Raw genomic sequence first — 144,179 nt, 5'->3', positions numbered from 1 at the left:
TTCGTAAGGTATTTTCTTCAAACTTTAAATATAAGTTGCTAGTCATCAACCACATCATATGTGACAAGGTTTACAACTCTAGCACAAAATTTATCAGAATTACCTCCCTTGAACTTAAAATTTTCATGAAAAAAATATTGTTTTTTTTAATAACTTCTTTTTTTCTGAATGTATCTACTTCAAACTTCATATATATGTTTCTTATTATCACTCAACATTTGTGAGAAAGGTCAATACTCTAGCAAGACTTTTTCCAGAATTATGCCCCTTTTGAACTTTTTTTCGAGAAATTGGTAATTTTTACTCCAAATTCTTCAATCATTATAGGATTTTCTTCAGCTCCTTCAGTGTCCTTTAGTCCGTCTGTCTGTCTGTACATAAAAACTGTTTCCTGTGATCACTTTTTAAGAACTTTTTCAACAAATTTACTTAAAATAGAAACATAAGTGAATGGCCAATGGCCCTTCAGAATGTTGCTGGGGTTCTAACCGGTAGGGGACTTATGGATTGCTTGCAATACTATGATAATTGCTTGTTCATCTAAAAACTGTTTATTTATACTTTTAGACTATATTATTCATTTAGATTTTATGTAATACAACTCAAGATCCCTAGAAACCTAGGGATATTTATGTAAAAACAATCCAATAAATAGAGTCTTGAGGAAAATGTTTGTGATACAAGAGTCAGAATTCTTTTAGACTTATTGGCTGTAAAAATCGTCGAGTATCGGAGTGAATGGGTTTCTGTTTTAATAGAACAAATCGGCACGATTTGAACGGATTAGAGTTTGGAACAAATAAGAAGGGGGTGGGGATAGTTAAGGCATGTGATGGTTTCACAAACAAAACATGAACTGTGATATATTATACATAATAAATACTAATTAGATATTATATGATAATGCTATAGAAATATTCTAACACACACATAAAGGTCAATCGAGTGCATCATTGATATAATTATGCACGGCATAAAAAGGAATGCCTGCAAGTCATATGACGTCAGATGAGACGTCGATAAAATGATGTCCGAACAATTACTTCTCCGTTCAATGTAATTCATAATATTCTTATTATTTCCCTCTTAATTAGCATGTTAGAATGGAAATAGATATTACTCTTTCTTGCGGTGCATTATTACAACGTATTCAGAATTGATATCATTTCCTAATAGGAACATCACAGAAACTTCAAAGTAATAAGAGTGAAATTAATTCAAATCAATCAAAATTACCTTGCAGAACCTGATAACAAATGAAAGAATGAGTTTATCAATATCCTGATGGCGAAAGTAGATAGATTAATTAACATTTACGTATAGATATTTCAAAAACAACACACTGTGTACATTAGAATATACGTTACTGTATTTTTTCTTAGACATATATTTATGTTTAAGTTGTTATACACAAACCATAATTATAACATTTTTACATGCTCGACTGATAAATCTGACGTACATTTAATAATTATACATGTATATCGGAAGTGCATTTGCTTGATCACTGAGAAAATATTTACCCCGCACTGCTTCTGATCCGGCTTTAACTGGTTTAGCTTCTCCGTAGCCAATTACGTTACCATCTGCGTCCCTTATTCTCTTCTTCTGAACATGCGTTTTCGTTCCACCCTCACTGACAACACTGAAGATGCTAACATCAGAGTCGTCTTCTTCCTCTCCTTCTTCGCCACTTTTATTGTCGGCCTTCAAATCAATATCCGATTGTCCACTTTTATATGATTCGCTAGCACTATATGTTCCATCTGCATGGCGTTTCTTGCGCCGCACATGCCGCGTTCCTCCAGCACTAACAACACTGTAGTAACTGTGTTCGCTTCCTGAGCCGTGTTCTCGGTCTCTACGCCGTCGCCGGCGTCTTGCCTCACCTTCTTCGTCCTTTCAGAAATCAGATATTGAATAATTTAATAATGTAAAAAAGTGTATTAATTGGCCTAAAATTTATAAGCGACACTAATCACTTATTTCGTAATCTTAGCTTTCTTTGTGAAATAAGAAACTTTATTATCAACGTTTTGACCAAACTATAATAAAAGAAACATGTAAGGTTTTACGCACGCGTAAAATGGCTGCGATGGAATGGTCAGCTGTGCACCTTAAAAGAAGAGCCGAATAAAATGCTACCTTGACGAAAATCTGTTTAGATCTAAGCAGTTGTTGAAATTAAAGACGAAACTTTACAACACGAAATTTCCATTACGTACGTACAATATATTGTGAATGGACGGGTACGCTTAAGTCAATGTCGTAATTTGCCAGGAATACAACACCATGTGTGTTATTTATATATAACCAGTGCTGCTTAATGCTTTGGACATTGTACTTTATATATCCCGATTAAACGATATATAAACTTTTTATAAGCAAATGACCAACAATAAAACATCAAATTTGAGCATAATGCACCGGTCACATACTCAGGAAGAGCTATGGTCTAATCGTTTACGGATTACTACGGAAATATGAAATTCCGTAGTCCGCTACGGTTCTAGTACGGAAACACAACGGTATGAGTACGGAGTTCGACGGATTTACCGGCAAAATGTAGGTGAAAGCCCCGGGAGAGACACGGATTGTTACGGACCGAGACGGTTTGATACGGAGCGACACGAATCAGGACTGACGCACTAAGGATACACTATGGTCTGCTACGGTATAAGCACGGGTTAGTACCAATAAGTACGGTCTGATACGGAGAATAACGAATTGCCACGGATCTATACGGGCCTATCATATCCGTACAAAACTCTTGAGTGCTCACTTTCAAAATGCCTCACAAGAAAAGAACATAAAGAAAAAGAATTGCAGAGTTCAATGATTCTGGCGGAGAGGATTCGACCTCATCGCGTCCGACCCCCGTGACATATAAGGTCCGATTCTAGGACGCCGGATTCCTAGTAACAAGTTCGGCCACGTTCTGTCTCCTCTTACCTGATTAAATATATAATCATTAATGAAAAAATGTTGATCAATACTGCTTCTCTTTTGATTTTTAAATTGGCTGTTCATTTTACAATTACATTAATTATCGTGAATGTTCATGTGTTAAAAAGCTTTTTAATTAGTCTTATTATCACTCAAGGCCCAGCGTCTGAGGCTTATGAGACACTGCGTTTTATGTACACATTTACTCCAATTTCACGATCCATTTTTTTTTTTATGAAATATGTAACCTTAAATGACATTCTATTACTAGTGCATTGTAGTACGATATTAATATGTTTTATACCTCTATGCATGTCACCAAGCAGCTCAACCACTGCCTTGCATTCTGGGCCATATCAATATCCAGTTGCAGTCATTTAATGGCAATAATCTTTTATTGAATGACATGAAAACGCAAATATGTCTGTTTTTAACAAAAATGCAGTATTTATACCCTTGAAAAAGTACATGATACTTAATTTATCCGTACTAAACAGTGGTGGGCCCTACTATTCCGTACCGTTTCGTGTTGCAACGCAATAAACCGTATAAGACCGTGCTAATCCCTGCCTCTCCGTAGTACAACGTATTACGATCGTGGCTTTACGTGACAATGCCGTATTAATCCGTATTAAAACCGTAGCATATACATAGGGTAACCGTACAAATACGTAGTTCTCCGTATCAAACAGTGGAAATCCTTGACAAGTTGGGGACTACGAGTCAGTACGGACTAGTACGGTTTTCGTACGGACCAGTACGTATCAGCACGGTGTAATACGGACTAGTAGGGATATGCTACGGTTGATTTTTCCGTAACAAATTTTTGTGCATGTTCAAAAATTGTCAAGGATCGCTACTAATACTTCTACGATTGATTACGGTTACAATACGGAGAGCTACTGACCATTACGGGTAGCTACGGACGATGCCGGAATTAATCCGTGGCTCTTCCGTGGTCGTATTCCGTGAATATGTGACCGGGTATAAGACATTAAAGGCATCACACCCGTAATCAAATCTAAACAAAATAAAAAAAGCACACGTGTGACCTCGCTTTAATATAAAAAGGCGGTTATTAAAGTTTGAAGCCAGAACTATGTCCACACAGCACTATCAAAATTATCTAGAAAGAAACAAGCAATTATCATCGTATTGCAAGCAATCCATAAGTCCCCTACCGGTTAGAACCCCAGCAACATTCTGATTTCATTTTTACCAGTGAATGAATGACATGAATGAACTTAAATCTTTTGAGTTCTAAGGTTGTCTATTTCATAGTAATGTGTTAAGTTTCCCTGCCTAGTAAGGCAATTATGTTTATACAACCTTGTCATATTATTACGATGTGGGATTTTAAAGTAAATCCTATAAGGAATGAAGAAGTTGGAGTAAAAAATACCAAGTTCAAGGGGGATATAATTCTGGAAATAGTCTTGCTAGAGTATTTAACCTTCTCAAAAATGTTGAGTGATAATAAGAAACATATATATGAAGTTTGAAGTAGATAAATTAGGAAATAAAGAAGTTATTTAAAAAAGACAACATTTTTTTTTTCATAAAAAATCTAAGTTCAAGGGAGGTAATACTGATAATTTTTGTGCTAGAGTTGTAAACCTTGTCACATATGATGTGGTTGATGACCAGAAACTTATATTTAAAGTTTGAAGTAAACACCTTAAGAAATAATGAACTTACTGTATAGTGAAAAAGCTGAAAAAATTAAATCAGAAATCTTGAAATCCAGACTATTTGTTGCTATAGCAACCAGAATTTTCAACATAGGAAGAAAAGAAAAAGATGTGCATAATCTGCAGACTGCCATCTACCCATATTTTATGTTTCATAAAAATATTTTCAGTACTTTTTGAGTTATCACTGGATTCAGTTTATGTGTTAAATTTGCCATATTTTCAGACTATTTGTTGCCATAGCAACCAGAATTTTCAACATTGGAAGAAAAGAAAAAGACGTGCATAATCTCCATACTGCCATCTATCCATATATCAAGTTTCATAAAAATATTTTTAGTACTTTTTGCGTTATCGCGGGATCCAGTTTTGTGGACGGACGGACGGACTGACGGACTGACAGACAGACAGACGGACAGACGGACGGGGGGTAAACCTAAAGTCCCCTCCGGTTAAACCGGTAGGGGACTAAAAATACAAAACTCTAAAAGGTTAACATTTAAATTTCTTCAAAACGAACTTATTTCCTAGTTTCTAGAGGTAAACAAATGGATAGATTGAAAAACAGATGTTTTAGGACAATTCAATACAACACGGATGTATTTTGTCCAAATGCGAAACAGTTTCCCTTCAGGTGGAGGCAACGTGTTTGCTTTAGCCTGGTTCCCTCGGTAAACTACCCTCATTACATAAAATCAGGCAGTTATACGGTCCATAGGTTGTATACGGAGATAAAAATGCAAATAGCAATGTTTTCAACAAAAAAGAATTTTCAAATATGTCCTGAAGTGTATGTCACAGGGCGAGAAAAACTCGAACCCGGGACCCTCGGAATACCGTACCGCGGCTCTACCGACTGATATATCCGGCCGCTTACACATCATCTCGCCTAAAAAGTGAACAGTTCTGAACCGAAACATACTCTCCTGCTATATTGAAATTCGTCCTCAAATTTCACAGTTAAAGAGCAATGTGAATTAAACTTTGAGCTATATGCAGTCACGGTCCCACGTTGGGCGCCAAATGAAAAAAGTGCAGTCTGACCGGGACTCGAACCCGTTACCCCCGGAATACCGTACCGCGGCTCTACCGACTGAGCTATTCGTCCGCTTACACATCTTCTCCCCTAAATAGTGAACAGTTCTGAACCGTGACATGTAAATATTTTTATGCATTTGTTGTTTTTTATTGACGACTCGCAAAATAAGTGAACAGTCATCATTTCGCAGTAAATCATGCGCCTGATTCCTGACAAAGTTTGATGATGATTAAAGAAAAAATGTAACCACTGGAGTGTTAACGAACAAATGTGGACGGACGACGGACATTTAACGATCCTAAAAGCTTACCCTAAGCTACCTCAGGTGAGATAAAAAGAGTGGGGCTTTGGGTAAATTTTTATTTCATCCTGAACATTTTCCAATATCAACTTATCGCGAAACACTGTTTTAACAGTTATCTTTTTTAAATATATAGTTAATTAACTCTACTTGACAATTAAAAAATGAAAATAATGTCACTTTAATGAAAATAGCATACCTGACTGCTATGATAGGAATGTTCATCACTGTAAGTTCCGTCATCACGCTTCCGTCTACGTCTCACGTGACGTGTACCACCATCACTTACAAAACTTTTGTAGCTGTATTCACTATCACTGTCAGCGTTTCGTTTACCTTTCTTGTAATTTTCTTTCTGCTCTTTGTTCATCTTAGCCTTCTTCTCTTTCTCTTTTGCCTTCTCTTTAGCCTTTTTTGCAATGGAAGCTTCACTTCTGCTACCTCTTGCCCCTTTTAACTTTTTTTTTGCTCTAACAAATAAGCACTCGTATTTTATCATCAACCAATTGTTTATATGCACATGTTAAATACTAGTACGTTTAACCTTTCTACAGTTACATCATTCTTTTTTTTTTTCTTTTCTTTCTTTTTTTTTTTTTTTTTTTTTTTTTTTTTTTTTTTTTTGCTTAACCTGTTATAACTAATGCGTTCTATTCTATTCTAGAATTTCACAATTAACCCATGGCCTATTGTTATCAATTGAATCTACCAACGATCAGTGCTGACCAAGATCACGGTCTGCACTTTTCAGTCAGAACATAATTTGAAATTTTCCCTAAATATTGAATAGTTTAGTCCAGACTGAAAGATAGACAAAGTCCATTTAAGTTATTTAACGTGGATTAATACAAAATTATTTAGTGTTACTGTACTGTATGCATAAATCAATTCTTTCTTAAAGAAATACTGCTTTTTTAAGAAAGTTTTGTAGTTATGGAAGTGATTATAAAAAATTTTTAAATTTTGTTTACAGCAGTAATTTTGGGAAAAGGAAAGTTGTCGTAAAAATTAACTCAAGTCATTAAAAAAAATTTTTCGTAAAGAAATAAAATCAGTAAAAGGACATTAGCCCACTGTAGAAAAGGGGGATGAACTCAAAAGAAAAATAAAAATTTTGACTAAATTTTTTAAAATTTTTTACAGTTCATTTTAAAAAACCAGCTGATATAAAAAAAAATAAAAATTTTTAAAAAATAGTTAAAAAATAAATTTCGTCATAAACAATTTTGCATTATCAATTATGGGTCAATGACAAACTATCCAGCTGTACTCGACAACGAAAATTTGAGCGTAATGTCATAATGTCATATAATAATCACACCGTATTATTAAATGTGATGTTAAAATGTTAGATAGCTAGTTCATATTTTTATGTTACGCATTTTCGACAGTTAAAATCAAGATAAAGTAGGCCATTTAGAAAAGCTTGTTAAATGAAAACCTTTCTAAAAATATCGAAAATTATTTATTTCAGAACCACTGTTGATCCTTATAAATTGTCGGTATCCATTTCTGCAATGATCGTGTATCATTTTAAGTGATAACATATATATTTTTTATGAACTTCTGCGATTAAGTTTTGATGTAATTTTGGAAAATCTGTATCAATTTCTGCGATAGTCATTTATGGGATACTTTAAAAAGTCCTAATTTGGATTTTGTCCCAAGTACTTATTAGGAGATACTAAGCCATAATTAGTCTTTTGTCCATTTAAAACGTGTTTCTGTGCGAAATCAACAAAATTGAAAACAATAGTTCTTCCGCGAACATATGTTTCTGAGCACGTGCGTCTCACATTACTTTTCCTACTTTCGAGAAGTTAAATGGTATAACAAAGTTATGCATGAACTTGGGCACAACTTCCGGTGTTTTATATACATTTGGATTATCAGGTTTTGTTGGGTTTTTTTTTCTTCTTTTTTTTTCGTTTGTTTTTTAAAACTCATACGCTGTGGCTTCAAGATTTTACAAAGAACGATGCCATATGAAATATGTATTTATCGACCTTTGGTTTATTATGTTTTTTTATTTATAGTTAAAATAAATGTTAGTGCTTCAAGGTCGGTAAAGCTTTGTGTTTTACAAGCTGATCTAAACTATTATAGATACACTTAAATGTGCTGTTAGCCAAACGACACTAAATGTTAAAAATATTGAAGAAACATTTATTGAAAATCCCATTTCTGACATAAACAGATCACGAAAATCTGTCAGATCAATGTAATTGATGGTGATTTCATGAGAACAGATCATCGTTCTGGCAAGTTATATTACCAGCGTTGGTCAGGACAACTATACTTGTCACATAATTATATGACACATAATTATAGTTAAATGCTGATAAGCCGTATGCTAATATTAAAAAGTAAAAGAAATGAACATGTTTGTTTTTTCCTCAACGAGTAACAAACTTACCACGTCCCAATATCTGGAGGGTAATACAGTTGGTTTCCATACGCTGTGCTGGAGGTGGGGCTTTAAGGAATACACATGTGACTTGATCATAATATATTAATACAAGGGCAAAATTATATATTAAGAAGGGTTATTAGTTCAAAGAAGTGTTATCACATGTTGACAAACAAACTCTTTGATGACATGAAATGTAAAGCATAATAGACAGATTGCAATTTCTTATATAAAAACTTATATAAAAAACTTTGTAATTAATTAATGGATTATTATCAAACTTGGACAAAACAACCGTTTGGACAAGACATTCTAAAAAGTTGAACTGAGCTTGACCTTGAGATTTATATGACCTTGGCCGACAAGGTCAAAGTATTGAATTTTGGTTAAGTTTTTTATACATAATTATGTTATTTATGTACGAATTTGATTCAAAGGTGAACAAAGCAACACTTGTGACCAAACTGACATGTGGAATAATTTAGATATGACCTTGACCTTTTATTGACCTTGACTGTCAAACTATTGAATTTGATGACATTTTCTTAACTTTTCATTTATTTATGAAAAGGATTCATACTTAGACAACAAGTGTGACTAGACAGACCTATTAAAATTAAAAAAAACCTTATTTTTTCTTCTATAAATTTCTTTTTTAGATCTATTTAAACCGTTTATTTGTTTGTTCTTAGAAAAAATCGAGCCGACAAAAGCCTTTGATTTAATCGATTCATTTTGGATAACCTTCAAAAAGTGAAACAAAATATACTGTGATACACATAAGGTCTTCAACGCATTTTAATAGTTGTGACACGGTTATCTCAAACTGTGCGAATAAACAATACTAACTTTTGAGATCCTGGATTTTCTGAAATGAAAAGTTTAAGTTAAACTACGGTGGCACAATTGTCTGTTTTTATTTATCTCGTGCGCACGAGATACTATGTCGTGACCATGAGTTTCTAAGTCGTGGCCACGAGTTACAAAGTCGTGGGCACGAGAAAATTAAGTCATGGGAACGAGATACTTAGTCGTGGTCACGAGATAATTAAGTTATGGGAAAGAGATACTTTGTCGTGGCAACGAGTTACTAAGTCGTGGCCACGAGATAACTAAGTCGTGGGAAAGAGATACTTTGACTTTGATACTAAATCGTGGCCGCGAAAAAATAAAGTGGTGCGCACAAGATACTATGTCGTGGCCACGAGTTACTAAGTCGTGGCTACGAGATAACTATAAGTATAGTTTATATATAGTATATAACAGCATATAGCTTGATGGAGACTGGTGTTTATGATATTAACGACATTGGGAAGAATTGGCGTAATAACATGGATAACATAGTTTTGCATTCGGCCAATATAAACATAGATGAAACGATTTCACATTAAGCCGTGACAGAATAAACGTATAAAAAACAAAGATGACACAGTTTTAAGGGAAAACTGACCCATGAAACATGAATGAAAATATTGTAAATTAAGTCAATTATAATCATCACACATCCACGATGACATTTGTGTTCTGAACAAACCAGAATTGAGATAAGTGAAAATACAAATGAATAATTATCAAAGATAAACTGCTAGAACAATTTTTATCCTTTATTCACACAAGGTATGTAAAGTCAACAAGACGCAGTTATATACAAAAATATTATATAAAATTATGTTGGCACATACTCGGTTAAATTTATATTCATTTATGATATCTAGCACAAATAATTACTATTCAATGTTTAAAAATTGTTAAAGAAATGTCTTTACACAAAAAACAAGAATAGAAAGATTCAAAGCACTTATTTACAGCTTCTATTTATACACGTTTAATTTTTGTTTTTTGCTGTATTTTGGTGTTGTATTTTTACTTTCACACGATACACATGTATTTTAATAAATAACTGAGTAACAATCTATTCTGAATATATCGGACCAAATTACAATAGTTCTGTCAAAATATGTTACGTAGAGGGATTTGTCAATATTTATCAAACTATACGTTTCCACCTATGTCCAAACATAAAAACTTAAAAATGTTTTCAATGGATAACAAATAATAATTAATATTGTCAAAATACAGAAAATGATGTGACACCGAAAGAAATCCACCTGTCTGGGTATATGGATACAAATGAAAGACAGTTATATGGCATCATATATTGAAGCTGATCATCTACAATTGTCCAACAAACAGACATGTATTATCGTGACTGCTATGTGATTGGATCATTACTATCAATTATACGGGTTAAAGCTACTCGGATTTAGGGTCAAGACCAAATCATCGGAGGAGGGCTGTCTGATTTTATTTCTATCGGCTTCTCTTCTATAAGTTTCGGTAACCTGAAATAAACAAAACACATTTATCTTATGCATAATCAGCAATCATATTATATAAAAGAAGTAGAAGTTTTAAGGAATGGAAGTTTAGGTCGTTGACTTCAAACCACTTGCCCCTTATCGCTGTGTGTTCGAATCCTGACAGAGACTTTGGATTATTTCTTAGGAAACGTCAGTGGTTCTACTCAGGTGCCCGTTCGTGCCTGAAATAATGCAGAGAAGATAAAAAATTGGTCACCTATTTTAAAGTTAAGCTCAGCAGAATATATCACAACTTTATTTAATTTTGATTTTTATCTTACGTTGCAACTTTCTCTAATAGTTTTCTTTTCTCGTCCTTTAAATCTTCTGGTTTAATCTTCCCATCAAGCAGATCTTGGGCCTGGCTGCGGAGTTGGAACACTGAATCTCTTTTTAAATGGTTACCTATGGAACAAAAGAAAATATATAGATAAAGGTACATGTACATCAATTTACAGTATTTGTTAACATTTGTGAAATGGTTAAGAGTAATATTTGAATTCATGGTTTCTTTGATACGAGAGCAAAGAGTCACGTGGTAATGTAATATTAAATTACAGTGTCATCTGCTACTGTCTAAAATTAAAACTATAACCATTATCAGCAACAATATCCGCAATAATACTCATTATCGACAATAACAGCTGCTCCAGTTGCTCAGTTGCTCCAATAATAGCCATTATTTACAATAATAGCCATCATCTACAATATTAGCCACTATCTACAATAAAAATCAATATCTACAAAAATAGCAAGCATCTACAACAAATAGCTAGCATCTACAACAATAGCAAGCATCTACAATGATAGCAATCATCTACAATGATAGCAATCATCTACAATAATAGCCAGTATCTACAGTAATTGTCAGTATCTACAACAATAGCCATTATGTACAATAAAATCAGTACAAAAATAGCAAGCATCTACAAAAATAGCAAGCATCTACAACAATAGCTAGCATCTACAACAATAGCAATCATCTACAATGATAGCCATTTTCTACAGTAATTGTCAGTATCTACAATAATAGTCATTATGTACAATAATAGTCAGTAACCACAATAATAGCCAATCTCTACACTAATAGCCATTATCCACAACAATAGTCAGCATCTACAATAATAGACAGTTTCTAAAGTAATAGCCATTATCTACAGTAATAGTCAGTATCCTCAGTAATAGTCAGTATCTACAATTATAGTCAATATCTACAGTCATAGCCAGTCTCTAAAATAATAGCCAGTATCTCCAATAATAGCCAGTGTCTACTATATATAACTTCTGGCTAGTATCTACAATAATAGCCAGTGTCTACTATATATAACTTCTGGCCAGTATCTACAATAATAGCCAGTGTCTACTATATATAATTTCTGGCCAGTATCTACAATAATAGCCATTATCTACAGTAATAGTCAGTATCCTCAGTAATAGTCAGTATCTACAATTATAGTCAATCTCTACAGTCATAGCCAGTCTCTAAAATAATAGCCAGTATCTCCAATAATAGCCAGTGTCTACTATATATAGCTTCTGGCTAGTATCTACAATAATAGCCAGTGTCTACTATATATAACTTCTGGCCAGTATCTACAATAATAGCTAGTATCTTAATATGTGTCATTATGCGATGTTTTAATTAGTGCTTACAATCTACGACCGCCTAAATGGTCAACCGGACCAGGAATAACTTACAAAACATATAGAAACTTCTTTAAAACTTACCAAGCGGCAGGAATAACTTACAAAACATATACAAACTCCTGTAAATCTTACAAACCGGACCAGGAATAACTTACAAAACATATACAAACTCCTGTAAAACTTACCAAGTACAAAACATATAATACAAACTCCTGTTAAACTTACCAAGCGGCAGGAATTACTTACAAAACCTATACAAACTCCTGTAAAACTTACCAACTGGTCCAGGAATAACTTACAAAATATATACAAACTCCTGTAAAACTTACCAAGCGGCAGGAATAACTTACAAACTCCTGTAAAACTTACCAAGTACAAAACATATAATACAAACTCCTGTTAAACTTACCAAGCGGCAGGAATTACTTACAAAACCTATACAAACTCCTGTAAAACTTACCAACCGGTCCAGGAATAACTTACAAAATATATACAAACTCCTGTAAAACTTACCAAGCGGCAGGAATAACTTACAAAATATATACAAACTCCTGTAAAACTTACCAAGCGGTAGGAATAACTTACAAAACATATACAAACTCCTGTGAAACTTACCAAGCGGCAGGAATAACTTACAAAACATATACAAACTCCTGTAAAACTTACCAAGCGGCAGGAATAACTTACAAAACATATACAAACTCCTGTAAAACTTACCAAGCGGCAGGAATAACTTACAAAACATATACAAACTCCTGTAAAACCTACCAATTGGCAGGAATAACTTACAAAATATATACAAACTCCTATAAAACTTACGAAGCGGCAGGAATAACTTACAAAACATATACAAACTCCTATAAAACTTACCAAGCGGCAGGAATAACTTACAAAACATATACAAACTCCTATAAAACTTACCAAGCGGATTCATATCTCTCTGCCTATGGCCACCAGATGGTTTACGCATCATGTGGTCATATTTATCATCAGCCATGTCAAGTGGATTTGTCACGATATTCTCGTGCATGGACAAAAATAAGGGCACATAACATAGATAATCCAGGAACGAAATCTAAAATAAAAATAAAATCAGTAAACGTTTTGAAATTATCAATGAAATAACTCTTCAGAAAAAATATTTATCTTGTATGTTGGCAAATTTTGCCAACAGTTTAAGACTTAATCATCACATCAATCATTTTACTAACTTGTTAGTTTTCCACTTTACAAGATATAAGTAACATTATTGTGTGAAAAGAAATGGTTATTCAGTTATTAGAAACAGCGGAATATTTTGGGTATATCCCTTGCAGGGGAATGTAGATTTACAGAAAGTCCAACTAGTAAATGAACGTTTACCTTTGTTTATTAATAATTGTAAATATGCCACCATAATTTTGGACCCTCGATGAAAAACAAAACAAAAAAAATGAATTTAATATGAAAGCTTTGCTTACGTTCAGTTCTTGCTTTAAATGCAACTATAAGATATTCAAGACTGAGTATTTGCAATTTTACAAACTAAGTGAAATACTATCATACATACCTCCAAAAATGCATTAGGTTGAAGCCTGTCCATGATAAAGTTTTGCTGTTTCCAGTTTAAACCACCTGCAATCAACTCTATCTTCAGCGACTCACATTTAATGAAGTTGGCATCTCTATCTGACTCGGCATTGCAATAGAACATTGCCCTATATAGATCCATTTTTCTTTGTATATCCAGCAGATCACTCACTTCTAACAAATACTTGCTTAGAGGACTGCAATGAGTGTTATAAAAAAATAATGAATAAATTAGTTTATACAAATTTATTTTAGTTCGATTGTGTTAGAAGCACTCTCGAATCATTTGCTGGAACCAACCAGTAATAAGCAATTATTGTAAAGTTTCTTGTTCAAGTAAACAACGGCTTGCCCTGGAAACAACGGCTTGCCCCTGACAGGGTTTGAACTCATGCGGTCAGCAATCCTTAGATTAGATTATAGTCAGACGCGTTAACCACTCGGCCACACCGCCATTGGCTAGATAAATGAATAGATTTAGGAAAAAAGAATAGAATTTGGCCGACTATCTTTATTAAGATGAAAATTGAGCATGTAAAACACGGACTCTGTCTTAGAAAATAAGTTCGTCTTCAGAAAACTGTTGTACGAATTCATTTAATTAACGTGTATTGCATTTTTTCCCTATTGAACATAGAAGGGCCGAAGTGTGTGTTATTTTAGAAATAATATATCACAAACAGTGATTTTATCGCTCAATAGTATACCTCATTTGCATACACCCTTATATATTTAATGTGATGTCATCCAGTCCATAAACCCCATACAGACCGGGTGCGATCCATAATTCTTATATGGACTGGATGAATATAGCAAGGCGTACTCGAAATGAGGTATAATATTTTACTTTGTTGTTAAATCATTCTTTTTACTGAATTTACTGTTTTGTTTCACATAAATTTATTACATGTTGATCAAGATCAAAAGTCATGATATGAAATTAAATTGATTATAAATTTTATTTATACAGTTTGTGAAATTATTAAAGTTCGGTTTTTTTTGCATGTTTAATTTGATTAACAAAAATTGAATAACAAAAGAAGAGCTTGGTTTTTTTTGCTTTATCGCTTGAAAATAATTTTAAAAAATCCGACTAGGGTTTGAGATATTTCACACACTGAACAAATAAATTATTATTTGAAAGCAAATTATAGTAAAAATGACAGCAACAAATGGGATGAAAGGATTTAGATTCGGTATAACATAACAAATAAAACATGGCCTTTCGGGCAAAATGCAAGTTTACTGACTGGTTGGTCAGACCTCGGAAAGTATATGACCCTCAGCTGCGCTTCAGGCCATATAGCTTCCTCAGTCTGACCAATCAGTCCGTAAACTTGCATATTGCACTCAATGGCATGTTTTATTTGTTAAATAAAATCACTGTTTGGAGTTCGGATGCGAGTTATCGTAGCCCAAGTGATATAATGATGCACATCCGAACGACTTCTAAAACTAGTTTTTAAGTTGTGTGGTTATATTTGTTCTGTTTTTCACACAAGATACGTGTTGATAAGTTAATAGTGATGAAATGTGAAACAAAATAATTTAACAATCAAGTAAAATACTCACTCCATTTTTGTGACTCGTTCACAAAGTGCCGAGATGACTGCAAACATTCTAAATGTCACCTGTGAGGCGTCGTCTATTTTAAGAACCTGTGAACAATGTACAAATAATATTACATGTTTATTGGTATGATATGGTGGCAACTTGCGTAAGTGCAATATCAAATAAAATATTTGGAAGTTTGGAGTGAATAACTTTGGTAGTTCAGAGAAAATTGACATTAACAAAACAATCTTGTTGCAAAAGGGTCCTACCTTTCAAAATATAATTTTAGAATTATCTGCTCCTCTTTCGTGATAATAAACTTGATGCCGATTTTTAAGTGAATTAAGTAAAACGTTAACGTCGACATCAACGCCAACAAGAGAGTCATAACAATAGCTCTACCCTTTCTTCTTTGAAACGAGTGGGCATATTTTGACGTGCCTATGAAGATATGAATCCTTACCTTAAACATCAGTGTGTTTATTCAAACATCTCAGATAAGATGAAAGTTTTAAAGTATCGACCGTAGTCAAGTGGTTTATCATAAGCCAATGTGTAAATATTAAGCTTTCAAACTTAAAAGGCATATGATTAGATTGTGTTTCTGTCAAATTTAATTATTCTTGCATGTCTTAATATTTTATTGATATTGATGGAAAACAAAAACAACATTCTCATACCTTAAATACATATTCAAATTGTTTTGGTGTCATCTGCTGTACACTTGGTACTCCTTCTAAAGCTGTTTTTGTTTCCTATAATGTTATTAATTACACTAATTAATGCATTGCAATTTCATGAGAATAGTATTACATAAAATATAAATGTCAGAAGCTTATAAGAGACAGTGATGAGCCATTGATTCAGATAAAAGTGGAAATCCATACTAATGAGAATTAGTGTTTTAAATTATGTTTTGTCCAATAGGATTGCAGTATTTCAAATGAATCGTAACACATTTATTTTGGCAAATCAGCAAACTGTTATCAGTCCAGTAAATCGACTGTTTATTAAGATAATTTAAAACACTAAGCTGGTTAAAATTTATTAGTACGTATTTACAAAATTAAATTGGTCGCTTGCCTGCGCCGCGCCTGATCAATTTAGTTTTGTAAATACGTACTTATAAACTTTAACCTATACTTGATTGTATCTTAAGTAACAGTCAGAATAACATGTAATTGAAAGCGATCGATAAAACATTTCAAGGCAACAAAGATTAAGAAAGAATAGGAACTTTTACGAATGTAGTCACAACTTTTGAAGGGCAGCTAATGAGTGGCCAATCGTTCAATTTCTTAACAGTATTTATTAAACTATTTTTATGAAGGACGGGCAAATGTTAATTTTTGCTTTTGACCAACCTTGCAGGATATCACCGTATCAAAATCGCCATCTTCAACAACAAATGCCCTTGCGTACGTTTCTATAAGGCCTGGATCAACAAGCTTGTAATGCGTCAGGAAATCAATGTCTGCATCTGGATAAGAAAAAAATAATTTTAAAAATGGGTTATTTCATTATTATCATAATAGATAGCATCGGAAATTAACCATCACGAATAAAACGTTGATATATATGTCAATATATTCATTTAAAAGGTCAAATCTTGGCATCATTTATTTTGTATGATTTTCGTTTTGAATGCTCTATTTCTATCGCACCATTAAATATTTAGCCTGAGTTTTGTTTCATATAGACAATTACGTAAAGAAACTTGAGTATTATAAGATAAAATTTACACGATAAATTACCTTTCTCGTCGAGATCTTTAGCGTAATCATCCTCCTTGAGCTTGCTTTGTTCTAATATTTTCTTCATGTGATCTTGGAGTTTCTTGCCACCTCTCTTCCAAACAACATTCACCTTTTTTATTCCACGCACTGAAATATCATAATGCATTCAGAAATCATTTAAATGCACCGCCATTAAGCCAATGAAATTAGTTTATTTATTTCATTTTGTTTATTGTAAAGGTAAAATACCGACTTTATTTTCTTGGTAAGCTCTGTCCCATTGTAAATATAACAGATGGTAATAACATTGTTATATATTTACTATGCTAATCTTTGGGTAAAATACTTTTATTGCAGAAATTTGCAGAATTTATTGAAATCTCGTTAATTCTTCCCGAGTATATCTGGTTTGAATAAGTGAATGTATAAACTATGTTTGGGAAGCTTCATTCCCTATTACTTGTTTATTCTTGTAATGACACTTTGTAATCATACTGTGATTACCTGTAGTGTGTAAAGTTTAACGTAACACATTTCCACTGTGTGTATTTAAAAGATGTTTATTTTACATTTCAAAAGAAACTCAATTTAACTGTATAAGTTAATTATCTTTTATCAAATATCAAATTTGACCATACTATATCTTTAATATACTTTATTTCATTTAGACACATTTTGTGATAGTATCTGATGCTATATTGTGAAGTATGAACGGGGAACTACTATGATATCTGATAACCTAAGCAAAGTAACAGTATTGTTTATACGACAAAAACTTACATGTAGTGATGTCAAGATCCTCGTCGTCGGCCAAATCGTCAGTATTAGCATCGCTTCCATATTCACTTGCCCTCTTAGTTGGAATGATCCGATCATTATCAGTAATAGAAATATCTGCACCAAACTTTTCTTTTAGCAGTCTTGCAATCTCTTTCTTGTCCAAAGTTGGATCAATACCTAGCTTCCTCAGGTCATCGTCTGTTAGTTTAGAAAGATCTATTTTCTTTTTTCCATCGCGAAGACGTATTTTACCATCAGCACCAACTTCAAATTGGGCATCTTCGTCATCACCTGATTTTCAACAAAAAAAAAAAGATGTAGGAACATTTTTATTTTCATATTGTGATGAAATTTCAAAATGTTGGAAAAACGATTGACCTATAAAATCTTTGTATAATATTCAATTATAAGTTTTTAGATCATAACATATAAACATGTTTTACCTCCGAATTTCTTTGGCTCCTTCTCTTTTTTAACAACTCTAACATTGCCGTCTTTATCTGCAATTGAATTAATTTAATATTCATGACAGTTAAAAGCAATGAAAATCGACACATAGTAGATCAATGACATTTGTTTTTATTGTTTGTTTGCTTTTGTTGTTGTTTTTGTGGATAGGCTATATATCTGACTGAGGAGTAAGAAAAATGCCCCACGAGACTCCACTGATGGTTTGTATTTTTTTTGACGGGACTGGAAATATTTGTCCGAGAAACAATAGCTTGAATGCAAAATTTCTGCTATTTCCCTCACCCCGTATATCCAGAATACTCGTAATGCAATTTAGGGTCGCACAAAAATAGATTTAGATTTAATTCTTAGTACATTTCTTTATATCTTTATTATCTTTTTACAGATTCTTCGTTTTTAAGTGCTTCACTTGTAAGATTTTCAATTGTATGTCCCAGGGACCTTGGGTCACAGTGGAGTTCTTCAAAAGCGTTTCAGAGCATGTGGTTTACTTTAAGTTCAAATATCGAGAAGTATGCAATAAAAAAACAAAATGCAAAAATTCATTTTCTACTATGGAAGATATTGAATTGCACGCCATGAGAAGTCCGGCAAATCTATATCACTCACACTGTGTGTGATAAACTTTACGTGATATGAATTTTATTTCACAAACTCAGCATTTAACTAGTTAGCATACACTAGTGTTATTTCTATAGAGGCGTGCACTATCTGCAAGAAATGTATGCTCCAAGAGATTGTAAATTAGGAACCCGTAAAACATGGTTAAAACATTACTTATCCATATTTATTGATATAGAGGATACTCGTTTGTTTTGACTGAATATATATCACACTGAGAAGTGAGAAGTGAGAAAATTACAAGTTTTTAGTTATTTCTTATTGTCATTGTTTATGATGATGTGAAGAAAGGAAATCAGCTTACCATATTCATACTCGTATTCCGACCCACTATCGTCACCCTATAATACAGCGACATAGAGAAAATCAATTTTATGAATTCCAGTCATTAAAAGTGTTAATCGCATTCAATAGACAATTCTACACTCAGTTATATTATTATATTTACATTATGTTTGTATTATAAATTAGATTTAAATGAAACACTACATCAGAGGTACTTCTCGCTTTGTTGATTTTCAAAAGGATTTGACCAAACCAAGTCCATGATTAACATACTTAAAATTTCTTCCTGGTTTTTGTCTCGGCTTTATGGATTATGAGTATAAAATAAATATAAAAATAGGACATTTAAATAAATTGTTTTTCGTACCCATCCTAATCTTTTCTTTCCTATCACTCGTCCTTGTTCATCGTATGTCTGATGAAAGAAATGAACAACAGTAGATACATAATTTACTATAACATAAAAAGCTTAACAAAAATAATACTGCGAAATTAGCTTGATAAAAAAACAAGGATTAAAATATAATTCATCTCTAAAGATAACTCTACATTTTTGTTCATAGACTTAAGAACACATTTAAAACAAAGTTGAATTTTCATATTTACCAGATCAGTTGAACGAAAAGATAGACAGTCGTTTAGGTAAATACCATTGAAAATAGACAGTTCATGTAATTAAATGGAATACTTACATATTCATAACCATCAGGACCTTCATCCCCAGGCCTTGTTGTCTTCTTTTTATCTTTCTTCTTGATTTTCTCACCGGTAATTGGGTCGTATTCACCTAATATCACATTTTAAAACTAATATAATAGGTTGGAGACTATTTTGTGTTACGGATATTGTTTAATGTACGACTAACACATGAGCTACGCTACTAAGCAAGCAAAAGCAAAACATTAGGAGTATAAAATTTGCTACAAGTTACGTATTTAGATTAAAACTCCAATTCACTTAATAAGCATTAATAAATGTTATGTTATTTAAGATAGCTTACCTCTGATGGACCTAAACGTTAATTCAAAGCAAATCTGACGAAACGAAATCTTTTCTGCACTGCATGGCTCCCTTCTCAGGTTATGACAGAAGCGCAAACACAAAGCGACAAATAAGGCAGAAAGAAAGTGCTCTATAGTTAAAAGCTCATCGGAAATATGGTCGATGTTATGATAAAATTAATTAGAAAGCTAGCATCTACTTCAAGCATGGATACTTTTTGTCAGGTTCCGAAAACACGCTAATGCAAAGCGATTTCCCTCATTTAGTTTCCAACAAAGCAACACAAGGCCGCGCAATATGACGTTTTAGATTTGCAAAAATCTAAACATGTTTTAGCTAAAACAGGTTAATATAAAACTGAGCGATACGTAAAGTCGCTCATTAGCTAACAAATACTACTCAACATAAATAAAAAATAGATATGTAAATGATGGATGTAATTATTATGGTTGTTACAGTATAGGCTACAAATAGTTTTAAAATGCTTTTATCCTATTTTCACAGATTTATTTTATTTCTTAAAGGTAATGCATGTAAAAAGACAACAGTTTTGTTCTTGTGACTGTTTATTAAGGATAAAGAATTGTGTTATGCATACAGACCACCATCTTCTAAAGTTGAGTGGCTTAATAATTTTGCTATATCTTTAGAAAAGTCATATTTAGAGGAAAAAGAATGTATTGTTATTGGAGATTTTAACTATGATATTTTGAAGCATGATAATTGTTCTAAATCTTGGTTAGATTTAATGCAGTCTGTAAATTTTTCTCAGCTTGTTGAATCTCCTACCAGAGTAACTTCAAGCTCTGCTACATTGATAGATCATGCATTTTCAAACATGCCTCAAAATATAGTCGATGTTTTTGTACCTTCCTTATCCATTAGTGACCATTTTCCCATTTGTCTTACACGCAAACTTTCAAATATCAGTGTTAAAGGTCCCATGCATAAGACAATAACCTTCCGGTCTCTAAAACACTTTGATGAAAATCGATTTTTAACCGAATTGTCAGAGCAACCCTGGTCAGAAGTAGCATCTGTAGAAAATCAAGATAATTCTATAGATTTGTTCACTGAAAAATTTTTGTCTGTCCTTGAAAAACATGCACCAACCAGAAAAAAACGAGTAAAGAAGGTCACCCAACCAAACTGGATTAATAAAAACATCCTCGATGCTATTAAAGCAAAACACCAGTTTCATAGGGTTAATGACACATATAATTACAACATATGGAAACAACACGTTAAGTCTCTCATATATGATTCTAAGCGACAATATTATAATGATACCATCAATAAAAACAAACACAACCAAAAGAAATTATGGACTTGTCTAAATGAATTATCTGGTTACAAATCCAAGGTTCAAACACATTTTATTGATAATGATGATGGCAACCCGGTTTTCGACCCTTTAATCACTGCAAATTTATTCAACTGACAATTTGTGAATCTCCACCAATCCCATCATACCATTAATCAGACTGGTTATGAAAATCCTGAACTTGTTGAACTAAATGCATTTAAACTTCAGCATATACCCCCTTTCAAAATACCTAAAATAGAGCTCTCTTATGTGTTGAACCAATTAAAATCGATTGATATTACAAAGTCATGTGGGTCAGATGGTCTCAGTGCAAGGTTTCTAAAGTTATCGGCTCATATTATTGCTCCCATACTTACCACTATATTCAATAACAGTATTCTTAACAATACATTTCCTAAATCATTCAAAAATGCAAAAGTCATTCCTATACATAAAAAGGGTTCTAAAAGTGATAAAAGAAATTATAGGCCAATTTCCATACTTCCCTTGATATCACTTATTCTTGAACGTCATGTCAGTTCACATTTAAAGCAATACCTTGAGAAAAATCAACTTCTATACCAACGTCAGTCTGGATTCAGGTCAAATCATTCATGTCAAACAGCATTGATTAGAATTATTGATGATTGGATTACAGCTATTGACAAAAATGAAATAGTTGGTTCAATTTTCCTTGATCTCTCTAAAGCTTTTGACTATGTGGATCACTCTATTATTATTGAAAAGCTTAAAATGTATAACCTAGACCCTTCATCAGTTGCTTGGTTTTCCTCCTATTTAGATTGCAGAACCCAACAAACTTACATATCCGGTTTATATTCAGAGTCAAGTTCAGTAACTACTGGAGTTCCTCAGGGCTCAGTGCTAGGTCCTATACTGTTTTTAATCTATATCAATGACCTGCCTTTGTCTATGGAAAAAACAGAAACTGATATTTTTGCTGATGACACCACCCTTTCAACCTCTGATGTATCCCTAAACAGAGTAGTTGAATCTCTTACTAATGATCTTTTAAATGCCAACAAATGGTGTGATTTGAATCGCATGTCTATCAATGTTAACAAAACTAAGGTCATGTATATTTCCTCAAAACACAAGCAAAATTATATTCATGAAAGTAATCCTTGTATTTTATATAAAACAGAGCAAATTTTTTTGTAGCTCTGAAGAAAAATTATTGGGTATTACAATTAATAACACCTTGTCTTGGCAAAGCCATATTGATAATGTTCTTAAAAAGTGTAACTCATTGTTACATTTATTATCACGTATAAAATTATTCATATCTATACCTGTACGTAAAATGTTTTACAATGCATATATTTTACCACATCTTGATTATTGTTGCATAATTTATGGTAACTGTACGTCTTATCTAGAAGATAAACTCATTAAGTTCCAAAGAGAGCTGCAAGACTAATTCTAGACAAAGATTATGACACTCCATCTGCTGAACTTTTTTCTGAACTCCGCTTGATGACCTTTTCACAGAGGGTTGTTTTTCAAAAAGCTATTATGATGTTTAAAATAATAAATAATCAGGCGCCTTCCTATTTATTGAATAATTTCATTTTATCGTCAGATGTTCATACTCGCATTTTGCGTTCATCATCTGATTTTCAACTTTATACCCCTAAACCAAATACTGAACAATTTCGTAAGTCTTTTGTTTATTCTGGATCTTGTATTTGGAACGGCCTTCCTGATAATATTAAGTCTGCTACATCTGTTAACCATTTTAAAACCTTATACTTGAGGTTTTATCACGCATTGATGTATACAAATTGATAATCTCCTGTATGTTTTTACATTTATGTATTTTAATAGTTTGAATATGTTAAATTTATATTGTTCCTTGTTGAGGGCCTCATGGAAGATTGATATGTTTGTTCAAATGAGTTCTCTCGTTAAATAAAGTCTTTATTATTATTATTAAAGAAAACAAACCGAAGAAATAAAAATTTACGTCGTTTCAATGATGACAATGGTGAAAAACAACACACACGTAAATGAAACAAACACAACTGAGCTCTATTCTTACAGCATATACAAGCTGCTTATATATTATAAAAAGAAAGAAATCAGGACTTTATAGCTGATGAATAGGATATGGTGAACTCCGCTGTCGTCGCGGTCATTATTAATAAATTTGGTAAATATACTTTTTCTGTATATCACCATCTAGAAAGTCCAATTTCTATTATGTACAAAGCACAAAACTATATCAAGCATTTTCTACATATTATTCATTACTAATGCGTATGATTCCACTAGAACAAAATTAGGACATTAGAACAAAATGTTGTTAAAGATGTTTGTGAGCTTATTTTAAATCATTCTGTTATTAAAGAATTATATATAGACATATCATATACATTGTATATATAAACTGACTAAAAGATTTTATTAGGTAGTGAACAAATATTGACACTAACTCAATTTCATCTCATCAATCAAACAAAATAAAAGATATGCAATTAATGATTGTGAAATTTGTAATTAACTCTCGTTGCTCTAAATCAGAAGGAAATAAAAACATAAGCTTTATTGGTTGTAAAATCTGGAACTTACTTTAATGTGTAAATTATATATGTTTATCTAGAATAACAATAACTTACTTTCATCGCTCTCATCGTCGGCATCATTTCCATCCTTCTTCTTCTTCCGTTTTCCCTGAGCACTTAAAGTGTAATTAAATTAACATTGAATCATGATATTTCCGGAAACATATATAAAAACCGTTTATATATAACTTGACGAAAGCGGACTCTAAATTATTTAAGTATAAGTACATTGTATTTCATCCACATTTCTTTTTATTTCGAATTGCATATTTTGTTTCTGTGTTAAAAAGCATGGCTAAATGTTATAGATCCACAAACAGCGCGTAATGTTTGCAGGACTTTTCTTCTTTTTAAATAAGTGTCACAAGTCGAACAGTAATTTTACTGTTTTAATACAATTATTTTATACAAATTATGACGAAGAGGGCAAATTTTATGCTATCGAAAAAGGAATGGAATTTCTTCAAATAACGTACACGAGTTCACTTATTCTAACTGGATTCCCTTCGCTATCAACGGTCCAGTCACTAGAAGGACTAATAAGCCCCTTCTCTCTGAGATCTTGTAAAATCTTTTGTTTCTTTGCTCTACAAAAAGTAAAACAACTTTTATTCTTGATATGTTTTTCTCAAATTGAGCGGACATATTTAGACTACTACTAATATATACATATTATCTTAAATAACATTCTTAAAAATCAATAACATTATAGCATGGATATATAAGATAGTATCAAATGTTGTTACAACTTAATAATCATAAAGGAATGCAAATCTACTTCACGCATATTGCTTTACTTGGTCATACATACAATTAGAAATTGAATAGCATTTCTCAAAGATATGCATCGTAATTAATGCTCTTATTGTTACAAATTCATAAACAATTCATAATTATAATAATTGAATGTGTTACTCTTACTCTTTTTTTACAGATTTCCTAACAGGTTCCCCTGTATCAGAATCTATTGACCAGTCACTTGACGGACTAATTAATCCCTTTTCTCGCATCTCTTGAAGTTTCTTCAGTTTCTTCAACCTGCGATTAATTATCATTTTTACATGCTTCCAGAATAGATTTTATTCAATTTACATTAAAGATAACACTTATGATATATGGTTTTGATGAACACTAAAACTTTAAGAATGTTTTGGCTAAACCTTGTGCAATATGTGATATATCTTTAATAGTGATGATCAGTATTTATATCAAAATTCACTAGCGATTCAAGAAGCTTAGACATAGTTTTTATTGATCTGTGATATAAGCTTAAAGCATTCTCTTGCTATAAAACTTTTATTTATCATAAACACATTTTATATTTAATTCATAAATCTAAGACATCTATTTTTAATTCCAATAAAAAAGCTGTCAATTATACAGTTATTGGAAATTCGGGTGTATGAAGGTAAATTTTCGTTTTAGATTAAAATAATAACAAGTTTGTTGAGTACTGTAAACGCTAAGTTGTAATGCAAACAGTTGAATATGCAATATGTCAGGCTTTATAATAACATCTACACTGTGACATTATTTACCGTATTCTTTCGCTTATATAATATATATGTTACCCTTTTAAAGTATTAGAGTGCACGTTTAAAGAAAAAAATACAAACTCCTTCTGTTTTTCCATCATCAAATCATATTTGTCTCCATATTTCTCACGCCTTTTTGCTTCTCGTGCTGCCTTACGTTCAGCCTTAGCCTTAAAATAAGCAGCTTTTTCTTCTTCAGTCATGTTTTCTAAATCCACATCTTCTGATATTGTAGAATCGCTGAAGTCACCAACATCAGCAAACTTCCCACCTTTGATTTTACCAATTTGCTCCTTAGCTTTGGCGGCTGCTTTGGCTTTTATTTTGGCTTCTTGTTTTTGCTTACTTGTCATTTTCGGTTTTTTAACTAGCATTTTACCACCCTTCCCATCGGAAACTTCAGTGTATACGCTAAGTAGCAAAAAAAAAAAAAAAAAACAACACATCATATGACCTATTTGAAACATTGATATACTCACTTTGATGCAATTGTCTGTGTGATTATTTTCTATATAGATTTCTATATAAGGTATATATGTTACAGTATGTATCTAGCATCTATTTTTTCAATAAATTGGTTTGGAAAAGATAACAAAAAAACAAGGTATTTACCTTTCGTCATCAGATTCTTCGAAGCTTTCTGCTTTTCCATAACCAATGACGTTACCATGTTCATCTTTTATCTTTTTTCGTCTAGTTACCCGTCTGGTTCCACCTTCACTTACTTCACTGGTGTAACTGTAATCACTTCCACTACCACCTCTCTTCTTTCTTATTTTACCGTCTTTGCCTATTTTTGTTTTACCTTCTTTAGCTTCCTTTTCCTTACGTTTCTTTTCCGCAAGTCTACCACCTGGCTTATCACTGTCGGCACTATGATAACTTTCACTGTCACTGTAAGTACCATCTGCACGTTTACGACGCCGCCGCACGTGCCTTGTACCCCCCTCACTTACAACACTATAATAACTATGAGCACTATTTTGATGTTCACGTTCACGACGTCGACGACGACGTCGGGCAGCTCCTTCCGGATCCTTATCACTGTGATAGGATTCGGGGTCACTGTAAGTTCCATCAGCGCGTTTACGTCGACGTTGAACATGACGAGTTCCGCCTGCACTCACAAAACTTTTATAACTGTAGTCACTATCGCTATCAGGGTCACGTTTTCCAGCTTTCCTACGCATACGCTGCTCAGCTGTTTCCTCTTCGTCAATACCACCTTTTCCTCCTTTCTTACCCTTTTTGCCTTTCTGCATTGAAGCAATACCGCTATCAAAATCTGATTCAGGCCCTCCAATTTTTCTGAATAAAAAAGAAGAAAAGAATTAAGGCATTGAATCGTATACAATGATTCGAGTTTTACTGTTAGAGTTCAATATTTCATTTATTTTCCTGCAAATAAATTACAAACTAACTGCTGGTGAATATTTTGTTGAGATAAACAGTTTTAATATTCTATATCAATCAATTCAGAAATGCACATATACAACACTTACTTTTTATACTTTTTGCCTGTGAGTGGATCAACTACAACTTCATAAACAGCGCCATCTTTGCCGACAATCCTTTGACCAGCTGTAGCTGAAAACCGATAAAACAACATACATTATATTAAAAAGAAAACATTTTCATAGAATATTGGCATTCAATATCAGTTTTATCAAACAGATTCTAAAAATCTAAAACTAGCAATTCAAATTTATCTCAAACCAATCGACAAAAATATGACCTAAAGATTTAATTGAATATTTTATCAATGTACAGTTTAATTGTATATAACTACAAATGAAGTTGCAATAATAGTTGCAACAAATTCTTTCTACTTGAGCACAACTGTCTTCCTAAACATTAACACACCTGTTGCTAGTTCAGGATCATCATCGTCAAACACTGTGGAGGCCTTCTCCCAATCTTCAATAACTTCCCCTTTCTCAAGTTTCATAAACCTTTTTAAGAATTCAGGGTCTCCACCAGCTTCCTGGAACGCTCGATATTCTTCTTCTGTCAATAACACAGTCTTTTCAATCAATCGTCCGCTCTTTGTTCTGACTAGTGTCTTAATGACCTTCATTGGTTTACCTTCGGCTTTCTCCCAACCTTCAACTGTACCACCGTCTTCACCAAGGTACTTTCCGAGAATTTCGTTCATATCTCCACCACCTGCCATTAGTCTATCGTATTCGTCCGCTCTAACCATTATAGTCTTTTCAATGAGTCTACCACTCTTAGTTCTAACCATCATTTTGATAGCTTTCATAGGTTCTTCACTTTCCCAACCTTCTATTGTCTGGCCCTCTTCAAGAGGTAAATATTTTTTGATAATGTCGTTAGGATCCAATCCTTCTTTTATCATTTTATCATAATCTTCTTGAGAAATCATAATAGTCTTTTCAATGAGCCTTCCACTCTTTGTGCGAACATATGTTTTAATTGTTTTCATTTTAGCTTCGTCCCAGCCTTCAACCGTTTCACCTTCCTTTACATATTTTTTCAATAAATCCTTTGCATCAACTTTGCCCTGTGTAATGGCATCGTAGTCTTCTTTTGAAACGTATACAACTTTCTCAATAAGTCTTCCACTCTTTGTTCGTACGTAGGTCTTAATTGCCTTGACCTCATCTTTATCCCATGATTCGAGACCTTCGGCTTCATCTTTTGTAAGGTATTTCTTAAGAATGTCAGCAGCCCCTTTACCAGATTTGAATGCCTCATAGTCCTCTTCGGTCATGAAGATGATCCTTTCGACAAGGCGTCCACTCTTTGTTCTAATGTAAGTTTTTATTGCCCTTACGGCTATGAATAAAAATAAGAAAATAAATTAATTACAAAAATTTAGTAATAATTAAGAGACCATATATTTTTTGTCGATGCTATACAAAACGTTTATAATCATGATGTTATGGCCATTAAAGAATAGCCAAATAATTTGTATTATTGATCTTTAAAATGTTCTTTACTCTGATAACATCTACAATCAAATGTATTATTTGTGCAATTATATCACCAATATTATCGTGAAAATACAATGTTTAATTTGTGAAAACCATCCAATATTGTAGTAGAGATAAAAAAGATCTCTTACACTTTTCTTTAATGGCTTCTAGTCTTTGCTTAGCAATAAGTTCACGTTGTCTCTGAAAGATAACGTTAAAGGTTGTGCATTGGGAATGATTTTCTGAAAATATTGCACATAATGTCAATTTCTGTCTTACATTCATCACATATAGGCTTCAGCCAAGAATATAAAAAGGTTTGATATCAGATGAAGAAAGTGACAAAGTGTTAATGGATCAGACACAAATAAATATCATCTATAATCAAACTTCGTCTTCTATCAATAATGCAGTTGAAAAATATTTTTAAGTATATATAAAGTACAAATTATAATCGTTAATTTTTTACTTTTCATTAACTAAAATAAAATTGTTTTTGTTTTTAAGTACATGTAATATATTGAGTGGAATATTTAATATATGCCTTTTGAATAAGTAAAATATTAATATTTTTAAAGACATCTGAAAAAGGAAGAGCACGTTTAAGTCAAAACAAGCATTTCATTTTGAATCAGAACTAGTAATACCTGAAGTTCTAACTCTTCCAGAAGACATTTGACATACCAATAACCATGTCTGTATCCGCCTCCTACCCTGATATACTTGTGCTGAAATCAACAAATATAAAGTATCCATATATAGGTATGTACAGTTCACCTATTTTGATACTTTTGTGGTTAAAAAAATGATAAAGACAAAGTAGTAGTGTCTAATGACCGTCCCTGGCATGTATACATTCGCTTACTCTAAAACATTCATTGTGCGTCTGTAAAAGCTCCAGCCGAATTCCGAAAGACAGAGTTGTAATTGTCCCATCATAATTAAATTTTGCTAAAAAAGAAATGAATGGGTTAACCCTTCACACAGGTTACAGACACTTGGTTACTATTAAAACAGTGATTTATTTTTCTTATATAATTGAATGGAATTTTCTTATATAGATTACTCCTGGTAAGAAAGGTAGCTGACGAATTCATAGTTTCTCTGGTTTAAAATATCTTATTCATAATGATGCGAATATTTCAGCTATCTAGTATCGTAATAATAAAACATTGAATCTTATTTTTACTTTGTGTATGACATACGTAATGGTTGTTTTAAAACTTGCACAACTATGCATAACCTTACTAATACAGAATATAAAATTGCATCAACAGACGTTTTTCCTTTAATTTTTTTAAATGATACCATATAAAAGCCGGAAAAATTATTAAGAGGATATTTTTTCGTTTGCGTGAAATATGGAATATATTTTCACGAAACATGATAAAATGCCACATATTTTCACGAGCCGGACGGCGAGTGAAAATATGTGGCATTTTATCATGTTGAGTGAAAATATATACCATATTTCACAAAAAACGAAAAAATAACCTTTTTATTTAATTTCATTATCAAAGAAAATGGTAACGAATCCCCTTGCTTGCTACCAACTGCAATTGTACAGCGCGCAATAATTTATGCGTAAGCATGCGCTGTTTGGCGCTACATTGTGACGTCATGCAAACAACTCTTTAAACGTCTGTACAGCGTTAATTACTGAATTAAAGATATTGGTGTTCGGATTAATTTTCTTAGTTAGACCATTTTCTATCATGCTAGATAGTTTTCAAAACAATATTCAAGAAAAGTTGTTTTGTATTTATCAGATTTTTCAAACAAAACGGCGAAAGAAGTCCCTTAAAATAAATATGAGTTTTGACTCCGCCCACTTTCATATTTATATTTCATATTTATTTTTAAAAAATATGAAATATATTTGACTGATATAGCACCATATTTCATGGGTAAAATTAAATAAATGAGGTTATTAAACACTGTTGAGTACAATACTAAATTATATTGAATGAGTACTCAACTATCAAACCTATAATCTATAATGTATAGTGACCTCTTTATTTTGCACCACTATTTTTGACAGAACTCTAGCTGTATCTCAGATACAATAAGGATTTGATACACTGAAAATGAAAACGAGGCCAGATGGGGGTATGATTGGCATTTGATATGGACTTTTGGGATTCCGGAAAACGGGGCTAAATTGATAAGACTGGATCCAATAAAGTTTTTGATTGGAACATCACGCAGATCAAACGCTGGAGGTTCAGTGTTTTTAATTTTATCAGGTGTGAAATAATATAAGCGATATGAATATTAACTGTTCTAGTGAATAAAGATTAGTAAATGTATATTTATATTTTACAATGTGGCGTTAATGCGAGTATATTTAAATGTGAGATGAAAAGCTGTACCCTGTGTATAAAGCAATCTATACGTGTTAGCAATGAAGGACAGTCAGTAGACAATTATTCTATTAATGTGTCATACTATATTGAAATACCAGAGGGAAAGTTGTAAACAATAACATTTCTCTGTGTATTTATTGACATGCAGAATGCAAAATTGCATGGGGTTTTCTAATTGCAAGAAAACATACCGATTCACACTTCTTGTGAGGTATTTTCAGCAAGCATTTCAGACACTCTTCACTTGATGCCTGCAAATAAACAGAAACATAAACACTGACAATAAAAACAAATCATTGGCACAAGAAGGTAGGAACTGATACAATTAACCCATATTTAGAAATTCATGTATATATAATACACACAGCAATTTGTGAACGCTTTGTGAGTATATACCCATTCATCATATAGAGATTGAGATTGTAAGTGATCCAAATTAATCTTGCGTTGGTAATATTACATACCAAAACTGAAAAGGTATTGTAATGTTCATAATTGGATTAAAATACGAATTGAAAATCAATCAAGATTACAGAATAATGACCTACAAATAAGAGATTATATTATTTAATTTTAATCATATCTTTGACACAAATCACTTCTTAAAGATCACGTGAAATGTTTAAAGTTGATTAGGTTTGAAATCGTTTCACCGGTTGCGAAGAATAACAGGTATTATTTTATATCAATTATTAACACTAAAATTGTACCACGTGGTAATACAATATATTCTCATATTTGACTCTATACCAATAAAATCCTAAACCGAACAATTCAGTGCGTATGTCACTTTTCTGTTCAACATCAAGTATAAAAGCTGTTAATGACAAAAGTAACCGAAGAAAATCTACTGTAAGAGCTTGAAAATATTCTGCAAATACGAATTTGACAGTTTCATCACTGAACAAAATATATAAAAATATATCAGTTACACTCATTCAAAAAAGACGACTTGCACAGACAACACCAAATTGCATTTCGATTGACATAGAATATCATTAAACTGTACAATTCTTGATTAGTTTGGAGTCGTACACTGCTTAATAGTGAATGACTTAATAATGGACACGCCTTCTAGCTTCTTTAACGTATTGAACAGTTCAATGTCAATATATTCACTGTGAAAAAAACCTTTGGGATGTTGTCGATCCTATGGTGAAATCAAGGGTCTATAGCTCTTCATATAAAATAATTTCAATCGTGTGTGACTGTTTCTCTTTTTTGTCATATGGTTAAAGTATGTGATGCCTGACAGTTCTATTTAAAATAATATCACACATAATAACCAATCAAGAAAGAAATTAAATTCAAAGTAAAATCATTAGCCCATGTACCATGAAAGGGTTTCAAACACAGCATGTTTAGCGTTATATTGCTAAATTTACTTTTTTTTGTTTATTATGTACTTCTTCCTAACATGTAAGAACAACTTACTTTTGGCAAAAATGGTGAGTTAGCACTCAGTCTAGTTCGAAGGTCAGGAGTGCTTCTATACTTTGCTGAGTACTTGCTGTGGATTTCTGCGCTCGCATGACTCTACAAAATATAACGATAATGATATAATTTATCAAAATTATTGAAAAAGTTTTAAAAGAACTTAATCAAGTTTTAAAATACAGAATATATAGATATATTTTATTGCCTGAGAAACTTTTTTATGAATAGATCAAACAATCAAACAAATTAAAGCCAAGAAAGACCGTGTTACACACCACGTCTAAATCTAAGCTTTCTCGCGCTGCTTGCTCTAAAAATCGTTTGTCAAGGGTCCGTGATCCCCATCCAGGAGCTGATAACTCTGCTGATGTAACGATAGAAGAGTCCAAAACAGGAGTATCGGGTCCTGCTACACAATTCTTTCTTTTCTTTGACTTTCTGTCTTTTGATCTTATTTTTCTGCCCGATGATACAGAAAATGTATCTTCAGTTATTGGCAAAAATAAACTTTGAGTAAGTGAGCCAGTGTTAGAGATAGAATCAACAAAACTATCAGAAGAGACTTGCTCCTTTAATAGCTTTTTCCTTCTAAGCCAAATATCCTCTCCATCTCTTTCAGATTTCTCGTATTGTGGTTTGGGTCTACGGTAGTTTAGTTTGTCATCAGATGGAGCTGGCCTTTGTGAAATTTCAGTGACATCCCAAGTCTTTCTTTTCCACTCATTTGGCACGGCAAATTCTGATAATGGTCGCTCTCTTTGGGAATAAAGCTCGGCACGGTTGTCCTCTGTTATCATGTCTGGAGGTCGAATATTTAATTGACGCTTATAGATGTCATACTCTTGTCGGTATGCTTCGTGACGTCTAGAAATTATAGCAGATATTTCACTTATAGGTCTCGGTCTTCTTTTAGAATAAGAAGGTCTAGGTACTGTATTAGACAAATCTTGTCTATAGCCCAAGGCTGTTGAAGGAAACATGTCGAATTTAGCCAATATGTCCTCGCAAATTTGATTTCTAGATATATTTTTAAGTCCTTCCATTTTTTGTACATTAAAATGTCAGATTGAATTATGATAATTATCTCCTTATCTACTCCAATCAAAATGAAATTTGTGTTCAATATATTTAAAGTCATATGAATCCACTGTAATCGACTTTAAACAGATTCTATCTTTTTAAAACGCGTCCCTCAATTAAAGTCAATTTATAGCTGTTTCTTTAAATACTTTATAAATTATGGCATTAGTAAAGATTTTTTATCGTGACAATATTTTATACCGATACATATATCTTCTACTAAGTATCATTTTCAGTTGGAACAAAGCCGTTCTTAACATTATGACATCGCTATAAATGGCCCTTAGCAGTAGCCAAACAAAAAGGCATGCAAATTTGTAAATGTTTCCTTTTAAACTTGAACTTAATACGTCGGCAAGGACGAAATGAAAGACATTATTAAAGATATAATATGATTGAATTACTTCAAAGGAATTCATACATTTGTATGTTTAATTCGTATTCAACGGTCGATTATGTTCGTCAAAATGGAAAGAAATAGGGTATACAATGCAACTGTGCTAATAAGTTACACTAAATTATGTGTGTCTTTTAGATGTGGAAGTTACGCTTCTAAACTTACTTTACAGAATTACGCTTCTTGTACAAATGTATTATTAAAATTGATAAGCTTTAGTAATACATGTAGTAAGGAAATATTGAGATAAAGGTACTGCTCTAAGTATGTCGTTTAGCGTCAGACAGTCGTGTACAATTGTTGCTTTACCTTTTATAAACAAGTTAGTTTGCGTCATCTAAGTACATGTCATATAGTTGTCATTTACATACAAGACTGTATTTCTTTTTTTTGGGAAACATTTAATTCAGCATATTAACTTAAGAACAATGTTTGTGTCTTGACGGTCGCTTAAAGGCGCACATACACCAGTTTATTTCTCTTCTGTAAATATTTACCTTTTTTTTCACCCTGTTAAAACTTTAAACTTAAATTTGTAGATAAATGGATTAATGTCACATTAATTCGCGTCTTCTATCAATCAAATTTAAAAATTGGTCTTTTTGTGGTAAACACAATTTATCTATTTATTTAGCGGTGTTATTTAAGGAAAATCTGTTACGTGATACCAAGTATTCAATGAGTTTACACTGACCTTTAACATTATAGGGATCATCTTATCAAATCTGTTCTATCAAATTTTGTTTTGTACAAACATGTATGTGACAGCAAGTATTAGATCATTGATCGGTTGAAACAAAAATAAATGTTTTTATCTTAAGAGCTGGTGCAAATAACTCTCTCTCAAATGTTCAACATTACGATGTTTGTCCATATCTTTTTAAGTGTTTATCATATGTATAAATATTCCTCGAGGAGACATAAAACATACCATAGGCTATCGTTCGACTTCTGTTTTACCTCTTAACAGATAATATAACGTTTTTGAAAAGCGCGTGTGGCCATTTTCTTAACAATAACAAGTTTCAAGAAATGAATTTCTTCGTTTGTTTTGTTGTTGTTTGTGTTTTGTTTTGCTTTTCCTTATTATTTTTTCAAAGAGAAGTTACCATTTTGTATTAACATGTTGATATTAAAAACATATCATGTAGTCAAGATTATTCGATAGCTTAGATTTTTATATTTTTTGTTTGTTGTCCGTTATAGTGCTCCTTTTTGTACAGTCAGTACTTTTCATTTGCTGTAATAAAGAAATAAAAACTATAATTAAAAACTATTAATTACCTAAGAATTAAACTATTAACCAGTTGAACATTTTTTTGCGAAACAGTATCATAGAAAATATGACATATTTACTGAAAGTTTCAAGTTGATACTTACAGCCCGGCTTGGTCCTCGAAGAGACGGGAGTTTGGTGTACGACCGTGATGTTGTGATGTTTCTTGGAGTCTGGAAAACGCAATTGTCTGAAAGTATATATTTCAAATACGAAATATCAGACAAATAATCAACTATATTGTATTTGATCAGGCTAATACTAGGTTTACACTAGAATTCCGGCGGTAAAGGCAAACACGGTTCGGGCCACCGTGCATAGTACGGGATGAACATGAATCAAGGCAGGGTGCCGGGATAGGCAAACGTGACACATCTTAATTACCAGAATTTTGGACTGTCATAAGAAACTACGGTATTTACTGTGACGGGAAGCATGTATATAAATATCTTTCGGCTAGAAGAGGCTGGTAACGTTGCATTACAAATGGTTCATACGTGTTACCTGTATAGTTGATAATAGACTGACCTTTGGAAAGTTTATCAGAAACATTAGTCCTTAAGCGCTCATAGATTACAGTTGCAGATTGCAGCGGCTTTAGTTTATTCATAACGCGTTAATATGTGTTAAAGATAATTATGAATTACATTTTAATGTTTGATAATAATTTAAAGAATTGAAAAGAAAGAAATTGTAAAACATGGCAGTGGCTGGTTAGGCGAGGGGAGTTTTGCCTCAATCTTCGCCTTCACTTTTCCAAAGGTAAGTCTCGCATAATCAATCAATTTCATCCAACACTTTCGCTCTTTAATGATCCAGGGATTATTCAAAGTCTTTTTCTCGTAAGTTACAGTGAGCATAAATAATAAAACGCATAATTTTCTCGCATATTTTGTTCCTTGCTCATGACGTATGACATTCCAAAATGTAAGATCGTGTTCGAAAATGATACATATTATTTTCAAAATGTCTCTTGGTTCGTGCTTTCTTGTTTATCATTGGTTAATTACAATATTTTGTAAATACTGTTTCATTACTTCATTCTGCATATTTTATGACTTTATATTAGAAGTTTACGAATGGTACTTATTTTTCAGTTGCATCACACACGCGCGCGCGCGAGCTCGCATGTACAATACACCTGAAGATTTGTTGATTTAGCAAGTGTTGTGACTTTATCGCCGTATATTTGGACTTTCCATTTAGGCATCAAATTCACGCGTTAACGGGATCAATATGGTAAATTAACAGCGATAAATTAAGTCTATGAACTGATATGCGTACACTTTTGTCACCCATGCAACTATATTTAATCGTAATATTCCTAAAAAGGCCCCTATATATTGGCATTTTTAAGGTAGATGAGGTTTGCGTTAATTTGATTAATCCTGCTGCTATATACACTCTTACATATTTGTCTAACCAATCGACATCTGAGGGGGTCTTGTAACGTCAATTTATCGTACAGGCATCGACAGATTCCTTAAGATTTGGCGGTTGCTCAATAGTTTAAGATATTTAAATCGTATATGTTTCGTATTAACATAAGCATTAAGGCTGAATACTTTACACTTTAGGATTTTATATAATGCTGATTACAATAAAATAAAGTACGGGCCACACTTTACTCGTATTGTTCATTTCCTATTGTTTTGAAATGAAATCAACCTATTTTTGATTGACAAACAGTTCTAATTTACAGGCTGTATACAATTTTGAAGATATACATCGAATGAATTGGGTTATAGATACATGCTCTGTTTAAAAGATGAAATTACAGTATTTTATTTCTTGAAAAGCACAAACTTATAACTGAATAGTATAATAAAAATACAGATATAAAAAAATTCCTGATTCTTTCAACATTTTCTGTTAATTGTAATTATTGTTTTAATTCACTTAATAACATTGGCAGTGCTTTTACTGTGGTGCTCTTATTATAAGATAGTGAAAGTTTCAACATTTTTATTAGTATTATTAATTATTCATTTGTCTGAGTGCTATGCTACATAAATCCCAAAATGTCTGAATGAATATAGCTCCAAATGTTCTGATAGCGTAAAAATCAAACTCTTGTTACAATGAACTAAAAGACACATTAAATTTTGATTTCATGTCTTACCAATATAGAATAATAAATTGATTTGCTACTTTCTATTTTCAATAAAGTCTTGATTTTTAAAACAGAAAAGCAGACTGACACAGTCTTCCAAATACTTAGTAAAAGACATTGAACATGGTTGATAATTTCTTTTCCTGAACTTCTGAACTATTTTTACAGGAAAGTTTCCAATTTGACACTTTCTCACGCCGAATCATGGGCATATTGCCAATGATATGGATAAATATATCAGATTTGCATGTGAATATCCTACTTCGAATGTATTCTTTCTTATATTAGCCCATATGTCATTTAGGTCACTTACATTTATATGGTAAAACATGTGATACAAAGAGCGAACAATAAATTGTTGTGATACAAAATTTCAAAGGTTACCTAGTTTGTGATAAAAATAAATCTTATCGGCAAACTATAGCTATTTGGATAAGGACATTTGTGTTTTCCAGAAATGACAAAACGTTACCAATCAGTTACTTAAAAATTGCAAGTTATATAACCTTGAAGTCAAGTTCAGGCAATGGTCAATTAGACTTATTGTATATTTTGAAAGTGCTATTCATATTTAATGTAAGTATAGATAGACAAAATAGAATCAAGTGAGATAAAATTGACAAGTTCTGAAGGACCCAGGAACACAACAAATTCATTATAAAATTTTGAAACCTTCATGTTTTCAATGTTTTTAAAAAACTATTATAGTTCTTGTCTTAGATAATCAAAGTACAGAAATACAGATCGACGGCTATCGATTACTTTATGTTTCACTCAACATACGGGCACTGAGGACAATATAAACTTTTAAAGAAAATCTCCTATTCACCAGAAGAACTTTTCTTTCCATTATTAGATTTGATTTCAATAATTTCCACGAAATATTGATGTACGTAAAAACGGTGTTTTACTGAATAAAAGTAGTTCCTTATTGCTTTTAGTACCATTGACCAAATTAAATTCAGCTGCAATGTATTGATTCGCTTTACATATGTTTTACAAAAATGATATGACATCTTGTTGATTTCTTTGGCGTTTTGATATGGATTGACGTACATAAATACATAAATTTCAATAACAATACCAAGACTGGCACAAACTCTTATATAAAATACAATTACATTGAATAAGTAAGAAACGATGATGAAAAAAACCACGCATTATCAATTAAGTTCCACAATGTATGTGAACGGTTTGGTCAACGTGTCTTGAAAAAACTGACGCGAACAACTTTTACAAACAATGTCACTCAAATACTTATACAACGTGAAGTAAGTTTATTGCCCATTAGGCTAGCCCATAACGCGATTCTACTAGACGCTTGTGGCATCTTATCGCAAAGCCAAGCTAACTCCTTGAATCGGTTATTTCCCATGATCAGTACAGTTAAAGAAGGGTTGGTGGTAAACTTCACAGGTAAACAAAAGTACTGTAAAAGAAGTCCTACAGTAACTATTTGTGTATGCTGACAAGACTGATTTTAGGTTTCCGGCAGGTTGCCTTGGTAATGACAAAACATAGCAGTCTGCTCAATTGGGAATATATCGTTATAAAATAGGCCAGGCCAATTAAAAATTAATGTATCATTTGAGATTAAACGGTAATTATGATGTTTGAGTATGATACTTAATTGTCAAGAATATCTCATCTCATATTTGATTACTTAGATATTGTAATTAATGTTTTTTACTTTACTGCAATTCGTAGTAAAGCGGTAAAGTAATATGTGCACATTACGATTAAATAAGCCGCAAAATTTAGAGAATGACCAGTGTTTAATGTTGCTGCAATCAATAAAATGAATTGTATGCTATATTGAGATAAGTAGAGTTCCTAGTCAGTTTCTAGCGAGCACCTCAAGTCACGTGCTTCAACTTTTTTAAAGTTATAATGCTTCAACTTTTTTAAAGTTATGATTTACATACTTTGTTATTTGATGATGCAACTTTTAAGAACATTTTTGTCATTGGAATATGATGAAGCTTTGCAAGTTATTTACTATTTTTCGTGCTGAGGAAGGCGCTGAACTTGTTAAATTGGACAGTAACATTCTCTGCCGTTGAGTTTTCCTAAAAGAGAGATCTTTTTATATGTTGCAAATACTGTCGCATTTATTGATACAGTTTATGTCTTAATAGAGGGTCTTCCATAGTTACTGCGCAAAGCTACAAGATTGTGTTTTGTCTTATTTGTAGAAAATGGGGCGACATGGAAAATTGCATTTGATTCTACCGTAATGTGTCTTCATATTGCATACATGTAAAGTTGGTCAAACAAGCAGAAATCGCTTAAAACATAACTCTCTAAAAGAAAGACTGAGTTTCTATGAACTACGCTCATTTGGAAAGAATATATGTGTCCGAATAGCGGCAAACATGAGTTTCAAAACACTTGAATAATACTGTCAGACCATGTTAGATGTTTGTTACCTGAAGAAAGTAGCGCAAAAATTAGTTTTCATAAAAGAAGCATTTTAACTTCTATACAAAATACTAAATCACTATAACTGTACCTAATGCCAAAAAGCAACAGAAGAAAAAGACGAATCAGGTAAATCGCCAATGAGAAAAATCGTATGAGAAATACAAATGAAAGCATTTCTGGGGCATTATGGGCCTTTATCATGCACGATAACAAAGTTCAAGACAGTTCTTGCACGTAAATCACAGATACATAATAGTTTCGTAGCTATCATTAGTTATATTTTTCTCAATAAAAATCTGAAGTTATTATATGGCAATTTATGATAATATAATACTCGGGCTTTCGTGCTTAAATCGTCAAATATTACACGAAGAATATCGATTAAGATATCTCTATTAATCTATTAATCGGTAAAATATTATTTATTGAAGACATTTTTAAAGAAAGATTGTAATAAAACATCTGATATGATTTCCATTAAAAGGTAATCGATACAACGGGTGAAATGAAAAGGTTTTTAATTGAATGAAAGTGGCGGGTCTCGAGTTATGTTACAATAGCGTTACATTAGCAATTAATATTGTCATTGTAATCAAATGTTTCCATTTCCTGATGGAGTAACGCTCAAATAACAAATGAACATATATTTCAAAGTAAATAGAATAAAGCTTGAAAGCTGGATCAATTGTTTCCATACATGAATGTAAACATGATTATACGAGAGTGTATATACATTCAATTTGATTGCGTATGCATTAGATAATAATAATTCGTTGACAGCAGTACGTCTAATGTCAAAAGTCCTTCACATATGTTTCAAATAATTTGCATGGAAAAGATTGAAGTTACGTTAGGAAAACCAGTTAAGTACTTGTAAAAAAAACCAAGGCCATTCTTTAGGTATCTACACCATTTCGACAAATAAAAGAGTATCTAAATTATTTATTTCTTCTGGAAAACTCACGAAATTAACTAAAATCTAATGCCAAATATTTCCAGTTCTGAACAGCTACAAGGACTGCCTCTGTGACTTTTCCTTATTCCAAAAACTGAAATATAATCTGTCTGGTAAGGGATACAATTCAAGTAATATCATTGGGTATGCATCTTTAACTGTAAATATGTATAGAGGCAAATGGTAAGTACCTTTAAAAACTTAAGTTAGTTAACACTAGCTTTTCTAAAGCTACTAGCGGCCAGTTTGTTTTTATATTGGTAGCACATCGTTATAATACATATTTAGCCAGTAAGAAAAATATACCATAAAACAGCTAAAAGGAGAAAATGTGTACATTCGTGAACCACTATAGCTGCTCAAAATGTCTATGTAACCATTCATTTATTTTTCTTACATATCAGACTGGTGTTTCCACTTTACACATATTGGAAATGCCATATGACATAGGGAAGCCAAAATGAGGTGCGTGCTCAAAATGACGTCAGTTTGGCTTGTTATATGAATGAAATGCATTCTTAGGATAATGTTATTTCGCCCTTATGGATGATGGATGAAGTTGTAAATTCATACAGTGTCGGTTGAAATGACATTAATTTCCACTGAAAAGTAATTGATTAAGGTAAACTACATGGTAGAAGTTTTAATTGTAAAATATATGCACAATATCTTAAGTCTCTTGTAATTCTACGCAAAGAATGGCTATTTACAATGTACTGTTTATCTTTTATGCTGAAATGTTTGTAATTGTGCACAGATGAGACAGTAATAAATAAATAAATAGAATAGCCTATTGTTTGTGTTTGGGTTTCGGATTGGCACATTCGTACCTTGTGTGTGGTTACTCGGCAAGGCGCGTTACCTCCCGATAGGCAGTTACCCACGGACGGATATTCCTATTCAAACATTAACAAAACGTAACGTGGATAAAAACATGCGCCCCTAATAGCATTGACCTGTACCATCAACTCTGAAAGGGAAATCATTTTTGTTCGTCAGACAATTCATATATAGATATTGTCATAGAATAAATATACATATAGGATAAATGGTATGTTTTGGACAATTTCTCATTTTGTTAGTGTAAGGTAAAATCAATAGAGTAGTCCAACCACTACACAGAAATTAAATTCGTGTGAACCCGAAAAGGGACAATAATCCGGAAAATGTAAAAAGATGTATGCGACATTGTGAAGATTTTCAATATAATTTCAGAAAGAAAAACATCATTAATTCCAAGAATGCAATGGGAATTCTGTGTGTATGATAAATTGGGAGAGATGACAAACAGTCTTAACAATGGCGTTAAATTACAGTGTGGATTTGATAGATTAATGTTTTTTTGTTAATATCTTAAAGGAGCGTTTGTCAAAACAATCAAATTATATTTTTATAGGACCAAATCTTAATTGGCAAATGGAATAGTTGTTATTGTTTGATGATGATGTTGTTGTTTGTGTTCTTGTATTTTGTTAAGTAGGCCCCATTTAAAATCAACATATGTTATTTGAGTTTTACGATGGCATATCTTCATGTGTTACGTTCTTTAGATAAATATATTATTATTGTTATTATTATTATCATTATTATTATTATTATTGTTGTTGTTGTTGTTATTATTATTATCTGGTGTCAAGCATAGTAATGGCTAAAAGATACCCAGTAGCGGTGCACTAGATAACGTCGAAAGACATTTGATAGACATTGCATTCTTTTCTATCAAATTTCCTTTCCATTCTTTTTAATTATAAGACAATTAAAAGAAGGGACAACAAAGAATGGAATGGAAATTTGATAAAGTCGAATATTGTCGAGAAATCGTGCATTTGCTGTGATGTCCTAACTGCGTGAACATATTCTACAGTATAGATTATATAATCGTATAGACCAGTGATGAATTATAACACTAGAAGACACGTCTGCGACATTATGTCGAAATATAATGCGCTTCATTATTCGGTCAAGTGTCGTAGGTTTAAACATTTTTCGACAGTCTGTCGCTCTCTATCATTTGTCCATTCTATAATATGTCTCTTCTTTTAATTGCCATTTTCTTTAAAGTGTTTTTGACGTAAAATTTCGGAAAGACACGGAGTCTTAGTATATTTCCTATTGCAATATTCGTTACACCTGCTCGCCAAGGCAAGTGGCATTATTTCTGGACATTTATTTTATATGATATTATCAAGTATAGGAAAATAAGACATACAATCAGACTGTTAAATAGTAACTAGCAAATTATATAAAAAATACCAGCGCACAGATATGCTGTTTTGACAATTCCGTGCAATATAAACATGTTTTATCATTAAATAATTGTTCACTTTAAACATTTCTTTAAACATTCAAATAAAATGTACTTCGAAGTCAATTATATTCTCATTTTAAATGTTAAGCGATGTTTTATTGAAGTTAATCTCTAGTCATTTAGCTATCTAATAGCTACTTGATTTTTATATACAAATATATTCAAATTTCAACGAAAATTTCCAATTAATCCATGAGTAAACATTTAGTTAGTGTAGCATATCTGCGTGAATAACGTGCGTTATTAAAGCACGAATTTACCGAGATCTAAAGTAAATAGAAATAACGTTTTGACAGACAAAGATAAATTGTTTGTATTAAACAACTATAAAATCTTATTCAATTACATTTTATTTGATCAACTATTCAAACAAACTTTATCCGCATTTCAAAAGCGGAATATATATTACGTAAACTTAATATACGACCTATCTGTCTTGTTTTTTGTAGGAACAAATTCACATAGAAATACAATATTAATGTTTTCATAATTACATTTTAATGGCCGTTTGATTTGAACGAACATGCATTATGAAAAAATGTTACAAAATGTAATAAATCATCTCTTTTATGAGTTGGAACTTTTTTAACAGGACAATTTATACAGTCAAGTCCTAACCAGAGAAGGCATACCTGATTTTAAGGTCTTTAGAAAAGAAAAAAGATTCAATATTTAATAAAATATTTACATGCTATGTGCGATTAGTGACTGATTTTGCAGTATCGATCATTATAAATCTACTGCGTTATTAACGCAATAAGAGGTATTTCTGTATATTTTAAACTCTTTTTGGTAATTAACGTTGATTGTTAGTACCGTTTGCAATGTGTAAATAACTTTATTTTTCCAGCTCACAATATTTTACTTTTAAATACATTTTCAAAATTTTCATAAAAATTAGCATGAATCTGGAGGCATACCTGAGTTTAAAGATTGCATTAGAATGCGACACAAAGATAATAACACTAAGACTATACTTAATGGCCGTGCTAAATGAAGCAATAATAAAAAATGTTGAGTTAGAAACTGATCTCATCCGAATGTTAATATTGTTTCTGTTTTATCGTTTGTAATATCCGCTTTTTTAAGGATAAATAGATCGTAGATGGATGGATTTATTATTCTTATTTTTCTATCTTTTATCTTATATAGATATGAGCACACAATAGGCAAGCAAAAGACACCATTTGTATTGAAGAGAATGCTACAATATAGGAATGCTAGTGGAAACCGAAAGGCTTATTTTCCATGGGAGAATGAGGAGGGGGCATTTATTATACGTACGGTTTGTCAATAAATATCAGACAAGAATAGTAACGAAAAAAATGCTGTCTCACTTCCATCACCTTTGAAACTTATAAAGAAATGGGACAAAAAACGGATAGCAAAACTGATTTTTGAAGGAGGACAAGCGATCGCTATGGGCAATTTGAAGTGTACGTTATTATATCCCGGACTTTGATGTCGTGTCTTTAAGCATTGATCAGTAATTCCTAGCTACAGAGAAACGAACGCTATGTTATAAAATGCCCATCTGTATTACGCAGCTTGCCTTATCGATATGTTTAGTGAGCACTTAGTAAACACATGATCCTTTCGATTGCACGAGATAACCAATATCAATAATTATGATACTTAGAGATAAACTGAAAACACACAATATTTTATGTTATTTACTTTTCTAGAGACTAAAAACCTTTTTTTTTAATTAATTAAGCTGATAAGCAGTTTTACGTTCAGGAATAGTTAATGAATGATATATCTAATTGGTATTTTAGCCACATTTCATCACTATTTTCGGTATTAATGTTGAAACTATTTTAAAGTTTTGGTAGACAGTACTCAATGTGCAAGTGTTTAAAAATGAAGTAGAATACAATTAGATTTAAAAAAAAATGTAAAAAATAATGTTTCAGTTGTTTACCATAGTACATCTGTGGCAATGCTGTTGTTGACATACTGGACGTCCGTCCACTGTTCGCACTGCCTGGTCGGGAGTCGAATCCATTTGGCACGCTGTACGACTTGGGTATCGCGCCTCGTACTGGCGGTAGTGAAATTCCGCTCATGATGATTGCAATGTATTGCTTTACGTAACTTATCAAGACAAAGAGATATCGGCAACAGTTTCACATTTCCTAATTAGAAAATGCTGAAAATTGAGTATAGTCATGGTCACATATTTTCCACACAAAAAATCATAACACCAGATATTATACTGTTTCTAAACATTACAATTTCCGACGAAAATCCGATGAATTATAAAACACAGTAACTGATCCAATATGTCCGCTGTTAAATATACCAATGAACGTAATTCAAAACTAACTTATGTATCTCTTTTACCATCAGCTCGTTTTATAGTTATCAAATTTCCAATTGATTAAATATAATGAAAATATGATAGCCTTTAACAAGGCTCTATAGTCTAACTTCGACCATATGGAACCGAATAATGTTACCTTACTTGAAAGCATTTAAACATTATGGCTAATGCAAAAACAAAACTCAAATCTTATCAAAACGCATTTAAAGACCCAGCAATATATCATACAAACGGGTTTGGCAAGCTTTCATAAAACAGTCGGTGTATTTGAATGTAAAGATCCAAGCTACCGGCTTTATAATGATTTAGTTAATAACTGATACTATTCCGTTGCGAATTGTAAGGCGATTGTATACGTCTTATTGTGATTAAGTACCATGAAATTAAAGATTAGAGGTTTGATTTTGAACGTTTGAAACAAATTAACATGTGTTGTTATAAATCATATTATTTGCGTGACTTGATTTATTTGCGGGTGTTTAAATGGCTTAAAATATCAAAAGGAAAACGTACTTGAAAATAATATTATTATGCAATTTATATAATTTAAGAAAATGAACATACGGTATATCTTGTACATGTATCTTGTTTCTTTTAGTCCTAAAAGAAGGAATGCGTTTTTTATTATTACAGATCAGAAGAATAACATGAAATTAATTTTAAAAAAATACCAGACAGAAAAAGGTATACAAAATAACATATGCTTTTTTATCTACCGTTGAAATTCCACCCTTTTTACAATAGTGTTATTCATCAATTTTATGATAAAACAGAACAGAACATAATAAAAAGTTTATTAAGTCTTAGGCATAGTGCAGCATATACTCATTGTATAGCAACACAAAGATTTAATGACAATACAGTTCAACCTCTTCAGAGCGGCCCTCTATTAGAGCAATCACCTTTATACAACAACAGTATCAATATTTCCCAAAGTAAGACTTCATACTTAAGTTGAATAACCACGAAGATCGTTTTACAACATACTTTTAGTTTTTTTCGTCTTATAAACCTCAAAATTTAGCATCCGTAGAAAAAATATGTGAATTTCGGCTGATCCAGAATTGCACTTGAACCCCATATGTGAAGTCAAAAGAAAGTCATTCACAGGGTTGTCAACGTTTTTTTAACATTTCTATGAAAATCAAAATTGAAAATCAAAGTATGAAGTGTACCCAAACAGAAATGGCTAAATTTTGTTGAAATGTAGGGGAATTGTAATGGTTAATTAAACGTTGGAGATGGAGAAGGAAAAATCAGAAACTTAAAGGCTTCTTACATATTTCACAAGGTCGAACCCGCCTCAAACTGATTACATCACCAAAGTAGTTAAGATCATTTGCATGTTAGACAGGGAAATTTAATTGAAAGTTTAACAAAACAGTTTCAGGTATAACAAAGTAAAGTGATCCCAATAGAATTATGACCCCGGTCTATGTATTTTAAAGAAAATTGACTCCCTGGTCATAATATTAAGACCCCCGGTCAAAGCATAATGACCTCTACACATTTATATATTATTTGTACCACTAGAATGACCATATGGGCGAGTCCTCCAGAACAGTATTAGTCATTTTAGATTTTAGAGGATAGTGCAAGATACAGATACAGAAAGATGCCCCAATTTCAGAAGCTTCTCCTGGTTCTTTAGCGTGCCAAATGTTTAAGGACTCATACAAGGGACCTCGATTTAAAGTCTCATCCGAAAGACTGATAAGTAATTAAATTTGGCCAGCCCGGGAGTCGAACCCACAGTGTCGAGATTAAAAGTCTCGCGCTCTAACCGATTGAGCTATGCGGGCTGGCACTACTCTTACGAAGAATGGTGATTTCCTTTTAATAATTGTCACAGGGTGAGAAAAATGTGCAGCCTGACCGGGACTCGAACTCGGGACCCTCGGAATACCGTTCCGCGGCTCTACCGACTGAGCTATCCGGCCGCTTACACATCTTCTCCCCTAAATAGTGAACAGTTCTGAACCGTGACATACTTCACCACAATATTGAAATTCGTCCTCGAATTTCACAAAGCTACAGAGCAATGCTAATTGAACTCTGAGCTATAAGCAGTCACGGTCCCCCGTTGGACGCCAAATGTCACAGGGTGAGAAAAATGTGCAGCCTGACCGGGACTCGAACCCGGGACCCTTGGAATACCGTTCCGCGGCTCTACCGACTGAGCTATCCGGCCGCTTACACATCTTCTCCCCTAAATAGTGAACAGTTCTGAACCGTGACATAATGAAACCCTCTCATCTCGTGTCATTTTTAAAGAAAGACAACCCCTTTCATAAAATATTGAAAAACAATGAAGAGTTGCCTAAAAGGTAATAAAAAATTTCCTTTCCAAATTAAAAAAAAAAACAAAAAAAACAACAAAAAAAACATGGAACGTTTGTGTAAAGAAACACACTGGATCCATAAGTTAAAAACACTTAATCCATATGGTTTAAATACTAAGGTTATACTCAAAATTGATCTGCATAAGATGTGTGTACCATGCTAGACACGTATTCGTTTTTTCCTATTTTTTTTTATATGTATTTGCTATAGGAAATCCTTGTATAACTTTAATCCGTTTACGTGTCTGCATTACTTTATATCTACATGTATGTTACGTTATCTTGTATGTACATGTATGTTACATTATTTTATATGTGCTCTAAGCTGCATTATTTTAAATGTACATGTGTGTTGCATTGTTTGTCTATGAACATTGTTAAAGACTGGGTAAAGATATTAAGAGCACGCGAAAATAAGTATATTTATTTGATCTATAACATGTTAAAATTAAATTTTGAACGAGATGAGCGTAAAGTAACTGGTGTTCAGTGGTTAAAAAATTATTATGTTCTCTTGGTTTTTATGATGCTTGGTTAGAGCAAAATGTTGGTGATGTTGAGTTTTTTTTTTATCTTCAGTTAAACAAAGATTAACAGATCAATTTATTCAGAACTGGCATGGTAGACTAAATGATTCAAGCAGAGCATTATTTTACAGAAACATAGCATCTTTCCAAAGTCAGCCATATCTTGAATGTCTTTCAATGAATAAATTTTGCCAAGCATTATCTAGATTGCTTGTTTCATCACACAGGTTACAAATTGAGTCAGGTAGATAGGTACGTCCAGTAAGAATTGCAATAAATGAAAGGAAATGTAACTTATGTGGTTTATTGGAGGATGAATTTCATTTTTATTTGTTTGGGTCGTCAGACCAAACAAATAATGGTAGCGAAATTTCAGACCCTGATGCTGTTAATTGCAAATGCCGAAAGTAGTCCGCTTTTTTGAAGCGGTTACTTCCCTTTATATGTACACTAACGCCGAAAAATTCAGGGGAGATCACTGCGTAAAGATTGTCAAATGACAGGCGCATTAATTTTCAAGCAAAATAGTTCCCGAATGGTCGAAGATTTCTAATATTGTTTTATTCTTTATAGATATATACATGCTTATAGTAAGCTCCATGATTATTTACATCTGTGTTAAACAACAGGTTTAGCGTCGAAATAATAAGAGTTACAAACCCTAATTTAGAATAATATGGTTTTCTTCAGGCCGTTAACATATAACTTCACCGTGCCCGAGGGGTTTGCACGCTCGCTTAGGAATCGAGAGGTCTGAAATTCTAATCCCAGTTAAGGCAACTCATTTTTTAAAAAATTGTTTAAGTCAAATAAACATTGAATTGAATATCAGTGTTGCAATTAGTCTTATAGCCAATTTACTACAGTTAAAACACTGGAAAGCATTGGTGGCACTATACAAAAACAAATTGTTTTATAATCTCACAACCTTCACCTTTCTGACATTCTGAGACCCAAACAAATTCAGCGCCTACTGTGCTTTGATGTAATTAAATGCTGTAGTGATTTAAGGAAAAGGTATATACCAAGTTACTTTTGGAAAAGACTGAATATGTTTAAGTTTTTAGAATTGATTAAATCTGATAACAAAACTGTAATTAGAAATTTAGGAATATATGTATACAATGCTTTTGCTATTAGAAATAACGTTATGTACGGGCTATGATACATGTAAAATAATGTATATATCTCTATATTTTTCTTCTTTTCTTCTTTTCTTCTTTTGGTTGCCACAGCACAGTGAAAATATTACTCCTTTCAAGATATAAAATTCAATACTAAAAGTTTCAAAGAGAAAAGAATAAATGATATTTGAATCAATCTACAGTTATTTTGATGATGATGTTTCACGAATAGCCAATGAGTTGACCTTTTTCTCTTTTGTTTACGATTTCGATAAAGATGCATACAAAAACTGAGACTCATGGATCCCAGAAAGTATTGTCAGTACCCACAAATGAATGACATCATCATCAGTAAGGCAGGTGTATTAAAGCTCCTCGCCAACCTCAATGCCAACCAATTGTCTTGAAGGAGCTGAGAGTTGAGATTATTGACATCGTTGCAGCTCTCTTCCAAAAATCCCTGACCACCGGTAATATTCAAAATGACTGGACCAGTGCAAACGTATGCCCTGTCTACAAAAAAGGTGATATAAGTGATCCAGCAAACTATCGCCTAATTTCTCTTACTTGCATCCTCTGTAAAACACTTGAACACATACAAATGTAGTTGCCTCTCTACTATCCTCTCACTTTACCACCCACAACATAGATCTACTCTATGATCTTCAGCACGGATTCATAGAAAGACGATCATGTGAGACACAGCTCATCGAACTTACTGATTACCTTGTGAACAACCTTTCAAATGGCAAACGAACAGATCTCATACTGATTTATGTTTGTTATTTGGTGTGGATGCAGAGAATACGAGATGTTGATACTATGACTTTATTTCTAAGACTGTCTAACAATATGTAGTCAATTGGTCAGTACACTAAGTAGGCGGAGCCTAACAATCAAGTTTAAAGGTACTGCATGCAATTTATATTTAATGTAGAATTAAATATAAAACAATATATATTTAATGTAGAATTAAATATGAAACACATACTACTTGACTTCTCTAAAGCTTTCGATAAAGTAAACCATCTTAACTTAAAACTCTTAGATACCCTTCAAGAACATGGTGTTTGTCCTCAAATTCTAAACTGGATACAGTCCTTACTTATTGGCCGTAGACAGACAGTAGTTGTGGATAGTGACTGCTCATCTGAAGTTCCAGTTACGTCTTGAGTGCCCCAAGGCGCTGTTTCCTTCATTATATCAACAAGCTACCATCTTCTGTCCTTAACTCCCAAGTCAGATTATTTGCAGACGACACTGCTGTATACTTAACCATCAATTCCTTCTCAGACCCCTAACTCTCCAACATAATCTAGACCATATGGTTCTGAGGGAGAAGCCAAGTCATCCATATCACCAAAAACAAAACCATAATTAAACACAAATATATCCTCCATGGCCAAGTCCTAGAGTCGGTCTCAAATGCTAAATTTCTCGGACTAGATCTGCAGAAAATACAAAAAAACGCAGCTATAATACTCTATACAAGTACGAGTTTCTGTGATAAATACTTCAACCAATAACGCATATGTAATTTAACCTTTTACCCCATGAGCATATTGTGAAAAATGGCCGTTTTCATTGAAAAGCCTCCTGTTACAAGTTCAAACTGCTATGAAACTATGAAAAATGTTTCAATACTGATGAAACTTGGCACAAATGTTGACTGGACCATAGCTAGTGTAACAGCATGCTCAATCGTAAATTTCCTGTTACCACGGCAACGGGGGGACGTCTCAAAATTGAGAAAAATCACTATTTTGCATTGTTTTTTCCATCAAAACTGATTTCAAAGTGCTGCAACTTCTCAATGAATTGAGATAGAGTAAAAGGCTTTTCAGCGCCGGTTACTAGTTACCCTGAGATCGACATGAGGCCATTTTTAGCCTGTCACAAAATTTTCTTGGCGATGAGGGGAACTGTCGCCCCCTTTCAACCCCCTCCAAACAGAAGGGGGCGCATCCCCCTTCTGGCAACCTCCTGGTGTACCATTTTGATGGGGGGCAGCGCCGAAAAAGTGGTCACTTTTTAACAACATTTCTCATACGAAATACAGTGTTTGGGGTCTAAATAGGGCATTTTTTCACTGTTTAAGGCCTCAAAAGGGCGGGGGGCATAAAGCCGCCAAAACAGGTCTATATATGAGGGAAAAGATTAATTAATAAAAAATCAATTTGAACACAGTTCTCATCCTTAAGTTAGAGAAAAAAAAGACATTTTACATATACATTAATTGTCTTTATCAAAATGTCAAAATCGTCTCTTGGAAATATCAAAACAGCAAAATATTTTTCAGTTACTTTTAACAATAAAAATTACAGCCTTGATTGCGCTTAATTAACTATATTGGGTCAAATTTTTCTATTTTGTTTTGCATGTATTATTATTTAATTATTATTATTAATTATCATAGCAAGAAAACAATGGAGAGAAAAAAAACAACACAAAAAGTATATAACAAGTCATATCCGCGGATAAGAGTCAAATGATACCAATCTCCTATATTTTGGAAAACCAAGAGAGGTTTGCGTAATATGCCTAACTTTCACTATGAGGGGACTGTCCTTGAAATTGTTGAGCATTTCTCATATTTAGGTGTCCAATTTTCATTTAATGGTAAATTCAGCAGAACTAAAACATTCCTTATTGATCAAGCCCGTAAAGCCGTGTTTTCTGTAATTAGGAAATCTAGGATACTTAATTTACCAATAGATATGCAATTACACTTGTTTGATACAATGATAGCACCCATTTTGTTGTATGGGTGTGAAGTTTAGGGTGTTGAAGATGTGAGTGTTGTGGATAAATTTCAATTAAAATACCTAAAGATAATTCTACAGTTGAAACAGAGTACTCCAAATGTTATGATTTATGGGGAGTTGGGTATTACCCCACTTTCAACACAAATTAAAAGTAGAGTTCTCAATTACTGGGGTAAAATAGTTAACTCTAAACATGATAAGATAATCAGCATTCTATATAGAACAACTCATAATTTATATACTCTGAATAATATTAAATCAGATTGGGTCTGTTTTGTTCGAAATAATTTAAATGATCTTGGATTGTCGCATTTTTGGATAAATCAAAATGTGGAATCTCCTGCTTCATTCAAGAATACTGTCAACTTAAGACTGCGTGATCATTTTATGCAAAATTGGAGAAGTACAATGAATAATTCCAGTAAATGTCTAAATTACAGGATTTATAAACAGGATTTTTGTTTTGAGCCCTACCTCAGCAAGTTACCTATGAATTTAGCTTTAATTCTCTTTAAATTTAGAAGTATGAATCACAAACTTCCTATTGAAAAAGGAAGGTTTGATGATATTCCAAGAGAACTTAGAACTTGTACATAACCTATGTACCAGTAACTCTTTATTCCATTATCTTTTTGAATGTTCACATTTAGTTAATACAAGAAAGCACAGGCACGAGTATCGGACCTTGGAAGAAAAAATATGACCAGATTGATAAAAAAAACCTGTGTTCATCTTAAAAGTGTAAAAAAACCAAAAACAAATGTAAATAATTAATGACCCCCTTTAAAAATATACTATAACTTAATTAATAGTATATTTTTAAAGGGGGTCATTATTAATTTACATTTGTTTTTGGTTTTTGTTTTTTTTTGACACTTTTAAGATGAACACAGGTTTTTTTTATCAATCTGGTCATATTTTTTCTTCCAAGGTCCGATACTCGTGCCTGTGCAAGAAAGCTGTATCTTGATAAATATTTCTATGAACGTCCAAGTGCTTTAAAATTTGAAAAATTAATGAACCATAGTAATAAAGATATCCTTTTGAAACTTGCCATATTTTGCAAAAATAGTATGTTATTATTTAAATAATGTTAGCTTATTAGATTTATGTCTTTTCTCTTTGTTTTTTTCTCGCAATGATTTTTGATTTTTCTCTCTCATCCTCCATTACCAGTCAACTCCGTCCAATTATTACTGTAATTTTATTACATCATGGAGTTGTATGACCATTTATAATTTGCCATTTTGTAGTATTTTGTTTTTACATATTATTTGCCATTTTGTATTATTTTGTATGTATGTACTGTTTTATGTTGTCACATGCCCATATGGGCCCTGACTTATTCAAATAAACCTTGAAACCTACGCAGTGATCTCCCATTATTAGTAGGCCTACGATCTGTAAAGGGAGGTAATCATTGTGAGACCGATATGTCACGTGACACTTTCTCACGTGATTGGGAGGTTTCAAAATGGCGACCGACAGTCCAGGATGGGAATTTGATAAGTTTGAAGATGGGTCTTTAAGTAAGAATATCAAATGTTACACGTAAATAAATTGCAGGACATTTTACAATTATCGCAATTTGTTAACAATTCAATAAACAGAAATTTTAATAACATTAAAGTTATCGGTGTTTGATAATGATTCTAAAAGTCCCAAAAATACGGGTATCCCGGTGGTACTACTATCAGAAAGACAGACTATTCTCTCCCTTACCAGTTCCTGCACCTGACGGTTCTCCACCAAACCGTTTTTTTCCCTCCCCTGACGGTTCTCTCTCAAATTTGAAATATGCAGACAGTTCTCCCCCACTTTTATTAAAAGTAATCATTTTAGTTTTGACTTAATCTATATTTCTTAATGAAGATTATTAAAAGAATGTGTGAAATTTAGTGCATGTTAATCTGAAAAGTGTTTGTGTAAATTAAACACCTAGTAATATTCATTCATTTGTTAAGTAGTGAATAATGTTCTAGAAAACTAGCAACAACTGGTGTGCAATTTACTTTTATACAAAATTGATTAAAGAACATGTAGCCATTTAACATAATACCAAATAAGTAACAAAAATACTTATTCATCAACACCTTTTCACAGAAATTTTAATCTAATCAACACCTTGATTCTTGAGTAAAGAATTAATAAACACCTCAATTATCTCGGACAGCAAACTTAATGCACATGTGTATTGAACCCCTTTCTTCATTTTACAAAAGTATGAAATTTAGCAATTAAAATTTTTTAATCATTTTTCTTATAATTTTATTCTTATTTATTAAAAGAAAACAACAAAAAAACAATAATTGATATCTAATGATTATCCTAATCAGGTAAATTGTTAATTAATTAATTTCAATGACTAAACACGTTAACCCACTACCCGATATACACACCTTTTAACGCCTTTTTCACCCCCGCCCCCAATTTGTTGTCTCAAATGATGAAAATTTTTTTTTACCCCCCCCTTTTTTTGTTTGAGAAAGTTTTTAACCAAAAAAAACCTTTTTTAGCTCCCCCCCCCAAAAATAAAAAAGGGGGTTAGAAGGGGGTTTTTGGGGTTTAAAAACGGGTCCCCCATTCCAAAAAATTTTATTTTGGGGGTAAAAAAGCCCCGGGAAAATTTTAAGTTAACCAATCGAAAACCTTTGTTTTTTAAAAAATTTAAAAAATTTTTTGAAACAATTTTATAAAAAAAAACCAAAAAATTTTGGTTTTTTAATTTTTAAGTTATTCCCGGGGGAAAAAAATTTAAACTGGTTTTAAAAAAGGCAAAAGTCAAAAAATTTTCCAATTTATTAGATTAAAAATTTTTTTTAGCTCACCTGTCACAAAGTGAAATGGTGAGCTTTTGTGATCGCTTTTCGTCTGGCGTATGGCCGTCCGGCCATCTGTAAACTTTTACTTTAAACGACATCTCCTCATAAACGGCTAAGCCAATTTCATTCAAACTTCACAGGAATGTTCCTTTGGTAGTGAACTTTAAAAATTGTTCAAAGAATTTAATTCCATGCAGAACTCTAGAAAAAACTTAAAAATCTTCTTAAAAAAAAAACGAAAGAGCTATAGCTTAAATATTTGGCATAGTCAGAGTCTACCAAGTTTGTTCAAATAATAGTCCTGGGGTCAAAATTGGCCCCGCCCCAGGGGGTCATTGTTTTCCCTATATGTATATGGTAAAAACTTAAAAAATCTTCTTTTAAAAAAACCCAAATAGCTAGAGCTTAGATTTTAGGCATGAAACATCTTCTGGTTGTTGTCTACCAAGTTTGTTCAAATAAAAGCCCTAGGGTCAAAATTGGCCCTGCCCCAGGGGGTCATTGTTTTCCCTATATATATATAGTGAAAACTTAAAAAATCTTCTTTTTAAGACCGAAAGAGCTAGAGCTAAGATATTAAGCATGAAACATCTTCTAATGGGTGTCTACCAAGTTTGTTCAAATAAGGGCCCTGTGGTTAAAATTGGCACTGCTCTGGAGGTCGTTGATTTTCCTTATGTGTATAGTAAAAACTGAAAAAATCTTCTTTTAAAATCCCAAAGAGCTAGAGTTTAAATACCAAGCATGAAATATCTTCTAGTGAGTGTGTACCAAGTTTGTTAAAATAAAACCCTGGGGTCAAAATTGGCCCCGCCTGGGAGGGGGATCATTGTTTTTCCCTATATGTGTATAGTAAAAACTTAAAAAACTTCTTTTAAAAATTCCAAAGCGCTAGAGCTTAGATATTTATTATGAAACATCTCCTAATGGGTGTCTACCAAAATTGTTCAAATAAAAGCCCTTGGTTAAAATTGGCCCTACCCCAGGGTCCTATATACAGGTGAGCGATTTCAGGGCCATCATGGCCCTCTTTTTATAGTTTTATACCAATTTGAACATGTAAGACTTTTCATTGAAAACAGCTTTTTTTCACAAAATGCTCATGAGGTAATGGGTTAAAAAGTACACATTAGATCTTATAGAAAAAAGACAACAGAATAATATACATCTTCTTATATGCTAAAAATATTTTCCCCCTCATAATTTATATTGATCAATTGATCATAAACTTACCCATGTATTAAACATCTAAATACTTCAATATTTTTTTTCTAATTTATATCAATTAATAATAAACTTATCCATTTATTAAACATTAAAATACTTCAATAAAATATTTTTTCTAATTTGTATTAATTAATGATAAACTTATCCATTTATTAAGGTGACAACGGAGCCAATATTCACTCAAAATACCTAAAATGAGATTCTTTGCTTAGTAGATTTATCAACCTTTTCTGAACACATTCATGATTTAATTTTGGTAGCAGTCAGAAAAATGTGTTTTTAAACGTTTTAAAACAGTACCATTACCGTTTTTATCTGCTATTCGCGTAACGCTCTGCCCCCTATTGAGGCATCAATGAGGGAAATCAGTAGTTCCATATATCCGTGAATTACCGGTCCATACTACTCGTAATACATGTATCATACAAATACTGTACATCGTTTATGAATATCTCAACATTTATCGTCTACCTTTTGATCTAGCCTTTTAATAAATTAAGAAAAAGTCAGCCAAAATGTAACATAAATAATTTAGAATAGCGGCAAATCCCACAACCATGGGGATGGTTAAAACAATGTAGCTGCCTATTATCAATAATATGTGAAATAATAATTTGTTTGTCCCGTAATCTGATAAACATATTACATTGATTTTATAGACATTCAACCTCGTTTTCTAACAATATAAAAAGAAACAGACAAATTTTTTTATGTAAACACCTATGATGATGACAAATTTCTAAAATATTTTATGATAATCTGCGGATGATATTTTTTATGAATAGATATTAAAAAATGGACATATATGGAAATATATTTTTAGTGGATGTTTTGAATATCATGTTTGCCAGTAAAATCGAACACAGTACTAATAAACTTGAGACAAAGTATGAAATTTATTTTGTGTCCCAGAAGAAACTGAATCAAGGTCTATGCCGTGCATAGATGAAGATTCATGGTCAGATCGAGTGATACCTTTTATTTCTATTAAAATATGTCAGACATTTATATGAATTGGTCAGACAAAAATATATAATATCCTGTTCTTATTTGTACATCATACCACAGACTTTAGCTTGTTATTATACCCCCGCACAACAAAGTTGTAAGGGGGGTATACTGGAATCAGCTTGTCCGTCCGGCTGTCTGTCCGTCCGGCCGTCCGTCCGTCGGTTTTTTCTTGTCCGCCCAATAACTTAAGATTCCTTTGACCCTTAGTCTTCATATTTGGCATGGAGGTTAGTCATGATTAGTAGATGACCCCTATTGATTTTGAGGTCACTAGGTCAAAGGTCAAGGTCACAGGGGCCTTGACTTCAAAAAGCTTGTCTGCCCAATAACTTAAGATTCCTTTGACCTACAGTCGTCATATTTGGCATGGAGGTTAGTCATGATTAGTAGATGACCGCTATTGATTTTGAGGTCACTAGGTCAAAGGTCAAGGTCACAGGGGCCTTGACTTCAAAAAGCTTGTCCGCCCAATAACTTAAGATTCCTTTGACCCACAATCTTCATATTTGGCATGGAGGCTAGTCATGAGCCAGGTCAAAGGTCAAGGTCACAGGGGCCTTGACTTCAAAAAGCTTGTCCGCTCAATAACTTAAGATTCCTTTGACCTACAGTCTTCATATTTGGCATGGAGGTTAGTCATGATTAGTAGATGACCCCTATTGATTTTGAGGTCACCAGGTCAAAGGTCAAGGTGACAGGGGCCTTGACTTCAAAAAGCTTGTCCGCCCTATAACTTAAGATTCCTTTGACCCACAGTCTTTATATTTGGCATGGAGGTAAGTCATGATTAGTAAATGACCCCTATTGATTTTGAGGTCACCAGGTCAAAGGTCAAGGTCACAGGGACTTTGACTTTAAAAAGTTTGTCTGCCCAATAACTTTAGATTACTTTGACCCACAGTCTTCATATTTGGCATGGATGTTGATCATGATTAGTAGATGACCCCTTTTGATTTTGAGGTCACTGGATCAAAGGTCAAGGTCATAGGGACTTTGACTTCAAAAAATTTGTCCACCCCTTAAGATTCCTTTGACCCACAGTCTTTATATTTGGCATGGATGTTGATCATGACTACAAGGTGACCCCTATTGATTTTGAGGTCACTGGGTCAAAGGTCAAGGTCACAGGGACCTTGACAAAAAAAAGAAGCTTTTCTTCTCAATTGCTAAAGAATGTCCTGTCCGCAATGTATTGATTTTGACATTTTCACATTTGAAGCATGTAGAATACATAACTTAGCAATGCACTGGCTAAGTAACCTCAGATTTGGCAGGGAGGTTGTCCTTGAGCTCTAAATGGCCACTGTTGATTCTGACAAAGTGGTATGCGGGGGTATTCACGCCATGATAGTGGCAGTTCTAGTTTTAATTAATTAATTAATATTTAGCAGAATTTCATACGCGAATACATAGGCAGCGTGACACTGATATAATATAATATAATAATGATGATGATAATAATAAACTTCAACAGTGAACAAATAAATTGTCTCGCTAGCGGTACGCATTTATATGCATCAAATTTTACCAATAGTCACGTGACATCTGCGACAGATACCAAACGGACAGTATATCAGGTTAAGATTTGAAGAAATTTCTGCTATAAAATGATAATAATCAGCAGATTTTTAATTGGTCAAATGTCACTGGGTCATAAAATGTTGTTAGAGTATGTTACCGCATCTTCTGACCCCCTTTGGTGCAATATTTGCGTGTTATGCAATAATTTAGCGTGTAACGCAGGGGTCTGAGGGAGAGCAGCCGATTTATGACACTTTGTTTGATGTGGGTCAGACTAATTTTGAATCGGCATAACTTTTTAAATAATCAAGCAATTTACATGCAGTTTAAAGCACATGAAAGGGAATTCATTTACCGAAGGAATCGTGTAGGGGATTTTTGATAGCTCAATCAGTGACTTAATTATTTTTAATTTTGTAATATGTATGGTGAAAAAAGTCGCATAAAATGTTTGATGTTACGTTATATTTTTTTGAGAAAAGATAGAAATAATGTGAAACATGGTTCCCTAGATATTATAATTATGCTTATATTCCAAAAGTTTGATGACAAAAAAATTAAAAATGACTTTGATAGGACGATTTTAAACAATAGGATTTTTGTTCAAAATTTATTATTTACAAAGGCATTTTTTTCAAATATGTTATTTTTTATGAAGATCAAAGACATTTAATGCACAAGATTTAAATAAATAACAATTATTACTAAAATAAGTTGGTTTAAATGACATTTACGGTATTATGACGGAAAGTTTCTGTTGTCACCTTAAACATATAAACACTTCAGTAAAAAAAATTTTTTCTAATTTATATCAATTAATAAAAAACTTATCAATTTATTTAAAATCTAAACACTTGAATAAAATATTATTTTTTTCTCTTATTTATATCAATTAATAATAAACTTACCCATTCATTTAACATCTAAATGCTTCAATTATAATGTATAAATAAAATTAAAAATGGGGAGACCTGCAAATATGCAGATGATTCTCCCCCAAAAGAGGGAGAGAACCATCAGGGAGGAAACGTTGAATGGGGAAGTCGATAAAAAATAAGTTTTAATTTTTCTCTTTTAAAGTGTTTATTAGGTATTTTATGAACTGCTTCCATTTTCTCTTGGAACACTTGACAATAATAACTTATTGAAAAAGGTTTCGATTGTTCCATTATCCTATTATAATTGAGTCACATTGAAAATGGCTGCACCCAACTAAAACTGACACTGAAAATTTCATTGATAGGTACAGAATTCTATATATTTTTTAATTGTTTTTTATTTGATTTTCTTTTAAATATACATATGTAGTCTAAAACCGGGCAAGTCAAAGCCCCGGCCCGCATTGCGGTCCTGGCCTTTGACTTCCCCGTATTAATAAAATTTTGTTAAACAAGGATAGCATCTTCTAACTAAGCCCTTTCATAGCATTGCTTCTCCCCAAGTTTACCCGGGTTCAATGTCATAACTTCGGGGTTGTAACAGGGACTGGGCTGGAGGGAAGGGGGGGGGGGGTCAGGTAGGGGATAATGTCAGATCAAAGCGTCTTATCCCTTTGCATAAGGTGATATAGCAAAATTTAAAAGTAAACCAATTTGATTTGATCTTTCTTTTTTTGCAGAGATTGTGGGTGAGCTTCAGTTGAAGAAATTTGGAGATTTTTTAAAAGAGTATGGTGCACAGATTAAAGATATAGAGGATGCCCTTGGTGAATATGTCAGTGATTCCTGGGACATGACACTTGACCCAGTTTCTCTGCAGGTATGACCTATTTTTGTCAATCATTTGCTTAATATCAGCATAACAATTGATAGGAAAATATTGACAAATGTCTATGTTTATTAAATAAATGAGACTATCTTTGTGTAGTAAAGTGAGAAACAATTTGTTTGCCAATCTCTTTAGCAACCATTGACTTTCAATAACATCCAGAGACTTTCATAGCAACCATGGACATCCCTAAGCAATAAGTGACTTCTATAGCAACAATTGACTTTACATAACAACCAATGACTTCAATAGCAACCAGTGTTTTCCATAGCAACCAATGGCTACCATAGCAACAATTGATTTACCAGACCAGCCAGTGGCTACTTTGACATGCACTCATTTCAGCTGCAGATTTGAACTTTATTGTTAGTTGACCTAGATTTTGACCTAATACCCATTTTTGATTCATAGTTTTCAATTGTTCCTTGTAATGAAGAACTATTATAGTCAGGTGAAAGATGTAAGTACCCTTTCATTGTAGTTTATTTATAAATAGAACTGTTATGTACACAATACATAAATCCATTGAATGAATGAATTTTATATTGACATTATTGTAAATATCTTGGTAGTCTTGACATTGCATATTATTATGAATAATTAATTTTGCACTAATATTGACATTATCTTTATCCTTTGAGCCTGTTGGTAACTTTATTTTGCATGTTACATAATTATTTTTATCTGTAGGATAATCATTGGAGATAATCTATTTCAGTTTTTACCATATGAACAAACTACCCTGTTACATCTGATCAAGACAGATAACAAAATATTTAATAAGATCATTACAGTACTTGCCTCCCTTTGTGTGGAACTGCAGTCTTTAAAACATGAGGCAGAAAGTAAGTACTATAATGCACTTGTGTACTATGGAGAAGGGGAACAAGAAGAAGGTCTCCCTGAAGGAGAGGCTCAGATTCAGATTGGTAGAATGATACCTTTGTTACAGGTAATGCCATATTGTCTTTTTCTCTAACAATTTTGTTGATATCAATTAACCCTTTACCTTATATATACGCAATTTAATGCACATTCGACGCCCTTTTAGGCCTCAGATAGAGAAAAAATGTCGTATTTAGACCCCAAACACTTGTTTTCGTTTGAGAAATGTTGTTATAAAAAGTGATCACCTTTTTTGGCGCAGACCCCTATAAAAAAAATTTATTACAGGGTGCCAGAGGGGGGATGTGCCCTCTTTGCTAGGGGGTTTGAAGGGGGGCTACGGCCCCTCTCACCACCAAGAAAATGGTGGACTTGTGAGTGGCCAGTAAACATTTTTGCCAAGTTTGATTAGTATTTAATCATTTTTTATAATTTCATACCAATTTGAACGGGGTTAAAGAAAAAATGAAAAAAGACATATATAATAATCAAATTGTAATATGAAATTCAATCTTCAAACTGGATGCAGAGTTATTCTACTTTAGCCCTGTATTCTGCATTATTTAACTGATTGATGTCGATATGAATGACATGGTTTTCACGAAGAATAATTTTAAACTAATACTGTAAATCTCATAGTGAAATCAGGCACATGCATTAAAGGACTTCAGTTTGGAATATGTTGAATTTAGCAGATGAGCAACACAATTGACATTTGTTCTGCCTAAACAATATAAGTTATACAATATGTGCAAGTCTAAACAATGTAAGTTAATATACTATATGTGCAAGCCTAAACAATATAAGTTATACTATATGTGCAAGCCTAAACAATATAAGTTATACTATATGTGCAAGCCTAAACAATATAAGTTATACTATATGTGCAAGCCTAAACAATATAAGTTATACTATATGTGCAAGCCTAAACAATATAAGTTATACTATATGTGCAAGCCTAAACAATATAAGTTATACTATATGTGCAAGCCTAAACAATGTAAGTTATACTATATGTGCATACCTAAACAATGTAAGTTATAGTATATGTGCATGCCTAAACAATATAAGTTATACTATATGTGCAAGCCTAAACAATATAAGTTATACTATATGTGCAAGCCTAAACAATGTAAGTTATACTATATGTGCAAGCCTAAACAATGTAAGTTATACTATATGTGCAAGTCTAAACAATGTAAGTTATACTATATGTGCAAGCCTAAACAATATGAGTTATACTATATGTGCAAGCCTAAACAATGTAAGTTATACTATATGTGCAAGCCTAAACAATATAAATTATACTATATGTGCAAGCCTCAACAATGTAAGTTATACTATATGTGCAAGCCTAAACAATATAAGTTATACTATATGTGCATGCCTAAACAATGTAAGTTGTAGTATATGTGCAAGCCTAAACAATATAAGTTATACTATATGTGCAAGCCTAAACAATATAAGTTATAGTATATGTGCAAGCCTAAACAATATAAGTTATACTATATGTGCAAGCCTAAACAATATAAGTTATAGTATAAATTATGTGCAAGCCTAAACAATATAAGTTATACTATATGTGCATGCCTAAACAATGTAAGTTATATTATATGTGCAAGCCTAAAATGTGCAAGCCTAAACAATATAAGTTATACTGTATGTGCATGCCTAAACAATGTAAGTTATAGTATATGTGCAAGCCTAAACAATATAAGTTATACTATATGTGCAAGCCTAAACAATATAACTTATACTATATGTGCAAGCCTAAACAATATGAGTTATACTATATGTGCAAGCCTAAACAATGTAAGTTATACTATATGTGCAAGCCTAAACAATATAAGTTATACTATATGTGCAAGCCTCAACAATGTAAGTTATACTATATGTGCAAGCCTAAACAATATAAGTTATACTATATGTGCATGCCTAAACAATGTAAGTTGTAGTATATGTGCAAGCCTAAACAATATAAGTTATACTATATGTGCAAGCCTAAACAATATAAGCTATAGTATATGTGCAAGCCTAAACAATATAAGTTATACTATATGTGCAAGCCTAAACAATATAAGTTATAGTATAAATTATGTGCAAGCCTAAACAATATAAGTTATACTATATGTGCATGCCTAAACAATGTAAGTTATATTATATGTGCAAGCCTAAAATGTGCAAGCCTAAACAATATAAGTTATACTATATGTGCATGCCTAAACAATGTAAGTTATAGTATATGTGCAAGCCTAAACAATATAAGTTATACTATATGTGCAAGCCTAAACAATATAAGTTATACTATATGTGCAAGCCTAAACAATATAAGTTATACTATATGTGCAAGCCTAAACAATGTAAGTTATACTATATGTGCAAGCCTAAACAATATGAGTTATACTATATGTGCAAGCCTAAACAATATGAGTTTATACTATATGTGCAAGCCTAAACAATATGAGTTATACTATATGTGCAAGCCTAAACAATGTAAGTTATACTATATGTGCAAGCCTAAACAATATAAGTTATACTATATGTGCAAGCCTAAACAATATAAGTTATACTATATGTGCAAGCCTAAACAATATAAGTTATACTATATGTGCAAGCCTAAACAATATGAGTTATACTATATGTGCAAGCCTAAACAATGTAAGTTATACTATATGTGCAAGCCTAAACAATATAAGTTATACTATATGTGCAAGCCTAAACAATGTAAGTTGTAGTATATGTGCAAGCCTAAACAATATAAGTTATACTATATGTGCATGCCTAAACAATGTAAGTTATAGTATATGTGTATGCACATATCCTTCACATATCATATGAAAATGAACTAGCACGAAAATGCAGTGAAACAGGCAATAGGGACTTACTGAATTAAACAACTTACTGTCATACATGAACCAGAAACTGCATGATGGAATATAATTATATAAAGTCACTGAATTATTAAATTACTCCATCATTGCCTGATTGGAATAACAACTCAAATTTTTGTGTCCCACCACAATGACTTGATGCATACATGTATTTAGTCATTAATATTTAAACAAAAGAAAAACAACAACATGTTATTTGCACTTTAAACCTTGGCAAACACAACAGTTAGGCATGATTTTGCCAACCAAGTCAACTGGCCATTATTGTGTTTTTCTTCTTCTTTATTTGGATACTTCTTCCAAATTTGTGCTTTATTCTTTCTTTTTTTTGTAACTTCTTCCAAATTTAATAGACAGCAAATGAAAGAAAAACATTGAAAATTGTTTTTTGCTCATATTTGTTAATTTGTTAGTTTAAAGAATTATGTTTAAATTTTAGGAGTTGTCATGTTTTGTTGTTAGATGTAATGAAGTGGTGAAGAATGTTGTATGTCAGTTGTCATGCTTGTACAGTACTGCCAGGTATGTTACCATGAATACTTCTCTTACTTTTGCTCCAGCTAACTTACGAAACATCACTGGTTCTATTCCGGTTGAAACAAGTCACAGAGGAGCATCTGAGGTGCTCCTAGTTCTACTTAAAAATACAGACAAAACTGCATTAGCAGTCACCTTTATATAACTTTAACCTGCCTGTAACAGTCAGAATAGGGTTTGACGGAAAAAAATTGCTGTTTATAATGTGATCTTGTTTACCGTGGTCAGCAGCAACCAAATATCTGTTCAAAAGAGATGACATAAAGGTCAGCCGGACAAAAAAGTTTTAGTGATTAAGAAAGTTTGTTTGCATTTTTAGCTCGACTATACAAAGTATATGGAGAGCTGTCCTACTCGCCCTGGCATCGGCGTCCACGTCCAGATTTCAGATTAAAGTTTTGATGCAGTAAAATATTTTTCGTTATAACTTTTCATTTCTTTAGGTATCAACTTCAAACTTCAAATATATGTTCCTTATCATCAACCACATCTTATGTGACAAGGTTCATAACTCTAGCACCAATATTTTCAGATTTATCTCCCCTTGAACTTAGAATTTTCCTTAAAAAATATTATTTTTTACTGTAACTTCTTTATTACTTAAGGGATCAACTTCATACTTCAAATATATGTTCCTTATCATTAACCACATCTTATGTGACAAGGTTCATAACTCTAGTACCAATATTGCAAGAATTATCTCCCCATTAACTTAGATTTTTTTACTTGAAAAATGTTATTTTTTACTATAACTTCTTTAGTTTTAAAGGTATCTACCTCAAACTTCAAATACATATTCCTTATCATCAACCATTTCTTATGTGACAAGGTTCATAACTCTTGAAGCAATATTTTCAGATTTATCTCCCTTTGAACTTAGAAATTTCTTAAAGAAATATTATAACTTCTTTACTTTTTAAGGTATCTACTTCAAACTTCAAATATATATTTCTTATCATTACACACATGTTGTGTGACAAGGTCCATAACTCTAGTGTGACTATTTCCAGAATTTTTCCCCCTTGAACTTGGAATTTATGTTAACAACAATAACTTCTTGTCATAAGAAGAAATATATTTATATCATAATTGATTTTTCTTTGATAGTTTTGTATTCCTTACTGCGTCCAGTATTTAATTAGTCGAGCTTCGCTGTCTCCTGTGACAGCTCTTGTTAGCTTACCTGTCACAAAATGTCGGTGGGCTTTTGTGATCGCTTTTCGTCTGGCGTCCGTCCGGTGTCTGTCCATCCATAAACTTTTACTTTAAACTACATCTTCTCATAAACCGCCAAGCCAATTTCATCAAAACTTCACAGGAATGTTCCTTGGGTAGTCAACTTAAAAAAATATTCAAAGAATTTTAATTCCATGCAGAACTCTGGTTGCCATGGCAACCAAAAGAAAAAACTGAAAAATCATCTTTAAAAAAACGTAAGGCTAGAGCTTAAATATTTGGCATAAAAAATTGTCTAGTCAGTGTCTACCTAGTTTGTCAAATCATAGCCTTGGGGGTCAAAATTGGCACAGCCCCCCCCCCCCCCCGGGTCATTGATTTTCCTTATTTGTATATAGTAAAAACTTAAAAAACCTTCTTTTAAAAATCCCAAATAGCTAGAGCTTAGATATTAAGCATGAAATATGTTCTAGTGGGTGTCTACCAAGTTTGTTCAAATAAATGCCCTAGGGTAAAAATTGGCTTTGCCCCAGGGGGGTCATTGTTTTTCCTTTTATGTATATAGTTAAAACTTTAAAAAATCTTCTTTTAAAAAACCCAAAGAGCTAGAGCTAAGATATTTAGCATGAAATATATTCTAATGGGTGTCTACCATTTTTGTTCAAATAAGGGCCCTGTGGTTAAAATTGGCCCCGCCCTGTGGGTCATTGCATTTTCCTTATACATTTGTATGTGTATAGTAAAAACTTAAAAAATCTTCTTTTAAAAAACCCAAAAGAGCTTAGTTTAGATACTAAGTCCAGTATGAAATTAGTAGCTTCGCTGTCTCCTGTTGACAGCTCTTGTTAGCTTACCTGTCACAAAATGTCGGTGGGCTTTTGTGATCGCTTTTCGTCTGGCGTCCGTCCGGTGTCTGTCCGTCCATAAACTTTTACTTTAAACTACATCTTCTCATAAACCGCCAAGCCAATTTCATCAAAACTTCACAGGAATGTTCCTTGGGTAGTCAACTTAAAAAAATATTCAAAGAATTTTAATTCCATGCAGAACTCTGGTTGCCATGGCAACCAAAAGAAAAAACTGAAAAATCATCTTTAAAAAAACGTAAGGCTAGAGCTTAAATATTTGGCATAAAAAATTGTCTAGTCAGTGTCTACCAAGTTTGTCAAATCACAGCCTTGGGGGTCAAAATTGGCACAGCCCCCCCCCCCCCCTACGGGTCATTGATTTTCCTTATTTGTATATAGTAAAAACTTAAAAAACCTTCTTTTAAAAATCCCAAATAGCTAGAGCTTAGATATTAAGCATGAAATATGTTCTAGTGGGTGTCTACCAAGTTTGTTCAAATAAATGCCCTAGGGTAAAAATTGGCTTTGCCCCAGGGGGGTCATTGTTTTTCCTTTTATGTATATAGTTAAAACTTTAAAAAATCTTCTTTTAAAAAACCCAAAGAGCTAGAGCTAAGATATTTAGCATGAAACATATTCTAATGGGTGTCTACCATTTTTGTTCAAATAAGGGCCCTGTGGTTAAAATTGGCCCCGCCCTGTGGGTCATTGATTTTCCTTATACATTTGTATGTGTATAGTAAAAACTTAAAAAATCTTCTTTTAAAAAACCCAAAGAGTTAGAGTTTAGATACTAAGTATGAAATATCTTTTAGTGAGTGTCTACCAAGTTCATTCAAATAAAAGCCCTGGGGGCAATTTTGTTTTTCCTTTATGTGTATAGTATTAACTAAAAAAATCTTTCTTGAGCTTAGATATTTATCATGAAAATCTTCAAATGGGTGTCTACCAAGTTTGTTCAAATAAAATTCCCTGGGTTAAAATTGGCCCTGCCCCAAGGGGCCTATATACAGGTGAGCAATTTCAGGGCCATCATGGCCCTCTTGTTACTGAGAGATTTTGTTCTTTTTATTGAATTTGTTTATTGAATCTTTTTAGCAAGATCTTGTGGCTTTTTATGTCTCCCAAAATGAGCAGGCAGCATCTGTTCTTCAGTCTGTCCGTCCGTCTGTCCTTCAGTCAGAACTTTGTCCGGTCCATAACTTTGACAGTGTGAGGATGAATCAGGTCCTTATTTCAAAGGTCAAGGTCACACTTGTAGAGTCATGATACATGTATGTATTTTTTCAGTGAAGTGTATTGATGGTTGTGTTGGTCAACAATTCTGCCATTTAAAGTATTTTAAAAATTATGCACACCAAATGTGAACTAATTATTTAGATCTATATTTAAGAATTGTTACCTTTCTAACAATGTATTTCAAGTGAGCCATCTAGGGCATCATGGCTCTCTTGTTTTAAAGAAACTTGTTTGTGTTTTATGAAAAATATACACGAATATTGGAATTTTAGATTTTTTTTTAAAAAGCTGATGAAAAATAATGTTTTTCAGGGCGGGGCCAAAGCTGATAGATGTGACAGAAGTGCATTTTCAGGTTAGCAATATTAAACTCAAATCTACTTCTGTACTTCGCAGAAATATTCATAATGAGACATTGTGCAGAGCACAGGTTTGACCTTTCTTAGGTCAAGGCCACACTAAGTCATTTTTTATCAGTTGTAAAATTTTATTAGCCTAGAGTTTAGCATGTAGCATCAATTTGTAGATTTCTACAAAAATTGTATTAATCATGACCCTCAGTTCAAAATTGGCCCCACCCTGGGAGCCACTTGCTTTATGTAGACTAAGGTACATGAAAACACATGCAATCTTTTTGTAGATAAATATTATGCCTCTATAAAATTTTGATGAATCATGCACGTAGGATAAAAAATGCCTCCACCTTGGAGGTGATATAGTATCATAAGGATGATTTAGATAAAACATTGCAGACAAATTTCTTGATTGAGTCTCTACTATTGACTCAAACACATTTACATTTTGGCTGGTTGGGACAAACTTTATCATTAGCAAGCATATGTGAAGACCCCAGTTGCGATTGCATTTTGGCGTTTGGGCTCCCATAAGATGCATGTCAAGGTTTCTGTTGTTAAAATAGAGAAGTGGTTTTAAGTCAATAACTAGATTAAGGAACAAGATAAATGTAATCAAACATGGTGTATAGCAAGCTTGTATTGAGACCTCACATTAAACTACTTCTTGGGCCCATGTTACTGATAATAAAAAATGGTGTACAGTCAAAAAGTAAAGTTAAGACAAATAATATTTTTTTATCAAACTTGGTATAAAGCAAGCTTATATGGAAACCTCCAACCTCCCTTAGGATTGGTTTTTGGCCCCATAGGGTCATGGTTTAGTTCATTGTTACTTCAGATAGAAAATGATTACTGGTTGATATCTAGAGTTAGGTGTGAGAATTGTTATCAAATGTTTCTTACAAAACAGACATGCTGTATAACTCAGGTAATACTCATTACTTGATTTATCTATGATTGGATTTATTTTATGCTTAAAGAAAATAACACTTATTATAGAACATAAATGTTTATGAATTAAAGAATGACCTTTAAATTACCTTCACCCAATCATGCATCTTTGGTGTTAAAAAACCTACAAAAACATGACCTTTGATAGTAATGGCTCTTGTTTAAAACCTGGTTTGATGGCATTGCCATATTTCTTGTTTATTTGAAAGAGCATTTGCATGAAATTTTCCCAGCTTGTCGCTTACAGGAATTTTAGTGCTTTGATTATTGTTGTAAGCATGTAAAGTGTTTATTAAATTTCATGTGTTGTAAAATATTATAATCTCCATTTTGAATTGTAGACTGTATTTGAACATGTTGCTGATATATTGGGTGTTATGATAACACTAGATGAGCTGATACAGACCCATACCACACTTCTAGACCACTGGACACTCTATAAAAGGTAACATAATACAGACAGAATAAAAGTCACTTAAACGTACAAAAACAGTCTTAAAGGGTTTTAAATACTATATATCGGGTTGTTTTCCTGTACGGCACATTTCGCCATTTTGACAGTATTCTAATTTTAGTATTTAGAATTCTCAGTATTAAATTGAAGTAAGATTTAGTGAATCTGTTTTTTGCAATATTCATTCACATGAATATTGTGAAACTTAGATACTTGTGAAAAAAAAGAGGTAATTTTGATTTAATGTTAATGAAATAATTTCTTCTTACATCTAGATAAAAAGTATTTCCTTAAATTTTTATGCACCTGAAATTTCTTTTAATGTACATTGTATATTCTTATGCACTTTGTCGTGGCCGAGTGGTTAAGGTCGTTGACTTCAAACCACTTGCCCCTCACCTCTGTGGGTTAGAATCCCGACAGGGACTTTGGCTTCTTTCATGTGAGGAAGCTATCCAGCTAGCTTACGGAATGTCGGTGGTTCTACTCAGGTGCCCGTTTGTGCCTGAAATAATGCACGGAAGGGCACCTGAGGTCTTCCTTCACCAGTAAAGCTGGAACGTCGCGATATGACCTATACTGTGTCGATGTGACATAAAACCCAAAACAAACAAAATGCACTTTGTCATCTGTATGTCCCTCTGTTAGCAATGTCGTGTCCGGTCTGTATCTTTTGAACAGATGGAAGAAATGTTAACCATGCAGAGTACAGGTTTGACCTTCTTCAGTTAGAGGTCACTCTAAGTAATTTTTGGCCGGGTTGCACAGGTACAAACCCGGGTTACAGCATATATATGGTTGTATAATGCTCTGACATGCAGAGCTCATGTTTTTCTTTTGCCTCAATACATATGTCACCAGTGGCACAAAATTTATGATTTTTTTAAATAAATAGACAAACACCTGATGGCAATACTTATTAACTATAGTCTATAGGAAGCTGTTTAAGCAGCACCATGTTAATTATAATTGTTAAATAGTTCTTCAGTCCATTAATTGCATATCACTGTTGATAGGATGCTTAAATCTGTAAGACACGATCCATCCAAATTCTCTACCAGTGATGATAAATTACGTCCATTTGAGAAGTTAATGATGACTTTAGAGGGACAATTATTGGATGGAATGATTTTTCAGGTATGATTGTTTTGTTTATCCTTAGGCATAATTGAACTCTCTGTCCATCTTTCTGTTCGTCTATTTATTGTCTTTATGAAATTAAACTATTCTGCTATAAACTTACTGATATGACATCTCACAGGAGCTAAAGGTAGATTGTCAAAAAAAACTTAATCTTGAAAAAATCTCCCCAGAATTATTAATGCCCAGAGGTAATATATTTGGCATTTGGCATTATTTTATAGCCCTCTACAAAAGTCTTTTTTTTGTGAAACTGTAATGCCCAGAGCTTAGATATTTGTCATGTAGCATTGCCTAGTGAACATTTGTAGAGTTATATAAATCATGTCCTTAATGTCAAAAATGGCATTGCCCTGATAGTCTGTGACTTAGTTTACATAGACATGTATAGTAAAAATGTTTTAAAACTTCTTCTAGAACACTTCTCTGCTCATAGCTTCGATATTTGGCATGAAGTATCAGCTTGTTGTCCTCTTCAAAACTTATATAAAAAAAGGCCACTAGGTCAAAATAGGTCTCATCCGTGTCACTTATTTGATATGAACTTTTATATAGGAAAACACATTGAAATCTTCTTTTGTGAAACTCCAAGCCCTGACCTGAGCTTATATGTTTGGCAAACAGTGTTTCTTAGAAATGTGTTTCATGCTCCCAGGTAACTCTAGAGGTGACATTGTGTGATAGACATATATAATAAACAAGTCTTATAAATCTTTTCCTGCTGGACTGTTATGCACAGAGCATAAATATTTGGAATGTAGCATCCTCTTAAGTCATTCCATTGCAGTAAAAAAACTGATGATTGTTTTCCTTCTTTAGAAAGAGCAAATATAAGTTTTATAATGTTTAAATAATAGTTTCTGCTTATTGCCTGCAGAAAGTTGAGATTAATGTGTAATTATTGGCCATAAAAGAAGAAAAATGTAAACAAAGTATATTTTGACTTCCATGCAAAATAATAAATCACTATAACTGTATGAACTACCAGAACGAAACAGAAGCTAAATATGGTAATTAGCCAAGAAGTCACATTTTGGAAACTATAACAGGACCCTAAATATAAAAAGTTTTTGAGAAACTAAGAATAAAAGCATTTCTGGGGCATAATGGGCCTTTAAATAGAATGATTTCAAAACTATGAGATATTAACATGAAACTTGGAACACTTGATTATCATGACAATCACAGTTGTAAGACAAGTGGCATTATCCTGAAAACAGTATTGTTAGATGTTATGCACCATTAAGCTGTATTTTTTTCATAGAAAAAAATTGAAGCTATTGCTACAATTGGAACATCCTCGGCTATTATTCATAATAACCTCAGAGTGAAAGTTATAGTTCTACCACATGGTTTCAGATGTAAACAGAAATAGAGAGTGTAATCTTCAATGATGTAAAACTAATGTGTATATTTGACATCCAAAAGAAAATAAAGTCTGTTTCAGTACAACTATGATTGAAAATATGTCTGACAACCATTTTTGTTATAAATGTACCCTCTGATCTACAATTATAAACAAAGTTTGCGTACCATCTCAAATTTTTTTAAAAATTCCTTTTACGTTTTTGGCTTTGAGCCCTTGCCCACTTTTTTAAATTTTTAAAACCCTAAAACTATGTACAGGGGGGGGTCACTGTACAAAGTTTTTTAAAATTTTAAATTCCCCCTTTTTAAAACTAACAACCCATGCGAATAGCCCAGCACGCTGTCCTACGGGTTTTTTATAACTTTTCGAAACATAAAAAAGAATGGGACTTTAAAATTTTGAATACAGTATTGATTATTTTTGACACGACACAGTTTGAAAAGAAAAGGGCCCATTATTCTAAAAAACTTTATTATAAAATTAATGCCCCCATTTTAACATAAATTTTTGTAAAAAATTTTGTTTTTAAATTTAGAAGTTTTCAAAATTTATAAAAAGATTTAAAAATAAAATTTTGGAATACTTGATTATCATGACTATTGACATTCCTAAAAGCATTATTTTTATTTGTAATGTCCCTATTTAACTTATGGTATTTACAAAACATTTGTTATTTGTAGTCATTACCCTTAACAGGTGAGTGTTACACCAAATTGCAGTTCTCCTATTTGGCTCATTTTTTACTGAAGATCAAAGTCAGACCGTACCTTGAATGTGAACTTTTATTTGTTACAGAATTGTGTGGAGCAAGTATTTGACAACCAGCAGGTGTTTGTAACAAAGAACACAGTGTTCATGGAAGAGTTTGCTGTAAATGTGAGAGAATATCTAACAGAATTAGAGGCTAGAATAGGTAGCTGAGTCTTGTTAAACCTTAACTTATGGTCATTCCAAAGTGATGATTACCTGTAATAATGGGGCGTCCGTGGCAGAGTGGTTAAGGTGGTTGACTTCAAACCTCTTGCCCCTCACTGCTGTGGGTTTGAATCCCGACAGGGACTTTGGATTCTTTTATATGTGGAAGCTATCCAGCTAGCTTATGGAACATCAGTGGTTCTACTCAGGTGCCGGTTTGTGCCTGAAATAATGCACAGAAGGGCACCGGAGTTCTTCCTCCACCAGTAAAGCTGGAAAGTCGCCATATGACCTATAATGTGTCGGTGTGATGTAAAACTCAATTAAACAAACAAATAAACCTGTAATAAAGATCAATTAAATTTTCTACTTTTCTTTTCTGTAGTAGAATGTTCCAGTATAATCTAGCATTGGTGTTCATAAATTGAGATGTTTTGTGGTATAAAAATACCAGAAAGGCTCAGAAATGTATGTATATGATTGTCAAAATTGGTAATAATTTATTTGTAGCCATCATGTCTGTAAGCAAAATGCTCTTGAGCAAAACTGGAGACTGAACCAGATTCCTTCATAATTGTCAATTTTAACTCCATGTTCATTGTGTTAAAAATTATACTGCATTGTTGTCTTCTCATTAAAACTTTTATAATAGTAATAGGCTTTTGATGTCACTCACAAACGAAAGTGTGTGTCTGTTTGTGTATATAATTACCTTGTGTTTGTGTGTATGAATATGCACACAGTTTTGTTCAGGTTATTTCTTTGTTATTACTTTAGGGATTGTCAAAATAAATAGCATATGCCTTCACCACAGTCAAAGTGTCACCCTGAAGATCAACATCTGCAACTTCAAGGTTGAATATCAAATTGTGTGTGTCTGAATTTTCCTCTTTTTCTTATTAGTCCCCTACTGGTTTAACCAAAGGAATATATAGCTGTTTTTATGATCTTATTCATAATGTAGTCTTATACAGTAAAACACATAATGTCTTCAATTATGCTGTCTGGGTAAAAAATGCATTCCTAAAGGAATTACTTATTTCTGCATTTAAGAATTGTGACCATTTTTAGCACTCAGGTAAGTGATCCATGACAATCTTGTTTACATAGTTAAAGTTGAGGTATAATCATCTTCAATGACAGCTCTAGATTTTCATAAAAAAATATAAACTATTGTTACCATTATTTTGGTTTTATGTCTAACCAATACAGCTGAAAACTTGTGCTTAATTTCTCTGGAAACTGTTGAATACATCCATATATTAATATGTTGTCATTGGAGTAGAATTACCTATTACTGTAAGTTTCATCACTTGAAATACTTTCAATGCAGGGTTTGAACAGGAGTGAGGAGAAAGTGAATCAGTCAGCTAGCTAAAGCACTAGAATATTGATCAATGTTAAAATTGAACTAATCATAATCATTGGTTAACTTAAAGGTTATAATGTTTACCTATGTTTTATGTAATTCTAGGTGAAAGTAATGAAATTGACCAAAGGTTTAAGTTTGTTGGGGTTTGTGGACTCTATATTCTACATTTTCAACTGTTCAGAGTGACAGACAAAAAAGTTTTCAAATCACTTTGGGATGTTCATAAAAAGGTAAGATGAGCTTTTGGAATTCCAAGACATACATGTAAAAATAGCTTGCCCTGTGGCATTGTTAGTTTTTATGTGACTGGATAAAGAACCTATGGACACATTTCTACTTTCTTCAATCATTCAACATATATTACTTGAAGTGATCCTTTTCAAAATTGCTTAAATTATTACAATTATTTCTTTTGCTTTAAAGAACGTTTTCAACTCAGCTAATTTATATAATAATTATTTAAATCTAAATACAGATTTTTATGCCCCCACAGAGTGGGAGCATATAGCGTTGCACTTGTCTGTCCGAGTGTCCGTCCGTACGTCCGTCCGTACGTCCCGAAATCTTGTGAACGCAACTCCTCTTAAACCGGATGCCAGATTTTGCTTAAACTTCCAGGGATGAACAACCTTAATGTGTAGATGGTAGTAAAGGAAGGAATTTTTGCTGCGACCAAATTTAACAGAATTATGGCCCTTTGTTGATTTTTTCACTATATACTATGTAGAAATTTTGTGAACGCAACTCCTCTTAAACCGGATGGCAGATTTTGCTTTAACTTCCAGGGATGAACAACCTTAATGTGTAGATGGTAGTAAAGGAAGGAATTTTTGCTGCAACCAAATTTAACAGAATTATGGCCCTTTGTTGATTTTTAGTTTTCAACTTGTGGCACATGTAGTCCAAAAAATATTTGACCTAGAGTCATAAGATTGACAGAACAGTGGCGTGTGGGGGCATCCGTGTCCTATGGACACATTTCTAGTTTTCTATAAAATTCACATAGAGGCATATAACTTAGGTTTTTAGGAAATAGATATCAATTCTGAGTGCATTGTTGTAGAAAAATGCACAGTTTGAGTTCAAATGCGTAGTAATATAAACACGAAGGCTGATAGGCCTGAGTGATTAATTACAAAGCATTTTAACGAAAAACGTGCATTATTAATTATACAATAATGCACAAAGAATTAATATCTATTTCCATTCAAACACGTCAAGAAAAAATATAATTATTATTATAAAGTTGGACTTTATGTTTGGTGGTTAAATTTGTTTTCGCCTCAGAGTTTCCAATAGAAACGTCCTTTAAAGGCTGTTCCAGTGAGTTGAAAAAAACTGTCGTTAAATCTACCGTGTGTAAAAACATTAGAGAATAACAAATTTTGAAAAGGTTGATAAAACTTTGTTTGTTTATTTTATTTCACTCTATAATTTTTCAAGCGAAATACAAATTATTAAAAGTGAAATAAATGTAAAACTTAACTCGTTTGCGACATTAAGATAGCGTACTTGATTTGATTGTTTTGTACGTGCTGTTTGGCGCTACATTGTGACGTCACTTAAACAAAATTTTAAACGTCTGTACAGCGTTAACAACTGAATTAAAGATATTGGTGTTCAGATTCATTTTCTTAATTAGACCATTTTCTTTCATTCTAGAAAGTTTTCACGACAAAATTCGACAAAATTATGTATGTAATCTAAGCTTAATGAGGGTCTGTCAAGTCCGTTGACGCACAAAACATAGCATTTGTTGTTTAGTATGGACCCCGGGTATGTTACCATTGAAGCCTTTTAAGAGTTAATCTTGATGCAAAAGGGGGTTTGATAATTTTACCTCAGGGGCATTTCCCAGGTAAAAAAGGGGCCAAAAAAATTTTAAATTTTTAAAGCAGATTAAGGAAATTTCATTTATATAGTGTTTAAAAGACCCACCAAAAAATTAAAGAAACAATGACAAAAATTTAAAAGATTAGTCAAAAAGGGGGCTGTTGTTTCCTGCAAAGACCCCTCCCAATTTAGCCATCTAAATTTAAAACAAAGGTTCACACACTTAAGTGCTCATCTTTTTGTTCCTGCCTATTTTTCTCTACTGGGGGGGGGGCATTTTGCCCTATTTTGGCAACTTTTAAAATAGATTTTTTAAATTTCTTTTTAGATTCCCGCTATAAAATCTGGGGAGGAAATTTAGTGTTTGGGTTTTCCCAAAACAAATTTTTTCAAACAAACTGCTCACATGGTGAAAGTCCTAGACAAGAAGTCTTTGGCCATGGTCAAACAAAGTCAAGAGTCATGGTTGCAACAGAAAAACCAAATGCTTACTAGGTAATTATGATTTGATATTTTATTTTCATAGAAGTCTATTCCTTTGCTAAAGTCTCCTTATTTTAGTGCAACTGTATCTTTCCCAGATAAGAGGAGTTCCAAAATTTGTTAACTTGTTAAGAACATACATAGTAAAAAATAGAATATGTCTCAACCAGACAGCTTCTGGACAAAACTTCCTGGCTTGTCCAAAATAAGAATTTTTACGTATTTTATCAAACACTTGTTGTGGTTAGAAATAACCTGTATTCAGTGTAGAACACAGATTATAACAATTTGCTTGTTATTCTTAGTTTTGTCTTCTTTAACTGTATCTAGAATTTGATATCAGTTTGCTGTCTCCTATGGCAGCTCTTGTTTGAATATCTCTTCTTAAGAAGATGATTGACCATATTTTATTCAATATTATAATATTAAATCTTTTCTTTTCACTCTGGCAACAACAGGATAAAGTAAGTAAAGTATATTTGGTGTGGTTCTGTGTAGTTTTATTAACCCTGTTTTATAATTCTTCTTCTGCTTAACATTTTATTAGTTCTTTTTCTCATTACACTAGTAGAAATAAAGTAACCACTCAGAGTTGGCTTTGTTACTGTTTCTGTCCAAATATCCAGCAAATTAGCCAGAAAGGTAGTTTTTATGATTTTAAATTGGTCATCTGGGGTCAAAACTAGGTCACACAGTCCAAATATGGAAAAACCTTGTTAACACTCTTAATGCGACATTGTCAGCCCAAATATCTTAGAAATATATCACAATGCTTGTTACTATGGTTTCTAGCACAAGTTTTAATATGTGTCACCTGGGGTCAAAAACTAGGTCATAGAGCCCAAATGTTAACATTGTAGAGGTATCATTTTCAGCTTAAAAAAAACTTAGAAATTGGGCAGAAAGGTTGTTTATATTAATTCTAACGGATCATTTTGTGTCAAAAGCAAGGTCACACTGCCCAAATATGGAAAATCCTTGTTAACGCTGTAGAGGTTACATCTTCAGCAGTTTAGAGATATTTAGTAAGTAGCATTTCCTAGTGGACCTCTACAAAATTTATGACCTTGAAGTTAGAAATGGCAATACCTTGGGAGTCAACTAGTTTATATAGACCTGTTAGTCGAAACTACAATGCAAGCTTAGATATTTGTCCTGAAGTCTTTCGTAGCAGACATCTACAAATATATTAAAAATTATCCCAAATGTGATCTCATAACTGACGTCAATGTATATCTGGAGAGTGATTTAAGGCCATCTTAGCCCTCTTGTTTTGTCCAGCACTGAGAAAAGTAGAACATGCTGCTCCTTGGCCAGCTCTTGGTATGTTTTGGTATGACTACTAACTCTTTATACACGCTCTTCTTATTGCTGGATTGGTAATAGCTAATGAAGCACAAACATTATATGCGCTTTCATTTGTAGAGCTTAAGGAAAAAACTTATCTTACTTATTTTTCTTGTGCTTATTTTAAAGTGATTATACTTGTCAACATGAAAAATAAAATACAATCATGTAGTTACATGTATAATTACATACACAATTATATAGCAACATAAATTATTCAAAAAACATTTATGTCAGAGAGCAAGGAACTGGATTTATTTTTGTACTTAAAATGGGTATTTGTTTACAATATAATTGACAAACCAGGAAAAAGGGAGAGAAGAGTCAATATTTGATATTACAGATTTAACTTGCAACAACTTTTTTGTGTTTGCAGCATTGCTGTGATTGGGATTTATGTGGGTTGTCCCAATATTATATGACAAGTGTGTTTAAAAGCTTAAATGGGTAAAAATTAGATATTTTGATATGTTTTAAACTCATACAATTGAAACACTTTCACAAATTTACATGGAAAAATATCAACAAACAACAAAATGATACGTAAATACCATGGCAACTATTTTAATCTCTGGTCATGTCATACTTCAAAAGTGATGTTAAGCCTACATTATGTGCCTTTCTGCAAGTACTCTTTGTGGCATTGAAAGTATAAACAGCGTCACTTTACCTGTGAATTGTCAATTACAGACTTAAAAACCATTTATTAGTTTATTTAAGACTCTGATTAGTCTCATACCTAATTAAATAAATAAGAACTTTTTTATTATTATTATTATTATTATTATTATTATACGGTAATCATTATACTCGTTTGAAATATACTTCTGGCCTTGTTACATCTGCCCTAGCTGTGGGAAATAGGTGACAGAGATAGTCTTCATGTTCGTTTTTTTTTCTTATTCTCACCTTTGGTTATGCAAAACTCTTCTTTCATTTATGTTATTTGTCATGACAGGAATATGTTGCTAGACTGTTATATTCAGTGTATTTGTTGTAAAGTCTTAAAACAAGTTTCATCCGAAATAAAACTAGGCTGCATCGAGCACATTTCTTTTGGCAACGCCTTTTTTTTATAAAAGCTGTTTCTATTTTCTACTGAAGTGTCCCCAATATTTGTCTGTTTCTTCTATTTCTATTTTGCATTAGTGTAAACTAGTTTTTCAGAGTTTGTACTATTTTTTTAATACAGTTTTTTTTTCTTCTTTTTGGAAAATATTTTCCTTTTCCAAAGGCATTTGAAGTTTTGGAAACTTTTTAAAAAAAAAAAACTGAAATGGGCCGGAGTTTTTTTTCTGGCCGGATGGGCCGATGCAGACCACCAGGGGGGGACCCAACGTCGGGCGGCCCGCAGCCCCATTCAGCAGAGGGAATTTAAGCATGATATATCGCAGTCAGAGATTTTATATCCCAAAATATTAACATAATCTATTCAAGGCCTAAATTCATGGCAGATTATTTTGAATGTGCGCGGGAATTTTTTTCAAAGTTTAAATGAGAATAGATTTTTGTACCTGATTAAATGAAAATAAAATAATAAATTGATAGGTTACGTATGTGAATTAATATGTACTGGTGTTCAAAATGAATCATCTATAAGATTTGTTACAGAATTTTGGGACAACCCTCGCAAGTACCAAATCTGTTCATAGCTTTGAATTTGGTACTTGTACGTTGGAGAATTTATGTTGAGTTTTAGCTCAGCTGAGCATAAAGTGCTATAGATGAGTTTTTGTGATCACAATTTGTGTGGTGTTCATCATCAGTTATCAGTGCATCCGTTGTCAAACAACTTCTTCTCTAAAATCACCAGGTCAAATTTGATAAAATTTCCCTGGGATGCTCCCAAGTTTGAAGCTCTTATCGATCCTTAGATTACTAGTCTGTTGATACAATATACTCAGCCTTTCTTAGCCAGGCTAGAAGATTAAAATTTGTTTGACCTATGCAAGAGAAAAGTGCAAATGTCTAGGTATTCTTTGCTTTTGCATTTATGATATAGACACACAGACATTGTAAAGTTTATCTACTGGACAGTGGGTCCTGTTAACTTTGAAAGTATGCAGGACCTGGCTATAGTTGACATTAACTTGCTGTATTTTAAGGATACCATTGTGATCTCAAGTGAGAACTTTGGGGCCATTGGCCACATCTTTTGTAAAGTTCAATATAGTTACATGTATATTTGTTAATTACTTGCATTTTGGCACAACATGCTCAAGGTTAGCTATTGTCATCACTGACTGTCCAGCATTCTCCATCCACACTTCTATCTGAGCAACATCTCCTCCTAAACTATCAGGTCAATAATATCAAAATACATTCCATGCAGAACTAGGGTTGGCATGGCAACAATAAGAAAAATCTTAAAAAAATCAGCTCCTCTGAAGCCATAAAGGTTAGATCTTAGATAATTGGCATGAAACATCATGTAGTGTACCTTTACCATGCTTGTTCAAGTAATAGCCCTAAAGTCATAATTGGCCTTGCCCAAGGAGTCAAATGGTTTTCCTAATTTGACATGTAACATCATCTAGTGTGGCCCTCTCCAAGGGGATCATGGGTTTTCATTATATGAAGTAAAATGTTTAAAAATCGTCTTTGAAACTATAAAGGCTAGAGCTTAGATAATTAGCATGAAACATCATGTAGTAGACCTCTACAAATCCTTTACAAATATTGGCCCAACCCCTGGGGGTCATGGGTTTACATCATATTTATCAGACAAATCATCTTCTCCAAAACTACAAAGGCTAGAGCTTATAATAATAATAATAATAATAATAATAATAATAATAATAATAATAATAATAATAATAATAAAAGTAAAATCTTTATTTAGAGAAGGTAACATACAAAGTTGACACAATAAGAGAAGATGTATTTATTTTCAGTACGGCCGTCTGATTTAACAATAACAAAGAAAGAAAAATACTCATAGATCTATACAAAATTCGAAATCCTTTTGTACAAAAAAAAGAAACAAAAACAAATATATTCTTTAATGTAATGAAATGAAACATATATAGATAATTAACATAAAACATAGGAATGTCCAGGTAATTAAATCTTGGCTAAGTAGACCATATCCTCTGATAAGTGATATAGGGCCATGATGGCGTTCTTGTTTTCTATAATTTGGTTGATGAGTATATATTATTTGCTGTCAGGGATGTTCAAGCATTTCATGCAACAGTAACAGCTTGGATGGTTGAAATGGAGTGTAATTTACCAAGAGGGAAAACACTAATGGAGGACTTGAACAGTAGATCAGTACTACTAATACAGGTATATATATATTTATTATATATCTAATAAATTTAACCAATCGGCAATCTGCTTTTGTACCTCGTGACCATCCAATATAATCCGGTATTGGATCCAAAATAAAATATTATTTTCATATCGGACGGTTGGGTTTATGTGCACTAAAAGTCGCTTGTCTGGTTCTCGATTTCAATCTCTAACAAATTAAAGACCTGGAACCATGCTTGCATAAAGGCGCTTGTTATTATATCGTTACAACAGCTGGTAAAGTGTCTTGCTGTTTTGTTTTTGACCAAAAGGCAAAGTGTTAACTGACCAAGAAATTTCTTATTTTGTGGTACAGAAAAACTAAAACCCCTGTGGCAATTTAAAATTTAGGACTTTTGGGGAAATTTATGATCGTTATCCACCGCCACTTAATCGCGCCCAAAATTTTGGAAAAAAATTTTTCCCCCCCAAGCTGAACCTTTCTTTTAAAAGTTTTTATTTTTGATGGACATGTTAGAGAGATAGAATGAAAAGGTTATTATTTACATGTTTACTGTACAATATGGAATATATTTGACTCGTACACAGCTTGAAAGTTAATATTGATTTTTTTCCTGTTGCCTCATCCAAAATTTGTCCAAATACATCCCGTATTGTTACAGAAAATGATAATAAAAACCTATTTTAATTATATTTTTCTACATTGAGATTTTTTTCTTTTATAATACCATGATTGTAGTGGGAACGAGGACAGTAAAAATTGACATCTTTGTTTGCTCATTCTTTTTTTTTAAATTGCAGATCTATTACCTGAGAGAATGAAAATTTTTAGAAATTTAAAATTGTATGATGAAGAATTAGAGAGGCAGCTTTCTTGCCCTTCGTTAAATAATAGATTTTTTAAATTTTTGGGACAAGTTACCTATAAGCCTTTCTATCTGTTAGGGGTTGCCCCCTTACTATTAGTTTTAAATTTTCAGGGGTTATTGTATGGACAGCAGATTCAACATTTAGTGAGGACAGTGATGAACCTACATGTTTCTATGCAAAAACCAATGACCAAAACTGCTGTACTCGCCTTGTGTAAACTTACTGAACTTTTAAAGGTATGCTTCCTGTATGATTGAATGACAATAAGAGTAAATTGATTTGTTTTAAGTGATTTTATTAGCTCAACTTTTTTTTTTTGAAAAAAAAAGTAGAGGTATTGTTATAGTCAGGTCGGCGTTCCCGTTGCCGTCCGCAAACTTGTACCTGGATCATAACTTTTTTATTTCTTGGTGTATTTGTCTTCAATACCTTGGCCAGCAACAACCCTTGGGACAAGACCTTTCGTAGACCACCACTAACCTTGACCTTCATCATAAATGACATTGACCTTCAAGGTTAAAAGTCCAATTTTTGCTTGTTCATGCTGTTTATTGGCTGTTAACTTTGTTATTTTTGAATGGATTGTCTTCAAACTTGAACATAACATAATCTTCAAGGATATCCGCTTAAAAATAACTAGTCAGACCTTGACCTTCACTCATAAATGACCTTGGACTTTGAAGGTCAAATTTTTGGGAAATTTTCTTTTTTTTCCCTATTATTGGCTGTAATTTTGGGTTATTTTAAAAGGGATTGTCATGAAACTTAAACCCTAATAATCTTAAAACAACTGTTAAAAAAAAAACCGAAAGACCTTGACCTTAAATTTATTAATAAACATTGTTTTTAAAAGGGGTAAAAATTTTTTGGGGAAATTTTCTTTGGGTTTTGGCGGTAACGGGACTGTAACTTTGTTTATTATTAAAGGGAAAAAATTTCATATTAAAAACAAAAAACCAAAATTTTAACCCCCCGGGAACCTTGTTTTTTATCCAAACCCCAAAATTTTTCCCCTTGGGGCTTTTTAAAATTGATTTTGCCCCTTAAAAGGTTATATTACGGGAATTTTCTAGATTTTCCCATTTATTGGGGGTTTTTTAAAACATATAATATATTATACATGTATATCATTGTTTAAAGTATATTGTATTATATATATATATATAAATGTGTGTATGTATATAACATAATTATATATACATATATATATATATATATATATATATATATATATATATATATATATATCATGGCATAGTTATATATAGTGAGTGAGTGGTGTGTGAGTATATATATTTTTGCCTCAATCATCATCAAAACTTTGGTCAGGATGCTTATCTAGTTGAAAGCCTCGGATGAGTTCGAACATGGCTCATCTCGGATGAAAAACTAGGTCACCGGGAGCTATAAAATAGAAAAAACCTTTGTTAACACTCTAGCGGTCACATTTTTGCATCAAATCATCAATCAAACTTGCGTCAGAATGCTATCTAGTTGATTGCTTGGATGAGTTCGGAACCCATGGGTCATCTCGGATGTAAAAAAGTAGTCACCGGAGCTAAAAATAGAAAAACCCTTGTAAGAGCGAGGCGTGCGTGAGCACCACATTTTTGCATCAAATCATTCATCAAAACGTTCGGTCAAGATGCTTGTCTACAAGGTAAGATAGCTCCCGGATGAGTTTAACATGGGTCATCTCGCCGAAATGAAAAAGTAGGTCAACCGCGGAGCTTAGGAAATAGAAAAACCCTTGTTTAACCACTCCTAGTAGCCGGTTCACATTTTCCTGGGCATCAGTCATCATCAAACATTGTCAAGAAATGCTTGTCTAGGTGATAGCTCGGTATTGAGTTCGAAACATGGGTCATCTCGGATTGACAAAGTAGGTCACCAAGCTAAAAAATAAGTTAAAAACCTTGTTAAACCCACTCTAGTGCGTCACAATTTTTGACTCAATTGTCATTAAAAAACTTCGTCAGGAAACTTGTCTAGGTCATTTGCTGGAAAAACCTCAAAACATGGGACTTTCTGGGATTGAAAAACAGGTAAACAGGAGCAAAAAATTTAAGAAAAATCTTTTTTTAAAAACTCTAGTGGTTTACTGTTGTGCCCCAAATTTTTTTTAATTTGGGTTTTGAAATTTGTTTTAAATGATTTCTAAGTCAAGATCGAACAGGGTTTCCACCCTTGGGAATAAAAAAACTAGGTCAACCGCCCAATAAAAAAAAAACCCCCTTTGTTAAATTTCTGTGTAAACATTTTGACTAAATTTATCATAAAAAATTTGGGTTCGGGAAAATGTTTGGGTCAAAGGAATTGTTTGGATAAAGTTCGAAATCGCAGGGTAAAAACTAGGTCCCCGGGACCCAAAAAATGGGAAAAAATCTTTTTTAACCCAACCCCAAATTTCCCTACTTTTTTTTGGAACCCAAGTATCCGGGAAAATTGGGTTTCTGAAAGTTTTTTTTTGATGATTTCAGGTCAATTTTAAATTATGTTCCCCTTGGGAAAAAAACTAGGTCGCATTTGCTCAAATATGGTAATCCTTGTTAATACTGTAGTGGTCACATTTTTGACTCACCTTTTTCCCCCTTTAAAAGCTTTTCTAGGTAATTGTTTTGGAAAGAAGTTTGATAAGTCAAAGGGGAGCGATCTTAGGGCCATCATGGCCCTTTTTGTTTTAAAAAGGCCCTCAAAGTTTCTATTCAAATATATATACAAAAAAAATAAAAAAAACAAAAACTAAATTTTGACAAGACAGACCAAATAAAAATTTATAAAAAACGGAAAAGTTTTTATATGTTAAAAAATTTTTAAATTTGCGGTTTAGAAAAAATAAAAATCGGGGCGTTGCCCCCCGGGCCCGGGGGTGGCTTTTTGTTTCCCTTGATTTTTTTCCAGCAAAAAAGTAGAATGGATTTTTTTTTAAAGAAATTTTGAAGGTTGATTGAAAAAACATTATTTAAATAACTTTAATGGGGAATTAAATGAAAAAAGAATTTAAAAAACGGGCATTTTTTAATTTTGCCCTCAAAAAAAATTTTCCCCCCCACCCCGACCTGTATTTTTTAAAAACATGAAAGATTTAAATAATATTTCCCTCTTTAAACCTAAAATTTGAAACATCAAAAGGCCATTATTCCCCCAAAAAAGTTTTTAAAATTTCAAAAATACCTTACAATTGTCCCGTAAAAAAGGGATTTAGCTCACCTTAACTGGCCAGGGTTAGCTTCTTAAATACAAATTTTAAAGTCCCACTTGTCCCCAATCCACACTTAAATTCCCTTTAAAACTCCCAAATGGTGACTCTTTTGACCTTGTCACAAAAATTTGGGTCAGGATGGGTTTTCCTAGTAATTGCCCTTTGACAAGTTTGAACCCTGATCATCTTGATGGGAAAACTTTGGTCACAGGACCAAAAAATTTGAAAAAATCTTGTAAAAAACTCTATTGGCTACTTTTTTTTTTCCAAATATTTGGGAAATTTTTGGGTTTCAAAAGGGTTTATAAAGCAATTTTTTAGTTTCTTTTTAAATTTATGACCATCTGAGAAAAAACGGGTTAAACATTTTTAAGGGGAAATTTTTTCAGCTTATAATCCTGAAAAAAGGGTTTTGGAAAAGGGTTTGGTTTTTTGGGGTTTTCCCCCTTAGCTCAAATTAAAGTTGGGTTTCACGTTGTTTTAAAAAAAAAAGGTGACAAAGTGCAAACAGGGAAAAAAAAATTGTTTACACACCCCAAAATATACGGGAAAATTTTCAGCAAGTTTTTTAAAATTTGTTTTTTAGTCTAGTTCAAAATTTGGGTCATGGGGGGGTCAAAAACTAGGGGGACAGCTTTGTTTATTTTGCACTATCTCGGGTGCAGATATGAACCCATTTTTATATCATTTTTAATGACTTTGTTTTTTTTCTTCTTTTCATTTTTTGGCTAACAATATTAATCAAAGCCTTAAAGCATGTATAAGGTAAAGAAATAAAAAGGGGCCCATCATCCTTTGAAAATTAGGACAGATTTTTTGGGCCCATCTAAACCTTTGTTTGGGGCGGACCTGAACAAATTTAAATTTTTAAGTTTTGGGAATTTGGGAGTGAACACATAGAACATTTGATACTTTTTGTCTGGGGAAGAAGGTGACAGCCTGAACAGATTTTAAAAAAACAAAAATTTTCTTTGGATCTTTTCACAAAAAAAACTAAAAACTCCACGATTTGGATGTGTCGCCTTGTGAACAATATATTTTTAAAAAGAAAGGGAAAGACAAAAAAAAAAATTTTGAAAATTAAAAAAGGGGCAAAAAACCTAAAAAAAATAAAAAATTTTGCAGATCGAGTTTCTGTGCCCCTGCACTTCTTTAAATAAGATCTATCCCCCTATGAAGTTTAAGCCCCATAGTTTTTATACTTTTTGGGAAAATGGCCTGGACAAAAAAAAAGTATAAAAATTTAAAAAAAAGGGGCAATAACCCCAAAAAAATAAGAAATGCAGAAAAGTTACCAGTTCTTGTCCCATTTGAAATTTTTTTATAGATTTTATATCCTATGAATTTTCAAGTCCATAGTTTTATACTTAAGGAAAAAAATCCCCCGCCGGCCCAAAAAAAAAGTATAAAAAAAACAAAGGGAAATAACTAAAAAATAAGAATAAGGTCCCCGGTTTTAGGACTGCATTCGGGTCATTTTTGGAAAAAGGGCATGCCTTCCCAATTTTTGAAGTCAACCGCCCTTTATATAATGACTGATTTATGCTCCGGCCCAAACTTTGGGGGAGGGCCGACAACGACGCCGACGACGACACCGACGACGCCGCACCCCCGGGCAAAAGGGAAAACCCCCAATAGTCACCTTTTTCAAGGGGGACACAAGACTGTTAATACAGTTTTAACTTTTACATTTTCTCTGCTTTTTAGTGCTCTTTTTCATCCCTTTTTCTGGGAAAAAAAAAAAACCCCCTGCGTTTTTTTAAAAACAGAGATAAAGTTAAATAATACATTTAATTTACCCCCCATTTGGCGACCTTTTCAAACCAAAAAACACCCTTTTCCCTCCAAAAAATGTTTAAACCATTTTTTACAGAGAATTTGTTTTTCCAAATTCCCCTTTAACCCCCTTTTTGGGCTGCCCAAAGGGAAGTATTTCATAACAATTTGATTAAAATGATTTCAATGAAAGTTTTTTGGTGTATTTTTGGGGGTAAGGCTGGGCCCTTTGTCTGGTCGTCTGCTGGGTTTTGGGTGGTCTAACCCCCGACCTTATTTTGGGCTCCCCGTTTTTGGCATCTAACCCCGACCTAATTCGGTCGTCTGCTGTTTTGGCTGTTTTTTAAAACCCGATCTTAGGTCTGGGCGTCTTTCGTTTTGCTGTCTAACCCCGACCTTTTGGTTTTGGTTCGGTTTATTTGGGTGTCTATACCCTGACCTTTTTGGTCTTGGGCGGGCTGCTTTTTTTGGTGTCTATACACTGGGCCTTAGGGCAGTCGTCCGCTGCTTTGGCTGTCTATACCCTGACCTTAGGGCTTGGGGCGTCTGTGTTTGGCCTGTCTATTTCCCCGGGCCTTTGGTCTGGTCCCTCTTTCTGATTTTGGCCCTCTATTTCACTTACCTTTGGTCTGGGCGTCGCTGTTTTGGGGCCGGGGGCCATACACTTACCTTAGGTCTAATCCCTTTTTCCGTTTTATACCCTCCCAGGGCTTTTTGTTTTCTGGTTTTGGCTTTTATACACTTTACCTTAACGTCCTGCTGTTTGGCTGTTGTTTTAACCCGACCTTAGGTCTGGTTTGTCTGCCCGTTTTTTTTGGGTGTCTATACACGGCCTTAGGTTAAATCGTCGCTGTTTTTGGGTGTCTATTAAACCCCCCCTAAGGTTTGGTCGTCTGCTGTTTGGGCTGTCCTTTACCCTGACCTTAGGTCTGGCTTTCTGTTTTGGCTTTCTATAACTGACCTTAGGGGTGGTCGGGCTCTGTTTTGGGTGCTATACCCCGACCTTAGGTTTTGGTCATCGCTGTTTGGGTTCTTACCCTGACCTTTAAAAGGGCTGGTCCCACTGTTTTGGGTATCTTTTACCTTGACCCTTTGGGTTGGTTTTTCTGTGTTTTGGGTGTCTATACCCTGACCTTAGGGTTTTGGTCGCTGGCCCGTTTTTACTGTTCCCTACCTATGACTTCTCCCATTTTTGCATAACCAATTTTTAAATTAAAAATTTTAAAAGAATAATTATCATGATTTCACTTTCGCATATCCTAAACAAATTTGAAAACCCGACCAATAAAGATATTTAAAATTTAAAAATTTTAAATTGGGTTTCATTTAAAAAATTTTTGGGAAAAATTTTATTTTGATTTATTCCCAAAAAAATTATTATCATTATTAAATTTGTTCATGGGCCCTTTTCCCAATAACTAGCAAATAGACAGGGAAAAAAAAAAATTACCCGCATTTTGCCCAAAAATCTATCAGATTTCCCTGGACAAAATTAAACTAAGGGGAAATCTCCCCAAAAAAAAAACGTTTTCATATATGAAAAAATGGGTTTAAAGAATTTTTGAAAACTATTTCCCGAAAATATGTTATTTTCATATGTAAGAAAAAACATAAAAGGGAAATTTCCCCATTTGTTCAGAAAATTTTTAAACTTATCCCCGCTAATATTTTACTTCAATCATGTACCAATTTTTACCAGTCATTGGTTTGTAGTTTAGTGTTTGGGACTTTTTTTTAGGCGTATTGTTTGTATTTTAAATTTTTAGTAATTTTGTCCCGAATAATAGTGGGCCCCTTTAAAAAGTTTGTCTGGAAATATTTTTCTTATATTTTCTAATGATTTTTTACCTGAAGTACTTTAATTTAAAGATTTTTTTAGTTAAACCAAACACCAAAAATAATTACATATGTTGCTTTTAATTTTAACCCAATTGCCAAAAACATCTTTCCTTTTCGGCACCATATGACCTGAATTGTGTTGTTGTGCTGTAAAACTAAACAAACAAACAAATCATAGTGGATTTTTCTCTGGTTTGTTTTTGTCATACAAAAGTATATAGATGATATTATAATCATGATTGTTTAATGAGTAACAATGAAACAAACATGCAGTGTATTTGTTGGGCAAACTAAATATTATTGACTAAAACACTTTTTAAATAGCATTTTCAGTACTAAAAGGCTCATGAACATATGTTGTTGTTTTTTAGTTCACCTGTCACAAAGTGACATGGTGAGCTTTTGTGATCACTTTTCGTCCGTCCGGCGTCCGGCCGTAAACTTTTACTTTAAACGACATCTCCTCATAAACCTCTAACCCAATTTCATCCAAACTTCACAGGAATGTTCCTTTGGTAGTCACTTTTAAAAATTGTTCAAAGAATTTAATTTAATTCCAAGCAGAACTTAAAATATCTTCTTTTAGAAAACCGAAAGAGCTAGAGCTTAGATATTTGGCATGAAACATCATCTAGTCAGTGTCTACCAAATAAATGCCCTGGGGTCAAAATTGGCCTGCCCTGGGGTCATTGATTTTCCTTATTTGTGTATAGTAAAAACTTAAAAAATCTTCTTTTAAAAAGCCCAAATAGCTAGAGCTTAGATATTAAGCATGAAACATCTTCTAGTGGGTGTCTACCAAGTTTCAATAAAATCCCTGGGGTAAAAATTGGCCTAGCCCCCGGGGGTCATTGTTTTTCCCTTTATGTATATAGTAAAACCTTAAAAAATCTTCTTTTAAAAAACCCTAAGAGCTAGAGCTAAGATATTTAGCATGAAACATCTTCTAATGGGTGTCTACCATTTTTGTTCAAATAAGGGCCCTGAGGTTAAAAATGGCCCGCCCTGGGGGCCTATATACAAGTGAGCGATTTCAGGGCCATCATGGCCCTCTTGTTTTCTTCATTTATTTAGAAACGTATTACATCTGATAAAAAGTACAGTGAGAGAAAGCTAGATGTTTTGTCTTCCTTGGTTCTGGCAGAAACAGCTTTGGCTGGTCCAGGTATGTTTTCTTCTCACTTGTCAGTGCTTAGCTTATTTTGAGCAATTTGAGCACAATGTGCTGAAGGTGATTACAATTTGTGCAGTCGGTCATTAATTCAGTAATTGTAGAGTTATTGCCCTTGACTTATTAAAAAATTTCAATTTTCAATTTGTGAAGGAGTAGCTCAAAAAGTATTTGATTTAGAGCCATGAACTTTACAGGAATGTTGGTCATAACATGTAACATAACATTATTATACCCCCCTTCGAAGAATGTTGGTTGGTCTGTTTGTCTGTCGTAAGACCACATGGTTTCTGCTCATTATCTTAAAAACTATTTATCACAAAGTCTCCATATTTCAAATGTTGATTGGTCATAACTAGAAGATGACCTTTATTGATTTTGGGGTCTCTAGGTAAAGGTCAGGATCACAGTAACCTCAAATGCAAAAGTGGTTTCAGATTTATAACTATTGTATGGCAAGACTTTCAAGTTTCAAAGTTAGTTGAACACTTCCATGTACCCATATATGCCATGTTTATATAACAAAATTACCAATAGTATGAGTCAAGGTGATATGTGTTTGTTAGACATATCTTGTTACCTTTTGTTAAGAAACTTGGTACAAATGAGACATGGAAATAATTCCATTTAACTTTTGCAAAGCCCCAAGAATGCCCACCTATGCATGCAGATTGAGAAAAATAATATTCACCTATTGGTCACTGACCTCCACAAACTTTTATTTGAGCCTCCAAGTCATACTAATCCTTAAATCATCAGCTGGTCTAATAGCAGGCTTGTCATAGATGTCATTTTTGTGTCGCCTCTACGGAGTAGTGGCGACATATAGGGATCACTTCTCTGCCGTCTGTCTGTCCGTCTGTCTGTCCGTACAAACCAGAGCTACATTATGGGGTTTGGTCTATTGTTCTCATAACAATAGATGTCTTTGATGTCTCATATGCAAAGCAAATTTTAAATAGTTTAATCACAAATTATGTCCAAGTTGCACAAAAATTGCCAAAATCATATAGTCTGAAAAATAAAAACATGTCTGACTGTATGCTAAAATAAATAACAGTAAAATCACATTAACCTCTCATCAGTTTACCTGTTTTCACAAGGGCTATTAGTCTATTAACACAAATGTTTTATAAATGTGTACCATATACTCAGGTGAGTGATTAAAGGCCAAAATGGCCGTCTTGTTAACTTAGAGTTTATGTCAAAATTGCCTATATAGTAGAAAAGTATGAAAGATATTGATATGAATCTTTGAATACTTGTTGCACAAGACAAGGGACATTTTCCTGCAAGCAATGTTTTTTAACTTAAGAAAATAGGTAACTGATGGTGATTGGTCTTTACAGAGGAGCATTAACACAGCATACCGTGATTTTGTATTTTGCGAAAACAGATTTAATGGCTCTGCTGATTAAGGCTAAATTTTGTATATGAATTATCATCTAATTTAAGCCATATGATTAGTAAATTTCTCTATGTTTTTCTTTGCAGCAACAAAAGAAAGAAGACTTGTGGCTAGGCTTGCTCTTGCATTGGGAACCTGTTCCAAAGTGGTGAGGAAATCACTCCCTTTGTCATCTTTAAGCTCTTTATTTATTACATTTTAGAACTGTCAACAAACTGCTTCACTTCATTGTCATGATCAACCAACATAGTTTTTCTTCTAGGAATACTTATAAGTGGTCTAATTTATGAGATTTTTTTAGTCCCCTACCAGTTTAAACAGAGGGAACTGTGGGATTACCCTTCATCCCCAGTCATAACTTTAGAAATACAAAAGCTACATTGATGCTACTTGCTATGTGGATAGAAGGACATATGGAGATTAAGAGCATTATTGTCTGTCATATGTCTGTCTGCCTGTCTGAGCTTACATTTAGATACTTTTGTGATTAGAGGAATCTAGAGGAATATTTCTATAATTTAACCTTCAATGTCAAGGTCATTTATGAATGAAGGTCAACGTCTGTTTGGTTAACTTGAAGGTCTATCCTAAAAGTAATGTTACCCATAACTTTTTCATAATAACAAAAGGTCATGACGCTGTCAAGTTATATAACTGTGTTCTTTTGGCGAAATTTAGGTCAATAACTGAGTAAATGGGTAAACATTCTTTTGAAAAATTTTTACTGACAAGAATTTGGGCTTGGGACATTTGTGTTTAACAAGCACTTTCTTGTTCTTCCTTACTTTACTGCTTATTGCTCCCATCAACTTATTGTTTATCTTCCATGCATCTTGTTGATGACCTTAGAAAAAGCCTGGCCAAAAATATCATGATGTATTTTTAGCAAGACTAAACGTTAAGTGAAAATGAATTCCTATAGACAAAGTGGCATGCAGGGATATCTTTGCTAGTCCTGTGGCAGTTCAAGTTCTGTCTGGACTATTTATACCATCCATGAAGCTTTACTATCAAAATGAGATGAGCATACAAGTAAATATGTTCTGGTTCATTGATTTATCTGCAGATTTCATCCTTTTCATGTCCTTCATTAGTCATTCTTTATCTATTACACAATTCATAAGCTAGATGAGGGATTTTGTTGAAAATGTTTTGAATGATAGTATAAATTGAGAGGATATCCTGTAAGAAAATCACAAATGATCAGATAATTTAAAAATTTGGTGTGGGCAGGAACCATGACAGAGTTTGCATTTTAGTAGATCTTTAAAACTGTTCCTTCCCTCTACACCTTTCTTTCATGTTCTTACTAGTCTCATATGAACACCTAAACATTTTAGACAGATATGCAATAAAAGGACAATGTGGAGAACTTGTATCCGGTAACAGACTGAAATGCTGTCATAAACCATGCTTTAGAAAATGATTTTAAAGCAAAACTTTATAATTTCAGAGGGCATTTAAAGAAGATGAACTGGCCAGTTTGTATGATAATTTCAGAAAGCTCGACATTCTAGCTGACCTTAGAGAAAAGTAAGCCATTTTCTTCATTTGAAGTAAGATGACACATAGTTCATACTTCAGTTTTGTGATGAAAATATGTTTCAAGTTGAACTTGATTTTTATACCCCTGGGCAAAAAGCAATTGAACTACCAAATAGGGATAGGAGGCCATAAGGAGTAAACAATGTTTTATTAAGCCATGTTATTACTGTTTAAAGTAATACTGTGTATAAAAATTATGCCAATAGCAACAGATATTTAGTTTAGTTTAGTTTACACAGACTGCCTCCGTGGTCGAGGGGTTAGAGTCGATGACTTCTAATCCAGTTACCTCTCTGGCATGGGTTCGATCCCTGGGAGATGCTTTGGTAGTTTAGCACAGAGGAAGGTAGTCTAGTACTGGTGTAACTCTCCAGGAACGATGGTTAGGAAACTACCCGCCTATATGACTAAAATACTGTTGGGAAAAGGCGTAAAATGAAACAAACAAACAAAGACGTACATGTACAGAATTCTATTGAGAGACCACTTTATTAAGAGACCACAGTTTGGTAGTCCCTTGAGTGGTCTTTTAATACAATGTCAACTGTACATGCATTTTCTTCTGATTTTTTGCTTCATTATATCTGTATGATCTGAAATATCTTTATCTAAAATGTATGAAATGAATTTATGATATAAGGAGTAAATTCTATATTTCAGAGTCCGTAAATCATGTGACTGCAGTTTTCTGTATTTCCATCGTGTGATTATTCCAATTTACTTGACAGAAATGTTTGAAAGTGTCACAGATACACATAGAATACATGTAAGTCTGCTGTAAATGCTAATCTGCTGTAAATGCTCAACATTTTGTAACTTTTTATGGTTCAGGCATGTGAGAAGTTTCGTACAAAAGAAGTATCGGTATTTTTGTTATAAACACTTCTTTACTCTTGCATTCTTTAAACATTGGTATCAAAATACACAGATGTTCAAACAGACAAAATTTAAGTGTCAGTTCAGCAGTAGGTATTTTAAATCACTAAGATCTTTTTTGTCAAAATGTGACCATGTAAACATTGGGGCTTCCATCCTTGTAACTATGCACAGAAATACTGCCATATGAGGTTTGTAAAAGGGTATTTAGCTCACCTTAACTGGCTCAGGGTGAGCATTTGGACCATTGAATGTCTGTCACCTATCCTCAATCCGAACTTAGTTCCTTAACACTCTAGCGGTCACATTTTTGACTCAGTTGTCATCAAACTTAATCAGGATATTTGTCCCAGTAATTACTCAGATGAGTTTTTACATTGGTAATCTCATAAACTAGGTCACAGGGGCTCAAGATACAAAAAATCTTGTTAACACTCTAGTCGCTTCTGCTTGGATCCAAATATCCTGAAATTTGTCAGATAGATTTGTTTTTATGACCCCTAGCTCATGTTAGAATATTGGTATTTCCTGAATGACATCTTGACACAATTGAAGCTAAAATTTTGAAGTTATTTGCACACAATAGGAATAGCTCTAGCATTTTCTTGCAGACATGTAAATACATATAGATTTTTTTTTAATTATGAGGCTTCAGTCAAAACTGACTTGATTACTGATTGTTGCTTTGAAGAATTGTGACCTTTCCTATCAGTGGCTCTTAGGTGAGCAATGTAGGGTCATCATGTCCCTCTTGTTGATGTATGTAAAAATAAATAATTATTTTCTGCCCAGTATATAGTTGGTGCATTACGTGACAGTGTACAACCAATGATGTATGTGAGACATCTGCCATCACCACAATACCTACTGGATTCCTACAATGAAGAAATATACAGCATGATAAAGGAGGTATCATTAAAAATACCCAATTTCACCTTAATTTTTGATGTAAAAAATTAATGTAATATTGTCTTGTTGGATAATTAAAATAATTATAAGTTTTGACTACAACAATAATTTAATATAGAAGGAAAGGTGTTTGTGTTTATATAACTTAATTGCTTTGTTTATAGTTCCAGTTTATGAAGAAATACAAAGAAAAATCAGCGCTTTTGTCATTACTAACTCATCACCATTGGTTAACCTTTTTAGCTTGAGTACCATATAAGTGGTTTTTTTCTGTGGTGAATTTATTTCTGCGTATTCTGTGGTCAGTTTCAGCACCCCAGAAATAAAAAGTCCCAGAATATTTCTCCATGTTTTGATTTTTAACCTATTACAACATGTGTCCTACATTATGACCTGTGTTGTTTAAAGTTACAACAACTAACGGAATATAATTGTTGGCGGGTCATCGAGTACACATTTCCACCATATGTAGACAATGTGTCAAAATAAATTGGATCATCATGACCACCATAAATTTGCAATATGTTGCATTCAACACTTGGTTATATTTTGTCCTGCGCTAGATTAGTTGTACTGTTCATGTATAAATGTGATATGTTAACATTATAAAATGTTATGTTTTATATATTGGCCATTAATTTTATTAGTGAAACATCTTTAATATAAAGAAGTATGTTAAGGTTATATTACATAGAAAATAAGCAGCTTTTGTGATGTTTATTTTAGAACCTGCTAGAGCCTCTATGTCAGGGTATAGAGACCGATCTACGTCTACATATACATCTACACCTTCAGCTAGATGATAGAAACCCATTTAAAGTAGGACTAAAAGATCTCTCCCAACTACTCAAACTTACACCTATAAGACTGTTTGACAGATATATCAATGTAAAAGGTATTTTAATACATTAATAAATATCTCTAAATGATATTATTGTTTTTGTGTCACCTGGTACAGAGAAGCGATGACAGATAGCTATAATTTCTCCTTCATATGTCTGTCCACCTTACAAAATAGGGAGGCGGCCATCTTACTGTAAACAGAACAAAAGATAACAATAGAGCAAGGGACCAATAGCCCTATAATAAACAAAAGGAAATTACAAAAGAAAGGGGCCCTTTATCCCAATTTGGTTGGGCGTCTGTCCATCTGACATGTACATACATTTGGGTACTTAGGTGGCTACAGGAATGTCAGGTAACTGTCTCTTTGTCTCTTTTCTTTGATGTCATTCATTCCCTAGGCTCTTATGTGACTATGTTTTCTTTATGTGGCTAGAAAGATAGAGTATATGTGTTGGACATAAGGACAATGTCTTGCCAGCAGGAATCAGGTCCCTACCTCATAGGTCAAGGTCGCACTTGTAAATCAAAAGTCATGAATGAAAAGTATGAATTTTTGTAAAAGTACACCCATGTTTGTGTTGCGTCAACAATTCTGTCATTCCTGGATAGATTTAGAAATTATTATGCCTAAATGTGTTTGACATAATGACAACTTTTTGCAAGCATAAATCATGCCCATGGTCACACTTGTATTCTAAAGTCATGATATGAATTTTTCAATAAAGTGTATTAATGGTTGTGTCTGGTCAACAATTCTGCCATTACAGGATGGATTTTAAAATGATTTTGCGTAAATGTGTAAGACATGATGATGTGTCGGACATAGGGGTCGAGTATCAAGTTCAAAGGTCAAGGTCACACTTGTATGACAAACTTTACAATAGTGAATAGATTGTCTTCTTTTATGGATGGACTTTGATTTATAATTATGCAATAATTATGCATAAATATTCAGCTTATTAAGATGATATTTTTAGCTAAGAAGCCCAAAGGTCAAGTATATACTTAAGGATTATTAAGGATTTGAATGTAAGAAGTCATGATATGACATTGCATTGATAGTCATGTCTGGTCCATGTCTTTTTGTCATTCAGTGACAGATTTTATAGCTCGGTTTAAAGATATGGTTCTTTAAAACAATTTGTTATGAGTTTGTAGCTTAGGTTTATAGTTTCATTAAAGTACATCAGTGGTTATATCCAGTCATCAGTTCTGTCATCATTGAATGGATTTTCAAATAGCAAGGCCTATTTCTGTGGCACATTAGGAAAACTTGTAACATTGAAAGGCCAGGTGGGCAGTTTTAAAGATGATGGTTATACAATGTCAAAATACGTCATTGATGGTTATGTCAATTCATATTTATGTCATTCATTCACAGATTTTTTTTTAATAATTGGGAATAACTGAGAATATGAGAAAATTTTTGTTAAAGTTTCTATATGATTGAAATACACTTTTTATAGTAACTGTGCCTTTGATGCAAGTCAAGGTCATGGTTCCTCTGCTTAACCCTTCTTGGTGGTAAAGTATGCTTTTATACCTTATTTCAGCATATGTGGAGCATTACTTGAACAAGACATTTTATAATCTGACTACTGTGGCCTTACATGACTGGAAAACTTATGGTGAAATGAAGAACATGGCAGAACAGAAATATGGTCTAACTTTAGTAGACACTCACCTGCCTAGTCAAACACTAGAACAGGTTAGAAGCTTGTATTTAGCTCAACTATTTACAATATACCATTTAAGAGCAATCCTATTCAGGGCTTGGATGTCTGCATCTTACTTTCATTTTTTTAGTTCACCTGAGCTGGATCACGAATATCAGGAAGACCTGTGTTCAAATCCTGCCATACTCTTATGCAAGCTGGAGTACTTTGAAAAACTTACTATATAATTTGATTAACTTTAATATTTGGCTGTTGGAATGCCTTTTCCTAGGTGTTGGACATGTGAGCTTTATCAAACTACATGTTCTGTATTACTTCCAATACTTTAAAAATTGACTAATACTGATGTATATTTATATAACAGGGGTTAGATGTGCTGGAGATCATGAGAAATATCCATGTGTTTGTCTCCAAGTATCTTTACAATCTCAATAACCAGGTATGTATAAATTATATCATTATGTATGATGGGTATTTCATGTAAATGTCATCATGTATGATAGAGGTGTTCTATAAATAACATCATGTATGATAGAGGTGTTCTTTAAATATCATCATGTATGATAGAGGTGTTCTATAAATAACATCATGTATGATAGAGGTGTTCTATAAATTACATCATGTATGATGGATATTTCTTGTAAATAACAATAAGATTACATAAAAATGTAAAATTTCTTGCTGCAAAGTAGATTATTTTAGATTTTTTTTTTTACCAAGACATAAATCATCTCCGGGACACCTCCCTGAAAGACACCTGATTTCCGTGACAATCCTGGATGTCTGGGACGTTATGACATGTATGTCTATGTCACTAAAAAAATATACACAAAAAAAATCCATTTATAACTAAACAACCATGAATATTGAAAATTGATAAATTGATTTGTATGTATCACAATGTAAAATATATATCACTAAACTTAAGTTAAAAAAAAAAGTCAAGAAACTTGTGAAATCCCCATAATAAATTGTAGTTAATTTAGCGAATCTATTTTTTGTGATATTTATTGCATGCCAATATAGCAAAAATTAGATACTCGCAAAAAAACCCCCTGATATAGGGTATACTTTGATGATATTAAATAAATTGTAAATGTGCTACATTACTTTCAAAACTTAGAAAAAGTTAAGCCCATCAGCTTTGCTTGGTAGGTAAGAGTGAAGGTCTAATGATATTAAAGTTATTGATCTTTTGAGTCTTGGGCAAGATACACATTCATAATTACACTTTGAAATAAACATTTTGTATGAAATAATTTACACTACAACTGTGATCCATATAGAAATGTAGGCAGTCACTGTCACCATTATTTTACTGAAATACTATTAAACAGTGACATTAAAACCAATATTAAGAACTATAAATTAAAATATAAATAAACTGTTTCATTACTGGGATCCTACGTATTGCCGGACAAAATATGAAGTCTTTTATTTGTAACCTTTATTTAAAATAATAAAAAAGAATGAAATTTTACCCAAATTAATTTTTGGTTCTTAATGCACGTAAACATTCCTTTATCAAACATGGAATTAAACATTCGACCGTAGAAATGTGTCTTTAAAGTAGGGCATTATAAGAGGAAAAAATCGTGTAAACAACTCAATTTACCGGACGGTGGTTTCAAAAATATTTGAAGTCGTGAATTGAAATTAATTCTAAACAATCAGCAAGGAAACTACGACTATTGAAATTTGAAAAACCCAGTATGTCACTAGAAATAGATTCGGCAGCCATGCCTGTTGTGAAGAGGCCAATATATAGGGTGTATCTGAAATTAACACTATTAACTCAATTAACGTATTGATCCTTTATGATCCTTAAAACGTATGAAACATTTTAATATTAAAATGGAATTCTGTTCTACAGTCCCCTTTTGATCATCATGTAGCATGTTACAAAAGCCATAGAATCTATTTCATTTATATTTCATGTAAAGTTTCCTCCCATGGGCATTACCCGTTTCCTTATATGTTTATTAATTTGCACTTCTTTGTAAAAGACAACAACGAGATACTGTTTAGACTTAATTTAAAATAACTTTTTATCATTGAAATATGTTAAGATTGTCTCTTGAGGTAACGTTGAAAAGAATTGAAAGTAAAACCTATCTAAAAACCCCATTAAGGGTCTCCATATTCGGGCCTGCGCAGAACATATTATTCCCCCGCATGACCAGGTCATGAATTAACTAGTAAACAAAAGGGCATGTTAGTCGATAAAGAACTGAATCAACAATATTTACCTGAGAGTGGTTTTGTTGTTATTTACTTTGAAATAGAAAGTGTGTGTACGATTCAGACTATATGATTTTTGAATCAAAGCAAAAAATAAAGCCTTATCTTACAGAAATAGATTTTGTCCGGTAAACTGATTGTCCGGTAAATATGTAGGATCCCAGTAGATCTATTCTAATATTGTTTTATGGAAATCTAGAAAGTCAAAATTCAGAAACAAAGAGAAGGCACAGTTCAGTCAAGTCAACTTAAATAAAACCCCATGTTAAACTATTATTATATTTCACTGTGTCCTTATTACAATATATATCTATCTAAAAATGTCTGAGCAATAATTATAATATACATGTGTTACAGTGTATTAGTATTTTACTTGTAGCCTGTCTTTTGAAGAATTCCTTGGAGGAGTTAACATTACTAGTTTCTTAAAATGGTATTTGATCTTGTAGATATTTGTGGAGAGATCGAGCAACAATAAACATTTAAACACCATCAACATTAGACATATAGCAAACTCCATCAGAACTCATGGAACTGGTATAATGAATACTACTGTAAGTAATATATATCATTTACAGCTTGTAATTAGTCAAAGGTGAGAAAAAAATGAATGAGAAACCTAAATTCTGGTTGGTTTACTTTGGTACGAATTGTTGAGGTGAAATAGTTATTTCAATTTGAAACTAAAATTAAATTGGTCTGAAGCACAAAGTGATAACTACGGCATGTTTTGTCATATTTACATATTTTTAGCTGACCTGGGCACATAGTGCTCATGGTAAGCTATTGTGATGGCACTTTGTCTGGTATACAACATTCCCTCATGGTAAGCAGGACACTAGCATGTGAAAAGCATGGCACAAGCAATGGTTTCTTTATAACAAAATAAAAAATATTTCTTTCTTTTAAATCGCTAGTTTTAAGCTGTTTTGAAAACTACTTGCTGTTAGGTTTGTCGTTAAACCGCTGTGTCAGAAATTGAATGTCAGCTTTGTATTTACTGATCTTTGATCAGAAAATACAAAAACCCGAAAATATGACCACACTCTGGTGACAAGACTTGGTTCAATTGTATCTAATGTAATCACCTGTACCTGTATTCTTTATTACCTGTAATATCTGTACTCATACATGCAAATAAGGATTAAACTATGCGTTAAAATACATGACAAGCATTGGCTAATACTTGAGTCTTACCCAGAAGCTAGTTTTTGCAGAAGTACACTTTTGCACTTATTTTAAATGCAACCACTGACAACTTTGTTATTTGATTTTAAAAGGCTTCATTTAATTGATTTTATCATTCAGTTTGGGATATCAATTCAACATATATGCTTGTTTTTCAATGTTCAATGTTTGAATAAAGAAATTGTGTAACCAAACTCATATCATGGTTTCCAGGTTAACTTCACATACCAGTATTTGAGGAAGAAGTTCTTCATTTTTTCACAGTTTATGTATGATGAACATATCAAATCCAGGCTTATTAAGGTATGCTTTTTGATTTTTGTTATTTACAAATAAATATTGATTTTAAATTTTCATTCAATTCAATAAAGTAATGATATGACACAGTCAATAAAATAATTCAAGGACTAGCCACACTACACATTTATATTTGGGAGTGGGGTATAGATATAGTTATCATCTTTTGTTAACAGTTACTGGTTGTAATGAAAAACAGAATTCACTTAAATAACCATAGACATCTTGCAAACTGCATCGCAATTTTAATATGGCCACATTTTTAACGTGTAGCTTTCACAGTAGCGATGACATATGGGGATCACTTATCCATTGTCTAAGTCTCACTTCCGAATAGGGGGTCATTTAACTGTAAACAGAACAAAAGCGAACAATAAGAGTTCATTTCGTATCAAAAGAGGAAGGTGCCAATGGCTATTTATTTAACAAAAGAAAATGACAACAGAAATGGCTGTTTATCTCATTTTGGTCACACATCCATCCGTCTGTACGTCCGTCTGTCCATCCGTCTGTCACAAAACTTGTACGCACCTCTCCTCAAAAACTTAACATAATACATATGTAAAGTATTTTAAGCAATAGCTTAAAGCTTCTTTGTGTTACCTTCCAAAAAATAGTTGACTTTGGATTAATCTTTAAAACCATGTGCTTTATATAAAATACTATTTATTCACAGGACTGGAAGTTTTTCAAAGAAAACCATATGCAGACAGATCAAAAGGTAGGATATACACTTACTAGAAACTAAACTTGAGGGATATTATGTTTCTATTGTCTATTACAATGACTACATTTTTTAAGCTTACCTGAGCACAGCGTTCTTATGGTAAGCTATTATGATCCCCTCCGTTTATTACAGTCAAACGTGTAGTAAGCGACCGCGCAAGGGAAACACCCAAAATGGTCGCTTAATGAAACGGTCTCTGAAGACAAAGCATGATATAAAAGTCAAAATTTATAAATGACATCTTTCTTTTGCGGTAGGAATGTTTTTCAACCTTATTTATATAACGCTCTGATAATCTAAACGGATGCTAATGTAAAAAATAACTTTCTGATATTTATTGACAAAACAGTTTTGATCCATTACGTACATGTTTGACATTTTTCAAGAATTTTTCAACTTCTCCGCTGTTTTTAGCTGTCTCCAACACAAAAACACTAATAAGTGAAGATGTTTTATGTTGTGCATTTTTAGCTCACCTGTCACAAAGTGACAGGGTGAGCTCTTGTGATCGCTTTTCGTCCGGCGTCCGTCCGTCCGTAAACTTTTGCTTCAAATGACATCTCCTCATAAACCACTAAGCCAATTTCATCCAAACTTCACAGGAATGTTCCTTTGGCGGTCACCTTTAAAAATTGTTCAAAGAATTTAATTCCATGCAGAACTCTGGTTGCCATGGCAACCGAAAGAAAAAACTTAAAATATCTTCTTTTAAAGAACCCAAAGAGCTAGAGCTTAGATATTTGGCATGAAACATCTTCTAATGAGTGTCTACCAAGTTTGTTCAAATAAAAGCCCTGGGGTCAAAATTGGCCCCGCCCCAGGGGGTCATTGATTTTCCCTATATGCATATAGTAAAAACTTAAAAAATCTTCTTTTAAAGAACCCAAAGAGCTAGAGCTTAGATATTTGGCATGAAACATCTTCTAATGAGTGTCTACCAAGTTTGTTCAAATAAAAGCCCTGGGGTCAAAATTGGCCCCGCCCCAGGGGGTCATTGATTTTCCCTATATGCATATAGTAAAAACTTAAAAAATCTTCTTTTAAAGAACCCAAAGAGCTAGAGCTAAGATATTTAGCATGAAACATCTTCTAGTGAGTGTCTACCAAGTTTGTTCAAATAAAAGCCCTGGGGTCAAAATTGGCCCCGCACCAGGGGGGTCATTGATTTTCCCTATATGCATATAGTAAAAACTTAAAAAATCTTCTTTTAAAGAACTCAAAGAGCTAGAGCTAAGATATTTAGCATGAAACATGCTCTAATGGGTGTCTACTAAGTTTGTTCCAATTAAAGCCCTGGGGTCAAAATTGGACCCGCCCCAGGGGTCATTGATTTCCTTATATGTGTATAGCAAAAACTTAAAAAATCTTCTTTGAAAAAACCCAAATAGCTAAAGTTTAGATATTAAGCATGAAACATCTTCTAATAAGTGTCTACCAAGTTTGTTCAAATAAAAGCCGTTGGGTTAAAATTAACTCTGTCGGGGGGGGGGGGGGAGGTCATTGTTTTTCCTTATATGTGTATAGCAAAAACTTAACATCATGAAACACCTTCTAATGGGTGTCTTAATTCCAAGTTTGTTCAAATAAAGCCCTGGGGTTTAAACTGGCCCTGCTTTGGGGGCCTATATACAGGTGAGCGACCTCGGGCCATCATGGCCCTCTTGTTTAATAAATTGAAATAAACAAACTACATCTAATTGTAACAATTTATTTAATTGCTGATCAAGTTCAAGGTCAATTCAATGTAGTCTAAATATCAACAAGTCAAGCGTATACACCATCTAAGTAGGGGCGGAGCGTTGCATTGTTTAATCGATACTTAAGAAATAATATATCTCAAATGCTCAATAACATCACTGTTTGGAGTTCGGATGCGGGGAATTATATCACGAGGGCGTAGCCCGAGTGATATAATGATGCGCATCCGACCGACAAACAGTGATGTTATCAAGCAATAAAATCATTGATTTCGATATATTATTTCGATTCTAACACGACATCAATAAATAAATCCTGCTGTACATGATAATTAGCTAAATTGCGTCTGATTTGTTTCCGTACTTATTGTCAGCGTGTCACATTTTTAGTGGTCACGTGTATAATGATTACGTCACATGTCTAAATATAGAACGTCAAACAGTGATTTTATAGCATAATAACACACACTTTCAGTTCTTCTATGTTCAATAGGGAAAAATGCGTGTCGTGTTAGAATATTGGATAATACACGTCAGGCGTATACTTAACTTCATTTGCATATGCTAAAACGGTTTGGGAAATAGAGTTTTACACACATTTATATGTTGTGTTTTGATTGTTGACACTTGTGACATTACGAGGTGGCGTTCTCTAAAAACACAATTACTTGACATGTAAATTGGTTGTTTGATAAAAAGATTGATCTCAATGAGCTGACTAATTAGCGGTCGCTGGTTGCGTTGAGCAAAAGTCCCTTAATACACGTGGTCGCATGGGCAAGTTAGACTGTACTTAGTTATGCTTTGTTCGACTTGAACAAATTTTTAAAACAAAATCATCAAAGCCAATGACTAGATATTAACCAAACAACAGAGGAATAATCCTCAGGTGGTCATATTGGTCTGGCCATTTGTATAAGTATGTCACAGGGCCAGAAAAGGGATTTTAAAAAAGCAAATTTCAAAAATCTTCTTGTCTGAAAGTACATGGCCCAGAGTTTTGGTATGTGGTTGAAAATATTATATTATTATATAATATGAATAAGGCACAACCTCAAAGTGAGCTCTTTGAAAGAATTTATAGATCTAATACATTTTATTATTATGACCATATTTAAACCCATCGGTGGCTGCACATTTTTTACTACACATTTTATGACTACAATACATTTAGAACTGCACACTTTAGGCCTTACAATTCCCTCAACACTACCATACACTATATTTTCTTTCAAAAAATACGGTCATATCATGTTAAATATGCTATCTAAATTGAATCTGCCTGTCAGAGAACATATATTCACTTTAAATCCAATTTCGGGATAAATAATTTCATTTCGGGAAAAGGATATCATGAAACAGGACATTGATGTCTATTTCTATTTTCTTTATTTTATTAATAAGTTGCATGTAATGGTAATTTTTTTGTCAGTAATTTATCAAAAAATGTACTATATACTTGAATCAGTCAAAATTTTATGTACTTTACGATTAATTAATCAAACGATCATGAACACGCTAAGATTTAAGTTTTGGGAAAACTTAAGTTTGCCTATTTATGGTTATTAGCATGGGGATCCAAATATCAAGTTGAATGGGAACCATAATGAGACAGGAGACAAGAAAAACTGTTTCCCAGTCTGCTTTGGTAAACAACAGTGCAGGTTACCTGCCAGTACTGATTCCTGGCGTGCTCCAAATATAAGAGGACGGGGAACCAAAATAACCTCTAATGAACAGCAGGCAAACTTATTACCCATAATTTTGCTGTATTTAAGGCAAAATATTACAAAACCATCACTTGGAGGTACTCGCGTTACTCGAGTTATTGCCCTTGACTAAGTAATAATTTTCATCTTGTGTTGCAAATGGCCCAAAATTTTTTTTACCTAGTCATGAAACTTTACAGAAAGGTTTGTCAGCATATCCAGTTGTGCACCTGGGGGTTGCTTGTTCAAACCTGTATATTTATTCAGAATTTGTAGAGTAATTGCCCTTGACTTGGTAAAAAGAGTAAAAAGTGCTTGAGCTACAATCACAAACTTTACTACAGGAATTTTGATCAGCATGTGAAGCTGTGCACCTGGGGTTTTTCGTGTGGATTTATTCAGTTTTGTTAAGAGTTATTGCCCTTGACTCAGCATCAATTTTCAATTTGTGTCGGGCACAGCGGTCAGCCCAAAAAGTATTTGACTTTGAGTCATGAAACTTAACAAGAATGTTGGCCAGCATGTGTAGATATTCACTTGTTGGTGGGGGGGTGGGGTGGGGGGGTTGCTTGTGGATTTTCATTTACCCTTGGCTTAATAACAGATTTGAAATTTTCAACTTGTGTTTTGCATAACTCAAAAAAAGTATTTGACTTAGAGTCATGACACTTTACAGGTCTGTTGGTCAGCATGGGTAGTTGTGCATCTGGTGTTTTGCTTGTTTTTATTTTCTTTTAAGCATACATTAGGATATGAAATTGAGATTTGACTTTCCTTGGAAAAAATCAAGATAATTATTGGATGTTGTTTTTATGCCCCAACCACTTTGGGTAGGGGGAGTCATGTAAAATTTTCTTTATCTCTATCTCTCGTACTGTTCTGCTGTACGTCAGTAAACTGACAAAATAGAGGAGTGTGGGGGGGGCATCCGTGCCCTATGGACATATTTCTGGTTATTGTTTTGTTGTTTAGAGCTTTGGTTTGCAACGTGTTTATTATTGTTTCATATAAAAAAATCTTATACATGGAAAGATATGATGAAGCTTCATGCAATTATTTGCTCTGACATGAGCATTTATGTTTCACACCACTAAATCATTTTTTTTTTTTGTGGTTGAAAGACCCATTTGGAGTGAGAGACAATACTTGGAGGTTATTGATGAAAATGCTTGAAACATTGTTGGATGCTCTAAAGATATGAAATTTATAATACATCATTGTTTACTTTGTAAAAGTAATGTATGAATTATCAGAAATTGTGCACATCATCAAATCTACATTACAATCTATGTTATGTGCAGTCTTATACAAATATTTATTAGCATGGTAAATTTGTTGAATGTAACAAAATTGAGAACATATGCAGAGTTATTTGCAATACATTTTCTTTGAATTTTATTTGTTTCAGTACCCATATGAAAGAGCAGAAAAGTTTAACAAAGGTATAAGGAAGTTGGGTCTAACCCCTGATGGGGAGAGCTACCTGGATCAGTTTAGAACACTTATAACACAAATAGGTAAATGATGTAATGCTTCTTTAATTATCAGGGGAGAGGCGGCTTAATGGTTACAGTATCTACCTCTAAACTAAGTTATTCTGGATTTAAACTCTACAAGCTCTACATCAGGTGATGAGTAGACTATTAGTATAGTTTCTTCAACAAAAGTGGATCAAAGGCATGCATTTTGGGTCAAAGAATTGACCTCCCTTGGGTCACTTAAGTTACATAGACTTCTTGTAACATATATTTTACACCTGCTGTTATATCCTTTCATTTGGACTGATGATTGGTGGCAGTTACAGGCTTGGTAACAATAAATAAATCTACCGGTAATGCTGTTTTGACTAGTATTGCTAATGTTTAAATGCTTAAATATTATTAACTTTAGTTATGGCCTTGAATAAAAAAGGTGTTTTGGCCTGATTTTTATTCACCCAAAAAATTGTTGACACATAATGTTATAATAATGTTTTGCACCTGGTTGTCTGTCCATCCATGTTAGCAGGTTTTGTGTCCCGTTTGACCTTCCTCTGGTCAAGATCACACTTAGTCATTTTATATAAATTTCAAAATTTTGTGTCCACTCTGTATCTTTTGAACTGATAGAAATAAAGTAAAATTTTTTGGCAGAAATTTACTTACAATGAGAGGTTTGGGCTTCCTGAGATCAAAACATTTTTCATACAAGTTTCTTGATTGGGTCTCTACCCTAATTGAAAGATTATTTTTGATTACTCAAACAAACTTACTTTCGGCATATATTGCCCTGCCTTCGCAGTGTTTTTGTTTTTAGCTCACCTGTCACAAAGTGACAGGGTGAGCTTTTGTGATCACTTTTCGTCCGTCCGTCCATCGTCCGTCCGTCCGTCGTCCGTCCGTAAACTTTTACTTTAAATGACATCTCCTCATAAACCACTAAGCCAATTTCATGTTCCTTTGGTGGTCACCTTTAAAAATTGTTCAAAGAATTTAATTCCATGCAGAACTCTGGTTGCCATGGCAACCGAAAGAAAAAACTTTAAATATCTTCTTTTAAAAAAACATAAGAGCTAGAGCTTAGATATTTGGCATGAAACATCTTCTAGTGAGTGTCTACCAAGTTTGTTCAAATAAAAGCCCTGGGGTCAAAATTGGCCCCGCCCCGGGGGGTCATTGATTTTCCCTATATGCATATAGTAAAAACTTAAAAAATCTTCTTTTAAAGAACCCAAGGAGCTAGAGCTAAGATATTTATCATGAAACATGATCTAATGGGTGTCTACCAAGTTTGTTCAAATAAAAGCCCTGGGGTCAAAATTGGCCCTGCCCCCGGGGGTCATTGATTTTCCCCTATATGCATATAGTAAAAACTTAAAAAATCTTCTTTTAAAGAACTCAAAGAGCTATGGCTAAGATATTGAGCATCAAACATGTTCTAATAGGTGTCTACCAAGTTTGTTCAAATAAAAGCCCTTGGGTCAAAATTGGCCCCGCCCTGGGGGTCATTGATTTTCCCTATATGCATATAGTAAAAACTTAAAAAATCTTCTTTTAAAGAACCAAAAGTGTTAGAGCTAAGATATTTAGCATGAAACATGTTCTAATGGGTGTCTACCAAGTTTGTTCAAATAAAAGCCCTTGGGTCAAAATTGTCCCTGCCCCGGGGGGTCATTGATTTTCCCTATATGCATATAGTAAAAACTTAAAAAATCTTCTTTTAAAGAACCAAAAGAGCTAGAGCTAAGATATTTAGCATGAAACATGTTCTAATGGGTGTCTACCAAGTTTGTTCAAATAAAAGCCCTGGGGTCAAAATTGGCCCCGCCCCGGGGGGTCATTGATTTTCCCTAAATGCATATAGTAAAAACTTAAAAAATCTTCTTTTAAAGAACTCAAAGAGCTATGGCTAAGATATTTAGCATCAAACATGTTCTAATAGGTGTCTACCAAGTTTGTTCAAATAAAAGCCCTCGGGTCAAGATTGGCCGCGCCCCAGGGGGTCATTTATTTTCCCTATATGCATATAGTAAAAACTTAAAAAATCTTCTCTTAAAGAACCAAAAGAGTTAGAGCTAAGATATTTAGCATGAAACATGTTCTAATAAGTGTTTACCAAGTTTGTTCAAATAAAAGCCCTGGGGTCAAAATTGGCCCCGCCCTGGGGGGTCATTGATTTTCCCTATATGCATATAGTAAAAACTTAAAAAATCTTCTTTTAAAAAACTCAAAGAGCTATGGCTAAGATATTTAGCAACAAACATGTTCTAATAGGTGTCTACCAAGTTTGTTCAAATAAAAGCCCTGGGGTCAAAATTGGCACAGCCCCGGGGGTCATTGATTTTCCTTATATGTGTATAGCAAAAACTTAAAAAATCTTCTTTGAAAAAACCCAAATAGCTAGAGTTAAGATATTAAGCATGAAACATCTTTTAGTGAGTGTCTACAAAGTTTGTTCAAATAAAAGACCTGGGGTCAAAATTGGCCACGCCCCGGGGGTCATTGATTTTCTTTATATGTGTATAGCAAAAACTTAAAATCTTCTTTGAAAAAACCCAAATAGCTAGAGTTTAGATATTAAGCATGAAACATCTTCTAGTAAGTGTCTACAAGGTTTGTTCAAATAAAAGCCCTGGGGTCAAAACTGGCCCGGCCCCAGGGGTGTCATTGTTTTTAACTATATGTGTATAGTAAAAACTTAAAAAAAATCTTCTTTTAAAAAGCCCAATGAGCTAGAGCTTAGATGTTTAGCATGAAACATCTTCTTATGGGTGTCTACCAAGTTTGTGCAAATAAAAGCCCTTGGGTTAAATTGGCCCTGCAACGTTGGGGGGGGGTGGGGGTTGGAGGGGCCTATGTACAGGTGAGGGACCTCAGGGCCATCATGGCCCTCTTGTTTTGTGTTGCCAGCTAAACAGAAGCTGATACATGCTGCAAAGTAGCCACAACTTATATGGATTGCTTCTTTTAGGTCTCTCAGTCTGTCTGCACCTTTGAATAGGGATAGGGGGCCATCTAACTGTGAGCAGAACAAAAGAGAACAATTGAGTTCATTCCATAGCAATAGATGGCCCTCTATTAGACAAAAGAAAGTAACAATAGAAATCGCCCTTTATTCCAATTTGGTTGCACATCCGTCTGTCTGAATGTCAGTCTCAAAACTTGTCCGGACTACTCCTTAAAAACTACTGTTTTAATTCATCCAAACTTTACAGGAATTATTAGTACTAAGTTAAAATGTGCATTGTCAGCATTTGCCAGTTCAATGAGTTATTTCCCAGGGTTAATTTGTGTTTACAAAACACATTCTTGTTTAATTTCATTTTAAGATTTTTTGGCAAAAATAACTTGTTTAGTGTTGAAGTTCGCTTCAATCCTGTTATTCATAAAGCAGTATTTTAACCTTTTGAGTTTTATTTAACCTATGGATAAATATCTTTAAGTAAATGTTTTTGTCTCTCACAACAGAATTCTAAAGCAGACTGACTTTACTGTTTCTAGTTGTATTAATTTTGTGAATTCAGAGTTTGTCTATATGATTTTCCTTGTTCCTTCCACAGGTAATGCCATGGGATATATTCGAATGATACGTTCTGGTGGACTACACTGTTGTAGTAATGCTATCAGATTTATACCTGACCTTGAAGATATAGAAAACTTTGAGAAACTGTGTCAAGAAGAGGGACTGTCACAGGAATGCCAAACTGCTGCTAAGTAAGAGATATTTGAAAATTGACTATTGTGGCCAAGTGGTTACAGTGATAGTATTAGCTATCACTGACTCACTGTCATCTACAACACATTCATATAACATCTACCACATGCTAGAAAACAACACAGCCAAATTTGATGTAGCTCTTCATAGTACATTATATTCCAATGGTTCCAGTCCATAGCTTATCTTTGGCACAGAAGATTAAAAATAAAATTGAAAAGAGCAATTTTCTTAAACTTCACCTACAGCTTTGATATTTGATGTGTAGCATCTTCTAAATGAACTCTATCCTTGTATGTTCAAATATTAATCTTTTAGTCAAATTTGGCCTCACCAAAGGGTTAATTTGGTTCTACAATGCCCAGCAGTTAGATTGTAGGATTGTCTATTAGCATTTACTAACTTTGTTCAATCATGACCCTGGGGTAAAAATTGGCCATGCCTGGGGTCACATGATTTTACATAGATTCATATAGGTAAAACCTTAAATATCTGCTCCATAACACAGAGCTTAGAGATTTGGTAAGAAGCAGCTTATTGTAGACCACTACTAAAGCATATATACACATATATTTGGCATATCACCTTGTGGTTCCCTGCAAAAGTTATGCATGTTATCACATTGTTGATACAGACTTTTATAGGGATACTCATTTAAATATTCTGAACATTATTGAAGAAAATTACAATGTATACTCAACATCACTAATTCCGCGTCATCATTTATCTCACGGTATTGGCATATTTTCATGTGACCATTGTTATAATTGGTCAGAATTGACATATTTTATTCAAACACATTAACAACAAAGTTTTTGTGCAAAATAATTTAAATCTATAGATTTTTACGTAAAACTGAACAACATTTTACAAACTTCTGCAAAAACAACAATAGTCCATTAAATTTGTGCATACGTCTGAAACAATCATTATTTTCTAAATGTTCATGTTTGTTGAAAAAATAAATTTTGAGTTACAATGTAAAAATACTTTTAATATTTAAAATTATGCAAAATAACTTAAAGAAATTTTAACTGAAACATGAAAAAACTGAAATAAAACACCATTACCGCGAGGTAAATGATGACATACTGTTTTCAAAATGGCCGACACACGGTTTACATCTGACAAATTAAAACTAATTTTGATTGAATATATTGTTGTTTCCTTGTGTCATATAGCAGAAAAATGACTAAATGATACAGTTTATGACAGTTTTTATAGTGTAAGTTTATTGTTTGTGTTCTTTACTGTCTTAAAGTGTTAAGTACCGTGAACTAAGAGGAGCACAGTATAGCATTCCTTAGCAGACAAATATTTTATAAAACCATGCAGTTGCAAACAAAATTGACACACCAAATGTAATCTGTTTTGAGTGAGCAAGCTGTCAATTTAGCTTATTAAAGGTCATCTATTTCGCTATTATGCCATCAGTGCTTGTATTAATGTATAGGATTGCACTTAGCGTATTTCTCAATACTGAAATTGTAAATTCATCAAATAACCTCTAAAAAAACTATTTGTAGGAGTGCTAGTGATTGTGATAGTCTTAAATTTAACATAATAATGCTCATAAGAAATTTGTATTCATATAAAAGTTATTTATAATTTTCAGGAATCTGGATAATGTCATCACTAACTTAGCTAAGAACTTTGCTGAAGGAACTGAATATTTCAAGGTAGTCCTAAATTTCCTATGTTAATGATAACTGTGACAAACAAAGTTTGAAGGGGATATACTGGAGTCAGTTTGTCCCTTGGTCAGTCTGTCTACTGTTGGTTAAATCTCATGAATGTAACTCATTACAAAATGGATTTCATTAAAACTTACTATATGCCTGTAAACAAATTTTAAAGGGTTATCATGGAGTCAGTGCTTGTCCCCGGTCAATATGATTGCACTGACTTTACAAAACAATTTTAATACCAATTTGTTAATGCTTCTCTTACAACAATACAAAATGGATTTCTTTAAAACTTAGTTATGTAAACTGTGTATACTAGCATGTAGCTATGTATCCTGAGAATCATGTTTTTATTCATACCCTTCATACACACGTTAGGGCTTTTTATGTAGCAGATGTGTAACTAAATATACACTTCAATTATAAGAACAGTGGTAGGAGAAAAATGTGTCCCTAACCAAATATGTTCACCCAAACAAAAAACAAAAACAGAAATGCAAAATAGAATTACCATGTTTTCATTTTGTTTCAAAACTTTATATCTTTACCAGCTGCAGAATTACAGCATGCCTCAATGGTATATATGTTTCTAGAATGGTCACCCACACTTGATGAATTACACACTAGAAGTCCCTTCATATTCTGGAATGGTCACCCACACTTGATGAATTACACACCAGAAGTCCCTTAATATTCTGGAATGGTCACCCACACTTGATGAATTACACACCAGCAGTTCCTTAATATTCTGGAATGGTCACCCACACTTGATGAATTACACACCAGCAGTCCCTTAATATTCTGGAATGGTCACCCACACTTGATGAATTACACACCCAGAAGCCCCTTAATATTCTGGAATGGTCACCCACACTTGATGAGTTACACACCAGAAGTCCCTTAATATTCTGAAATGGTCACCCACACTTGATGAATTACACACCAGAAGTCCCTTAATATTCTGGAATGGTCACCCACACTTGATGAATTACACACCAGCAGTTCCTTAATATTCTGGAATGGTCACCCACACTTGATGAATAACACACCAGAAATCCCTTAATATTCTGGAATGGTCACCCACACTTGATGAATTACACACCAGCAGTCCCTTAATATTCTGGAATGGTCACCCAAACTTGATGAATTACACACCAGAAGTCCCTTAATATTCTGGAAGGGTACCCACACTTGATGAATTACACACCAGAAGTCCCTTAAATTTAGAGTTATGGCCCTTGTTTAAAAAATGTGTTTTGCCCTGTTAATGTAAATACAATGAGCCAGCAAATTTAAGTCAGGCAAACAGTGATTGTACAACTCTTGTTTTACATTTCAGATGTTGGTAGACGTATTTTCTCCAGAGTTCAGAAATCCCAAAAATATGCATCTTAGAAATTTCTTTGTTATCCTGCCACCACTTGTAAGTGTATAGTTATGTACCATTATAAATTGAAAAGAAAACCATGATGAAGTATGTACATGTATTTGAAAAGCAGGTTCTTCTCATATGAAGTAGAGAGATCTGGTGTGTCTTTGTAATTTAACAGAGGGTGTCTTTTTAAAATAGTATTTTTACTCCTAGTACAGCAAGTTGCAATAGGGGTATACTGGTTTGATGCTGTGTTGTCAGTCAGTCCATCTTTGTTTGCTTCTTCTCTAAACCACTCTACAACCAATTTTAACAAAACTCTGACAGGAATAATTGCAATGTGACGCCGCCCCAATGAATGATTCATGGCCATCATTGCCCTCTTGTTTATGTTTGGAGTTATAGCTTTTAAATGCTCAGAGGTTAGCTTATGTGAAAGCATGACATTTTTGCAAAATTTGTTGTGCACTTTTAACAACCTTTTTCTTTACCACATGCTTTAATTTCACAGGAATAACCGTTCGGTGACTAGCCTGTCACCATTGTGGGTTTGAGCTTCACGAGAGACATTGAATATTTTCATGTAAAGAAGCTATTCAGCTAGCTTATGGAAGGTGTGTTGTTCTACTACTGCCCAATTTTGCCTGTGAACAAAGTGGTATCAGAGGTTTTCTTGGACTAGTTATGCTGTAAAGTCAGCTCTACGGCATATGTCTTTCATAAAAACTGCATAGATTAGGAGGATATTTTGATTGTGAGAATATAAAACAATTTTTTCCCTCAGAGATACACAACCAATGTTCTCATGAAAGAAACAGGAACTGTCTATGTACATCTTGATTTATTATTTTTTTATTCAGACTGTGAATTTCGTAGAACACTCAATAAGTTGTAAGGAGAAGATGAGTAGAAAGAACAAAGTAGGAGCTGCCTTTACTGATGATGGTTTTGCTATGGGTATGAAACCTCCAGATTTATTAATAAAGTTTTCAATTTTAAAGTGTTATTGTTTATTAGATTGGTGAATGACGGACAAATAAGCTGGCTTCAAACAGGTGGTTTCCAGTCAATAACACCCTAGGGTTAAGGAAACTGTTGATTAACATAGAAAAATGGTTTCCAGTCAATGATAAGGTAAAGAGTGACATATTGTAGTCGATATCACTGTTACTTAAAATTGTGTTAGGAATGAATTATCACAAGTTTGGGATTATTTTGGGCTCCTTATGGTCAAGGTCAGGGCCACTCTCACTAAAAATAGAAAAATGGTTTTTGCCCGATAACTAGAGTTAAGAGTGTGGCATATTATAATTTAGATATTAATAATATGGGGCTTATATTTGGACCTTGTGTGGGAATGCTTTAAGGTCCACTAGGGCTTCCTGTTTCTGAAAATAGAAAAATGGTTTTTGGTTGATTATTAGAGCTAGAAATTAGATGTTTTAATCAAACTTCATATAAAACAAGTGTGTATGGAGACTTCACTTAGGATTCATTTGATTTTGGGCTATCTTTGTGTGGAAAAATTTCAGATTATTTGCTCACTCCTGTTTTCCAGAATAGTCATTTATGTGGTGCAAAATGAGCTAAAATGTTTTGAAAAGTATTTAAACCCTTTTGAATCAAATCTGGCTAAAATCACACCTAGATACCAATTTCAGTTTAGTTCTCAGCATATTTCTTTATTATCTGCTGCATATTATTCAGTATTAAGTGCTCCAATGAACTATGTAAGATTTTCTGTTTTTAGTCTTTTTGACTTATGTGGAGCTCATTTAAAATATAAGTTAGTAACTTGAATTATTAGAAGATCTAAAAATAGCTGCATTCTCATTGGTTCAAACAATAGTCAACAACACAAATCATAAAATCTTATTCACTGGGTGCAGTATCATATTCACTGGCTGAAATGGATTTTCCCAATCTAAAAATGAAATCAGCCTTATATTCATTGACCAAACAGCAAAGAAAATTAACTGCGCGAATTATATTCACTGAGTCAATAAGATTTATGCATGCACAGTTATGACTAGGTGTAGTATCATATTCACTGGCTGAAATTTCTTTGTCTAAAATAAAATCAGACTCACATTCAATGACCCTACAGCATAGACTATTTAAAATTGTTACATGCATTTTCTTCTTTATGGCATATATCTAGATTCAAAAATCTATTTACTGTATAAGTGAATATTTATGCGTCACAAAAATATTGCGAATGTCAAAAAGTGGACTTTTTGCATGCAGAAATGTTTGTGAAAATAGGATTTCTTGAACTGAATACTGTTTTTGGTGATATCAATTATTAAGCAGGTACATGTTAAAAATATGCCGCTATTGTATTCTATTCAGTTGTTTAATACCTTTATTATTTATATAATTGTTTGAAAACTCCATTGTTAGTTTGATAAAGGACATGAAAAATGAATCTCATTACATGAAGGGTAAAACTTATTCATGTAAGTTGCTGTATGAAAACGTGTGTTCAAATGATAAAAGAAAGTTTGCCTAAACAGAAATAATTTTTACGCAATCAAATATTCGTGAATAATTTCGCAAAAATCACAAATTTTTCCATGTCGCAAAATTAACCACTTGTATCACAGTTTGGGGACCTTTCTGTTGAAAAAGTGTCAGAGTTAAATCGTATACATATACATGCACAGTGCGGTAACTGGAGTGCAGGTATCAGTTACCCGCACTCCAGATCATGCCCGTTGATTGGCTCATTTTTGCTGGGGTTTACATATTGTGACGGCAGAGAAAGGAAAAGCAACAGAAATATCATATTCAGATGCTCGTTCATTGGTAACTTTTTCCCGGGGTTTAAAATCGTGACAACAGGGAACGTGTTTTTATGTTTGACTATGATACAAAAGAGAAAGAACACCAAAACACTCGGCAATCTGATTTATACTTGGGGGCTACACCCCCTCGTACAAATCAGATAGCCTCGTGTTTCGGTGCTCTTTCTATTACTTATACAGTACTCTGCAATGATAGGTAAAAGTTACACTGAAATACGTACCTTGATGACTTGATTTTAATATAAGACTTTACATTTTTTGCTCATATTCAGGCTATTGCCCTTTGCTGTTACTGTGTGCAATTGGACTGTCTTCTTTTTTCAACTTTTCTCCTGATTGGAGGGAGATTTGGCAGTCTGTGACTGTTCCTTGTTTACTACCAGAAAGGTTTTTTTGTATAAAGGCTTGATTGTATGTAACTGATTTTGGTACTTTATGTAAATTTTAGGTCTTGCATATATATTGAAGTTATTGGACCAGTACCATGAGTTTGACTCTCTACATTGGTTCCAGTCTGTGAGAGATAGATATGCCAAGGAAAAGGTATACATGTTCTTATTGCATTAATATTTCTGTACCTTTTAAACTGTAATAGTAGCTAGGTACTCTATTTTAAATGTATTAAAGTCATTTCCTTTGGATATTAGCTTACCAGAGAATAACATGCAAAAGTTGAGCTATTGTCATCCACTCATCACCCAGGATCCATCCACACTCGAGTTTCAATGCATTTTTAAGTTACCTTTAGATAGTTAACTTTGCTTGTTTCTTTTATATCACTTTATATTCCAGATTATATTCATATTACAGCATCTCCTAATGACACAAGGTCAGTAATATCAACACTTTTACTAGGAATGATCCTTGGGTGTTAAGTTGTTAAAAAAAAAACCAACTCATTCATGCAGGCAAAAGAAAAGTCTTTAAACATCATCTTGTTTAAAACTATAATCGTTAAAGCTTAGATATTTGGCATGAAACATCATGAAATGGACCTCTACCAAGCTTGTTCAAGTAAAAGCCCTCGGATCAAAATCGGCCACGCCCAAGGGTTCATGAACTTCCTTATTTGTTTACAGTAAAATTCTTTAAAAAAAACATCTCCTCTGAAGCCATATAGGTTAGAGCTTAGATAATTGGCATGAAACATCATGAAGCATTTTCAAACAACAGCCTTGGGATTAAAATTGGCCATACCAAATGGCATTGTTTGTTTTCTTTATTTGTTTGTGGTAAATTCTTAAAAAATCTTTAAAAATTATCCCTATGTGCACAGTTGAACTTTGATATCAACTTACCTAGATAATTTGACGCAGTGACCTACTTTCTTGTCCTTTGATGTACAGCTATGAAATTTGGACCATGTGCACATTTTCAGAAGTCAAATTGAACTTCATACTTGGACAAAACAACAAGTGTGAATAGCCTCCCTTTTGAAGTTAAAAAGGAAGGGAAAACTTTAAACTTTATTTTTACTCTTCTTCCGCATAGCGGGGAGGGGATTATAGGAAGGGCCTCTGTCGCCAGTCCGTCTGTCTGTTGTCAGTACAAACATAAAGATACTTGGGACACTATTGGAACAGTAGGTAACTGTAAGCTACCCCCAAGGTCAAGGTCACACTTAAAGGTCAGGTGTTCAAATGTCTACATTTTGTGTCCGCTCCATAAATTTGAAAACTGAAATTTTTTTTTAGATAATTTGGGACAAGTGATGACCATTATAAGACGAAATGCAGAGCGCCATAATACGTTTGCTACCCCTAGAGTCAAGGTCACACTTAAAGGTCAAGTGTAAAAAGTGTACATTTCATGTCCACTCTATAATTTTTAAACCACTGAAAAAAAAAATTGAATGATATTCTGACAAGTAATCACCATTGAGATGAGATGATGTGTGGAGCGCAATTATTTGGTTGCTACCCCCAAGGTCAAGGTCACACTTAAAGGTGGTAAAAAAGCCTACATTTTGTTTTCGCTCCATAAATTTTAAACTGCTGAAAATTTTTTTAAATAACTTGGCACAAGTGGTCACCATTGTGAGACAATGTGCAGAGCTCAATAATTAGGTTGCTACCCCCAAGGTCACACCTAGAGGTCAAGTGTTAAATGGTTTCTGGAAGATAACTCGGAGTGACGAATGATGTCTTGTAATTTAATTTGGCATAAAGCAAGTTTTTGAAGAGACCTAGCGTGAGATTGCTGTTGGAGTCCTATGTTAAAGGTCAAGGTCACTATTACTAAAAATAGAAAAATTATTTTCATACATTTTTTTACAAAGATAATGTTTAAAAGATAATCATACTCTTTAAATAAGGCAATTAAATGTAATAAATTTTGTTACACAGATGAAACATCATAAAATATAGGTTGTGTTAAACCTTTTACCCCATGAGCATATTGCGAAAAATGGCCGTTTTCATTGAAAAGTGTCCTGTAACAAGTTCAAACTGCTATGAAACTATGAAAAATGCTTCAATACTGATTAAACTTGGCACAAATGTTGACTAGATGATAACCTCTGTTACAGCATGCTCAATCCTAAATTTCTCGTACCATGGCAACGGGTGGACGTCTCAAAATTGCCAAAAATCACTATTTTGCACGAAAATTTTCTTGGCAATGAGGGGGACTACCGCCCCCCTTCAAACCCCCCAAACAGAAGGGGTCACATCCCCCTTCTGGCAACCCCCTGATGTAACATTTTAACAGGGGCGGCGCCGAAAAAGTGGTCACTTTTTTTAACAGCATTTCTCAAACGAAAAACAGTGTTTGGGGCCTAAATAGGCCATTTTTTCACTGTTTGAGGCCTCAAAAAAGGGGGGGGGGACAAAAAGCTGTTAAAACACATTTATATGAGGGAAAAGGTTAAGACCACTTATTTTTCAGAAAGTTCAGGTGGTGGGTGGGGGTATGAATCATCTTAAGTGATAGCTCTAGTTATAATAATCTTACTTACTTCTATATTATTTCAAAATAGAATCCGACTGCCAGGGATATGTTTTTCAATCAACAGTGCATTAACATGATACTGCATCTTACTTAATTGTGCATGTTCAATTAACGCCCCTGTTACTTGATATGTAAAATACTCCCTATCTTCATTGTCTCCAATTTAATAAAAAATAGTTTTTTGAATGAGATTTTGAAAGAACTTTAACTAACCATAAGTATTTTATATACAGGAAACTCTTCAGAAGCAACAGCAAGGTGCATCAAGCAGATCTGATGAGAAGCTACAACAAACCATGTCATTGACACAGAAACGTCTGGATGTGTTCCTCATGGTCAGTTTATGAATAATTATCTACAGAAGATGGGCCTTTTGATAGAAGGTCTACTTTTTCGAAGAATTAATTTTACCCCCACAAACAAAGTTTAGCGTATATATAGAAGTCAGCTTGTCGGCCGGTCAGTTGGTCTGTCAGTCATTCTTCCACTTCATGGGTTATGGACGATAACTAATTTTAGTTTGGAATAAGTTTAATAATATCTGTCATATGTTGCAGTTCGGACCGGAATTATCCTTCCCGAGGGGACCAGCCCATGGGCGGCTTCTCAAGGGACAGATATTCCAATCCGAACCGCAAACATATGTCAGATATTTTTTCTTGCATATTCTGCTATATTATTTTATATTTAAAATGGTTTACCTCAATATGATATATGTTCATGGAAATTAAAGTCATTTCATCCATAACTATTTTCTTACAATAGCGTATGAATTTACAACTTAAATAACAACGGCGAAATGACGTTATCCTAAGCACATATTTCCCTTCTAAAATGATGTCATTTTAACGCTGTTCATTCATAAAGTGTGCTAAAATGACGTTGTATGGCATGCGACTCAACTGGCGCCACCCATGCCAGATGAAATTTCCGGCATGGGTAAAGCTCATGGAAAAGCCAGTCTGCTATGCAAGAAATAATAATCAAACTTGGTATATAGCAACATTATGTAAAAACCCCTGTTGGTATTGCTTTTGGACCCCTAGGGGTAAAGGTCACTGAAAATAGAAAAATGGTTCAGGACAATAACTAGAGTTAAAAATGAGATATTGTAATCAAACTTGGTATATAGCAAGCTGCAATGAAGAACCAGGTTGATGGAATGATGTGGTCAATGTCAAGGTCACCATTACTAAAAATAGAAAAATGGTTTCCGGACAATAGTTAGAGTTAGGAATGAGATATTGTAATCAAACTCGGTTTACAGAAAGCTTATTTGAAGACCCGGGTTGGGATTGCTTTTGGACCCCCTGGAATCAAGGTCAAGGTCACTGTTACTAAAAATAGATAAATGGCTTCCAGACAATAGAAATAAGATACATTGTATTGTAATCAAACTGGATATATAGCAATGTTTTATGAAGACCCTGGTTGTGATTGCTTGATGGGATTTCAAAATAAATTGGTAAACAAGAATCTATTGAGTAGCCTTTCAAAATAAGAATATGGTCAATATGGCAAGTTTCTGTTCTTGATATAAATCTTTTTTATATATATGTATGAGATTTGATAAGTTTGATAATGTATGTGTTATTGATATGATTTTAGGAGTTTGACTTGTTATTCTACTCACTGAGCAGTGCAAGGATATTTTTCCGAGCTGATATGACAGCAGCAGAGGAGGAAAAAGAAGAAAAAGACAAAGGTATTTGGAGCAGTATTTCATGCGTAATTTACATCATTTAATTTGTTGACTCATACACTATTTTTTAAAAATGATTTTGCTGCGTGCAAAAAAAAGACATACACATTTCACTGAAAGTATATTCTGCTTGTCTGTAAGATTTGCATACCTGATTTATTGGCAGTACACTCTGTTTGCTTTTATGACCTAAAGAATGCTTTGGCCTACAGATGTAAGATTTGATGTTGAAGATGGTCATGTGTTAAATTGAGTCTTGATTTTAAACTAAATGTGTCTGTATTTCTTACCATCCTTAATAGGTTTTCGATAATCATTATTGTTTAATAGGTTTACTTAATTAATATTGTACCTTAATATGTCATATATTTGATTATGTTTTATCAGATTTATGAAAAGCACTCTTGAACATTTACTATTTATGAAAAGAGTGCTATAGAAATGTGGTATATAATAATAATGTGTTTGGTACAGGGATAGCGTATCTCTGTATGTCCGGGTAAACATTCAATAGTTTATGTCCTTCATTTTGTACGGGTCAACATTCAATAGTTTATGTCCTTCATTTTGTCCGGGTCAACATTCAATAGTTTATGTCCTTCATTTTGTCCGGGTCAACATTCAATAGTTTATGTCCTTCATTTTGTCCGGGTCAACATTCAATAGTTTATGTCCTTCATTTTCTCCATTATCTTTTTTTTCTTTTTTTTTAAAGGAAACCACATAAACTATCAGTCAAAGTGGAAACTCCTTTCAGGCGAGTTTGAATATTGGCCATCTTTGGACATCTGGGATTAAAAAAAACTGTATTGAATGGCACAAAAATAGGGTATAAAAATAAGTCTCAGAACCTTGTTAACAGGAGGTAACATTTTTAGCCCAAATATCCTAGAATTTTATCAAAAAGGTTGTTTTCATAAATTATAGCTCAAGTTTGAAATTTGGTCAACTAGAAACAAGGTCACAGAGCCAAACTATGGAAAAACCTTGTTAGCACTCTAGAGGTAACAATTTCAGCCAAAATATCCTGGGAATTTGTCCAAAATAAAGTTGTTATGATAATTGATAATTTGTAGGTGCTTGATTTTCAAGAAAATTTCTATTGGGAAGAAACCTTCCTCTGATAGGCCTCTGTTATATAAGGTGAAACCCCCCCCCCCCCCCCCTGTGTAATAAGTATTACTTTGAATCAGTCTTATTAAAATCAAATGATATAATACTTCACATTTAGTTGCATGAAAATGCATCAGAAGATCTAACTGATTGTTTAAGATCAACTATGAATTTGAATTTGTATTCCAGATACGCTAATACATCTTTTCCAAGTATATGTCACAAGATAAAATGTACCACCCAGTGCACTTAAAATGGAGTGAAATTTTTGTAAAACTTTGCTCAAATGGTCACCTTAACAAGACAATGTGCAGAACTGTGCTGGTTCAGAGTTAAGGTCAACTTGAAGGTCAAATATACAATTATGTGTTCACTACAAAATGCTGTACCTTTTGAAGGATTTTTGTTCTAACTTGACTCAAATGTTCACCTTAACAAGGCAATATGCAGAACCCATGCCTTAGTCTTGCCTGCTGACGGTCAAGGATGACATTCAAGGTCAAATATTTGAAAATTTATACCTTGCTAATCCGAACCCTTCTAATCCGGAAGCCTTTCTTTCCGAACGAAGTGTCCGGTCCTGACTTTATTTGTTCTATTTCAATAGTAAAAAACCTTTCGGATCCGGAACCTGTCTACTTCGAATTCTGGACGATTTTTTTTTGTTATTATTTCACTCTCGGATCTAAACTGATTTTGCTAAATATCACACCTACATTCAAGATAACAAATAATCGGACATCTTGCAGGTGTAAAAATACTACAAACTGATAAGAGTAATTTCACTTGATTAATGGGTGAAACGTATGATCTGCGAAGGTGTGAAAATCACACTTAGCTTGCCTCGATATCTACTATAATTGCTCACCTTCAATAAATATTTTGATATAATGCAATTGAAATATCTTTTTGGCTTGCAGCCACGGCTGCAAGCCATTTCATTTGGAAAACTTGTTCCGGTTAGGTGGTTTTCTGCTTACATTTGTAAGTGCATGATTGAACGGGAAACCAGCTGCAATCGTGCCAATCGCAACTTTTCGGCCTTTTCCGTCACTCTTCGGATTAATGATAATAGCCGATGTAGTTCCGATTGCAATTGTGACAATTCGGGCGATTCCGTCATACTGCGGAATCAGACGAAGTAATATTACGGAAATCTAAGCTATTTTAGTTACTTTGGTAATCCCAGTTTGTTTATATAAATAGGATTCGTATTTTTACTTGATTTATTGATTTAAACCGTAATAAATTATAAACGAAATTGTTCCGTTTCAATTCTTTTTCAAGACGCAAAAGTTAGTTTCTTTTATAATTGTTTTTTGTCTGTATTAGTTTTATACAATTGAGGATGTTGACTGTAGTAGTATTCCGTCTTCAAAGGGTGGTCCAAATCACACAGAATATTAGTGCATGATCGAGTTATATTTAGATCTACTGAACTTGGTGAGGTAATCTAAAAATAGCCCATGCATATCATTAACCTTACCACGTGATGATCTATAGATAGCGCATCGTATCTGTGAACATGCTAGCTTATTAATTGGTACCACGTAACGAAGTGGAAATGAAATGTGCACACTTGTTTCCTTTCAGTATGATAGATAGATCTCCACGTTAGTATTTTTACGATTGATTATTTTCTTTATTAGTTTTATACAATAGAGAATAGATTTCAAATCGTTTTGACAAAAATATTCGTTTTTACAAAAATGAAAACAACTAAATATGTTGGGATGAAGGCACAACTGTGCAAGCCTTTCCTTTTAAAAGGAAACTTTATTAATCTTTTGTAATGAATTTAATGACACTAGATTAAGTATTGGAAATTAATGGAAACTGTCAGTGAATTCCGATAATAGCTGAATCGGATAAGCGTTAACGATTGACGAATGCTGGTATGAATATATTATCATATCTCAGCCTCCTGTTTAACATTGTAGGTTAACTTACCCTTGAGGACATAAACCCTTGAGGACATAACATTTTTGCTTATTTATTTATTTTTCTTTATTTATTTTTGTATTCACATTAATTAAAATGAACGATAAGAGATTGCAAAAATGAAATATTTATATTGCAATTTCAAATGCATTCCCATTTTCCTTCTTTAGACTATTCTGCCAATAACATGAACAAACATGTAAAAAAATGTCTAATTCGGAAACCTTTCTAATCCGAACTTTTCTTCTGGTCTGGACGAGTTCGGATTAGACAGGTTCCACTGTAATTTGTTTACAGTTTCTTTATATTAATTCTCTTTAAATAAACCAATAAGGAGACTTTGTAGTTGATTACTTAATCATTATTTTCTTTTTTTTTTACAGATGGTTCAAGCCCAAGTGCTCAAGCTACTGATGGGTCAGCACCTGTTGCTCCTGAACCACAACCAACACAAGATGGCGCCCCTCCACCACCCCCACCACCCCCTCCCCCTCCACCATTTTAGGGATGAGAATTCAACCTTCAACTTTATAGGACAAACATAGACTTTCTTTGTGTCTCGTTATGATTTTACAGCCAAGTTTTTACTTTCATTGCTTTATGATGAACTGTTGAAAACATTATTTTGAATATTTAAAAGCAAAATTTATTGCAACATTGAGGAGGACTTCTTTCATGTTCATGTGCAATATTGCTAGAAATTTGGTCTCTAGCATGATAAATAGTTAAGTTACTTTTTCGCTCGATTGTAAATGTTTTGCAAATGACAGTTGGAAGAATAGTTCATTTTCACTAGATAACTGGAGAATCATTTGATTCATAGCCTTGATGATCATCCTGATAGAGTACAAGACTCATATTTTTTTTAAACTGATGTGTAATGGTCTGTTGAATGTCACTCAATACTAACAGTATGGTAAACAGTATTCAGCAATGTTTTTAGATTGTAGATAGAACACATGTATAATGTAATATTTATTGTAACATTTTGTGTATAGTAAGTGTAATGAAAATTGATATATAAACAATAATAAAAGTTTTTAACATGCACTAGAACATCATTCTCAGTGGTCCTCTGAAAATATTACTTAAACAGTTCCAGTCAGCTGAACAAGATGGCCACTAAAGCTATAAAACCTTTAACAACATCATTGTTCTTCTGAAACAAATTGAAACTGTACAGGTACAGAATTGAACTTTAATATCAGTCATCCTAGATTTTAACCATGTATCTGCCAATCATTCATATTAATCAATATTAATTGATCCCCATCATGTAGGGCCTTTATAGTCAGGGGCTAGCATGGAAAACTGCCAATTTGAGCCATATATAAAAAAATCATTACATTGGAATGAAACACAGCAAGGAGGTATATAATAGAAAGAAAATAATGCTTTAATATTTAAAAGATCTAAACAGGCATTTTTGAGTTATGACCCATAATTATTTTTTAAAAAAAGACCAAATTTTACAAAAGTCATTTATTTTATTGTAATAAAACTCAGCATGTATGTATCTGATGGGAAGTAAATGATCATCAAATGCCATACATGCCATAACCTCCCGGACGTCCGGGAAAGTCCCGGAAATAAGGTGTCTGTCCCGGAGAGGATTTATGTCCCGGTAAGAATTAAAAATTCTTTGCAGCCAGAAATTTTACATTTTTATGTAATCTTATTGTCCAGCTATAAAAACATTCTTTTTGAAAAGAAGTTAGAAAAAATTGAAACATATAACCTTTTAAAAAATTTAAAATAGAAATTTTGTAAAAGATAAGTTTTTTTACACTGATGTGCTAGATTTTAATATGTCTTATCATGTGTATAAGGAAATGATCAACATATTTAGTACAATCGAGGTACATTTATATTATTAAATTATGGTCCTAAGTTATGCTTACAAGAAAAAAGTCCATTTAATGTCCGGGATTGAACATCATGGTTTTATTGTAATCAAAATTGGCTTTAATGTATATAGATGAAGGCATAGTAAATCTTAAAGATCATAATAATTTACAAGTTTTTTTTTAAGATGCAAAAATTTCTGTCCAGAAAGTAGAATGCACCTGTTACTTCCCTTTTATAATATTTTGTATTACACAATTTTTAAAAAAAGAACATAAATGTAACTATACTGTAGGACTGCAATGTTTTAAATTTTTAGTATCTTTAAAGAGATTCTATTTAATTTTCTTGTATGAGCTTTAATTTATCCTGCTCCCTGAAGGGTGAGCATATAGTTGCCGCTTTGTCCGGACATAACTTTGTAACAACAAGAGGTATCAACATGAAACTTTGTATGTGAATCGATATCATTGGGTCGATGAGCAGTGCAAAGAACAGTAACTCTGTTTTGCCTAGGTTTGGAATTATTTCACTTTGAACTTTGTCTAGGACATAACTCTGAAACTACAAGAGGTTTACTTTTCTGTGTCCAAATCCTATTCGGGGAGCATCATCCAGTTCTTGTTTATACAGGTATATTTCTCAGTATCTATACAAATAAAAGTTAAGTAAAAAGTTAATTATTAAATTATGTTAAAGATAAATTCCTGGTCTAATTGAATTCAGTGTATAAATTTGCTTGCTTCACTACACTTTCATCCTATAATTGTAATTTTTAGTAAATGACATTACACAATTTCATAATGATACATTTTTGGTGGTAATTCTTGTAATACATGTACTATCTCAAAAGGATGTCATTTACTTATGTCTTATATGTTATTTTGATTTGACGCTTTTTAATATCATGGGGATTGTGTCATTATAAGTAAAGCTACCAAATTATTTTTCACTTCTATTATATACTTCCAATTACTTACAGCTTTTTGTGTAGTGGTTTTTTGGTATGGCTTGGAATATCAATTCAATGAACTTTCTTGTTATTTTTATTTGCATAGTTAAAGATAATTTAATTATACAAAGGCTATTCCTTTAATTTCATTTGGTATATGCACAACATAATGAGCTTCATAAATCTGTTATTACTGACATAAAATAATGATTAAGTTTGTTGTCAATTCTATATATCATAAAGTAAAGAAGATAATATAATTATATATGTTAAACACATGTACTGCACTAAAATATATGTAAACAAATGCTATTATTGAATAAATCATTGTAAAAAAATGAAACTGAACAAAAAGGCTTGTTTATGAATTGTAAAGGCTCAGGTTTACTAGACACCAATTTCAGAAATCATCTATGGCTATAGTCATGTTGATGTTGCCGTCTGAAAACTATAATGTTGGTTATATTTTTTATATTTTTGATTGCCTTCATACTGGGACACAACAACCCTTTAAGGTTTTAGATGTATATTTGACAATATTTTAAAAGTGCTCTTAAATCTACCATATTTTCACTCATTTTACACTAAAAAGTATATACAAAATTGAAATCTTTCTTAATTACTGGTTTCCTAGCAGTTTCCGTCCCCTAGCAGTTTTCCTGCCGTTTATCATTTTTGTCTAGTACAGTCTATTTTTACTAGTAAGGCATCCACATTACTTTATCAATCAGAGAAACATTTGTTTTCTATTCTAAACAGCATTTAAAATAGTGTTTTGAAGTTTTGCCTGTTATTAAAAGTTACATAAGAGAACTTGCAACATTCAAAAATAAGCAACACCTGGGGAATTCTAGTTTGAATATCCATGCGCAATAACTAAGACCCCATTTTAGGTAAATCAATACTTCGGAAAATATTTTTGCAGACGACACGGAAAAGGTTGGGAAGTTCTGTTTGTCTGATAAAATCATCTTAATATTGCTTTATGGTACTGAATTATATTCAAAATAAAAAAGGTCCGGAAAACTGCTATGAATTTTTTAATAAAGGTGAAAAAGGCAGTACATTTCAGGCCTATATTCAAATTAAAAAAAAAATGAAAGTGTAACATTAAACACATGGCAATGCTGGACAGGTACCTAACTTTGTCCTGTCAAAGTTTTGTACCCCTCTGTTTTTATTTGTTAAAAAGTGCGATTTGTGGCCGGAAACTGCTAGGAAACCAATTAAGATTTAATTTTAATGCAAAACCAGTCTGACCAGATAAAAAGAACAAAGTACAAAAATTGAAGAAGAAAAAAGATTGTCCCCAATAAGGTTTGAACCTATGCCCACTGTAAATCTGTTTCATGACCTCTACTCATCAATGGTTTAAACTTTTTTATTTTAGCTTGATTGCAAAACAAGTTCTTGCAACTTATATTATTCACTTTACAGACACCTTAACCACTAGGCCACTGCTCCAACCATCAATGACTTTGAAGGTCAATTTATTGAATTTTGCTTGATTACCTATAAACATTGTTGTTTGTGAATTGATTGTCTTCATTAATGAGCACAAATATTGTTCAGTTACTTACCTTGGAATAGTATTTTGACCATTCTTTGTTTTTAACAGTGATGACTCTCGTCCTTATGGTTTCTGAAAACTAGATTTTTTTCAGACTTTTGTAATGTATGCCATGAAAAGTTATGTGGCTGAACAGAAGGCACTCTGTTAGTTACTCATACATGAAAACTTGGCAGTTATGAAAGAAGAATTAAATTTGCATTGTAACCAGTGTTTTGTTTAAAGTGACTTTCCTCTTTCCTAGACTGCAAAAAACATCCTGCAGGTCATGGCTACAAGAGTATAAATGGACTTGGATCACCCCTTTTTCAGTTAATGAAAGGTATAATTCGATTACATTGGACCCTCCTAGTTTTCTATGTAAAATGTTACGCTTATATATTTCAGTAGCGCTTAATTTGTGTCTGCTTTTAATTTGGAACAGTCCATTCCTTCAAAGATGAAGGGAATTCAATAATGAGCAAAATAGAAAAATTGAGCAGCCAACAGTTTGGATCCTGGTCAGATTGTATGGATGTTTCGGCTGGCCTCCTGACTATAATGATGGCTAACCACATTCAGTTCCAGGCATGGATATTCAGGCATGCCTTCTGACTCTATAATGATGGCTAACCACAATCAGTTCCAGGCATGGATACTCCAGCTGGCCTTCTGACTCTATAATGATGGCTAACCACAATCAGTTCCAGGCATGGATACTCCGGCTGGCCTTCTGACTCTATAATGATGGCTAACCACAATCAGTTCCAGGCATGGATACTCCGGCTGGCCTTCTGACTCTATAATGATGGCTAACCACATTCAGTACCAGGCATGGATATTCCGGCTGGCCTTCTGACTCTATAATGATGGCTAACCACATTCAGTACCAGGCATGGATATTCCGGCTGGCCTTCTGACTATAATGATGGCTAACCATATTCAGTTCCAGGCATGGATATTCCGGCTAGCCTTCTGACTCTATAATGATGGCTTAAACCACATTCAGTTCCAGGCATGGATATTCCGGCTGGCCTTCTGACTCTATAATGATGGCTAACCACATTCAGTTCCAGGCATGGATATTCCGGCTGGCCTTCTGACTCTATAATGATGGCTAACCACAATCAGTTCCAGGCATGGATACTCCAGCTGGCCTTCTGACTCTATAATGATGGCTAACCACAATCAGTTCCAGGCATGGATACTCCGGCTGGCCTTCTGACTCTATAATGATGGCTAACCACATTCAGTACCAGGCATGGATATTCCCGCTGGCCTTCTGACTCTATAATGATGGCTAACCACATTCAGTACCAGGCATGGATATTCCGGCTGGCCTTCTGGCTATAAATGATGGCTAACCATATTCAGTACCAGGCATGGATATTCCGGCTGGCCTTCTGACTATAATGATGTCTAACCATATTCAGTTCCAGGCATGGATATTCCGGCTTGCCTTCTGACTCTATAATGATGGCTAACCACATTCAGTTCCAGGCATGGATATTCCTGCTGGCCTTCTGACTCTATAATGATGGCTAACCACATTCAGTACCAGGCATGGATATTCCGGCTGGCCTTCTGACTCTATAATGATGGCTAACCACATTCAGTTCGAGGCATGGATATTCCGGCTGGCCTTCTGACTCTATAATGATGGCTAACCACAATCAGTTCCAGGCATGGATATTCCGACTGGCTTTCTGACTCTATAATGATGGCTAACCACATTCAGTTCCAGGCATGGATATTCCAACTGGCCTTCTGACTCTATAATGATGGCTAACCACATTCAGTTCCAGGCATGGATATTCCGGCTGGCCTTCTGACTCTATAATGATGGCTAACCACATTCAGTTCCAGGCATGGATATTCCGGCTGGCCTTCTGACTCTATAATGATGGCTAACCACATTCAGTTTCAGGCATGGATATTCTGGCTGGTCTTCTGACTCTATAATGATGGCTTACCACATTCAGTTCCAGGCATGGATATTCTGGCTGGCCTTCTGACTCTATAATGATGGCTAACCACATTCAGTTCCAGGCATGGACATTCTGGCTGGCCTCCTGATTGACTATAATGATGGCTAACCACATTCAGTTCCAGGCATGGATATTCTGGCTGGCTTTCTGACTCTATAATGATGGCTAACCACATTCATTTCCAGGCATGAATATTCTGGCTGGCCTTCTGACTCTATAATGATGGCTAACCACATTCAGTTCTAGGCATGGATATTCTGGTTGGCCGTCTGAATCTATAAAAATGATGGCTAACCACTTTTGAGTTCCAGCAGGAAAAGGGCTAAAACCTCCAAAATTTTCTGGAATGCAACCAAGGTGAAATTATTGACTTGGTTTCTTAATGACCATCATTATACAATGAACAGCAAACAATAAACTTTGACCTTAAGGGTGCCAACTACTCGGGCCTTTTATTGAAAAAATCATTTTATATATGATATAATAATTCAACAATCTTATTTCAAACCAAACACTCTTGTATCAGAAATAATTTGTGTTATAAAATTTTTTCAATTCAAATGATGAGATTCGTGTATCTGTTAAATAACATTTAAACAATCTTATTTCAAGTTAAACCATTTTGTATCCGGAGTTAATGACTACATTTAAATGAAAGGGGGGTAGAGTTATCGCCGTCCGGGAAGTAGCAGGTTGTTTTCCTCTTGAAAATTAAGAAATTGAACAGTTTTGCAAGAGTTCTCTCCCGTACAGCACTCTTGCATCATTACAATTTAACAATCTCATTTCAAAATAAAAGATTTTGTTTTCTAGATAGTTACCCGTTATTAAAAATATTGTCAAACCTAATCATTCTGATATATGATAAAAAGATGAAGTATGTGAACCTTGTATGAAAAATTTAACTAAAACATTTTTTGGTATTTTGAATATGAAATCCCTTAAACTTTTCATGGACTGCTCCAAATTCAAAGCTCAGGCAAATTCGGCCTGTCACATTAACATTTTAACTAATTAGAACTTTTTTGGAAAATTTCTATCAAAATATAAAGAATGTGAAGGCATGTTGCTTGAGGAAGTTTATATATTTCTTTCCTCTATATCTTAATGACTACATTTTTTATCAATTGCAATCATCAATGACACTATTAAAACTATTAACAACAAAGTAATGTCAATTCCATGTGGGTTATTTGAAAACTTGGGCTGATTAGGGCTACTAGGCTTTATTTGTATCTGTATTAGTACTAACATAAAGAGTATGTTCAGATCAATCTATGAGATAATAAATTTCTTAAATGAACTTTTCCAGCTTTCATTTTTTGTAACAATCCATTATCAATACAGGGCCTGGTCAAACTACACATTATATACTTTATATACTGAAGTCTGGCCTGGCTCTATACTGGTGAAAGCTTTAATATGACTTTCAACAGACTAAATATATATTATAGATCTTTATCTGAATTATCACAAGATGGCCACTTCCAAGACTTCATTGGGCCTTTATTAGTCTTATCTTTGAGGCAACTCCCAAATCTATAAAATACATGTCTTATGTACACCACATGCCATAATTTGTATTCTTTTCTAGTGGAAGAAGATACTTTTGTGTACTAGTATTTCATTAATTTGTGGGTACATGATTAGAACCACCAACCTGTATGTTAAATACCTTTAAATAACTAAAACATCCTGTAATCTAAGTCATTTCCGAAACAAAATTTATCCAAAACTCGTAACTCTAAGGTGGGTTTTACTGAATTATTTTCTTTTGTAAATGTATTGAAGGTATTTACTTTAATCTTAATGCATAAATAGAGGTCACTGTACAAGGACATTTACTCTGACATTGATTTTGACTGATCAATAGCCCTCTGTGAGCTTGGAAAATTGTTGGTCATAGAAACTCCACTGAGGACCAAAGGTAAAAAAAAAATCGAAATTTGAAATTCTTCCATAGATCAGACTTAGACATAAATTAAAAATCATACTTTGTGCTTTTCTTAGTCTGATTTGAGTGAACAGCGTTGTAATGCTTTTCAGTTTTGGGTCATTTTCCACAATAAGAGTGATTATTCTGAGAAAACAGAGAGGGTGCATGATCTGAAATTTGCAGCTTAGACCTACATCTAATGAAACATTAATCGAAAATTTTATGTCACATATCTAAATATAGACCGTATTTTAAGTTCTGTGACTTTATTGCATAATAACACACACTCGGTTTTTCATAGTTCTGGTTTCTATAACTTTATATGTCGCTTTTATTACCCTTCCAGATTTTTTCCGCCTTTTTGATTGGATATTGATCACCCGAAAGAAATTGATATTACCGAGCCAGACGGGTAATATACACATTAAATTTCCCCGATGGGTACCCCACGTTGTAAACAACATGCGCCGTGCGATGCGCATACGGTTTGATTTTACGCGATATAAATTCCGATTTACAAGTACTTTTAAACTGTCAAATGATAAATATTTACCAAAATAGAGTAATGATACATATTCTCGTCAGTATAGGAAACAAATATGACCTTGTGAAAGCTTGATATTAATTCCAAAAAAGTGCGTTCAGCAGACTACTCCTTTTCTCTTGTTTACATCCGTTATGTTCGAAAGAAAATACGTCATGTATTTATGTGACGTCATGTTATGGTGAAGGGGTATCCTAAAGGGAATCTTATTTCGACGTTTCATTTGAAGTAGCAATGATTTATTTTAAAATCGTCTTAACTCGGCACGGCTCGGGTGATATAAAATCTTGACAGGTAATATATCCACATATATCACTCCAAAACCAAAATAACATATATTATTTTGACGTTGCGACAGTCTATAACTACTATAAAACCTGTTCGCTGAAGTATCTTTAGCTAGGTTTTTCTATATTAAATAGTGAAAAGATGCGGGTCGTGTTAGAATAAAGAATAAATCAGATCATAGTTTTACATGACAATCTAAGAAAATGTAGCCTTAAGGACAACTTGAATTACTCAATGATTTATTTTACATGCTAGAGACTATTTAAACTTTAAAAATGAAAAAAAAAACAGCAACAATTAATTATAGTATCTCACCGTTTCATGGCACGATTAAAATTTATTGAATTACAATTGATAAAAGAAACTAAGTATTTACAATAAAATACATCTGAACTGTACACTCTTACAACTATTGAAATACTACATATGATGGAAAACATAATTAAAATTACAATAACAACAAAATGTTGGAATAGCAACACACTTTAGCAATTGAAAAGAAATAAACACTTATAAAGCTCTACTATGTATATATGTAGCTTAACCTAGAGGAACTGTCTTCCATTAACTAATGTATATTTAGCATTAGATTGCCGTACACATACATATATTAGTATAACTACATAAAGTACAACATGTTATGTATATCTGAACATGTCTTTAATATATCAAAAGAAGGTAGATTTAAGCTTAAATAAACAATTTCTAATAATTAAAGTAAAAGAAGATTCAACATATTAAACTTATTATTTTTCATGGAGGAGGCGTGTACTGTAGGGAGGAAAACGACTATTACCTAGTTTATTGAGATATATAGAAAATAATAAGATTATTAACATAATTATATTTTAGGTTTAAAGTATGGTCTGGCACCCAGGTAAACAAATACATTTGTAATTTATATCAGGGTTCAACATTTATCATATTATGTTTAATTTTCTCTTCTGACATGTTATAAGTGTTATTTAACAAAAAATTATGAAAAACTTTGGAATTACCCCAAATTTAGTTTTTCTATGATAACATGTAACCTTTCAACTAATTTTGTTTTTTTCTCACATTTTTAATTTTTTAAGTTAACCCTTTCCCTCATGAGCATAATTATTGTGAAAAATGGCCGTTTTCATTGAAAAGCCTCCTGTTACAAGTTCAAACTTCTATGAAACTATGAAAAATACTTCAATACTAATCAAACTTGGCACAAATGTTGACTGGACCATTGCCTTTGTAACGACATGCTCAGTCTTAAATTTCCTGTTACCATGGCAACGAGGGGACATCTCAAAATTGCCAAAAATCACTATTTTGCCTAGATTTTTTCCATCAAAATTTATTTCAAAGTGCTGCAACTTCTCAAGGGATTTAGATAGAGTCAAAGGCTTTTCAGCGTTGGTTACATGTTACCTTATGATCGACCTGGGCTCATTTTTAGCCCCTCACAAGTGCAAAATTTTCTTGGCGATGAGGGGGACTACCGCCCCCCCTTCAAACCCCACAAACAGAAGGTGGCACATCCCCCTTCTGGCAACCCCCTGATGTATCTTTTGGATGGGGGGCGGCGCTAAAAAAGTGCTCACTTTTTTAAGAAACATTTCTCAAAGGAAAACATGTGTTTGGGGCCCAAATAGGACATTTTTTCACTATTTGAGGCCTAAATGGGGGGGTCAAAATTAAGTGCGTTTTTTTGAATAATCATTAAATAAAGTAGTTTAAGGACATTTTAATGTTTATTAACATTGTAGACCTATCACAGAACTTTTCATATGATTATATTTACACAAACTAAGTTTAAAACATATCATAGTGTCATATATGTCATATATGTATTTGTTTATAAAGGGGAGAGCAGATAACTCTTGCTATTTAGTGATACTTTCATTTATTGGCTATAAAAGTTTCTTTTTTCCTATATTATTAAAGAATCTTATGTTGTAATTGGTTAGATTAACTCTTTTAAACTCTCAATAAGTTGTATTCAATTATATTGGATATATTTTGTGTGTATAGAACTATTTATTCAGCTTATTTAATTTGCATGCTGAAAAATCAGTGCAAGGTCCATTTTCACAGTTCTCTCCCTTGGACTGTAAATGGCCATTATCATAACTTATTTAGTTTCCAATAGAATTTGATGGGGTTTTCTTCTCCAAGTCAGGTAAATATTGTTGTTAATAGATATTATTATATCAAATTAATAAACAATATACTTTTTCTTGTACACTTAACGAAACTTATAAGTACTCCGACCAATTTTTTATTATATTGTGTTAGAATTACTATAACTAGTCTTAGTCGATACTGTATAAACTTTAATGATAGTATCATCATTTTATAATAGTAAATGCATTTTACAATAACTCAAACTTAACCTGAGATCACCATTGTAAAAAAAATCAAATACCTTCAAGTTTAGTCAACCGGAGTTTTCCTGCATTAAGTTTGAAATCGGAGTACTTATAAGTTTCGTTAAGTGTAGGAGAAGTTAAATTAGGGTACAATTACCTCATTTATTGTTGGATTGACTTCTTATCTTGAAATTGTTATGCTACATAGGATAATCATCATAACTTTTATACAAGTTCATAGAATTTCATAGGGATTTTTTGGTTTGGACCCTTAAAGATGTTTGTTAATAATTATTATACAATTGTATGGATTTTTATAACTGTTTTGGTTATCTTATTAAATTAGGGCTATTTCACTAAATATTTTCTATTTTTAGGAGAATCTTAATGAATTTGGTTATTTAAGTAAAACATGATCCTTATTGATTTAATTTAAAGAGAATATCTATAGATTAATTTGGCTCTTCTATAGTTTAGGTTATTACGTGATATTTAATGCAAAAAATGGGTCAAAGAGAGAAAAGGCCGGGTTGCATATGTATACAAAATATCATGAGGTTGTGATGTTACTTACATTTTCTACCACTGTCTTGACCATTGATGTTGAAAATTTAACTAAGTTGGCAAACAGGAAGTTGAGGAGAGACAGATCTGAAATCGAATCCCACGGTATGGGACCATATGTTAATGCTGTGCGCCAAATATGAAGGGGCTGTGATAAGTAGTTGCTGAGAAAACTGTTACGAAAATTTCTTACTATTGACCACTAATGTTGAAAATTTAACTAAGTCGGCAAACAGGAAGTGGATGAGCGACAGACCTGAAATCAAATCCCACGGCATGGGACCATATGTTAATGCTGTATGCCAAATATCAAGAGGCTGTGATAAGTAGTTGCTGAGAAAACTGTTACAAAAATTTCCTACCATTGAGCATTAATGTAGAAAATTTAACTAAGTCGGCAAACAGGAAGTGGATAAGCGACAGACCTGAAATCGAATCCCACAGTATGGGACCATGTGTTGATGCTGTATACCAAATATCAAAAGGCTGTGATAAGTAGTTGCTGAGAAAACTGTTACGAAAATTTCCTGCTATTGACCATTAATGTCCAAAATTTAACTAGGTCGGCAAACAGGAAGTAGATGAGCGACAGACCTGAAATCAAATCCCACAGTATGGGACCATGTGTTGATGCTGTATACCAAATATCAAAAGGCTGTGATAAGTAGTTGCTGAGAAAACTGTTACGAAAGTTTTTGCCCCGCCCGCCACCCAACATTCACCATACTATAACCTGGGTTTGCACCAGTGCAACCCGGCCAAAAAACTAATCTGGTATGGACTTTACTAGAGATACAACTTACAAATTATATGAAATAAACAGGTGTCAAAAAGTTAAAAAAAGGACTAAAGTAAACAAACTGGGTCCCCATAAACACCTGTTTTTAAGTGATAGATAGATATATGATGGTGAAACATTGCAATAAATAGAGTTTTGATGATATCTTCAGTTTAATGTCAAAAGGGAATAGGAAATGCATGTTACTTTACAGACATGTCATGACTTTTAATACTATAGGTACTACTGGGATCTTACCAAAATTATATTTTAATAAACAATTTAAGAGCTTAAATGGCACTTCTATTGCAAATAAAATAAAAGGTTATAAAATTTAAAACAATGTTGTATTTTCCCTTGTATTCCGGAACATCGGGTAAATATTGTCTGCACTTAAGGCTCGAACCCTGGTTTAATAATAAGAGTTTGTGACTTTCACCTAATTGATAGGGGTAAAATACCAGCCTCCTTTCGAAGAACAGTGTTCCAAGGGTTAGCTAGATGTTTGAGCCCCTGTCAGGCTGTGACATGTCAACATCAATCAGTTAATAAGAATAAAATTGGAAGTGTCGGGCAGCATATATGCAGACTATAATTATTCTCTCATAAAATCAGTATTTCTTTATTGATACATTTACATGTATAATGTGAAATATTACAACACTATTCAGAATTTGAGGGCAAAATCAGGAAAATGATCATCATGCTTTGTATTTTTCTGTTTTTTTGTTTTTTTTTGTGAAAATAAATAAATGTATTTATTTCTTAACACTTTATGTTCACTGATTTACATCAGTTTAAAGAAAGTTTCAAAAGCTTATTGATATTGTTGACTCAGGTTCATAAATCTAAGGCATACAAAATTGAAAGGAAAATTCATGTGTATACATGTATATTATATAAACCTGAAAAAAAGTTAAGCACTACCTGGAAATTTTAAATTGGTTGTTATTGAAAGCACTGTCATGAGATGACGACTTAATTGAGCTAGGAAACAGTAATTTGATAACTAGTGATACCAATTTAGTAATCATAAACCAGTAAATTTATGAGTTATAGTAATCATAAACCACTAAGTTTATGAGTTTAGTTTATTCTTAACCAAAAGAAGCATAAGCAAATGTGTTGGTTCTTTTTACCAAAAATGTAAGTGTTTATAAGCATGATGTTAGAGCGATAACAAAACATTTACTGGTGGATATTTTTGGTAAATTTTGACGATTACATAACTTAAAATGACATTATGTAGCCAAATATTTAATAACGTGTTTAACCGCCATGTGCCCCGATGAACGCCTCAATCCTTCTCCTCATACTACCAGAAGACTTCTTATGCCATATTGAGGTAAATTTTGGCATGCTTGGTGCCGAGCTTGTTCTAGTTAGTGCAGGTTGACTACAGGTGGAAATTGTACCATTGCCCAAATAAAATTTAAAATTTCAGTTGTCATCTTGTCAAAATTGAGGCAAAATGCCGGGTGTGCTTAACTTATTTCCAGGTGTATATATAGTAAATGAATGCTGAATAGTAATTTTGTTCTTGTTGATCAAAGGGAGATTATTATTCACAAGACTAACCTGTGATATACACAGCTAAATTTTTGTTACAGAGCTCCATGCTCATTTTTAAAAATATTTTGAAAATAGGAAAATTTTTGCCTAAGTGTAAATCAGGTTAACTTAATTATCAATTTAGATGTTTGGACATATTTTTATACAGTTTAACAACTTTTCTTATAATTACAATGTGTTGTAAGCCAGCTTTTATCAATGAACTATCAATTTTATCACATTTTTTTCAGGAAGTGGGTGATGTTCCGGAAGTGATGTTCCTATAGCAAATGTCCAAAAAGTAGCTATAACTCTATACATTTCAAGCAATGTATACAAAAATGATTTGAGGCACAGTAGAAAATGTAGTTTCACAATTTTAAAGTGATACAGTTTTTAAAAATCATACTGTCAAATATCTAAGTTTAAAAAACCTTGATTTTAATAAATGTCAAATAAAAACATTTACTTTAATGTAGTACGACATTCACAGCCCTTTTTAATTTTACAAACCATGAATCAGCAAATAAGAACTCTTGCTGAGATTTGAACTCAGAACTCCTCTTATGTATCATAGTATGTGATACAATAAAGTGGCATTTTGACAATTAAACTACAAGAGCTTAAAACTTACTAACAATGGCTTGTAATTCATTTGAAAGATTAACATTCTTCCTACTTTTTTGCATCTATAGTTTTTAAACAGCCAAATATAGGCAAGTGCCAAATATCTTGGGTCTATTCTAAATAAAAAACTATCTTAATTATTCTGAAAATTCTTATTTTTTTATAAAAGAATTTCTCAGAATCATTTCAACTACAAGAATCATTTTAACTACATGTTTAAGATTTAAAAAAAAAAAAAAAGCACACTTAAAGTGTTTTTTATCGTCTGATTATAAAGTTCTTTAAGATTTTGTAAAATAGTAACAACTTTCTATTATTTATGGTTCTTATTTTACCATTCTAAGACATTTTCTGTTCTAATGATAAAGAAACACAACAACAAACAATTAAATATAGATACCAAGTCTCTTATGTATTCTATTTTGTTACTTATTTTAAACAAAATTTGAATTACAACTACTAAGAAAACTGAAAAATCTACACCATTCATTTTTGGATACTGATGGTTGATTATGAGTGTAACCGATATAATTTATAATCTCATTTATAGCATAAATAGCAACCAACATTGTTTATTGAGAGCATGGAAATTGTTCAACGTTAATGTACATGAAGAGAATGGACATTGTCTATGGATAACAACTGTTTTAACTCACATAATCACATACAAATTTGCAACTTGATATTGCATTGCCTTGCATATACTTTGATGTCACATCATTTTCCTTCCACAAAGCATTGTGAGTTGTGTATCATGTAAGCATTACAAGTTTTGAAATTGTGAAATAAAATTGATATTTAACTGTTTTGCAACATTGAAATACATGTATGAAAATTTACAAAGGGCAATATCTCAACAAATAAGAAGTGCAACAAATAGCAATTCTTGTGCACTGCACTTTAAGTCATTGAATGAAGCATGCATACCAAGTTTGGTGTCAATCTGACCTATAGTCAGTGAGTTATGCTCCAGACAAGCCTAAGGGGACGCAGAAATTAACATAGGGCAACAACTCAAAAATCATTAAGTGCAGAGTACAAGTTCTTGTGCATGCATTCCAATGGTTTAAAATTTCAACCATTGAATTTAAGTCTAAAGTTTTAAAGAAAGAGAGAATTTTCCCCCGGACATTTTAAATTTAATTTTGAAAATTTACAAAAGGGCAAAAAACTCAAAAATATGAAATAACAGAGTACCCCGTTTTTGGGTGCTGCACCCTTTTTCCTAAAGAGATCTATTTTTTGCCCAAAAATTCCAAGTCCATAGTTTTATTTTAGGGGAAATGGCCTGGAAAAGGGCAAAAACTCTAAAAATAGAAACAGGGGAACGATTCTGTGCCTGCACTTTGAGTATTGAAAAAAGCATGCATGCCAAGTTTGGAGTCAATCCAACCTGTAATGAGTAAGATATGCCTAACGGGATTCCGCCGACAAAAGTAACCCCTATATGTCCACTTTTTCAAGTTATTTGACCTGTTACTTATAAATATAATTATGTAAATTATTGAAATTTTCTCCCTTGTTTATGCCGTGACATCAACACACACTGCAACATTTTCCATTGAACCATCCCATCTCCTACAAGTATATACAGAAGAATTGGTTAACATATGTTCGATACATAAAAATGTAAATTCACAAATTGGAGAATAAAAAGAGTACAAATGGCATAAATTAGACAAATTATGAAAATTACAAGACCTGTCAATGAACAGCACACTTTTATTTTACTCAGTGCTGAGTAGTATGATAAATGCAAAGTAAAAAGGGGGCATAATTCTGCAAGTGCTTGGCAGAATTACATGCCCTTGATTGTGCTTGTTTGTTTGTTATGGGTCTTACATCACATGGACACAGTTTAGGTCATATGGCGACTTTCCAGCTTTACTGGTGGATACCTGACATGAAAAGATTCAGATTTCCTGCCAGGAATCGAACCTACAGTATTGAGAGACAAGAGGTTTAAAGTCAACAACCTTAACCACTCAGCCAGAGACACACCTACATGCCCTTGATAGTAAACAAGTTCTTCAAGTTTGTAGTGAATATGTATGATGCCTTTTTATGAAAATAAGGAAAATGTCTTAAACTAAAAGGGAGATAATTAAGAAAACAATTCTGTCAAGGTTATTTGCCCATTAGAAATGCATGCCAATTGGATACTGAACTAGTATGTTGTAAGGTTAAAGTGAATATATATACAGTAATAGCTTCTGTGGAAAAAAGGGGCATAACTGAGCAAAAAATGAAAAACAGGTTAATGAAAGAACTAATGAAATCAAGCTGTATATTAAATGGACTTCCCTATCTTTCAATCTTATAATTTTAGGGAAAATTTCAAAATAATTATACTGTCTGAATTGTGAACAGTGATAAGCCAATTTTTGTTGATATCACTATAAAATCTATTAACTTCATTTCTTCCCCTCTGCTTTTATCATGGCTTGGGACATGCTAGTTATTAAAACTTGAGGCAGCATTGGAAGAAGTGTAGTCATAGTATACGTCCAACCGTTATAAACGCGCGACTGAATGGACGTTTTATTATTATTTTTGTATTATTATTTTTTTAACGCGCTACACTTCTTCCGCCATTCAGTTAACGAATCTTGTGACGTTGTTGGTATGTGATTTATTATTATCATTAGTTTTATTATTTTTATTATTATTACTTTTATAAAAAAAGTATTATTACTTATTATTATTATTATGTTATTATTATTATTAATATAATAATTTGTTTATTATTATAATTATTATAACTTTTAGGTAATTATTATTTTTATAATAATATAGCTTTTATGTTTTTGATATGTTTTCTTTTTATTGTTTCTTTTATTACATATAACATCTACTCTTTTTTTCATGAACACAACAACATGACAATTTATACCATTTTTTATTACTGTCACATTGATTGAAATTAAAGTTTAAAATTTTTTTTTTTTACATTTCATACCCAGAACAAACTTTTACACAACATACATATAGCTTTTTAAGAGCTGACCAGAAACATTTTTAATTTTAAGTAAGAGGTATTTATGTATATTTTGACCTTTTTTTGGGGTAATTTACGTGGATTGTAATTGCCGCTTGCAATTTGTAAATTATTTTCTTTGTTCACTTCACAGTATTTTACTTTAAAATACATTTTCAAAATTTTCATGAAAATAAGCATAAATCTGGAGGCATGCCACTTTAATCGGGACAAATGAAATCACTATGCTGGAAGCTAAAAAGAGGAATTGTTCTTGCAATTTAACTTAAGATTGGGGCATATTTAGGGACATATATAACTTCAATGTACCTCCTTCACGACAGAGCTGTCTCCAAGAACAAATATCCTATAATTTCTTTATTAACTAAAGTTTTGATCTGATTTCAATCTTATTTCATTTCTGGACCTTATATCTACGGTGTTCTGTTTGGACAATCGTGACTTTTTGTTTAGTCTGTACCCGCGATGGCACGATGGTAGGATGGTAAAAACGCGATGGCACGATTGTGAAAACATGATGGTACAATTATGAAAAGGCGATGGTACGATGGTGAAAACATGATGGTACAATGGTGAAAATGCAATGGCATGATTGTCCAATATTGAAAACGCGATGCGTTTTTCACCATCACACCATTGTGTTTTCATCATTGGCCATCGTGTTTTCATCATCGTGCCATCCATCACACCATCATGTTTTCATAATTGGCCATCATGTTTTCATCATCGTGCCATTGTGTTTTCACCATCGTGCCATCGCATTTTCACCATCCTACCATCACACCATCGTGTTTTCATTATCGTGCCATCGTGTTTTCATCATCGTGCCATCGCGTTTCCACCATTGTGCCATCGCGTTTTCACCATCGTACCATCACACCATCGTGTTTTCATTATCGTGCCATCGTGTTTTCATCACCGTGCCATCGCATTTTCACCATTGTGCCATCGCGTTTCCACCATCGTACCACCGCGCTTTCACCCTCTTACTTTCACGTTTTCATCATCGTGACTTCGTGTTTTCACCATTGTACCATCGCGCTTTCACCATCGCGCCATCATGTTTTCACCATCGTGCCATCGCGGTTTCACCATGGTACCATCGGGCTTTCACCATCGTATTATCGCGTTTTTTTACCATCGTGCTTTCACCATCGTACTAGCGCGTTTTCACCATCGTGTCATCACGTTTTCACCATTTTGCAATCGTGCCTTTAGATGTCACGATGATGAAAACGCAATAGTATGATGGGGAAAGCGCGATGGTACAATGGTGAAAGTGCGATGACACGATGGTGAAAGCGCGATGGTACGATGGTGAAAACACGATGACACGATGGTGAAAGCGCGATGGTACGATGGTGAAAACGGGATGGTACGTTGGTGAAAACGCGATGGTATGATGGTGAAAATATGATGGCGATTTCAAACGTGATGTTACGATGGTGAAATCACGATGGTACGATGGTGAAAACGCGATGTTACATCATGTTATCACCATAGTACTATCGCACCAACGCGATTTCACCATCTACTATCGCATTTTCATCATCGTACCATTGTGTTTTTACCATCGTACCATCGCGTTTTCACCATCGTACCATCATGCATCGCGGTAACAAACTAAATGAAAAATCAGGACTGTCCAAACGGAACACCGTATATATCTACTTGAAATATAATTTGTTTTTAATCCGAATCACTGTTTAGATGAAAATAGGAGGGAAAATAATCTGTTTCATGATGAAACGGTCCATTTTAACACTCAATTCGTTAACTTGGAAACGCCGCCACAACTACATTTCAAACACAAGTATAACAACTTTACGTTTTCTGGAAACTTCAATCAAATTTACATC

The 144,179-nt window shown here is 33.2% G+C and overlaps 4 protein-coding genes across 5 annotated transcripts in view; 1 reads left to right on the top strand and 3 right to left on the bottom strand.

Annotated features, from left to right (window-relative positions):
* Positions 1-1,651, bottom strand: part of LOC132745251 (luc7-like protein 3) — a 6,272-nt gene extending 4,621 nt beyond the window's left edge. The window contains exon 1 of the mRNA XM_060734116.1: positions 1,524-1,651. The gene's annotated coding sequence lies outside the window, so the exon portion shown is untranslated. The remainder of the gene's footprint in view (positions 1-1,523) is intronic.
* Positions 1,465-6,476, bottom strand: LOC132745250 (protein FAM133-like). Its single transcript, XM_060734115.1, has 2 exons — positions 6,177-6,476; positions 1,465-1,899 (listed from the first exon to the last, which is right to left on the bottom strand). The coding sequence occupies exons 1-2, from the start codon at positions 6,474-6,476 to the stop codon at positions 1,465-1,467; spliced, it is 735 nt and encodes a 244-aa protein (XP_060590098.1).
* A 3,500-nt stretch (positions 6,477-9,976) lies between these two features.
* LOC132745239 (uncharacterized) lies at positions 9,977-45,754 on the bottom strand. 2 transcript variants are annotated; one of them, XM_060734096.1, is made up of 26 exons: positions 45,058-45,754; positions 35,438-35,523; positions 32,578-32,679; positions 31,335-31,394; positions 29,425-29,505; positions 28,927-28,978; positions 27,702-28,637; positions 27,341-27,425; positions 26,451-27,146; positions 25,920-26,249; positions 25,225-25,341; positions 24,780-24,890; positions 24,358-24,419; positions 20,103-20,197; positions 19,778-19,825; positions 19,430-19,466; positions 18,477-18,533; positions 18,034-18,324; positions 17,272-17,400; positions 16,882-16,997; positions 16,198-16,272; positions 15,536-15,621; positions 13,944-14,160; positions 13,316-13,469; positions 11,029-11,152; positions 9,977-10,729 (listed from the first exon to the last, which is right to left on the bottom strand). In XM_060734096.1, exons 1-26 carry the CDS (start codon positions 45,200-45,202, stop codon positions 10,657-10,659), a joined length of 4,365 nt encoding a protein of 1,454 aa, XP_060590079.1. In that variant the 5' UTR covers positions 45,203-45,754; the 3' UTR covers positions 9,977-10,656. The 2 variants fall into 2 exon arrangements, with proteins under 2 accessions (XP_060590079.1, XP_060590078.1); XM_060734095.1 differs by lacking the exons at positions 35,438-35,523; positions 45,058-45,754 and adding an exon at positions 32,856-33,647 and having other exon boundaries at positions 9,977-10,567; positions 10,649-10,729.
* Positions 45,755-53,627: 7,873 nt separating this feature from the next.
* Positions 53,628-127,506, top strand: LOC132745249 (WASH complex subunit 4-like). Its single transcript, XM_060734113.1, is given in 32 exon segments — positions 53,628-53,746; positions 60,417-60,556; positions 61,284-61,517; positions 64,781-64,863; positions 68,454-68,496; positions 69,790-69,893; positions 70,919-71,039; positions 73,207-73,324; positions 74,801-74,928; positions 76,860-77,026; positions 81,532-81,649; positions 82,597-82,722; positions 90,378-90,468; positions 91,969-92,030; positions 93,336-93,415; positions 94,088-94,193; positions 95,096-95,212; positions 95,939-96,107; positions 97,612-97,766; positions 98,099-98,173; positions 100,425-100,529; positions 101,377-101,466; positions 102,137-102,181; positions 107,002-107,110; positions 110,632-110,785; positions 112,402-112,465; positions 113,811-113,894; positions 114,704-114,800; positions 117,099-117,193; positions 119,833-119,934; positions 121,208-121,304; positions 124,739-127,506. Coding segments are annotated over 32 exon segments (3,456 nt in total). The 5' UTR covers positions 53,628-53,691; the 3' UTR covers positions 124,861-127,506.
* Positions 127,507-144,179: the final 16,673 nt, after the last annotated feature.

This window comes from Ruditapes philippinarum, unplaced genomic scaffold, assembly GCF_026571515.1.
Source record: "Ruditapes philippinarum isolate M1 unplaced genomic scaffold, ASM2657151v2 ctg8_1_1_1_1, whole genome shotgun sequence".
Lineage (NCBI taxonomy): Eukaryota > Metazoa > Mollusca > Bivalvia > Venerida > Veneridae > Ruditapes > Ruditapes philippinarum.
Note: the sequence above shows the minus strand (reverse complement) of the source record. Positions and strands in the feature narration are given on the sequence as shown.

What these genes read in the sequence shown, in the direction of transcription:
- LOC132745250 (XM_060734115.1), bottom strand. Translation starts at nt 6,476, where the DNA reads ATGATAAAATACGAGTGCTTATTTGTTAGAGCAAAAAAAAAGTTAAAA. An exon ending in ATTCCTATCATAGCAGTCAG is followed by an intron (nt 1,900 to 6,176) that starts GTATGCTATTTT and finishes GATTTCTGAAAG; the next exon opens with GACGAAGAAGGTGAGGCAAG.
- LOC132745239 (XM_060734095.1), bottom strand. Translation starts at nt 33,623, where the DNA reads ATGGAAGGACTTAAAAATATATCTAGAAATCAAATTTGCGAGGACATA. An exon ending in AAAGCTTAGATTTAGACGTG is followed by an intron (nt 32,680 to 32,855) that starts GTGTGTAACACG and finishes TATATTTTGTAG; the next exon opens with AGTCATGCGAGCGCAGAAAT. An exon ending in GTCCTGATGGTTATGAATAT is followed by an intron (nt 19,826 to 20,102) that starts GTAAGTATTCCA and finishes TTCTTTCATCAG; the next exon opens with ACATACGATGAACAAGGACG.